This window comes from Dysidea avara, chromosome 7, assembly GCF_963678975.1.
Source record: "Dysidea avara chromosome 7, odDysAvar1.4, whole genome shotgun sequence".
NCBI lineage: Eukaryota > Metazoa > Porifera > Demospongiae > Dictyoceratida > Dysideidae > Dysidea > Dysidea avara.
Genome location: NC_089278.1, coordinates 26,889,204 through 27,000,728, shown reverse-complemented (window position 1 = coordinate 27,000,728; position 111,525 = coordinate 26,889,204). Strand labels below are relative to the sequence as shown.

Here is a 111,525-nt window from a genome sequence, read left to right as displayed (position 1 = left end):
AATATATCCTTGATGTTAACAATTAAGGAGAAAGAGGCTTTGCATGCTAAATAGCTTCCAGATGCCATTTCAGAGCATCTATTTTCAAAAATTTCCCTGGGGGAACATGCCCCCAGACCCCCCTAGCTTGGCATGCTATGTTTGCTTAGCACGTGCAGTTGAGTATCACATGAAAGGAGATAATCTAAAAATTACATCAAATCAATAAAAAGTAGTGTGCATGACTATGACCTAGTCCATGGATGGCCGGACTGTAGTGTCACGGAATATATTCTAGTTAAAAGTCTTTATAGCAATATAACAACGGCAATGAATGCAGGGTACAACGCAACTCTATTTATACTACAACAAGAATACATACGAGTATACATGTTTACAAAAGTGCTAGTGGGTATATTACAAAAACAACTGTGTTTACCTATTACAAGATAACCATAAAATAGTGTGTTAATACATGTGTAAATTACAACCCAATTATGCATACACAGTAAACAGTGTGTGTTGCAGGTTTCTATCTAATCAGTGTGTGCATTATGCCACACGGACCACTCAAAATCTCCGGGCTCCGGCCCTGGTAACACCTCAAAAGTATGTGTTACAACACCCCTTTTGTAGCACCTTTTGTCCTGGTGTTGTGAATGCACCTCTCATAATAAATTGCCACTGTAACACTGTTTTCTTATTGACACCTCAAAAGGGTCGCTACAGTACCCTACTTCTGGGTACTATGAATGCACCTTTTTAGTTTAAGTTGCTGCCTCAATACTGCTTTCTTATTAACACCTCAAAATGGTTACTACAGCACCCTACTTCAAAGTGCTATGAATGCACCTCTTGTGGCAAATTGCTGCTGCAGCAATGATTTCTTTTCAACACTTCAAAAGGGTCACTACAGCACTCTACTATTTACAGCATCCAAAATGTGAGCAATGGCTACTATAATATTATCTAAACCAAAACAGCCAAGCTGTAAAAAAGAGTGTGGCCCCCAAAATGGCCAGGATGAAAAAAGATGTGAAATCCAAGGTGGCGGCCAAGAAATGGCTGTGATAGTAGGTTAATGGCAAAAATTATAGTTATGACAATTCAGGTGAATTTGCGTTGCCTCCTCCACTAGGATTCGGCACCAAATTCACCTGAATTGTCGTAATTAAAAATTTGTTTCCAAGCATACAGTATCACTGTACCATGCATGGAAACTCAATAAGTCAGCTGAGCTTGAATGAGCTATGTCAACAGAGGCATATCTAGACTCTTGGTTGGAGCAAAAACAAGTGGTCCGGCACGGCCTGCTGACAATGGCAGTCCTCCACCAAATATAACACATTGCACTGCATAATTTGCTACACTGCTTCTCTGAATAGCGTGACTGCTTTATTGGAGTGATTGACTGATTTATTACAATATCTCGATCTCGCATACCAAAACTCTTTGGTAGGACATAGACCCACCCCTAAATATGTACTGTATGTCAATCTCTGTCACTGAGGAGGCAGCTGACCGTTGCCAACAAATAGCTTTTTGGAAATTTGTAGTTACACCTTAGTTATACCATAGATTCCGAGTGATTCTCAAGTGTATTCATGAGAATCACTTGTAAACACAATCCGATCACGTACAACTACACCATTAATAACATCTCTATCAAAGTAGTTTCATCTACTAAATATTTAGGAGTTACAATCACCAATGACTTGTCTTGGTCCACACACATTATTAGCATCACATCCAAAGCTCTATCAGTCAAAGCATTCCTACAGAGAAATTTTAAATCCTGCCCAACTCAAATCAAATTGAAATGTTATAATGTCATGATAAGACCAATCTTGGAATGCGCCAATCCTGTCTGGTCCCCTCACATCAGAAGAGACATTGATAAGCTTGAACGAGTACAGAGGCAATCTGCCAGATTCATTATGGCTGACTTCTCGCGTTTCAGCAGCGTAACTAACATGCTCATTGACCTTAATATTCTCAGCTTAGAATACCACAGGCAAGTATCCAGTATCACCCTCCTCTACAAAATTGTTCATAATCTCATTGATATATCTCCTGTTGATTTGATCCCTGTCACTTCTAACACCAGAGGACATGACCAAAGATTTCATCATATCTATGCAAGGACCAATCAGTACAGTAATTCATTCTTGCCTAGATCAATTAGACTGTGGAATTCACTCCCACCTGACCTAATCCAACAGCAATCATTACAATTTTTTAAGTACCAACTGAAATTATTATTACTTTCCCCTACCAATCAGTAATCCCATAATCAATCATATTGTAAAACATATTGTATGCATGTTTCATATGTGCGTTAATCCTCAAACTGAGGCTGCACATTTTTGGAAAATAAATAAATAAAATAAATAAATAGATAGTATATACTCCGTACCCGTACTATCTATGGTTATACGTGATCGTACGAATAGCATGAAAGCTATTCATACACGGTACCATCGTATAAATAGCTTTTTTACTATTCATACGGACCGCCGTACGAATAGCACAAGGTGATTTCATAGCTATTCGTACGTGACCGTACAAATAGCACGTGAGCTATTCGTACGTGACCGTACAAATAGCACGTGGGCTATTCGTATGTGCCCGTACGAATAGCAACGGCCAATTATAAATGCAGTGAAACTTGGTATATATTTTATGGTGGCCAATGAAGGCATGTAAAGTCACATAGAGTCAACTATCAATTACCGGGCACTATGGTTTTCGAACAGCTGCCACTCACTTCATAGAAATCCAACAGCTCAGGTTATTATACCACGAAGTAGCCTACACAAAGCAGCTGTTATCCTTCAATAATCAGGTATGTAGGATTAATAGTGTGAGAGCTGCAGCTAATAGTATGCAAGGTCCGACAAATTCCAGGTTCGAACAAAACCATCCATTTACGAACATCGCGTTTTACTACCAGAAAACAATGCCCAATTTTTTTCTTCAAATTTATGTATAATATACCTGTGTTCATTAGCTACCAATGACCAGAAAATGGTTTCGATACCTTTAGCATAGAGGGAGTACGGGCCTTACGATATTTGGCGGTATTTTCGAACGCCATTTATTTTTCATTTAGCCATGCCCACCAGTAAATTTTATGCTTCTGCAAGAAATGCACCAGTGCTAAAGTACGGAAACCAGTAAATAAACACCTTGCATGTATAGAACTGTACTGTGAAGTTGATATCAAGGATATTTTCGTTGCTGCAGTGCATTTTTAGCTCCTACATGAAGGAATCATTTCCTAGCTAACTTTGGCAATTCACTCTGTTGTTTCCATTACCTTTGTCCCTGTTCCCGTTGTTCCAAGAATCCTGCATCTAACAATTTTAACCACTTGTAACTAAGTATGTAAATGTTAGTGTATAGTTATTTTTTAATGTATGTTAGGCTACCAGTGTAGGTCACTGGTAGACCCTCAGAATTATTATTCTGTAAAGCATTATTATTATTATTATTATTAAGGAGATGCAAAAAAGTGAAAAAATGAAGTAAGGAGTAGCAACCTCCTGACCATGTTAGTCTAGGTGGCCCACTACAAATACAAACATAAAATTTAAAGGGCGTTGCTTTATCTACCTTATATGGGCGCATAAAGATGCACGATATTGTCGAAATTTCGTTATTTTATGCACCCATATAAGGTAGATAAAGGACGCCCTTTAAATTTTATGGTTGTATTTGTGGTGGGCCACCTAAACTAACATTAGGCATTCCAGACCGATTTTTAAATTTTGGAAAAACGGCCTTTTTATATGCTCAATAGATAGAGTATTGATTGTCGATCTCAGAAATATATAGTTTGTTGGGTTGGAATTAGCTACTTTGGCATGCACAGTGCTTAAAAACTGAAAAAAGGTACATTTTTCTCCAGGGCTCCCCATACATTTTACAAGGAAAAATGGCACAATTGAATCAGGAAGCCATCTAGCAATCTGGACTATCTTGAAACTGCAGTTGCTCCTAGCTGCAAATTTGTACATGTAATGAGAGTAACTTCAGGTCTTATTGGATCTCAGCGATCTTTGTATGCTTTGTGGTGAGCAAATATGTTTCACCTACTGCACACTTCTCAATACAGTGGTGTATACCCATAGGCAAGTGGCTATCTCAAGTTGGTAAAAACATCAAGTTAACAACTTATAAAGGTAAACAACTAAAGTGGAGGTGCCACAATGATGCAACAATACCTAAGGTGGAGTTGTGGTTTCAATTATGGCATTGTTATGCCGACTTTGAAGTGGTTTATACTTTTGAGCTGATGACACAGCCATCAGAAATTTGCTCTGGAGCTGAAAATCGCTAACCCGAGTGAAGTAACTACGCACTTTAAAGTAAGCACCAGTGACTACCTTCCACCCGACAGTACGTTTTTTAAAGTTTTAAAGTATTCTACATACATTACAAGGTTTGAAAAGATTACAAAACAACACAGAACTTACTTATATGTAACGCGCACGATAAAACTAAGATTTTCATGATGATCAGCGTGTGGACAAACTCCACAGCGATTTTCATCCTCATTGGAGCTCGGACGACGGAACAATCCCAAGTTAAACACGAGTTGTCATTTTGTGCCAGGGTTCTATTGGGGAATATACGGAGAATTTTTTTGTTAAAAAATCTCGGATACTGGAATGCCTACTAACATATAGGGATGGTCAGGAGGTTGCTCCTCCTTACTTCATTTTTTCACTTTTCATCTCCATGTGTAGGAGCTAAAAATGCAGTGCAGCAAAGAAAATATCTTTGATATCAACTTCACAGTACAGTTCTATACATGCAAGGTGTTTATTTACTGGTTTCTGTACTTTAGCACTGGTGCATTTCTTGCAGAAGCATAAAATCTACTGGTGGGTATGGTTAAATAAAAATAAATGGCGTTCGAAAATACCGCCAAATATTATTATTATTATTATTGTTAATTAGCAAAGCCCACTAGGGGCAACACGCTAATGAGCATTACAATCACATATTATATTATATTACTTACAGCGTTCTTAAATGTTTCAAGATCTATTGTGTCGATGTTAGGAATTTGAAGGGAGTTCCATTGAATAATTGTTCGAGGGAGGAAGGAGTATTTGTACACATCAACTCTTGTTTGCAATTGAGTTAGCTTGAGAGGATGTTGAGCACGGGTGGAGGACACTGGAGTTGGTGACGGTAAGCAATGATCAGGTATTGCTAGTAAGTTCCTGACAATCTTGAATAGGAAGGTGAGTCTAGCAATTGTTCTTCTGTTTTGAAGTGTAGGCCATTCAAGACTGGTTAACATGTCTGTGATGCTATCATGGTTTTGGTTAGATCTGTGCTAGGGTTTGTTCATAACGAAACGAGCAGCACGGTGTTGAATCATTTCTAGTTTACTAATACTAGTGTGATGATAGGAGTCCCAGATGGTTAGCAGTATTCTAATGATGGTAAGAGCAATTGTTTGTAGACGTGTTCTTTAATTTCTGATGGTGCATTGTGGAGATTTCTTTTTAAGAATCCAAGGAGTCGATTTGCCTTGTTACAGATGTAATTGATGTGAGGATCCCATGATAATTTGTGGTGGAGACGGATTCCAAGGTAATTGTGTTCTAATACTGTAGCCAGTGGAATGTCGGACATTTTGTATGTGAAAGTACTCTTGTTATGGTGTGTTGTTATCTGTAAAATTTTACATTTGGAGATGTTGAATTCCATCATCCAGTCAGTTGCCCATCTTGTCAGTGAGTTTAAATCATCTTGAAGTATTTTATGGTCTTGTGGTGTTTTAATGGTCTTGTAAATAAGGATATCATCTGCAAAAAGACGGATCTCACTTTGGATGTTGGCAATGATGTCATTGATATAAATCAAGAATAGAACTGGTCCAAGAACAGACCCTTGGGGAACACCAGATGTTACATCACAAGTGGATGATTTAGAACCTTCTACTATAACTTTCTGTGAAGAAAGGATTCAAGCCAGTGTAATACATTCCCTCTTATTCCATAGTGCCTTAGTTTGTAGAGGAGTCTTGAGTGAGATACTTTATCAAAAGCTTTAGAAAAATCTAGTATTGCAGCATCAACTTGTAAATTTGTGTCTATTTGTTTGGCAATGTCATTGATGGTGATAAATAATTGTGACTCACAAGAGTGCTTAGACCTAAATCTGAACTGTCTGTCAGAAAGAATATTTTGATCTTCCAGATGCTTCATTATTTGACTTACTATAATGTGTTCCATTGATTTGCATATTACTGATGTTAATGAGATGGGGCGATATTTTTTGGGTCAGATTTTTGGCCTTTCTTGAATATTGGACTGACATAGGCATGTTTCCATTGGGATGGTACAGTTCCAGATTGTTTAAATATGTGAGTAAGCATAGGAGAAATTTCAGCTGCTGTTGTCTTTAGTACAAGTGGATGTATGGAGTCTGGACCAGGAGATTTTGATGGATCACAGTTGGTTAGAATGTTGTAAACTCCTTGTTCAGTGATTTCAAATGCTGGTAGAGATGGATGTAATGAAGGACCTTTGTCAGGAATGGTACTGCTGTCGTCATCAGTTGTGAATACAGATTTGAAATGATCATTTAAAACAGTTGCCTTTTCAATTGGGTGTATTAAAGCATTGCCATTTTCGGGATGTATTAATGTACCAATGCCATTGTTATCTTGCTTACGGGTTTTCAGGTAGTGCCGAAGAGATTTTCTGTTGTGTGATGATGATACAAGATTTGTCACATATGTTTTGTGCTGGTGTTTAAGTTTAAAGTTTACCTCTTTCTGCAGCAATTTGTATTCGGACCAATCAGTGTCACGATGATAGCGCCTGGCTCGATTATACAGTCTTTGCTTCTTTCGGATTAGCCGTTTCAAAGTGTTAGACATCCATGGTAAGTGAGTTCTAGTACTTGATGTTTTGGTGGGAGTGTGGTCTTCAATAATTTGCTGAAGATTCTACATAAAAAAGGTCCAGTTTTCTTCCAAGCTTGGAGATGACATGCGATTTGATTCAAAATAGGTATGAGAAAGGTTGCATAGTTTTTCTCTGATTGTGTCCCAATCTGCCAATTTATAAAGGGAGGTTGTTCGGGAAGGTTTCTTCGAAATATGATAGGGAATTTGAATGGTTGCTAATACTGCATCATGATCACTTAACCCTGGTGCTGGATGACAGGATAGTACAGAGTCAGGATGAGTAGTAAACAATAGGTCTAATGTATTATGGGCTCTTGTAGGAAAGGTGACTAGCTGTGACATCTGGGTATCATGTGCTAGTGTAATAAGTTTTTGATGGAAATGACATGAAATATATGATTCAGTTAGAGTACCATGTTCCCAATCAATACCAGGGCAGTTAAAATCACCACCGAGGATGATACGGGCATGAGGATATTTCTGCTTTATGGACACTAAGGAAGATTGCAAGTCCTCAAGAACTGTGTCAGTTGAGTGGGGAGGACAATAAAAGCATCCAACAATGACATCACTGTTTTTACCGACATTTAGATATGTCCAGATAATTTCAATAGATGAATCGGTATCTATTTTTAAAGAAGAAATCGTGTTCTTAACAAATGAAAACACCGCCACCATTATATTGTAAGGCCCGTACTCCAAAGATATCGAAACCATTTTCTGATCATTGGTAGCTAATGAACGCAGGTATATTATACATAAATTAGAAAAAAAATGGGCATTGTTTTCTGGTAGTAAAATGCAATGTTCGTAAATGGATGGTTTTGTTCGAACCTGGAATTTGTCGGACCTTGCATACTATTATAGCTGCAGCTCGTACGCTATTAACCCTACATACCTGATTATTGGAGGATAATGGCTGCTTAGTGTAGGCTACTTCGTAATATAATGACCTAAGCTGTTGGATTTCCATGAAGTGAGTGGCAGCTGTTCGAAAACCATAGTGCCAGGTAATTGATAGTTGACTCTATACACTATTCTTCACTAACCCATAACTCAGACTAAAAGTGCGTTTGTTGTGTACCAATACTCTTATCATATAATATCGTAGCTGATATGCATCAGTAGCTCTGTATATAATATTCTGGCAACATTTGACACCAGGCATGCCAGTATAAGCCTTAATACATTCTCAACATTGAAATAACTAGGGATTTACTCTCTGTTTTCAGTGCTTCAGACTTTCTCTTAAATGAGGAATGACAGTAGTCACAGTGGCACACGTATTACTTAATGTATATGTTGTGGCCCACATGCGTATTTGTCCCATACGCGTATACCTATACGGGCTTCCTATACGCGTATTATTATTATTATTGTTAATTAGCAAAGCCCACACTGTTAAAAATAAGGAGAAACTGTTACTCCCTAGGGGAGTTCCCAGTGTAGGGAGGATTTAACACCCCTATATTTTTGTGGAGAGTAACTAACACCCTGCAAAGGAGTAACAGGAACCCTTTGAAAAATCTATTGTAGGGAGTTTTAGTTACTCTAGGAGAGTTCACATAAGCATGCAAGGTGTTTCCTTTACTCCATGAAATTCTACAAATGACTCCGTATAAAATCTCAAATGATGTTTAAGACATACAGCAAAACTGTAATAAAATGTTTACAATATCCAGCTTTATAATATTGGAAAGTCACTCAAGAGATCAGTAGCAAGGCTTCATTTCATCATCAGCAAATGACACTTCACTGGAGTTACTGCCTGTCACATGACATGTTATCAGCTGTATAGTAAATAGCAGTATAGTAAAGAAATATTCAACAATCACACACTTGTTACCTGTATGGCTGAAGGTACATCACACGCAGTTGCCAACAAAGTTGTAAAAACAATTCTGCTAGACCAGCAGCATTGGTAGTGTAAACTAAAATAACCACAGTTGCTATCATGCAAAACAGCACATTTTTGCTACCTGGAGTTCATCATTTTGTTTGTCTACTTGTTCACTGATTTCTTGTGGCACCTGTAATATATGTTTACAAACTGATGCACAGTCACTGTATGTTAGCACACTTACTGGATGTTGTTTAAATTCTATGTTCTCAGTGACATTGAGACATCAGTGCTAAAAAAGTAAATATGTGCTTACGTAACTATGAACATTATCTCCTTACAGGTCTTGGAAAGTTGATGAAGTCGAAGACACACAATGTACATTGTATCATAAAGATTCTTGTTAACTGCAGACGATATATCTTACTAGTTAATTCCAGTGAATCTGCATGTAATTATGTAAAGACACTGACAATGATACAGGCTACTGACCTTACCAGCAATATCATTGTGTCCGGCAGCTAACGTCAACTGAAAGCAGACGGACATGATATGTACACCATGTTTAAGCTAGGTGGCTTTCCTCTCCTCCCTCAAGTCTTCACCTTCTTACACTGAGTCACACACTGAATAGTAGCTAGCGGTGAGTGGGCTGAATACTGTACGTATTAGTCAGTTATACGGCTGAGTCCGCCGAATTTTATTCTCTTTCCCTGAGTCTTGAACTATTTCTGCTGTGTTACGATAAGGCGCCTAAACCCTCACGAGCAGTGGTGACTTCCGTTGGAGCCAGAGAGAGATAAACGTCATAATAATTGACAATTACATGAACAAATAATTACAAGGGGTCAGGGGTACAGTCTCAGGGTTACCAAGTTATTACTAAAAAGTATGAAGCCCTGGCAAGACCAAAAAAAAAAACTACATACAAAACTAAACAGTTATACATGGCTTCTCAACAGGTAAACAGATCAACTACATCCCAAGTAGTGGAAGCACGGGAATTAAAGATCCTATATGAACAGGAGATTGCAACACGAGCTGCTTGCTGAAGAATACAACGAATAGTATTCTTTGGTAGATGGCATACATCGCTTAGTTTAGAGACAGTCTGTGGCATGAAATGGCCCAAACACAGAGATGCCAACCTCTGAACAATTTTAGGAGTTAGACCTCAAATACTACCAGCCATGTGGACCAGACTCCATCCAGTGCAGCTCCACGATTTTTGGTAGTGAAGACCAAAAAAAAAGAAAAAAAAGGTCGATGCATGCTCAAACTATAAAAATAAGCATAGGTCTGTCCAATTTTAAGCACAGAGCTAATGATGAAGCAGATGAAGCATGACAAATGCGTGAGAAATAAGCTGATAGAGTGAGAAACATAGGGTTAGGCATGAGATTACTAGCCAAAGAGTGAGACTCACGCCTAATGCGTGAGAGTTGGCATGTCTGCAAACAGCCAACCTCAATTGTCACAAGATTAACTGAAAATCCAGCCTATTGAAGGTCAGTCAGTAAAGAACCATAGCGATCTTCTTTAAGGTTCCTTGCAGCTAAAAGGTGATGTTCAGTATTAGTAACTACAGAGAGTTCTAATAATGTGATGGAATCCGTGGAAACTACCACAAGATCAGGTCTGCTTAAGGTAGATGTAATATGAGGTGGAATGGTATTTGGGGGACTAATATAACACTTGCCTTGTGGCCAGGAAGATCTGCATAAATCTTATAACATGGTGGTAAATCTTTCTTAAAGTTGCGAACAAGAACCTGCAGAACAGAGTCATGACGCCAAGTGTATCTGCCTTGATCAAGTGCAATGGAACAACCAGTTAAAATATGGTTAGTTGTTGGTTGAGTACAGTGACAAAGGGTACAAACTGGACTAGTGATTATATTCCAGCGAGCCAGATTCATAGGTGTTGGTTAGGTGTCACAACCGGCACGCAATGAGAAAGAAAGTTGCTTTTCAGGTAAATCATACATTAATCTCTTCCACAAGGGACAATTTTGTTCTAGGGCAACTATATCCAGGAATTTATTCTGTACAGTCAATGGTTCAAGAGTGGAATTCCAATAGTGAACATGAGAGGACTGTAAACTGGTACGAGCCTTGCTTTTAAAAGTAGAGGAATGGATGTTAGAAACTGAAGATTTAGCAGCAGAAAGAGCATCAAAAACAACATCTGGTGCATCCTGAAAGACATTAGACAAGAGAGAATGCCGCAATTCAACAATAATTGAGTCAACAGAGCATTCAACAGCCAGGATATAAGATAGCTTAGCGGATTCCTTAAGATGAGGCAAGAAAGGAAGGTTTAAAACATCAGGATGGAAAACAGTTCATGGAGTGCAATTACGAGGTAAATTTAGCCACTGTTTCACAAACCTCAGCACAGATGATTGAGCAGATTGAATGGATGACATTGTAAGCCTCTCCACAGCAATATGAAAGTGAAGAAAAGATGTAACAAAGTTTTAAAGATCCACACTTTGTATTCCTCTCTAATAGAACAGTTGTCAATATGCTGGAGATACAATAAGATTTGCTGTTTGATGTTGTCAGAGGCCAGCTAGTGGTGGGAGAAATACCAATTGACAACTGTTCAATTGATAGCAGTGGGAGAAATGGGAGAAATACCAATTGTCACCTAGAAATTAGGTACAGTTAATACTACAGATATTAGCAGTGGGAGAAATACCAATTGTCTTACCTAGAAATTTTGTACAGTTAATACTACAGATATTGATAGTATTACCATTAGACATTGAGAACTCTGTAGTGGGCACGACAAGATGGCCATTAAAATTAAGGGATATGCATTTGGGAGGTTGAAACTCAAAGCAGATGTCAGCAGCTTTCATCAGTAATGAAGTAAGAGCTTGTAGATGTAAGTCAACTTTACTAGAAATGACAGTCAAATAATCAGCAAAACCTTTTGCTTTGTGAACATTGGAGGAACACGTCTTTGGTTCAACAAAAGCTGCCCTAACAGAAGCTGAAGGTTGGGTGTTAATCGGTTTATCGACTCGAAAGTTCTTACGGTAATGACCAGTAAAACACCACTCAACAGTATGTAAATCCACTGACGGCTCTATATTACCGTTGTCAAAATGTAAACTACAGGAACCATCACAATGATAGGAGGTGACAGTAGCTCTGTACCAACCAGCAGGAGAGTCTGTACAAGAATCAGACCAAAAAACATAAATAGGTACACCAGGCGGAGGTAAATCAGTTGAATGGGGAGCAAATAACTCAGCAGAGTACCCACAATGTTCTGACTTTGAAAGGAAAACAAACAATGGATTGATAGCTAGGTTAATCAAAAGGGGAGACAGTGGATCTCCCTGGAACACTCCCCTATTAATTTGGAATATTGTTGTGTTCCAATCAGCTGTGGAAACATAGGCACAGAGATGAGAATAGCAACTGATAATATATGAAATAAAAGCAGATGGTAGTTCCAATTGCAAGTATTGTAGAATATCGAAAAGGTACTGATGGCAAACTGAACCAAAAGCATTTTTCAGGTCAAGGAAAGACATAATAATGGGCTTCTTGGAAGACCTTGCATTGGCTAACAGGGAGTCAATACTAAAGATGTATTCCATTGTGCCGTTGATTCCAAAAAGAAAACCTTTTTGGATGGAAGCATCAAGCAATTTGTTCGTTAAAACAAACTTCTCTAAGCGTAGTGACAATATAATTATGATGAAAAAGTTTCCCAATTACTGATGTTAACATAATAGGACGGAAATTCTTAGGAAGGCTAGCATCACCTTTCTTATACAGTAATATGGTTTTGCCCTGACACCATGATGTAGGAGCAGAATGAGATTGTAGAAGAATCTTGGAGTACAGAGTAGCTAGAAAGTTGTGACAACTGGGAAGTTTCTTCAAATGAAAATAAGTGATTCCATCAGTACCTGGAGCAGACGACGAACATTTTTTCAAAACTCGCTTGACTTCACTTGGACGAATAGGAGACATATCAAACTCAGATGTAAGATCTGAGAATCGCCAAACTTCAGAAATCCAATCAGGAAGGCCATGATATGAGGCTGGGCATGACATCACAGACTCAAAGTATTGTAAGCATGTCTGTGCAGAAAAATCAGGAGCGGTTTTATCAGGTGGACGACAAGCTTCCTGAGCAAAGTTCCACGGGTTTTTGCGAAAAGACTTCTCTTCTCTAGCAGTAGAACGACGTAAGGTATCTCTTTTGGCAGCACGCAGAGTCTTGTTGTGTAAACGCACAGCAGTCATAAGTTGGTTGGAACCACAGCGTCTCAAATCACTTTTTAACCGTCGAAGACGTTCGGGCAAACGAATAATGGCTCGGTCTCGATGTGGTCCAGGTGGAGAATCTTCTGTCAAAACGCCAGAATTACGAAGGTGAGCGCCAACTAGATTCGGAAAAGTCGAAGCCTCTTCATTAGTTGATATGGCACCACAGATCAGTGCTTCTCGTACTGGTGACATAACGAAAACAGTTCTTCATCAATTACAGGCCAGTCAAACGCAGCTCGAGTCGCGGGTTGCGAAGAGAAGTTTCTGGGAGCTACGAACATGATCAAACACGCCTCATCATGATTTAATAAACCCGGCGTGTCACACGAGACGACTCAGATATATGAGCTCAAACGTGCCTGAAGAAAGAATGAACGAGATAGTGAACGTCCAGTAATTATTCACGAACAAGTAAAAACTTTAGTATCACCTTTTAAGCACTACAATTCCTCAGAGAAACAAACCGCTTTCAACTACTCAACATGGTTCTGTTGTTAACGAAGCCGTTTCTATGGTAATACTCTTCACTCTAAATAATGCGCTTGTAATAGAAATGGTATTTAATAATTATACATACCGTATTTCAAAATATTCTTGACTCTTGAGTAACAATTCGTCCTCCTGCTTTCGTACTGTCTGTTTCCTTCACTATGTCTTGGTTAGTCTGTAAAATAAAACATGAGTCAGTAAATGGCTGCCATTGAAAATGAAACCTAAATAATTACTTTCCTTTTTACATTGAGTGGCTAGAATTGAACTGGCTAGTTAATGGACAAAATATCATAGTGAGACAGCTATAAGTGGCTCATCATTCAGTTCAGCCTCAGTAGCTAGCTATATATATATATCCCATCCAAAAACAGCTTATAGCTGTAAAAAAAGTGCGCGTCCAAGTAAAGCAGAGTTAACTGCGACAAAAAGTAATGATATCATAATGCGGCCATGTGCGAGGTGTGCAAGTTGTAAAATTAATATTAGCTAATCAGATAATACAATGTTATTGTTAAAGTGTTAATGAGAACTATGTGATGCTGCTAGTTTTTAAGTGTGTGAGCATCTTCATAAATGCCACATAAATTTAATTCTCAATAAAGCAATGTGTATAGATTCTCTGATAGTAATAAATAGTTTGAGTTTGGCCACCTTTCCTTTGTTCGTAGCATTGCTGTATACAGGAAAGGCGGCCAAACTCAAACTATTTATTACTATCAGAGAATCTATACACATTGCTTTATTGAGAATTAAATTTATGTGGCATTTATGAAGATGCTCACACACTTAAAAACTAGCAGCATCACATAGTTCTCATTAACACTTTAACAATAACATTGTATTATCTGATTAGCTAATATTAATTTTACAACTTGCACACCTCGCACATGGCCGCATTATGATATCATTACTTTTTGTCGCAGTTAACTCTGCTTTACTTGGACGCGCACTTTTTTTACAGCTATAAGCTGTTTTTGGATGGGATTTCAATACTTTTTGTTAGAATAAGCAATGTACTGTTGATAACAGTAGGTGAGTTTCCATGGTTTTGACAGAAACCCCAGATTACAGTGACAGAATATTAAAATATAACTGTAATTTTAGTGGCCAGGGCCGCCCACATTGGGGTAACTGGGGTATTTTTCCCCCTACCACAGCCCGAAAGGGGCCACTTGAATACCTGTTTAAAGAAAGATAGATATACTCTAATAGAGCAGTCAGGATCTAGACCCTTCCTTGCCCCTGGGCCCCTCTTTAACTCTTTTCCCCGGGCCCTCTAATTTCTCAGGGCGGCCCTGTTAGTGGCATGCAACTGCAGTCAACTAACACCCATTTTAACTATTAAACCCTTAACAACGCTTTGCCTTTCATCTTGTACTGCATTGAAACGATCAAAATACTCTATTAGAGCAGTCACAAAACAGCTGTAACACAGCAATCAATATTTAGCATAGTTACAACTTTTGCTTAGTATAGTTTAAATTACTAGCTACTTACAGACTTTACAATATAAAAATATGGCACTTGTAGAAATGTGACTGTTCTATTAGAGTATCTCGATCTACTTCAAGCATTGACTAATTCAAGTGAAGAAGCTACGCCCCTGCCAAGAGATCTTGTGAAATGAAATGAGAATAGTAAAGAAAAGGCAAGTATGTACAAAGACAATAGAGGGGCGCGTAATTATGTCCTGTTGTAAATAAACGCCTTTAAAATTTATATTACTACTAAATAAACGCACCAGAATAGGCTTGTGTGCGAGCATAGATAATAGACAGTAGGGGTGTCTATTATCTATGGTGCGAGCTTGTGTGGCTGTTGTCTCCAAGGTTGTCTCATTACTTGTCTTTTCGTGTTGAAGGGATTTAGTCGCAATTGGTGAGTTTAACTATACATGTATTTGTGTTGTAAAACTTAATTGTAAAAAGGCGATTAGCACATATCACGAGACATATCATGATAAACATGTATTTGTCACAGTAGAGTCTCTCACGAAGTCACGATTATTACGAGACATTGGACCAGGGTAAAAAATTTACTGCTATATTTAGAGGTTGTAGCGTTTGTATATCTTAATAAATAATCCCCCATGATCACTAATCACTAATAGTACAGTGAAAACTGGTCATTATTCAGGCCGTAGGGACAAAATTTTCTGACCTTGCCTTTTAAAGAGGTGGCTGCATTAAGCGGCCTTAAAAAAAGGTAAGAAGCATGCTGTTCTAACTGGCTATAGAGATGGATTTAGTGTATGACAGCGTAGGAGACAGTGAGTGCTGGTAGCAAGGGGGCAGCCAATCTGTTAGAGCACCAAAAGCACTGCTTCAGACATAGGCAGTTGACTGTCAGCCCCAAGTGTAAAAAGTTTCACTATTGGTCCTTATAAGCTCCTGATGAAGAAAGTGATGAAGTCATTATCCATAGGATATATTTTTCAGAGTATCCTTTTCAGTTCTACAATATAGTAGCCAAGCATAAGATGAACATAACACAGCATTCCAGTAGTTTAGTGGTGACCACAACACTGCCTGAGTTAAACTGTGGTGAGATTTGAGACTACCAGAAGCCCTGGAATGTCTTCAACACATGAAATACCAAATATCTAATGCCTGGCTTTCATCCACAGTGGACCTGTCTTGGTGGCCACTTGTACAGAAGGGAAACAGCTGCCACACAGTCTTGCGAGCGAAACAGCTAGTTGCCACACCCCTTAATTATCAATTTGTAAAATCTTTAGCAAAATTGTGTGTGCGAGCAAGTGCAATGTGGCAGTGCCGTGTATATGGTTGCTGCCCAGCAGTGACACATCACAAGTATTGAAGTCACAATGCATTACTGTATCATCCATCTAAATACAATCTCTGAATGTGTCATTTTGTGTAGAGAGCAATCTTCCACAAGAAGTGACCTGCAGGTTTCAGCGTATATTGTTAACCATTAATATTGTGAACTATATGTACAGTGAAACCTCACTTAGTGGCGACCTCTTTAATAAGACCACCTCATTATATTGGCCACCTCTAGTAGGTCCCAAATATAGCTAAGCATTACTTATGACCTCATTAATAAGGCCACCTTGTTATTCAGGCCAAATTTTTTGGTCCCACAGCCTGCCATATTAATGAGGTTTCATTGTACTTATGTGAATTTTTATTTTTCGTAACTTTTCTTCAGGTTTACTGATGGGCACTATGAAGCATTGTTGACTGGTACGTGTATAATGTGGTGACTTGAATTTCTAAAACAGTACGTAGCATGTCTTGTATGTACATGTAATGTGTTGTAATGTGTCCACACATCCACACATCTTAGAAATAAATATAATTGTATTCTCTATAAATAGTCAGTTCCATTGTGCCACTGGGTCATAAGTTGGTTGAGTATGGATCATCCAGGGCACTTGAGTCACATTTTGTCCTGGCCAAGTGGATCTCATCCACTGACAGAGTATACAGGATCAGATCACGTGTATAAATTACGGTGGAACTTGTTTATTGCCACCTTCACTCATTCAGCAGGTAACAGTGTATAAATTCTCAATTGGAATTGGCTTTTCAAGAGTGGTTGTCTTTCTATACTAGTGGCCATTAAGACAGGTTGTACTGATAGATAGAGTGTACATATTAGAGATGCAACAATATCCTCCACTTAGTGTCGTTTGATAGTGATGTAATGGAGACTATGTATTATTGCATTTAAATACTATACTATTGCAACTCTAGCACGTATTTATAACAGGAATGTTTGTTAACCGTTTAGACATGCTGGAGCCACACCCACTCATCTGGATTCTACAAATGAAGTCATACCAACTTTTTGTCATCATACTTACTCGTTACTCCCTTGGATGAATATACATGCCGTCATGTGAGACTTGCTACCATGGCGGGCCACTGGAAAACATTTGCATAGCAGTTATATTACAGTCATTATTGTACAATTCTTACATTATTGTTGTGAAAAGTGTTTGGTATTCATGTGTCTCCTCTGTATGTTGTAATTACATGTGTAATTTTGTGTGGGGGTGCTATAAAATGCAATAATGCATGGTGACAATTGTATTAGGCGATTTTGCACACTTCCTTTTTTTTAAGCTAGCTACATGTGCTAATTACTCACAGCTTGTGTCAACAACTGGTAACCGCAGTTGTACTCTTGTGTCATTCTTTATGCCGCGCTTTTAGAGGACAAATTATGTGGGGGCGACTAATTTCAAAACGAAGGATGGTATGCAGCACCATAGATTATATCTATGGACTATAATCTATGGCAGCACACTTCTTGGTGGCTATTAACTACATAGAGCGCCAGTTCATCAATACCCAGTGACCGCAGTTGTGCTCTGCGTCATTCTTTAAATTCCGAGTAAAATTCTTAGAGAGCAAATGACGTGGGGGCGACTAAATTCAAATTTCAAACTAGCCATTCTCGAAAACAAATGTTTCAATCTGAACGAAACTTTTAGAACAGTTTAAAGACACATTGCCCTACATGCCAAGCGAGTATTGCGGAAAACAACAATCTGGGATTTGTATTTGGCCTCTAGGTCGACTGAGGACGACTGAAACTTCGTTTGGTGCTGAAATCACGACTTTAGGGTAATCATGTATGGTGAAATCGATGATGTGAATCTTGAGGTGATTGAGTGAATACTGAAGCGATAACAGGGCGACCAATGTTCGGAATGCACAAAGGAACGCAAGGCATACACCTGCGGTTGCGTCTAACCGCATGCGATAAAAAAAAAAAAAATGAAACTTCACCTTTGATGTCGGCAACCTCGATCACGAAACAATCGGCATGGATTTGCTTCACTGCTTGTGTGGTAGTTACTAGTGACACGATGAGTTCAACTCCAGAGTTTCAGAGGGATAGCGTAAGTGACGGGTGGATTACAGGAAGGCCGAATTTGACAACGTTCGTTTTTGTAAAATCCTCACGTAGTGGTCGCGTCATTTATTGTCTGCGGCGCGCGTTTCTGCTTTACTGGCCGCGCGACTCACTACCGTGAGTCTTGATATATATATATATATATATATACTGGCTCACTGAGTTCACCTTAGTTACTAGCTAGCTGGTAATGGGAACTCTTCAGTTTGGTGCTTTCGCTTACTTGGAGTTCTGTTACCCTTAGTGGGTTACTGTTAGTAATCCGAACTCCCCTTTTAGAGTAAAATATTTTACTCCCATAGTTACTGTTACTCCCCTGTTTTAACAGTGCACTACACTGTTAAAAATAAGGAGTAACTGTTACTCCCCTAGGGGAGTTCCCAGTGTAGGGAGGATTTAACACCCCTATCTTTTTGTGGAGAGTAACTAACACCCTGCAAAGGAGCAACAGGAACCCTTTGAAAAATCTATTGTAGGGAGTTTTAGTTACTCTAGGAGAGTTCACATAAGCATGCAAGGTGTTTCCTTTACTCCATGAAATTCTACAAATGACTCTGTATAAAATCTCAAATGATGTTTAAGACATACAGCAAAACTGTAACAAAATGTTTACAATATCCAGCTTTATTATTGGAAAGTCACTCAAGAGATCAGTAGCAAGGCTTCATTTCATCATCAGCAAACGACACTTCACTGGAGTTACTGCCTGTCACATGACATGTTATCAGCTGTAGTAAATAGCAGTATAGTAAAGAAATATTCAACAATCACACACTTGTTACCTGTATGGCTGAAGGTACATCACACGCAGTTGCCAACAAAGTTGTAAAAACAATTCTGCCAGACCAGCAGCATTGGTAGTGTAAACTAAAATAACCACAGTTGCTATCATGCAAAACAGCACATTTTTGCTACCTGGAGTTCATCATTTTGTTTGTCTACTTGTTCACTGATTTCTTGTGGCACCTGTAATATATGTTTACAGATTGATGCACAGTCACTGTATGTTAGCACACTTACTGGATGTCGTTTAAATTCTATGTTCTCAGTGACATTGAGACATCAGTGCTAAAAAAGTAAATATGTGCTTACGTAACTATAAACATTATCTCCTTACAGGTCTTGGAAAGTTGATGAAGTCGAAGACACACAATGTACATTGTATCATAAAGATTCTTGTTAACTGCAGACGATATATCTTACTAGTTAATTCCAGTGAATCTGCATGTAATTATGTAAAGACACTGACAATGATACAGGCTACTGACCTTACCAGCAATATCATTGTGTCCGGCAGCTAACGTCTACTGAAAACAGACGGACATGATATGTACGTCATGTTTAAGCTAGGTGGCTTTCCTCTCCTCCCTCAAGTCTTCTACTTCTTACACACTGAATACTAGTAGCTAGCGGTGAGTGGGCTGAATACTGTACGTACTAGTCAGTGATACGGCTGAGTCCGCCGAATTTTATTCTCTTTCCCTGAGTCTTGAACTATTTCTGCTGTGTCACGATAAGGCGCCTAAACCCTCACGAGCAGTGGTGACTTCCGTTTGAGCCAGTTTAATAAACCCGGCGTGTCACACGAGACGACTCAGATATGAGCTCAAACGTGCCTGAAGAAAGAATGAACGAGATAGTGAACGTCCAGTAATTATTCACGAACAAGTAAACACTTTAGTATCACCTTTTAAGCACTACAATTCCTCAGAGAAACAAACCGCTTTCAACTACTCAACACGGTTCTGTTGTTAAAGAAGCCGTTTCTATGGTAATACTCTTCACTCTAAATAATGCGCTTGTAATAGAAATGGTATTCACGTATTTCAAAATATTCTTGACTCTTGAGTAACAATTCGTCCTCCTGCTTTCATACTGCCTGTTTCCTTCACTATGTCTTGGTTAGTCTGTAAAATAAAACATGAGTCAGTAAATGGCTGCCATTGAAAAGGAAACCTAAATAATTACTTTCCTTTTTACATTGAGTGGCTAGAATTGAACTGGCTAGTTAATGGAGAAAATATCATAGTGAGACAGCTATAAGTGGCTCATCATGCAGTTCAGCTATGTGGCCTCACTGAGTAGCTATAGCTCATATACTGGCTCACTGAGTTCATCTTAGTTACTAGCTAGCTGGTAATGAGAACTCTTCAGTTTGGTGCTTTCACTTACTTGGAGTTCTCTTTACCCTTAGTGGGTTACTGTTACTCTCCTAGTAGCTAATCCGAACTCCCCTTTTAGAGTAAAATATTTTACTCCCATAGTTACTGCTACTCCCCTGTTTTAACAGTGTAGGGTAGGGTTCGCAAACCAAAAAATCGATATCTTCAAATCGACTTACAAACTATAGTCATGTGTAGGGGTAGGTCTAATCAAGAAAACACTGGAGTGGCAGCAAATTTCGTCTTTGTCTTCTAGCGAAAATAACGCGAAATACCTTGAATTCGATTGATTTTTCGTCGTCGTAATTTACAATGTTATTCTTTTGGGCCAAAACTCTCTCTCAAGCTTTGAGAGGTTGTCCACTCTTACTTTGGAGTATAGGTAGTTTAATATAATTTATTAATATTTGGTAGTGGCGTCGCGTGCATCGCCGATTTGCGAAAAAAAAAGACGTTTCATGATCTGGAGCACAGTAGACTTGCAGGAAATACTGCAACATTTACTGCAGTGATGACCTCCAAGTCAGGTACCTGTGTGCAGAATATGGTGTGGATTGAAGTTTGTTGACCATCTGGCCGAGACCAGCCTCGCCCGATTTAGCGAAAAATTCCTCCACGATCCAACAAATACTGCAGTTTCGTGCAAATTAACACCTTTAGGTGTGCTGAAGTATGGAAATGATTGCTCAGAGCAAGTATAAACTAACAGTAATGGCTTGATTACTGACGGAAAATTTAGTTAGCCGATAATGCAATTTATTTCCGGTGCAAAACTAAAACTCTTGTAATGGAAGTTCTACGGAATTCAGCATAATGTTACTGACTTGATATGATTATATATCACTGTGAGCACAGTAAGATGATCATTTCTGTAGCAAGGATGGAGTCCAGAGGTCTTGAGTGTATGGCCAGATCTATATAGCTATAGCTATGCAGGTCATGCAGCATAGTTATAATTATGCACACCATTTTGATAGTTAAATTAGAGCTTATAATTAGCTGATCATCTATTTTTATGTGATACTCAGATGCAGTAACATGCAAGGTCAAATGGTATGCTCCCCAGACAAGTTTTTACATGCCTTGAAATCACATCTGCATGGAAAACTATCATACAAAGCCGTGATATTTCCTGGTAACTAATTTTGTACCAAAGTACCAATTGCAACTTATTCAGTCTCAATCATGTCTATCTTGTGCAAGATATTTAAAACAGTGCTACTTCCATGACACAAAATCTCTAAAAATGAAGTTTAGTTATTTGTGATTTGGAAAAAAATTTGATTTTAATTGTTATAATGAGATGCCAATTGGATGATTTACTGGAACTTAAAAATTGACATAGTTATAATGGATTAGATCAACATTTAATAAGAGCAGTAGTCACATGTCACTGAATTTAGAGTAATTATCAGAATGACTTTGTCATACTAATATAGATCTGTTCACAAAATTCAAATAGTTGAAAATTTGTCATGCACTGGGTCCTGATTTTGAAGTTTTTGAGGTCGAATTTTAGTAGTTTGGAACATTACATGGAATGTATAAGAGTGGCCCACACAGATAGGATATACAAATATGTATGTACATTAAACTGTTTGCTTTTAGGCGTATATCTCAACTATTGATTTTATTTTACATATCCTTACAGTAATCAGCAGAACCACTCTTCCCTACCATCAACTATGGAATTGGAGCAAACCCTTGGTTGCTGCTTTTGATAGTTACTATAATTATTGCTAATACTACCCACATGCATGAGTAGGATCATGCAGTATTATACATACCAAATAGTACATTGCATATCAAAATGAAAATGCAGATGCTATGTCTAGACTATACCTTTAACCCTGTTGAGTATATATGAGGAAAAAGATTTTCAGAAAAAGGCACAATGATTTTACTATAGCATGCAATATGCCAGCATTAAAATTAATTATATAGGTCAATTTACACCAACGCCACATAGCTATAATATGTATAACTTGCATGAAGGAAACTCTCCAATAGAACAGTCAGATAATCCTATAGAACAGTCAGGAATTGATTTTTTATACATGATGTCACTGAAATTAATTAACAATCACAAACATGTTTATTTAACTGCACTCAGAGTAGTTGTCAAGTATATTTCACAATATTTTTGTAAAATTATATATTAGTTACGAGAGCCTTGGTTTTGTGTAATAAATCGCGTTTCGCATGCCGTAATTGACTAAAGTGTTAGTAATCTAGCCTTCGCTGGGAGTTTGTAGTTGTACTGAGTAATCATTTCCATAATTTAACACACTTAAAGGTGCTTACGTGCACGAGACTGTAGTATTTGTTGGATAACGGAGGAATTTTTGCTAAATCAGGCGAGGCTGGTCTCAGCCAGATGGTCAGCAAACTTCAATCCACACCATATTCTGCACACAGGAACTTGACTTGGAGGTCATCACTGCAGTAAATGTTGCAGTATTTTCTGCAAGTCTACTGTGCTCCAGATCACGAAACGTCTTTTTTTTCGCCGATCGTCGATGCGCGCGACGCCACTACCAAATATTAATTAATTATATTAAACTACTTATACTCCAAAGTAAGAGTGGACAATTTCGCAAAGTTTGAGAGAGAGTTTTGGCCCAAAAGAATAACATTGTAAATTACTACGGCGAAAATTCGATCGAATTCAAGGTATTTCGCGTTATTTTCGCTAGAAGACATTATTATTATTATTGGTAATACTGTGCAGATCTCTATTAGAGTACTACATCATATCACGTGACGCGAGTGTGGCAAGGGTCTTCCTCTTCTTCACTTGAAGAGTTTAAGACCCGGGAACTGCGTCTTTTTGTTTTTATTTTGTGTTACTCTACCCGTCCCAGTCGAAGTATCGACTGGGATAGTCGCCAGCTTCGCCAGAAGACATTTTTAGACGTAAACTTTTGGAGTGGAAACTATGGCAACCCCTCGAAAACCCGAGAGGAAGCTGGCAGGAAGCTCTCCGCCCAAAAGAAAATCTAAGAACGTCAAGAACAGTGAAGCCGACTGCATAGTCTGCGAAGAAGCGATCTTGGAGCCTGGCGAAAATTCTGATGGTGATGAAGCCGTATTCTGTGAAGGTGACTGTCAAGGCTGGATCCACAGAAAATGTGCGGGCCTGACCCGTCCAGCATTTCTCAAACTAGGTGAGTCTGACTCTCAGTACTTATGCTCTCATTGTATGCTGGTTAACCAAAACAGTGAAATAAACAAATTAATGAATACCATTAAAGACCTAAACGCCAGCATAGTTTCACTTACAGAAACAATCACCCAACTACAGTCATCTGTCAACAACACAAATCAATCAGACCAGACAGCGGGCAACACATCGACATCTCTTAACATCCCATCAGAAGCCAGTGTCAATACTTCTGCAAATATAACCAATACCAAAGCCAGAAATACTGACAGAAACCACAACATTGTCATCTACGGTATCCAGGAGTGCCCTCCAAATATGCCAAGAGTCGCCAGATCTAAACTTGACTTGGAGAAAGTTCTCCCGATCCTTAACACCATCGACACTAGTATTGGTGATACTTCAATTAATGACATTCACCGATTGGGAAAATTCTCAGCTGATAACAATCGTCCAAGACCAATACTAGTTAAATTTCTCCGTACACTTGATGCCAGCACTGTCTTATTCAACAGAAGCAAAACCAAAAAACCTATCCTGATTAAACCTGACATGACACCTGAAGAGAGAAAGATAGATTCAATCCTTCTTCATGAACGTTGGAACCTTATTCAACAAGGAATAGACCGTAAGGCTATAAAACTTCGCAACGGTCAGATTCTTATCAACAACAGACTTCATGGCATAGTTACAGACTTCAAATTTGTTAATTCCTCCAGTGGTTCATCTACTACAAGCTCTACATCTGCTAGTATTGCACCCGACTCTGTCCCTAATCAACAACCCTCTGTTCCTAATCAAAATCAATGACTACCTAATTGTTTCTACATAAACACTAGAAGTATTGTTAATAAGTTAACACAATTCCAATCCTTAGTTTACTGTCATGAATATGACTTGGTTGCTATTACAGAAACCTGGTTAACCAGCAATGTATTTAACAATGAAATTCTACCAAATCAATACATTATCTATCGCAATGATCGTAGGTCTAGAGGTGGAGGGGTCCTAATTGCCGTTCGAACTCATATCATCAGTAAACTCTTACCCTCCCCCACCAATCTTGAGATGTTGACTGTTGAACTAAAGCTACCCAAACGCCTAATCTTATGTGTGGTATACCTTCCTCCTGATCCAACATCATCTCAAATTCGATCCCTATCAGATCACATATCACAGTTCCAGTAGTCACACAGTGTTGTTCTTCTAGATGATTTTAATCTACCACATATAAACTGGGAAACAATGTGTGGTAATTGTCGAGCCTCTGAAGACTTATGCGACATGACCTTTGAATTGAATCTTGTCCAACTTATAACCTACCCAACACATATTCATGGCAACATACTTGACCTCATTCTTACCAATGACGAAGACCTCATCATAAATGTCTCAGTTAATTCTCCAGAATGTTCTCAGATTTCATCTGACCATTTCCCAATTTCCTTCAGTATTAACCAAAACTGTCTACCACTTCACAATACTACTACATTACAAGCTTATGATTATTCAAAAGCTGACTTTACGAGTATGAATGACTTTATTTTAAATTCTAACATTGCTGACTGCTTAACCTGTGATGATGTTGAAAGCACTTGGTCTACCATCAAATCGGTCATCTCAGAAGCAATGTCCTTGTTTATACCCAAGTTTCAGTTGCGATCTAATCAGTATCCAAAGTGGTTTAGTCGTGATATAAGGCATCAGTTGAAGTGCCTTCACACTCTCAGAAGAACTCATAAACGTTCACCCACTCCCCATAATACTGCTAAACTTCGTCTAGCTGATGAACATTTTCAACAAAGTGTAGCTTTGGTCAAATCTAACTATGAGTCTTCCCTCATAAACAGTTATGCCGAATCCTCTAATCCTGCTATCTATCACTATATTAGAAGTTATACTAAATCTGGCACAATACCACCTACTGTACATCTCGATGACACTACAGCTTCAAGTGATGCTTCCCGAGCTAGTCTGTTCAATCGATACTTCCACTCAGTTTTTACAGCTCCAACATCTTCTGAACAAACCATTTCATCACTCCATCCAGATCAAATAAATTCTCTAACATTCACTGAGGATGAAGTATACTATGTTCTGTGCCAACTTGACCCTAACAAAGCTACTGGTATCGACAAAATTAGTCCCAAGGTCCTCAAAAACTGTGCTTTCTCACTAACCCGTCCATTATGCCATCTTTTTAATCTCAGTCTGTCAACTGGGTCAATTCCTGAGGAGTGGAAGATTCATTTAATTGTACCTGTATACAAATCAGAAGATAGATCTTCAGTAAAGAACTATCGTCCGATCTCCCTCCTCAGCAACACGTCTAAAGTCCTTGAAACTTTAGTTTATAACAACATAATCAATCACACACTCAGCCATATCACAAATTGTCAATTTGGGTTCCTTCCTGGTAGATCAACTACCCAACAACTGTTGCTATACTTGAACAGCATTCATCAAGTCACCACTCAAGGCCATCAAATAGACTCTATTTATTTGGATTTTCGCAAGGCCTTCGATAGTGTTCCACATATGAAACTGCTAAATAAATTGAAGTCTTGTGGAATCTCCGGTAATCTCCATAAGTGGTTCAGCAGTTATCTACATAATCGTCTACAATGTGTAAGAATCTGTAATTCCATTTCCAACTTACTTCCTGTCCTGTCTGGGGTGCCTCAAGGTAGCACCCTTGGCCCACTGCTCTTCCTGCTATACATCAATGACCTACCATCTGTCATAAAATTCTCAAGTATATTCCAGTTTGCTGATGATACCAAACTATCTAAAAGTATTGCTGTTTCTTCTGACCAACTGTGCTTACAAGAAGATCTCAACCATTTATTCACCTGGAGTGTTAACAATGATTTTAGATTCAGTGTACCCAAATGCATCCACCTGAGTTTCAACAGTAAATTCACTACCACATATTCTATTGATGGCTGCCCACTCCCACAGCTTCTTTCTCATCGTGACTTAGGTTTGCAGCTTTCATCAGATATGTCCTGGTTCAAGCACTATCAAATCATAACTGCTAAAGCCTATAAATATTTAGGACTGCTGAGGCGTGTCTTCCATAGCTGCCATTCTATCAGAGCCAGAAAACTTCTTTATTTAACTCTAGTGAGATCTCAGTTAACTTATTGCTCACAATTGTGGAATCCTTATATGATCAAAGATACCACTATTCTTGAAAAAGTACAAAGACGAGCCACCAAGTTCATTCTAGCTGATTATGTCAGTGACTATAAAACACGCTTACTCCGGTTAGGTATCTTACCTCTAATGTATATGCTCGATCTCTATGATATTATGTTCCTTGTCAAAGCTTTACAACAGCCATCTTCTCAATTTAACATATACAACTACATATCATTTAGCTCTTCCAACACCAGGTCTTCGTCTACTAACAAACTAAATCATGTCCGCACTAATAGTAACTATGCCAGAAACTTTTACTTTAATAGAATTCCCAGGATATGGAACCAATTACCTTGCATTGACATCAACCAGTCCCTACCAGTCATCAAAGCTACTATTCAGAACTATTTATGGCAACACTTCACCACAAATTTCTCTCCTGACAATCCCTGCACCTATCATTACTGCTGTAGATGCAGCAAGTGCTATGATTCTGGACTGACAATTAACTTTACTTCATAAGTTTAATTAACTCCCGGCTGCCAGCACAGGTTGCTGGCAGACCATCAATGCAACTTTTTCTTCATCTATACCCACCTACACATGTATAATTGTAATTGTATGTTGCATTGTAAAGCATTAATAATAATAATAATAATAATAATAGAGTATAGTGCACAGGTCACAACATACATACAAGTATACAAATTAAATAATTGCTAGTTTTTGTTTGAACTGATCAATATCATTGGAGTCAATCACATTTTGGGGTAGATCATTCCAGATTTTGATTGCCGAAGGGAAAACGGAGTACATATAAGAATCAATCCGTGTCATTGGTTGCATAAATCTCATATTATAACCTCTGGTACTATGTACAGTGGATATGGATGTCAGAAACGGATTTACTGGGATGTCAACAAGGTGGTTAATTATTTTAAACATCATTATGGCTTTCAGTTCATCTCTGCATCGTGCAAGTGTAGGCCAATTAAGGTCTGTAAGCATTTGCGTGACACTAGCGTAAGGCCACTCCAAGTCATACCTTAGTTTCTGGTCACTCCCAAGCCTACAAATGGATGCGGGCGGGCGGATGATCAGGACTTCAGGACTATAGACTCTACTGTGACAATATACTGTATGGTATTATTATTTGCTCAATTTAGCAAATTCATGTTAATTTTGTTTTTAGTCAAACTTAACCAACAACATAAGTAGTTGTGCTTCGGCAAAAAATGCACTAGGAAAGTTGTTGATGGATCATGGCTAGCTATACACTGATGTATAGCATTTAAGTATATTTATTTATTTATTTAGAATATACTATATAGGAAATGTTTTGCTCATGTAGCTACTTATGCTTTCCAAGTGAAATAAATGTCTCATTAGCTATGTCAGGAAAGTATTACTATGACTTATAGCTAAGTTGTTCAAATGATCATGATCAAAAATGAAATTTAACTTCTATTTTCACATCAGAAATTCTTCATTCAAATGTGAAGTCTTAGCCCACTAGCTATGTGTTTCCAGCCTTCTATTCAGCAAACCTTGAGAAAAGTAACTGTCAAAGTTTTTGAGTCATTGAGTACTCCAGACTAGTGTTTTTTAGTGATCATCTGGGAATGTTTAAACTATAAGGGTTTCTACTTGCCAATCTAATTTTAGTTATGGAAAAGTTTAAGTTTAAGCTTACCGAATGTTGCCGGCTTTCCATACCCCTGTAGTGTTCAGTGATAAGGAATTTGAAGTTACTAGACTAATCATTAGAGGACTACATTTGAATTATAAAGTTAAAGCTATGGCCCATCTGCATGGACTAGTAGTTAATGCTACTGAAATTACTTTGGTTACAGAAGCATTAGTAACAGTTATAATCTGAACAGCTATATAATCAAGGACAAAACTAGCTATAGTTAGAAACATTTTATTAGTGTGGCATATATACCTAATATTAGAGTTAAGAGTAGTGTGACTGCTCTATTGGAATCCCTGACTGCTCTATTAGAGTATCTCGATCTTTTGCAGTAAAAAATAAGTGTCTTGCTGGGTCACATGCACTTAAGCACCTGTAATATTAATAATAGTCCTCATAAACTAGGGTTCCAGGTTTACCATGCGGGCGGGTGACCAGAAACTAAGGTTTGACTTGGTGTGGCCTAACGGGAGTAGTTGCTGGTCACAAATCTAGCAGCTTGTCGTTGTGTTCTCTAAATCATATCAATATCCCTCTTAGTATGAGGTGCCCAGACAACAGCTGCATATTCTATAATTGGCTTAACCATTGCTTTGTACAACCTGTCCTTAATGGACGAAATTTGCTGCCACTCTAGTGTTTTCTTGATTAGACCTACCCCTACACATGGCTATAGTTTGTAAGTCGATTTGAAGATATCGTTTTTTTGGTTTGCGGACCCTAACTAGGGGCAACATGCTAATGAGCATTACAATCACACATTATATTACTTACAGCGTTCTTAAATGTTTCGAGATCTATTGTGTCGATGTTATGGGGCATCCCGTATGCGTATGGGATAGCTACCCATACGTGTATGGGGCGCCCATACGCGTATGGGTCACTAGCTTAAATTGATACATTAGCTAAATCTTTCATCCAAGGAGATGATTTAAAACCTTCTGGTTAACCAACTAGCTAGCTAGCTGGATCTAGTTAGCTACAGAGCTACTCAATTCCTGACAGTTTCATGCAGTGGCGAATCTAGATGGGTTTCTTTGGTTTCGACATAATCCCTTTCAAACTTAGCTAAGTATAGGTAGCTATAGAAATTCTAATAGAGACTGAGCTGTGTTAGAAATTTATCATGGAAAAACTATACTGCTATACTAAACAGTATTTCAAAGCTATATGTGACTGTCTCTGGGAAAACCGGTCTTATCGCCCATTTAAAAGTATGGAGAAACGTCGGTTTTAAATATTCTGTGTGTTGTAGCTGGCCAATGGTGGTAGCTACGCATACCAAATTTTCACACGTTTCACAACAATTTCTTACCTTCCTGATCATCCACTGAAGAAGTAGTCAACAGCTAAGTTTCCCGCCATTTTAGATAGTTTTTAAACCGAGGTTGTCTGTATCAGGCGAGCTCCAGAAGGGTGGGAGGCGGGGGCCCTGGAAGGCGGGCGAGATGGTATTCAAAAATTGAAAAGAGACGTGCTGGGATGAATTAGGCCAAGTTATAGGCCATTGAGGGCTCAGAACTGGCTAAAATGAAAGGAAATTTACAGCACAGGTCATTGTCCAACACCACAGAGCTGTACAGCCACACACAGCCATCTCCTGGTTGGCCAGGGCTCCATCAAGGCCCCAGACCACTCGTACGGCTCGCCACTGTGCTCTAGAAAAGCAGCCAGCAAAAGCAGACCACTTTACTCTGGTCGACTGTGGCAGTGAAACTTGATAGTGCATTCATTAAGCTTTGTGTTTGTGTGAAAAAATCAAACTTCCTGTCTTGGGCGATAAGAACGGTTTTCGTAGATCCAGTCACATATGCATTCAATTACATTTAACTAGTATCCATTATAGCTATTCAACCCCCAACAAAACTTTACTTTTCATTTTATAGAAAGTGATCGAGATACTCTAATAGAACAGTCACTCTAATAGAGCAGTCAGGAAGTACAACTCTCGCCCTACAGTTAGTTTATTTCACAGTCTAAACTGTTTATTTTTATTAAAAATTCACAGCATAAAAGCTGAAGGTCTACAAGATTCGATGGTCCTGTAGCCTGCATGAAAAAACAAATTGAACTACATGCAGCTTTGCATACAGTGTGTGCATGAGTTAATTACAAGTAAAGTGTGTTGAGTCACTGATCAGACTTAATTGTGTTAAAAGTTTGGAAATTAGAATGGCTGAGCGTTGACAACAAGGTTAGACAGTATGAAAGTTGCAGGGTAAATTAGGTTACGAATTCTTCCTGGAGATAGTTTATAAATGTTACTCAAGTTGATGTCCTAAAGAGATGTGTTGATTACAGGTAGATGGTTCCACAGTCTGACAATTCTGCTGAAATAGAAGTGCTGGTGTATGGAAGAAGGTGATTTGGATTGAACTGTAGTAACTTGCAAGAATTTCCACATCTTGTATAGCTTACAGCTGTTTTCATTAGCTTACTGCTATTTTATGCCAATACATGTTAATGATCAGACAGATGCTTCGGGCACTTTACTGAAACATTAGTCATTGAGTTCATACTGTGTAGTAGTATGTGTACATTAGTGGTAGCAATTATAACTGCTCAAGTCGAGTTTTTAAATTCATAGTTATGTACACAGCGAAAATAGTGCTACATATATGAACCCCATCTTTAGTCAGAATTGAAACAACTATTTCAAAATACTCCTTATAACAAGACAAAGTAGACCTTAAATCTATAAATGACTCTAATGTTATTTACTCTTTTAGGCTGTGGTCTGCTTTTGGTTGAGCCAGGAGTTGAGCGTATGTTGAATTATTAATTCCATGCAACACCAAAACATAGATGGAATAAATACAGTCAGTATTTTTGTATAAATTATGTTGTGTTAAATGATTTAATATGAATTTTGCCCTTGATTAACTGTGGACTCCATAGCTGAAAACTATAGAGCAACTGAGATCTGACTAAGGAAATGTATAATTGTTTTTCTCTAGGATAGTGTTTGTCCTTAAAGTACGATGGAGAAGTCCCAGGATTTGTTAGGCTTTTCCGGCAATGATTTTAGAGCTATAGTGCCCTGACCATTGCATGGGGGTTGTCAGTAAAGTAATACCAAGGTATTTGTGCAATGTTTTGTTTGGAGAGTTGAAGCTCTTGGCCAGAATTGTAGATGAATAGCTAAATTCAGCTTTGTTGAAAAGAATAATAGTGTTGCAGCTCCAGAATGAGATGATGTTAATGTCCTCTGGAAGTTGGTTTATATCATACGAATTGATAATCAGCAGTCATTTAGTATCATATGCATCAGCAAACAGAAAAGGAATTGCATGAAGAGTGAATACTCTCTGGAAGATCACTGATAAAAATGGTGACCAATGGACACTACCTTGAAGTAGTACTCCTGAGAGAACATTGCATAGCATTTTGACACACTGAGATTGCCGGTACATATATACTTTAACTAAGATTTGAGCCATTGCCACAGATTAATTAAGTGCTCAGTAGTTAAGGCAGCCTAAAATTTTCTAAAATCTCAAAACTTTCTAGAATATCAAAATTTTCTGGGTTTCCTCAGAACTTTTGTTATATTTATTTACATTATTATTTCAGAAACCCCTTTCAAAAATCCTATAGATCCACTGTCACAGTGATATGTGTTTCCCCAGACACATATCACTAGGGATCCGTGTTTCCCCACACACATATCATTAGGAATGTGTGTTTCCCTGACAAAAGCGCTAGTGATATATGTTTCCCTGCCAGTTTCTCTGTTTTTTTTTATAGCTAACATGTCCAACACCAGCGTTTATATGCCTTTCTGCTGCTGATATACTATGGCTATATAGTATATATCAGCAGCAGATTTAGAATAGCTATATGGCTATTATATGTCTTGTGTGCATCAGTTATTTACATTGAGCTAATACTAGTATACATATAGCTAATTATACTTACATAAGTTCATACTCGAGTAATATTTAACTATATACTTAAGAGATTTTCACCAGACAGGTTTTGCACTACTAGGGTGTTTATATAAATTGAGTTTTCTTGGGTGATTTTGGACAACTCAAGAGATATTTTACTTTCGACTGATAATGATAGTGAGACTTTCAAGTATTTATTCAGTTACTCAAACTGCTTGATAGTCAGTTATGTACTGTACAGGTACAAATCCATCGCAAGATACCGGGATAAGATAATATGTGTAGAGCATGCAGGAGATGAAAGTTTAAGTCATCCATACTATTGTGATTGGGTATGTCAGCATAATGTGAGTGTTGGATTTAGTAGTAGTTATGTTGTTATTGATTTCTCTTTACAGGTGAAATGTGACAGAAGTAAGGCATGGGCATGCAAACATGCTATTTGGAAATAGTTGAAGCCAAATTCTATACTATTTATAAAATGCCATAAAACTATAGCATTTGACACTTTGCAGCCTAGTACTATATATAGCTAGACGTTTAGTGACGGTAGAGCCTAGGTGGGGCACACCTCCGCATCAAGTCCTCCCATGCACTATAAATTAATTTTTATTACTGTGCAGGCCTCCCGGGGGAGTGTACATGCACAAAGTAGTTACATTACAAAAATTAAGAATTATGATAAGTCCTGTTATTCCTTGTTTGAAATGATTGAGGTCTGTAACAATTACATCATCTGGTCCATAACTTAACACTGCTTGGAAGAAAAGAGTTTTGAGTAGGCATTAGTTCTTGCTGGTAAATGTAAGAATCTCTTTGAGTGTTCGCGTGTAGAGTGGATACAAGGACGAGGTGGGAGTAAATCGTCAGCATTAATGTCCACAATAATTATGATGAATTATCAGTTTTGAATAGCATTATTAATCTATGTTCATTTCGCCTATCAGCAAGAGGACTCCGGCCAAGTACACAACACACGAGTCCATCTCACTGTGGTCTCTTACAAATTTATATAGAAATCTTATTTAAGTGCATGGTTGTGCCTAGGTAGCTAAATATACTGCTACACTGCTGTTTCTGCAGCTAATTGACCCTACAAACTACACTATTGCCCGATCAGCATGCAATTTTACCCAATTTCTTCTTCCACAGCTCTCACAGATTAACTCTCGATCCAAATTTTAATCGGCTAGTAACATGTCACACATCAGCACTGCAGTGTTGGAGAATATGATTATATTATATTGGAAAGACAGCAATGTGCTGATATACATTCAATAATATAAATTGACTTATAAGTGTTGGTCCAGGAATTTGTCATAACTAGATGGTGGCAGCTCATTCCATTCTTTAGTAGTTCTGTAAAAAAAGCATTCTTGATAATGTTGGGTGTGTGATGGTGGTAATATAAAATGAGATCCGCTAAACCACAACGGGCATTAAAAAGAATGCGTAGTAGCATGTGCCTCATCATCTTGACAATCTCCTTAGTATCATAGATCTAATCTCCAATTACTATCAGCTCACTATTCACAACCTTTTGCAGTGAGCATTAAAAGGAATACTTCATCTATTAAACCTCTTGCACGTCTTCTATCAAGAACACCTCACTCAACACCTGTCATAGAGTAGTATGTTATCACCTTGACTTAATATAATCACGATGCATACAGCCTCATTTTACTGACACCTTCCCTCCGACTCACACATTTGAACTCGCGATCACGTGATAGTGGGCATTTAATGGAATTTTAATTTTCTTTGTCCGCTGATGATAGTAATAGCGAAATAACAAGAAATTGTATCTGCAGCGATGATTTTCATATAAAAATCTGCATGATAGCGTTGTGAAAAATCGTCGCGCGTCGAATCACGTGACTTGCAACATTTACTGACGGTGGGGCCTGGAAAGCTGACGGTGGGGCACAGGCCCCAATGGGCCCCAGTGTAGCTATGCCACTGTATACTAGCTAATATAAGTTTTATAATTGTATGTGTGTTAGTTCTCTACTTTCATTCTCATACATATTTGTCTTCACTTGCTAGCTAATGAAATAATTTTTTTTGCATCTTGCATGACTGTAACACAGCAGGTAGCTTATGTATCTGCAGCTGCATGTTCTCAGTTAAACATGTTCTTTGGCTCAATAGTTAGTTAGCACTAGAGGGTTCAGTTTAGCTGCGCATGCAGAGGAGTAGAAATGTGACCCAGTCTGAGAAAACCGGTCTTATCGCCTATGTCAGCAGATTCGATTTTTCACCCAGGACACACAGCTACATGAATAAACTGTCTAATTCCACATTTAAAATCAGCTAGACTTGAGTGGTCTGGTTTTGCTGGCTGCTTTTCCCGAGCCCAGTGGCGATCCGTACCTGTGGTGTGGGGCCTTAATGGAGCTGTGGTCAGCCTGGGAATGACTGTATGTGGCTGCACAGCTCTGTGGTGTTGAATAACTACCTCTGCTGAGAATTTTCTTTCATTTTAGCCAGTTTTGAGATCTCAATAGCTCAAAAGTTGGCCTAATTCATCCCTTGGCCTTCCTTTTCAATTTTTGAACACCGCCTTCCAGGGCCCCCACCTCCCACCCAATTTGCAGCTCGCCTGATACAGTCAACCTCGGTTTAAAAACTATCTAAAATGGCGGGAAACTTAGTTGTTGGCTACTTGCACAGTGGATGCTCTGGAAGGTAAGGAATTGGTGTAAAACGTGTGAAAATTTGGTACACGTAGCTTCAACCATTGGCGAGCTACAACACACTAAATGCTTAAAACCGGCATTTCTCGATACTTTTAAATAGGCGATAAGCCCGGTTTTGTCAGACTGGGTCACAAATAGCAAAAAAAGCATGCAGGAAGTAGCTAGTAGTAGTATAACAAGTATGGTTGCTATTAAAGTAGTAGCAGCAAGTATAGTAGCAAGTATGGTATAGCTTTTATTATTATTATTTATCTGATTTGTCAAAAAAGACAGGGTGACACCAAAAGGCAGAGCCTGTACGAGGGTGTTTCCCTAGAAGATACAAAACCAAAAATGGAGGGGACAAATACAGAGAAAACACAGCTACAAAAAACAAGAAAGAACACATACACATATAAATTAATTACAACAAAACAGATTATACACAGCTTGGCGAAACTTAGATGAGCTGAGATCAAATACATCACACGATAGAGTGTTCCATAAGAAAACAGTGTTCACAAAGAAAGAATGTCTATAAGAATTGATAGAAGACTGTAGCGGAACAAGGGTGAGAGGATGCGCTCGGGTACAAGATGTATTGAAATTACAGTAATTTGATAGCTTCAAAGAATCGTACCTACCTTTTAGGATGTCATAAAGCATAGCCACGCTCAAATAATTCCTTCGAGATGACAGTGTTGGCCAGTGTAACTCTTGTAAACAAGCATTAGAAGATTTATTCCAACACTTATGTAATGGTGACCAACGACTTCCACAGGCCCAACGTGCAGCACGTCGTTGGACAGATTCCACTGTGGACTTATCAGAAACAGTGTGAGGATTCCATACAGTGCAAGCGTACTCTAGTGAAGGTCGCACTAAAGACTTATAGACCATGGATTTGGCCTCAGTTGTAGCACCCCATAAAGTGTGACGAAGAAAATTCAAGGACTTGCTGGCTTTGGCTGCAACATACTTGCAGTGGTGTGACCATGACAAATTCGATTGAAAGAAAACTCCCAAATATTTCACAGAGGATTTCCAGGATAGAAGAGAGCGGTTTATGAAATAATCATAAGATATTTTCTTACGTTTATTTGAAATAAGAAAAGCGTCACACTTGGATGCATTCAATCGAAGTTGCCACTTATCTGCCCAATCACAAATGCGATCAAGGTCCTCTTGTAACAATTTACAGTCAGATTCACACTTAATTTCCTTGTACAAGGTGACATCATCTGCGTAGAGTTTCAATTTAGAGTGCTTGACAACACTGTGCAAATCGTCAATATATAATAAAAACAACAAGGGGCCTAAAACAGACCCTTGAGGAACTCCTGATTTAACACTTAACCAATCCGAATAAGCACCATTCACAACAACACGTTGCCATCTGTGTGTTAAAAAGGAGCGTATCCATTGCAGTAGCTTACCATCAATACCTAATAACTGTAGTTTAAGAAGAAGATGCTCATGGGCCACGGAGTCAAATGCCTTAGCAAAATCTAGCAAGACACAATGTACACTACTACGTAGTTCCAAACATAGACTCCAATCATGTACAGCAGACAAGAGTAGTGATACTGTTGAACGATGGGAACGAAAACCAAACTGTGCATCACTTAAGCGATTTGATTTTTCCAGAACTTCTGTTAGTTTCCTACAAATAATTCTCTCCATAATCTTCACCACAATAGATGTTAAGCTGATGGGTCTGTAATTTGCTGCAACTCGACGATCTCCTTTTTTGTGAATAGGTACAACGTTTGCTGTAGTCCAATCTTTGGGAAGTAAACCCATTGACATACTTTGATTAAACAAATTACATAGAGACTCACATATAAAATCAGCACTTCTTTTTAAAATCTGCGGAGTTAATAAATCAGGACCACAAGCTTTATTAAGATTTAATTGTAATAATTCTTGGTAGACATCTTGAGTAGTAAAGGTAATTGATTCGACAATAGATGATAATTTACTATCGGTTCTCAAAGAACTTAAATCAGAACAATCTTCATCAGTAAAAACAGAATAGAAGTACTTGTTGAACACATCTGCTCTAGCACGGTCATTTGTAACAGTAGTATCACCATTAAAAATTGGGGGTAATGACATACGATAACGTCTAATAGATGTCACCCACTGCCAGAATTTTTTAGCTGCAGTACGAAAACAGTTAGAAAGTGTAATAGCTTTAATCTTGGTTTCATTTCTTGTTTTGGATCGCACTAAATTACTAATATAGCGATACTTAGCAGTGAGATTTGGAGACCCACTTGATTTCATAGCTTTGTAAAGTTTTCGTTTCTTATGTATAAGAGAAATTGTGTCTTGACTAAACCAGTGCTTTATCTTACGACAATTCCACTTTAGTTTAGGGACAGACTCATCAATTGCTGAAAGAAAAAGATCCTTCCACATGGCCCAAGAAACTTCAATATCACATCATAATCAATAAGGTCCCATGGAACAAGTGAGAAAATTGTAGCTAAGTGCTCTTGGTCAATCTTACTATAGTCATACAAATATCGAGGTGGAATATTCTTAGCATTCACTTCTACTTCAATAACAAAGTTAACAGCATCATGATCAGTTCCAGGGAGATTATCACAGACAGCAACTGAAAAAACATTACTGGGGACATTTGTTAAAACAATATCTAAAATGTTATCATGGCGAGTACTAGTAGACACCAACTGAGTAAGGAAACAGTCAGACACTATATCACAAAACATGGTGGTAGCTGGAGTCCGAATTGAAGGTGATGTAATAGGCCAGTCAATGTCCGGCAAATTAAAATCACCACATAATACAATAGATTGGTTTGGTGACACTGCAGAGCACACAGAAGAATGCAAAGCCTCTAGTGTAGATAAAGGAGCATTAGGACATCGATAAAAAATTCCAAACAGTAGAGATGAAGACTTGGTAGGTATGCTAACCCATAAAATTTCGCAATCATCATCAAGGTCTGGTCGAAGAGAACCATTTAGTGCTTTCCTAAGAAAAAGTAAAACACCTCCACCATGCCTACTCCGATCTTTACGAAACACAGTATAGCCAGGAGGAGTGATGTGGATATCATGAATAGAATTATCCAAAAAAGTTTCAGTTATGGCCACCACATCAAACTTGTTGGCAAGTATATATGCTGATAATTCAAATCTCTTAGGAACAACACTGCGAGCATTAAGACAAACACAACTAATACCACCACCAGTAACTGAGAGATTATTGATTGAACAATCTGAAAATGATTCTTTGCAAGAATAGCAAAACCAAGGTTCAGTAGATGGGTTACATACCATATCGTCATAAACATTCATCGACAAGCACGGGTCACATGCAACATGGATCCAGTGGTCACAGTAATCACAACAAACGGCAGCATCATCGTCCGCCACTTCCAACGCACACACTCCACAACGATATACATCAGGTCCAGGGTTTTGAGAAACGTCACCACAGAGCAGTAGCAATGCAGCAAGGTACGAAAAACTTGTGCTCTTCCAATTAACGAGCGCCACACGTGTACACGAAAAATGTTCCCGTATCACTGAATACCGCAGCACATTCCAAACCAGCCTGTCATAGCTTAAACTGGAACGAAAAGGGAGTGACTTTCCTTCAGATGAAACTAGGTTAAGTAATCCTAAGGCTGCAGCACATGTTGTTGTAGACCTTCAGTGCTGGTCACTGTAAAGTGTTAATAATAATAATAAAAAAAATAATAGATAGCGTCTTTATAAAGACGAGGACACAGAGCCCAAAAAATACAGCCAATCGCGACATCACGTGACCAGTAATTTTTTTATTTTTTTTAAATTTTTTTATAGCTGTACTAGCAAGTAGTTATAGTATAGCAGCAAGTATAGTAGCAGCAAATATATAGCTGGTATATAGCAGCAAGTAGTATAGCTATAGTGGTAGCAGCAAGTATAATAGTATAGGAGCAGTATAAGCAGTAGTAGCAATAAGTAGTAAGTAGAGCAGCAAAAGGAATCAGATCCTGCGTACAGTAACTGGCGCAGCTATATAGCTAGTAGACAGGTAGTATCAGCAGGAAAAGAAGCAGCAGTGGCTATATAGACTATATATATATATTTGTTAATGTACAAACTCAATCATGAGTATATTCGTACATATGTAGTTAGTTACTTATTTACTAGTAGCAGTAGTAGAAGCAGCAAAAACAGAAACAGTATACATCATGCAGTGCACTTCAAAACTAAACGTAGGGAAACACGCATCCCTAGGGATATGTGTGTGGGGAACGCCTTACCTAGGAAACATAATCAAAGCATATCAACCTTTCCATCATGAAGGCAAACAGAATGGTTGGAATAATCAAGCGCACCTTTCTTCACCTCACCCCAACAGTATTTCGTATAATTATTATACATCAGCCTTGTTAGACCTCACTTGGATTATGCATCCATAATCTGGAATCCTTACCTATTGAAGGACATTAGAGCATTAGAAGCAGTGCAAAGATGCTACCAAGATGGTTTCAGATTTGAGTAGGTTGACTTATGAGGAAAGATTACAAGTTTTAAACTTACCAGGTAAGTTTAAAACTTGTTATCTGAATTATCAGGGGCTTAGTTGAGGTACCACATCAAGATCTTTTTACCATAAGTTGTAACACCACAAGATCTAATGGTTTGAAGTTATATAAGGAACGGGCCAACACCAACACTAGAATAAATTTTTACTAACAGAATAATCAACGACTGGAACACCCTTCCAACTGATGTAGTAAATGCTTTGGACACAACTTCTTTTTAAGACATTATACTAGACATTTATTGGAGAGACAGTAGATTTATAATTATGTAATTTAATTTAATTTGTAATATATGGTTATATGGTCTTTTTCAGAACCATTAATCATAAATAAAATAAAGGCAGTGGTTACTGAACCGAAAGTCGGTGCAATAACGCGTGCGCTATTGAACCGACAATCACGTGACACTTACGGAATAGACTTTTACAGGCTATGAGAAGGGCCAAGTAGCCCCAAACCAAATTAAACAGTAGGAATGGTCGACTTGATAAATCTAGTCAGCCTTATCAATCACGTGAGTTATGCACTTTACAACTCAGTGAATTTAATTGTGGGATGCAACATGACTTGATCGAGGCTCCTTCACTCGTGCAGCACTATATACTCTTCAGGAAATCCGTCTACAATGGTGGAACCACGTACGGATGGTAGCGAGTTGCAAAAGTTGGTAATCAGTGTCAGTGTGAAAGTTGGGACTTTGCTAGTCAAGAAGTCTGACCACAGAGACTCCAGGACTTTACTGCTGCTATGTAGACAATACCGAGGGTTGTGAAAAAGGCTAAAGAACAGCGGAAATGCGTATTCCTGTGTTCATGGAGGACAGTACTTGTTTAAGAGCCAGCCAACAGTTAGTAGCGGCTAACCCAGCGAAACTGATGTGGCTGAGTGCTGTGTGCTCAGATATGTACACTGAGATCACTCAGTGGACTACATTACCAGTATTACTGTGGATGAAAATTGTACTGTACAGGAAAATGTATACTTGGATTGGCATGCACGTTGTGTGTTTGTTTAGTTGAGGTATTTGATATTGAATTTCTGTGCCTATAGAGGTATGCTGAGTCACCTATACAAATGTGTATGCATTTGATGATAGTTTATTTGTCATGAGTTTGTTCTACATACATGTGGGTAAGAATTGTTATAAGGGTATTCAACATTAATACTGGTAAGGACTACTAAGGATGGTACATTTTGCTGCACTAGTCTGACAACACCTGACCTTTCATGTGAACATATGATAAGAACATAGCATACCGTAATGACAAAATTTTATGAATCGATTTGCTATCAATATTAACTCAATGAGAAAGTTTCATCCACCAACTAGGGATGCGGCGATTATGCCGGAATAATTTCGGGAATTATGCTAGCATTTTGAGGTTATTATAAAGCTTTAACAATAGGAAAATATGCAGATTGCACAATCCCGTTGAAAAAGATCGAGATACTCTAATAGAGCAGTCAGAAACTCTAATAGAACAGTCACTGAATATTATTTACTCTAATAAAGCAGTCAATTGGAAATAAAACACTCTAATACAGCAACCAGCTAAAAAATGCAAGACTATTTGAAGCTTAGAAATCAATGAAAATAGTCCGATACAACAATAAACTGGCATAATTTTAGGAATAATGGGCAATTCTCAAAAGCATAATAGGTGATTTTTTGAGCACTGCTCAAAAGAATAATGCTCAATTTTTGGAGCATAATAGCCTCATGCTTACCACCAACCCACTTTCGGACACTGATCCACTGTACTTCAGTTGCTTCAAACTTCCATTGTTTGTGGTACATGACTTGCAGTCAGTTAGAATAAAGAATCCTTTAGTTTTCACTTGGTCAGCGCAAGCACATGCATGCATTCATACTGAGAATAAGATAGATTTTTCAAAGACCACGCAAGAGTTATACTGAAAGGCTTCTTTCAATTAGTACACAATGTTGCTAAAACACTAGTCAAGCATGCTAATGTTCACAGACCTTTATGTTCACATAAGCATAAAAAGCCTACCACCAATAAATATTGCATCATGTGGTGTAATCTATTGGGAGCTAGAGGTGATCTGTTACAGAAGTGGTCTTGTTTTGTGATACGGAGGTTGTGGATACATGCATGGTGTCCTAACATTAGTTTAGGGTGGGGATCAATGCTTGCATTTTTAGGTACTCTGTATGTTATCTGAATAAGTGTACTACAAAAAAGCTATAAAAACTGTTTCTGCTTGGCATGCATTATTTTCAACCACTTGGTTTAGTAATATCTGATAGTACTCTTAAAAGCTCTCACAGCGAGTGTTGAAAACCAAATATTTCCGACGAAGGCATCACTCCACCCCTACTGTACAGTTGCAGCAGTTATGAGGGCAGAATTTCCTAACAAAACTAACACAGTGAAGTACCAGGCTAACCCTGCTGGTATACATACCAGTAAAAGTATTGGATTTTACAAGTTCTAATGGATTCTGTGTGTTGGTGTCAATAATACGTTGAGCACATAGTTATATTTCATGGTGTATTTCACGTAGATAATAGTTCAAGTCCTCAAGCTAATGAAATTTTATACAGAATCACGCTTCAATATAAAATCACACTTTGAACAATAGTAGTTTTACTAAAACATGTTTAATACTTTCAATTAACAACGTAAAATTCTAGAGAAGTGCACAAGTCTGTCCATAACTCTCCAATGTCATGACAAAATTCTGTGTCATCCATGTATAGCCTATTGCATAACAATTGCATACAAAACTGTTTCAAACATTTTTGCATGGTATGAATTATTAGAGTAAAATTTTCCCTAATTGTATGTGCACTGCATATGTTACAAACCAAGTCATAACCTGAATGTTGTGCAACTTGTACATCATAAAATGCATGGGTATTGTAATTCTATAAGTGAGTTTTCTCGATACTTATCCACTTTCCTGAAACACGTTTCACCATCACCAGAATCAATATAATTATGCATGCATGTATTGCATGATCACAATGCAACAAACGACTTGGTACTGAAGCATGTCTGTAGCTGGATCAAACGTTTTCCCACTAAATATGTTACAAATTGTTTGTAAAGCAGTTTACAAATAATCATTGCCAAATTAATTCCCAGTACAAACCGTAATTATGCATAAAATTAATAAGGACACAACCACATCACTCAGTAATCACTTTAAGTGTGTATCTAGTGATAGCTATATATATATATTTAAATTTTATTAAGACTTTACAGCACAAGTGTTGAAGGTCTGTAGGACACCTGGTCCTACAGCCCGTTCAAAGTTGTTACATAAAGTGTGTTTGAAAAGGTGGAGAAAGGAGAAAAAATCCTTGACTGGACCTGGGCAGCCTCGAACCTGCAGCCATCCGATTAGTGCTCGATAGTGGACAATGACTACTAAACCAAATTAAGTGCACCTGGCTAAACTATGGAGTTTACTCACACATACATGCATTAGCTAGATAGATAATTAGATGTATAGTGGACTAAGTGTGTGTAACCCACAACTACCAGTGAACGTCTTCATACCCATTTGTACATAGCTAAGCTGGCAATGATACTTCAATATAAAAACAAGCTTTTCATTGTTTAAAGGCTTGCATCACAATAACGTTAACAAAATTAATGCCAGCATGCAATTTCACTAACACTGAGTGACTAGTACACCAAAGCAGTAGCTGTGGTTATTGAATTGATGATTATGAAAGCCCACTTCATCTACATGTTTCAAACAGAGGATATTTAGCGATGTATAGTAATATGATGTACGTACACACTGATATGCATACGCATGTACAGTGTTGGCATATCTGAGTTAGCGATTCCGGAATTCTGTAAATTTTGCATAAAATTTTCTCTGTGAATCTTCCATTGGAGAGTTGGCACAATCATTTTGCTGCCATATGAACGACTGATCATACAATTGGATCGTTTCTAGGATTTCTGAGACGATGGTGCAGTTAGTTTCCTGCTACAAATATGTTTGTGTGGAGTTTTATGCCAATTATAAGATTATTTTGTAATATAGCCACCACAATGTTATGTTCTTTTTGTAAGAAACGACCCAGCACATGTTAGTTACACCAAGGTGAGCATTTTTTGTCTGTGTAGTTTTCAATATTACTATGCTAAAAGTCAGCAAATTTGCACCACAAATAGCTCATCTCTTTGATGCAACATTTTGGTAGCTGTCAAGGAGCTGTACATTAAGAGACAAAGTAATCATATAAGCAGCTATAAATCAACAGTACAACTCCTTGCTTTGCGTGCACATTGTATTTTTGAGTGGAGATGACTGGAACAGAGTGGTTGCACTTCACACCATGTGTATGTTGTTTTGCCATCCGCAAGATGCTAAATGCATGCAACTATTTAGTGGCTTTCTATGAAGGTGACCTTTATTCAGAGGGTCTTACAAGTAAGGTTACACTGTGGTCCATGTATTAAGGTATTTATAACAGAAAATAGAAGTTCAAAATGTTATTGCAAAGCTCAGTTATAAGCATTTGTTCAATTATGCCATTTTTGGGACTTTTTTCAATGGAAAGATATGGAGAAAATTTTGTCTATTTTAAAGGACAAAATTGCTTATAACTCCGCCATCCTATAATGGATTTTAAAAACTAAGTGTTTATGAGATGTTCAGGGAGTACTACACAAGGCTATACTAAATAAAATTATTTCCATTGATTTTAAAATTCTCCCGGAATCGCTATCTGAGTTGGTCAAGAGCCACTTGGCCTGTATATATGCTCAAATACAAAGCATTTAATAAAGAACCTGAGATGTTAGAGACCAGTATGGGTGAACTCACAACTTTATATCGCCATGAACTTTGCAAAAATTTCCTGAGGATTGTTACCATGCAAGAAGAGGTTCAATCATCTTGTATCCTGCAGTAAAATTCAAAATGCAGTCTTGGTATTTCATAGATTACCACTGTATAACTATACTATTGGCATGCTCCATTACCTGCAAATATAATATAAAAGTAAGCATTCTTACTTAAGACAGAATTGTTGGCAAGCTGACTGCAGTTTGTACACCAATCCATGCATATCTCTTTATGTACCACTCTGCGTGGGCAGTTCAAAGGCACCGCCAGTGCAATAATTTGTATATTGCACTGCTGCAGACCGCAACGAGTGCATTATAACTTATAACGCACTGGTTGCGGTTTTGTAGACCACAACGAGTGCATTATAAGTTATAATGCACCAACCGCAGTGCAATATACAGATATTGCACTGGCTGCGGTTTTGTGCAGCATAGCACAAGTGCCGGTGGCGAAGACCACTACGACACCTCACCTAATAGGTGGAAAGACACTACACAGATCACTCGAATTCTTTTATAGCCTGACATGTAAAGGTCGATTGTGGGCCATAACGTCACCAATACGTATAATGTTTACAAGCAGCCAATGGCGATCGAAAAAGCCAACGCGGGTGACCACAACTCTAGTCTACATATATATATAAACGTACTTGTACACCTTACTAGTCTGGTACCATCTTAGCCCAGATTAAACTGTAGTCCACTTCGACAATGACTCAATAAAACAAATATATTCTAAATAATACTGATCTTTACGTTCGATTGTGGTAACCAGTTTTGTCATGCCACCAGATTCGAGTTTAGCCAGTGTGAATAGTAAGAATTAGACTAGTATCGTTTAGTAGTTAGGTTTTGTTTACTTAAACCGTCTATTTAGCTGATTATTTTCGCTCGAGAGAATCACTATGGCGATTAGTCTGGTGCTTAGTCTATATGGCACGCTGGCATGCTGAGCACTACATGATGAGAGTGGAACAGCGAATGCAGGTTAGTGATATAATTATCCCATAGCGTACTAGCTGTCAATATCTCAGGTGGTTGCAGTACTGCAGGGGGAACGTCATCGCAACGTCAGGCTTGGTTACCCACAATCGATGTTAGAAACCTGGCCTTTATAAGTGTTACAGCTGTCTTGTGAGGCTCTCCCCACCTATTAGGTGAAAGGTACATAACAGTTATACAACGTGCACTCGTGCTCTGCCTGTATAAACGCACTTGCCTTCGGGCCTGACGGCCCTCAGGCTCGCCAGTGCGTTTATATCAGGCAGAGCACTCGTGGCCTTTGTATAACTATATAATATGCACACTTTTCATATAAAATAGTGAAGCATTAAAAACTGTGTTTTTATAAAATCTATGGTATATTGCAGTGTTAAAAAATTAGATGGCGGTTTAACTAAATAGTTGGTATATTGCTCAGCATTACTTTGCCGTTTGGATTTGGTCCTTGATTCTCAATAATAGTCAATTTGGTAAGTGCCATGTGACTGTCACTCCAATACCCTTTACATGATTTCACTACTGAGAATGTTCATGAGGAACTTGTCAATTTGCAACGGGATAAGGCTTGTGGTCCAGATAGTATCCCAGCCTACCTGCTTAAAGTTGGTGCTGACTTTATTTGTTCACCTTTGTTTAGAATTTTCCAACTGTCTCCAGACTCAGGATCATTACCTAGAGACTGGATTACTGCTAACATAGTCCCTGTTTATAAAAAAGACGACAAACACCTTTCTTCTAACTATCGTCCTATAAGTCTCACTTCTTTTGTTGTGAAAGTGATGGAAAGAATCATTCATCGTCAACTAACCTATGCTCTGGAGTCTCACAAACTTATTAGTGAATCCCAGCACGGTTTTCGCAACAAACATTCCACCGTTACCCTCCTTGTCTCCGCTTTTGATGACTGGTCAGCTTGCCTTGAACGACGTAACTCTGTTCACTGCCTCCTCCTTGACCTTGCTAAGGCCTTTGACTCTGTTCCACATCAGCGACTGTTGCTTCGACTTGAGAGTCTGGGAATTCATGGAAATCTGTTGTCATGGCTAAATTCATTCTTGACTAAACGATATCAGAGGGTTGTGGTGAACGGTAGCTTTTCTGAATGGCTGCCTGTCAGATCTGGGGTGCCCCAAGGATCTGTTTTAGGCCCACTTTTGTTCCTACTTTATGTTGATGAGCTGCGTAAGGTTTCCCAACACAGTATCATCAAGCTCTTTGCTGATGATATTGCACTATACAAGGAAATTGTGTCTTCTAATGATTGCAAACTTCTCCAAGATGACTTAACTGCAATTTTTGAATGGTGCAAGAAATGGCTATTGAAGCTGAATCCCTTGAAATGTGATAGTATTTGTATTTCTTACAAACGTGTTCCTCCCTTGTGTGCTTATTTTCTGGATGGTCAGCAGATTTCACTGAAGTCAGTAGTGAGATACCTGGGTATATTCATTAACTCTCAACTCAAATGGGGTGATCACATGAAACATCTAGTAGCCAAAGCATCACGGTCTCTGAATTACTTGCGCCATACTCTGTTTTCATGTTCTGCATCAGTCAAAGCAACTGCATACCGGGCTGTAGTGAGACCTATTCTGGAGTATGCTTCCCCAGTTTGGTGCTTACACACTAAGAAGGATGTGACTAATTTAGAAGCGATCCAACGTCGTGCTGCCCGTTGGGTGTGCGGTAGTAGATGGGATACTATTAACCATAACTGGTCTAGGTCTTCAGACTCTTGCCTACAGGAACTTCATTGGCCAACTCTTCATACCAGAAGATCTTACTTTTCGACCAGTCTGACTCATGATATTTTACATAATAGAGTTGCTATCCCATTTTCTAAGTATTTTCAATTTTCTATCACCGTCACTAGATCTCATCCAATGTCGTTATTTATTCCATCCTCCACTATTAACTCCCGGCGTTTTTCCTTTTTCATCAACTCTCCCTTCCTATGGAACACCATTCCCCATCGTATTCTAAAATTGACTAATCCAGTTGCGTTCCGGACTGCACTTCGTCGTTTTCTTTTTGCATAATCTTGTAACTGTTTTGTTTTTCAATCCGTGTATTCTAATGTTATTGTTTTGTGTTTTGTTTTTGTGTTAATGTTATGTGTTTGTTTTTTGTACTTGTATGTTCTGTATGGGGAGCACGTTTGCAGGCTGTGCCTTTTGTGTACCCATGTCTTTGACAATCTAATCTAATCTAATCTAAAGTTTAATTTGCTGTTTGGCACTACTTGGCCCTTCTCATCGAGCTTCTCATAGCCTGTAAAAGTCTATTTCATAAGTGTCACGTGACCGTCGGTTCAATAGCGCACGCGTTATTACACCGACTTTCGGTTCAGTAACCACTGTCTAAAATAAAATAATACCCGGAGAAATATATGTCACTGCGACTTGTAGATCGCTAGCCATTTAGTGATATGTGTACGGGGAAACATGGATCCAAGGCGTATCGATTTTTCTGCATCAATTTATTAATATTTCAGTTCAGTCTGGAAACCTCATAATCGCCCCTGACTGCATGGGTCAGTAGCTATATGTATGCACGTGCCATCTTTAAATCATATGCGCCTGGGGTGAGCTGGGGATTTATTATTTTTATTATTATTTTTTTTATTACCACGCATCTCTATAGAATGCTAACAAAATATTTGAAAAATCAATTATAACCTACAGAAAAGAACCTACAGAAAAGAACCTACACAGAACCTACAGCATGCCCAGGGTTCAATGGGCAGGCAGGTGCCCCTCAGCAACAGCAAGATCAACTGCTGGAGGCACACACGGACACTTGGATCTTGAACGTGATCCCCTGATGCACATAACTGAAGAACGGAGCAAGGAAAACCCCAAACTACAACGGAGCCAGCCCATCACCACAGAATATGGGGAATTCCACTTCTCGCTCAGCAGGCGGGCAAGATGTTTATAAGTGGTGGTAGCAGCCCTTCCCATGCCACCTGAAGTGGAAAAAACAAGGGGGGTAAAACTCCCATGCTCCACCTCCCGAATCCGTTCCTCATAGGCATGACGTTTCTCTAGTTCGTGTTTTCGAAAAGCAGTAGATAGCGTAGAGGAACGATTAGAAGCTGTAAAGCAGTTAAAAACCCTCACATCAAAGAAGGTATGATGGTGTAGGCACCTCCAGAAGCCGGAAGCCCTGATGTCTACCCTCGCGTCATCATCTTGAATGGCAGAGCAATAATGTAAGGTCTCACCAGACAAAAGGTGCAGCTGTGGTTCAATCTGGACATTATGGCAGACTTCAAACATCAAACTAGCTGTCAGATTCCTAATTTCATTATGCCGAATAATTGGAAAGGCACCATGTGGGCAGCTAAGGGCGTGGGATAGGCTAAAATCCTTGCCACACTATGGCAGTCCGTCAAGCCCAGGTAGCTAAAACAGAGGGGAGAGCTGTCCCATACGCACACGGTAAATTCAATGGATCAATTCAACCTCCATGGTAAATTTAACCTACAAACTTTTGTGTTAAAATGACCATCTAAAAGTGGTTATAACTAGGGTAGGCTTTTGAACTAAATCGGTCAAAATAACTAGGGTAGGTCAATATAACTGTTCACTTAGGATGTTGAAATAACATATTTGGGTAATTTCAGTGTGTATGGTCAAGTCGTCTATTATGGCACAGATTAGATGACCAGCTACATGGATAAATTTGCAGTACATTAGCCGTTATAACATTTGTGTTAAATCCCACAATCAAAAGTGAACATGGAGAACATAGGTTTTATATACAATTTGAAACTTCTATAAGATCAGGTATGTTTAAAGTATTAAGATGGAGTATGTAACAATTATTGTGAATATGTGTCACACATAGATTAATGTATGTTATTACTAATGATGACTGACTTGTTAATTAATATAAACAAACAAATAACAAATATTTTGTGACGAGAGTTAATTTTACCACAGCTGGTTAAAATAACCATGATAGCAAGGTTATTTCAATCACTTGGCTAGAGGTTGAAGAGACTTTAGGGAATCTGGGTAATATGACTATATCTTACAAAGTTAAAAAATAACCAAGTATATCCTTGGGTCATTACTACCAAAAAACCGGTCATTTGAATTGCAGGTAAAACAACCCAAAAATTTGGGTCATCTGTACCCATTTGAATTTACAGTAGCCCATACACGTATGGAGCGCCCGCACACGGCACTCCCCACAACCTATGGAGCGCCTGCCCGCACACTCCACAACCTATGCAAACACCGAAAGGTGTCATTTAACAAGTACACTATGATATTTTAGAATACAAGCAATTAAATGGTGGAATCAATTACCTAACAATTTATATATCAATAACTATCAATACAGTACAGCTGACAGAACATAGTGTTCACAGTTCAGAAAACTGCTACCACTACACAGGATTCTGTCAGCATAATATGGCCTAAGACAGCCAGTGCTATATTTATTGCACTATTATAATAATTATATGACCAGTATATATACATGCTATATCTGGTTGGAAAATTTTCTAAAGTTCATGTATAACTGATGGTCTTTCTGCCAGATCAATATGCTAGAGACCTGTTTATTCCTAACGGCATTGCAATAATTATATTGATAGAGATAACAAAAAATGGTGGGACACAATATTCTGAGTGAACTCAAATGCTATGGAGCTACATAACTCCTGCATGCAGTTGAATGGTTACTGTGGAGATGGGTGGAGGGTGAACGGAAAGTAAAATTATACATAATAATTATTATTTATTGGACATATATTTTAATAGTGTTAGCTATTGCTGTTATTTTATAATTAAAAGTTTTGACAGTGATTGAGTAATTTGGACATTTACACTGCACAACAATGAACAGAATAAAAACACATTAATTTTAGACAATTACATGCGTACTATGGAATAAATAGGGTCACTGTTAATATCTGTACAATAGAAATTGTCAATGTCTTCATAACTGTTATTTGAGAAAGTATTATCACCAGTGATAGACTCATAGTAAGCCTCATCATCAATACACTCATAATGTGGTAGACCATCCTTAATAGGCTCATAGTCAACACCAGGAAGAACTATGTAACAAAGAAAATAATAATGACAGTTTTAGATACATATAAAATGAAATGCAGAAGAGACTTGGGGTGTAGTGTATGATAATATAGGCTGTTCTTACTTGTAATGTATTGATCAGACAAACTACTGATTACATAAGTGTGATTGCTTGATGACGAACCTACAGAAAACAGTAGATAACAGCATAAAGATTGTACTGTAAAAATATACCAGATGGAAGAAGTTAAGCATCTGCACAGCTTCAGTTTGTAGTGCTAAAAGTTTTTCCATATATAACATAATTTTGAGGTTCCAAAATTTCTAAACATTCCCTCATGATAGGTAACTATGCAGATTTATGTTCAACCAAACTATTTTAGCACCATACTTACCAAAACGACATCTACTTGGTAATCTATTTGATTGATTTGTTTGTGGCAACTCTTGATGTAACTGGTCGGGTACTGATTCAGCTTTACATTGCAAGAGAAGATTAGACATTTGAAAACTATTGTTTTGTTTCTTGACTAAATGTGATGCATAGTCATCTACCGTGTATTGTCTTTGTGTAAGTGAATTGCAGGAACATTCAGTAAAGGAGACATCTTGCAGTGATGAACTCCTGCAGTGACTTGTGCAATGTTGCTGAGAGTCATGAAATATTTTGCAAGGAGGTAGCACAGGTGCTTGATTGTGGATTAAAATAAGTTCATGTGACTTGGATCGTCTTCTAACTCCACGTAAACCAGAAGAGATTATGCCTTCATTTTCACTGACTTCAGGAGGAAACTGATAATCTACAGGATGTTTCTGAAGTAGTTTCTGTTGGTATGACATCTGACTGGTCAAGATGTGATCAGCTTGACTGGTCAAGATGTGATCAGCTTGACTGTTCAATTGACTATACAGTGAACAGTGTTTTACTGATAGGTCACTCTCTTCATTAACAGGATACACATCTACTGGAGATCTTTGATCGGGGAACACTACATCCACTGACTTAGCTCTTGACATTGATCCTCCTGAAATAAATATTTATCAGTAGTTAATTCTATTTGTGACTATGTTACTGTTAATTGCATACATAAATTGCTTATCATAACTGACCTTTCTTAAATGCTACTTTACTGCTGTTTTGTGTCACCAGTCTCTTTCTGTGATAAACAACTCTGACTAGGTCTATTCTGCTCTTTGCACATATAGTCAGTACATCTTTTTCTTGATAACTATGAATGAAAATTATACTTGGATAGGCTAGTCATTGTCAGGACAACTAGTAGCTAAATACACATATCCTATGTGGCTATGTGCATGCAAAATATTTCAGCAGTTTTTTTTGTATTTAAAAAATATAGAATGCATAATTGTTTATGTATATATCTAAAATCTGCTTTAATTGCTTACCATGTCTCAGCATTCTTAATTGAAAAGGTGAGTGAAGTCTTTTTATACTGCTTTGTTGTTGCAGGTTGATACTTGATGTTGTGAATATCCTTTATCTTGTATGAGACATTCATTGCAATTTTTCCATTAGCAGTGAAGAGTTTTATTTTATCATCATACACCCTCAGAACATAGTTGTTGCATCGTGTTCCTCTCCTCTTGTAATCACAGACTGCAACTCTATACTCATCTGTACATAAAACATAGCCATTTTACATATTTATTACACATATACATATAAAAAAAGCCATGCTATACCTAACATTAACCCCTAGCCAATAACTATCGCTATTATACCATTACAGCTATAATATGGCTTCAGTGATGATTAGCTCAAGGAACTTACCTCAGACTATGTTGTTACAACAACCATCTGTGGGGATTTACTATAGACACAGTTACATAGCTACAATGATGCATATAAGGTCAACTTGTCAATGAGGTCATTGTCAAGTGTACATTTGCATATCTAGCCACAATACAGAGTAACATTTGCAGTCACTTACATACTACACCAGGCACTGGAGGTCCAAAGAACTCATCATTGATTGCATTCACCCATGAAGAAGCATCACTCAAAGTGTTTACTGCAATCAGGTGTTGCTGTTTGGCAGTCACAATTTTGAACACGTATTTTCCTTTAATTGCACTAGTAGATGTCATGGAAACTTTGAATGCCTTATCTAGAGGAATGAGCTCTAACACTTTACCAGGATGAGGACTGTCTGTTAAGTCTTCTGACAGTTCATACAGTACCAACTGCTTTGGGTAGAAATTGCTCTCTCGATGCAGCTCACACCAATACTTGTGATACACCTATACAATAAAAACATACAGTGAATGCACTGTGTTTACAACTAAGGTGTATAGCTCATAAAAACTATAGTCACATGTACCGGCCAGGCATACATGCATCATCAATAACTATACAGTACGTATAGTTAGTGGCTAGCTAGGATGATGATGAGCAGTGCACACAGGGATGCTTTTTACTATTAGCTAATGTATACGTGCGTACTTGACGGAACAGTGTCTTCTTCGGTAAATACACGAGGCCAAATCTAGCCGCTAACTGATTAGGTTGCCGTGTCACTGCGAGCTGCGATGTCCCTGCTAGTAGCATCATACACTGCTGATGACTAAAGCTCTTGCTAAAGCTTCCCGTGGTATAGGAATAGTGGATCGAGATTTGCTAACTACTATTTACAGACAAGACACGAAATGAGTAGTCTACTTTCTTCGTGTGTGAACTTTTATATGGTTTTTTGCAGTTGTTTTTGCGGAAACGTAACAGGATACGCGGACACAATGACGTAACTTATATTATTACCACAAAGGGATTTACATCAAGTTGACACAATTTATAATACGGTAACTATAGCATGGTTTCCACTATTATGCAGCTAATCCCAAAGCTGCTGTTTATCCAAAAAGCATAGATTATACGTAGCCTCTTTATAATCTATGCTAAAGCATGTTGTTCATGCACAAATCCCAGCCACATGCACCCTAAACCAGGGAGAGTAACATATATGTTCCCAGCTTTCAATTATATACATATACACACACCAGGCTGTAGCTGTTTGTTAACCCTGCTAATAGTACGAGCCCTCTACATGTGTATATGCATGATATAGCTATACCTATAGCTAAATACAACTAATAGAGTGCAACTCTATGTTGTCAAAATGGAATACCCGTGTACTGTAGCTCACGCAGCATGGAGAAGGCAACTCCATACCAGAGTATTGTAACACATTGTTATTGAGTTGAGCATATGTAATTATAATGAAATCATAACAATTTCAAACATAGCAACATAATATTATTGTGTTACTCTTTCATAATAGTACAACTTCCTGGTAAACATTTTTGTGGTGTTCATAGCCACACAGATACAAGGAGGAAAACATTCTACCCATTGGTAGGTTGGATTGTTGAGAAAATCATGCATATAAGGCTTTGTTGCTATTTTGTAACTCACACCAATTTCATGAAGCAGTAGCTTGGCCTACGTATAATGTACTATATAGATTTGAAACTTTTGTGATTTTTTAGGCATATGAATCAGAAAAGACAATCCATCGTATAATGTAGCTAGTTAGAATGTCATCACGATGATGCAACGACAAGGTTGTGTAAACTGTGCATGCTGCTTGTTGGGTTAACAGATAGCTATAGCTGTAAGTATAACAGCAGTGTGATCGGCCATGCTAGCAGATTTACAATGGCCTTCTTTCCAACACCAACGATATACGTAACATGATTAAAATTATTCTACAATAGTGCTCAGTATACTCCTACTTTTCCAACATGCACTATAGCTACCTATCCCATCCGGCCGTCCGGCATACCTCTCCCCGGGAGCCCTAGCTCTCCATTTTGAGACTCAATTTCTTTTTCTAGAACAAATCACTACCGAAAAATTCAGCTACTACCCTAAATCTATCCGTGATTTTTATTTTTAGTTATTTTATTTTATCTATCCGTGATTGGAGCTACCCTCTGACAGTATAATCCCAATCTGTACAAGATTGACATTTAGCTACTGATTATAGCTAGTGTGATTTGTAGGCTAAACCTTTTTCCTAAATATCTACAGCTAGCCGGTATATCAATTTGTTTACTGTACTTTTCAGTACTCATAATCATTTGGTTTCATTGGCTAACTGTATACGTTGGCTTGCATGCATGACAGAACACGGCTTTTCAGTCCGAGTACTTTGCCGGGGCTCATGCATGCCTCATGCGATACCCGGCCTACTGAAACTTCGAATAGGGCTGATACGCTACGTAGCAATTTCCTGACAAGATCAGCAAGGAACTATGGTAACTGTTCACTCTCGAATCAGGGCAACTTTGTCAACTGTGCACTTGACCTTACAACATCTGAAGGTCAGGTCAGTGTTTCCTCCACATTAGTCTAACATCTTTGTCCAGCATCTTACCATCTGGTGCTGGGGGTGGTGGCAAGGTGTGTTGGTCACACCGGGAATTTTAAAAAAAACTTTAAAAAAAACTTAAAGAAAAACTGTTGATTTCAGTTCCATTTGACCACTTGACTGTATACACAAAACAGTTCGTCGTATTGACGTCACAAAGAAAAACACAGCGGTCTTGCCACGCGCGTATATAGCAGGGCCGGAGGAGGGAAAATTGAGTTGGTCAGGCCATTGACTATAATGTTGAAATTGCTACTATATACATGCCAATGAGAGAGGAGCTGTTGCGCAGTGTGCGAAGCACACTCTGCGCGCGGAAGTGCGAAGCACGAGCATCCTAAGGGGGTCGGGGGCATGCCTCTACAGGAAATTTTTGAAAATTAGACACTCAGATATGCAATTTTAGTGATATTTCACTGCTAGCTAGCTATATAAATATGCTCAAGCCTATCTGTTGTTCTTCAGACTTTCTATACTATGTATAATTGTAGACGTGACATACAGGGGACACAGCATGAAACTTAATTGCTGTATGGTTCATTTAGTTGTAGCTAGCAATTAGAAGTTCAAGGGGGGTCTGGGGGTGCAACCCCCAGGAGCTGCAGAATTTTTGCAATTTAAAGGCTTGAAAATGCCTTAAAATTTAAAATTGATGCTAAATTTTAAAGTAAAACTATAGCTAGCAACTTGCAACTTTCCCCCCAAATTTCACAGCAGCATGGCCCCCTTTGGCTAGGATATAATTACTATACAGTGAATTCACACAGCTACAATAAAAAGTTACACAGCTACAAAAATATAGTATACTACTATACTGGTTTGTATGAAGTGAACGGATCATCACGTAAATATACTGGTGGACCGTCACGAGACCAATCAGTATTCGAAATAGTCTCGTGCCCAGACCCCACCCACTGCGTTGAGTAGGGTCTGGTGACTTACGCTATGTTTTTGGGCCTGCCGCCATATTGTTTACGAATTTGTATCCATAGCTGTAGTCGGCCATTTCCCTAGTTCCAGCCTATCAAATCGCGTTGTACCTGAATCAAGACGTCCGATTGGTCAGAAAAGAAAAATGGCGTAGGGCCCAAAACTCCTGCGAATGTCACCAGACCCGACTCAACGCAGTGGGTTGGGTCTGGGCACGAGACTATATTCGAAAATGGCGCGATGTGGGTGAGACTGAGAGTTTGTTCAGTATCTCGACAGGACGAGTGGGTAGTTGGAAGAGGAGTGATTTCTACTCAACATCTCATCCAGATGGCCACCATGTAATGTATGGGTGTACAGCTTCTTGCCGCGGAATGAGTCATCTGGTTTGTCATTGCCAGCCCTTCGCCCAGTAAAAGAAGCCAAGAGAGACAAGCCAAGGAATGCTAATGATTATTTTATGAAGATTGAATTGTGATATAAGTATGCTGGTTTAGAATCAAACAAGGCACCTGCCTTACACGTGATAAATGCCAACTGTCAGCACACGTGATACTGTACGTAGAACCCACGATCATTTCTGTACAAAACGATAAGAATGCTATGCTGTACTGTAAGGTAATTGGAGGTACTATACGTGTAGTTCTGTGCTTTAGTTAGGCTGAGAAACTAGGTAACTACTCGTGCCATGCATTTTCAATAACATCTGTAAAATGTACGTAGCTACATGTAGATGTGATCGTCCAAAGATTGCATGAGAGTAATTTAGTTCGAACTGGTCAGCTAGTTGGTTCAACTCCAGATTATTGGTCCGGCTCAGGCCTGACCAACCGGACCGTCTCCTCCGGCTTTGTATAGATATATCTATACGTATGCTATGTATGAATACCGCAAGTTACTTGTGTGCTGTATACTATATATGGCAGTAATATATTCATGAACTGAAGACTATTTTGGCAGTGGCACTTCAGAGAGTATATGATTGCAGAAAACGCTTGCAGCAAAACAGTTCAATAAGAAACAACAGAACAAAACTGATCTGTAGCTACCTAGCTATATTCATAGGTTAGCTATAATATTGGAATATATAATCTATGCTATACTTGAGTCTCAGAATTCCACCACTTGTCTAAGATTGCACCTGACTCCACCGAGGTACTGAGGCAGTAATTAAACCATGGCAAAGTTAAAGGAGGTAGCTAGGAAGGTCACATACACTTTATCAGAGTTGGTGTAGTTACTTCAAAAAGTAGTTACTAGTTATTCGGGTGTAACTACTTACTGGACTGGAACACTGGACTGACATATTGTTGGTTTTTACACATTCTGACGTTGGTTTTATTGAGTATTGCTAGCCAAGGGCCTTCAGATAACTTACAGTCTATTACTAAAATGATGAGTGTGAGGAGTGAAGTAAGCAAAAACTGACTTCAAGTGATTTCACCTCTATTTAATATGTTCTTCTACAGTACATATACCTATACTTCTTATCAGTCTGCTGCAGGGAATGTGCTAGTTATGGTTAACCAATGATAAAGGCTTGGAGATAGTAGCAAACTTGTACAATGCTAATAAATTTGGTCACATAATTATTATAGTATGTTAACCAGTGCATTTAAGAACTGATCATGATAGCAGAATAACCCTACAGTCATGCAATGCGTTTGTATGTTACATGTAGGAACGAATTTAGCTACAATAGATTGTCCTAGGAAGGATAGGTTGTGTCCCAGGGGTCTGAGCTATGTAGTTCAAGGATGCATTGTATCATAAATATAGAATGATTTTTGGTTAGTCATTGCTATATTAGAATCTCCAAAACACAATACTAAGAAGTGTATAAATGCTGTAGAGCATAACAAGTAGTGAGAAGTCAGTTTTTGCTTACTCCACTCCTCACACTCATCATTTTAGTAGCAGAATGTAAGTTTTCTGAAGGCCCTTGGCTAGCAAGGTTCAATAAAACCAATGTGTAAAAACCAAAAATATTTCAGTCCAGTAGTCCAGTCCAGTAGTCCAGTTCAGTGATTAGTTACACCCCTAGTTATTCATTACTTTTTCATCTAACTTAACAGCAAAGTAACTGGTGGATAAGTTGCTGGTTACTTGTTTGTGTTAACTTGACTGTATTCAGCTCAGTTTCAACTAAAATACATAGCCCAAATCATGGAGCACAGTATACACAGAATGTGTCTGCTTATTTTGGTTGTAGCATGATTGGTGCAAAAATTGAAGAACATTTGGTTCTTGAAGCATGCATGGCTACCAGCAACTATGTAACTATAATGCAACTAGTCACTATTATAACTTAGTTACTTTCTGGACAGTTATTCTTATATAGTTACAAGTTATATAGTTGCAAGAGATGTAACTATAGTTATATTACTATAATCTATTACATAACTTAGTTACCCAACTCTGCACTTTGATTCAACACCATGTGTAAACCTGCATGGATATCCATGCTCTTTGTGATTCTTAGAATGAAAGTATAGTATCAATGTTGGTGACATCATGCATTGATTAGCAAAACATACTGAAATCTGATAACTGCATTGCAAGAGGTCGTCATTTCCTTAAGAAACAATACAAGTGTCCAGTGAATGCTTTTTTAAAACTACAACCTCTCCCTTGATTTTACAGCTGTTGATGTTAACAGTGTTCACATGATAAAATTATGTAACACACATTGTAATACATTTCTTTTTTAGTACCATGCATAGAATGATGTAGTGGTATCATTGTACACTGCATGTACAGAGTGCACAAATGCTGAGGTGGATTAACAATAACAAATATTATGTAGAGCACACCAAAGTTGGTATAGAAGTAAAAGCAGTTGGCGATTATGTATGTAAGCACCTATGCAACTGTACCAGGTACCGTATGTATCATAATTTTAGAACTTAAATAGTTAGTTAAGCAACTATTCTACAAGTGTGGTGCTGTAAGAGTGCACTGTAGTCCTATTTGACTCTATTTGTCATCCAAATGTTACGTTTGGTGTGTACTACGGCTTCAGTGCATGCTTCCTATTGTGGTGCATGATGTATCTATCACTTACAATATTGTATATAGTGTATTACTGTAAACCAGTCATCTGTGAAGTGCATGTGACTTCACTGCTGTATCAAGAAATTTGTGCAAGGTCATGTGCTACACAGTATTTAGTAGAGCAGACCACTACTGCATGTCTGTTGATTCACTGCACACAAGTCAGTTAGCTACCATGGGATGATGTAAGAGAAGTTAGAAACTTGCTTTTTGAAGCATGGTTACCACTGAGCAACTATGTAACTAGTTACTATTGTAACTTGGTTACTTTCTGGACAGTTATTCCTATACGTAGTTACAAGTTATATAGTTGCACTGAAGAGATGAACTAGTTATATTACTAATTATGTGTACGTAATCTATTTACATTACAAAAGTAACTTAATATTTATTTATTTTCCAAAAATGTGCAGCCTCAGTTTGAGGATTAACGCACATATGAAACATGCATACAATATGATTGATTATGGGATTACTGATTGGTAGGGGAAAGTAATAGTAATTTCGGTTGGTGCTTAAAAATTTTTAATGGTTGTTGTTGGATTAGGTCAGGTGGGAGTGAATTCCATAGTCTTATTGATCTAGGGAAGAATGAGGTATTACTGTACTGATTGGTCCTTGCATAGATATGATGAAATCTTTGGTTGTGGTCTCTGGTGTGAAGTGACAGGGACTAAATCAACAGGAGATATATCAATGAGATTACAGTTACCTGAACTCTGCACTATATGTTTCACATGTCCATATGTCTATACATGGTAATGCTATATGTGTTTCTTAGAATGGAAGTGTATAGTGTCACTGTTGCAATTGGTGACAACATTAATTAGCAGAACATACTGAAATCTGATAACTGCTGCTATAGTGGTCATTACCATAGTGAACAGGAAGCATGCACTGAAGCCATAGTACACACCAAACTTAAAAATAGTGGATGACAAATAAAATCAAATAGGACTATATATGCCGGTGAACTTTTACGGCATTGAATATACTAAACTTGTAGAATAATTGTTAAACTATAAATTATACTTTTAAAGTTCTTAAGTTCACTTTGGTGTACTCTTATTTTTCAGTATTAATTTTGTGCACTCTTTGCATTGTACAATGATACCAATACATCATTCTGTGTATGTTCCTAAGAAAGAATTGTATAATTATTACGATGTGTGTTACATAATTTTAGTATGTGAGCACTATTAACATCAATAGCTGTACAATCATGGGAGACGATTGTATTCTAAAAAGCATTCATGCATTATGATATGTGCAATTTATATAGTTCACTTATGTGGACACTTAATTGTATTGTTTTTTTTATAATAATGTTGTATTATAGTGTAGACCAGTAGTCTGTGAAGTGTGACTTCACTCAGTGCTGTATCAAGAAAATTGTACAAAACTATGTGATACACAGAACAGACTATTACTTAAATGATATGTTTGTTCCAATTAAACATATAATGAACATTTAGGTTGATTTGTACCATGTGTGTCATTGGGAAGACAAAAGAGAATATAGAAACTTGCTTCTTATAACACATCAATCATTTTATTGATTTACAGACAACTGAATACATGCATTGTACAATATTACATACAAAAATAATCATGTTATATAATGTTTAGTAACAAATTTGTGACATTATGTGATGTAATGCTTCTGCTTGCATAAATCAAGTTTGTCAGTAGCAGCCAAAACAACTTAAATTGTGCAGCATGCTGTGCTACTATTTTTATGTGGTACAGAAGGAACTCGTCCTCATTTAGGCTTCATATACACAATTACAGTACTGTACTACAATTGTAAGAGTTTATATATAGGACATGTGGGTATTATACGTAACTGGTACAATATTTTTTACAACAAAAATACTACCATTTCATTAAGTTCCCACCATAATTAATAGCTGAGCTAATCGTTTCTCAAATTTTCAGTCAGTAAACCTGCCAATATTGCGTGGGATTCATTGCTGAACTTGCTTGCTATAGCTACTGAATATCTACACACTGCAGTAAGAGCATGCAATGTGAATGACTATACATTTGGATATAGAAGTAACACATGCAGTCGTGCATGTACAGTGTGTGGTACAGTGTGTGGTTTTTTAAAGTGCACAACAGGAAGTGACATCATTCAAGATACAGTGTGGATTTTCCAGGAATATTTCAGCTACTGTATTTTATGTCCACATTAGAGGCTATAAATGGCCAAATATGCTATTGCTACTTTTGTGAATGCATTTATAAGTTAAATGATCATAGTTTAGCTGTGCACATCAACTACACAGAATTGCAATGCATTGTCAGTTAGCTGTATACATGCCGGCATGCAGGTGAACAGTTTTATCAAAATACTGCTATGAAAGACATCGCTATAGCTATTACGTATGATTCACTGTAATAATAATACATCATAAAACTGCAAAGTAAACAAATACTATAACTGGTACGAGTTATGAAATATGAAGTATATTAACTCTAACTGACATGGGAAAAAGCAAAGAAGTTATATAACCAAGTACCCAAGGTAACAATAATCTATTCTATACTAAAACAGCACAAACTATGTGGTCCCCAAAAAGCCAGAGTGAAAAAGATGTGAAATCCAAGGTGGCAGCCAAGAAATGGCTGTGATGGTTAATGGCAAAAATTTTAGTAATGACAGAATTTGTGTTCCTTTCTTCAAGTTTCATTAGGATTTGGCACCAAATTCACCTGAATTGTTAGTATTAAAATTTTTACCATTAATCTACCATCACAGTCATTTCTTGGTGGATTTCACATCTTTTTCACCCTGGCTTTTGGGGGCCATACCCTTTTTTGCAGCTTGGATGCTTTATATAAATATCAGTATTTGTATGTTCAAAATCCGGACTGTGGCCAGCTTTGGAGCTTCTTTTACTTGTATATTTTCTTTACTGCAGAAAGAAGGAAGAGACTAAGAGAAGAATTTGCTTATATAAGCTTCAAGATCAATTCCAAGCAACTCAAGTGACTTCAATTACTATTAACCAGAGCTCAAATTCACGTGAAGCCTCTTCAGCTGCCTTGAGAGCAATAGAAGAAATCGCAGACTGGGAACGTAGGAAAAACAACATTATTGTTTACAATTTACTTGAAGGAGTAAACAGAGATGCTGACAAGGACTCTGCATCAGTGTCACTAAATTCTATTCTTGAACAGGAGGTAAACATTTCTAAACTATTTCATCTAGGACGGAAGACTGGTAAAAATCGTCCATTGTTAATTGGTCTTGACTGCGAGGAAACTAAAATTCATGCACTTGCTGCTGCTCCACGCTTGAGGTCATCTAGTCAATTTCCAAATGTGTACATCTCACCAGATTGGACTAAGGTAGAACAGCAGCAACACAAAGAGCTGGTTGCTCTGCTGTGCCAGAGAAGGGAAAAGGGTGAACGTAACATTGTCATTTGCATTGAAAAGATAGTCACATACCATCTTAGACCACAACATATAACAGTGGTTAATCCTCAACAACCACTAATTCAGCTATCCCCACCACTACCAGTAATGGTACAGCAGAGACTAGCTCCTGACGAGCTACTTTGCCTAGACCCAGTATCCAAAAAAAATCAACTAAATTCAAATTCTCAACCAATTTTAAATCACAATGTAATCTTTCCTAGCAGTGCTGACTCAAGAATGACAAGTCTCCCTCAACTGATCAACCAGCCTTCTAACAAATTGCATGTCTGTCTGAGGAATGCTAGAAGTATAGTAAACAAACTTCAAGACTTTTCTAGTTTTGTATATGCTGCCTCACAAAATATTTATGCTATCACTGAGACCTGGTTGTCGAACCACATATATGACAATGCAATTCTACCATCTACCTACAATATATAATGTAAGGGTCGTAAAACTTGTGGGGTTGTGTTATGTTTGCAATTAACAGTTCTATCCCATCTAAGGTTCTACCAACCCCTGAAGATATTGAAGTACTAACAGTGCAGATAACAATGGACAACTCTTTAAACCTATGTCCACTATATAACCCTCCTTACAGTGGTTCAGATTATCAACAGCATCTGCTTTCTTATCTAACTAGTCTTATTCAAAGTGATTTTCCTACAGTTATTATGGGAGATCTCAATGCTCCAGATATATATTGGTCGTAACTATCTGCCAACTCAGACTTCTCAAATCAGTAAAGTGTGTTACTTAATTTTTTAGTACAACTTGAATCAATTAGTTGAAGACTCCACTCATATCCGAGGAAACATTCTTGATGTTGTAGTTACCAACATTATGTAGATATTGCACAAGCTAAATCAAACTATGAATCAAAACTTACACAAGCCAAGCTAAGACATAATAACTTTAAAGAAGTCTGACGCTTTACCACCATCAGTTTTGTATGAAGACACCGTTGCTACAGATGATTATGCTAGAGCCTCCTTATTTAACAAGTATTTCTATTCAGTATTCACTACAGTTTGGATTTTTAAAACTTCAGTTAGTTGTTCAACAGTTACTTATCCTTTTTGACGATAATACTATGTACCAACCACCAAACAGATGTACTATACTTAGATTTCCACAAGGCTTTTGATAGTGTCCCGCATAATGAACTCTTACAGAAATTGAAGACAGTTGGAATTTCAGGAAACCAGTGGCTTTTCTTCAAGTTCTACCTCTTAAACCGTCAACAATGTGTTAAAGTCAATAATCAATATTCGGTTCTAATTCCTGTCCTGTCAGGAATTCCTCAAGGTAGTAATAATACTAGGACCACTTCTATTTTTGATTTATATTAATGACCTCCCTGAACAAGTTCTGTTCTCAATTTTATTACTTTTTGCAGATGATACTAAGTGTTATAAATCTATGTGTGACTCATCTGATCACATTCAACTTCGAAAAGACCTTAATTCATTTTACGGTTGGAGTATAAGATCAAATCTCCTCTTTAGTCTAAGTAAATTTCTATTCATGTCCTTTAAATCCACCATTACAACATCATATTCTATTGGAAATACCAGCATTCCTAAAGCAGAAATTCATCGAGATCTAGCAGTTATAATATCATCTAATTTATCATGGGAACCACATTATCGTCATATTCTTGGTAAAACATACAGCTAGAAGAACTCACCTTGTAGAGAGTTCAATTACAAACAAATCGCCCTGTAGAGGAGGTTTACTTTGTTGTACCTTTTCTAACAACATTAACATCTATTGTAAAAAGCAACTATATATTTCTCTTGTCCGGTCACAATTAATGTTTTCGTTTGTTTTATGGAAACCTTAACTAATCAAGCATATTCAATTACTAGAATGCATCCAATGGTGACATCTTGAATGATTATACTAGTCTAGTGATTACAGAACCTGTCTAATAAAATCTTCCCTTTATGTACATCCTTAATCCTTGACATCAATGGTATCATGATTTTTATTACCAGCTTGAAACTTCCTACCAACTCTTTCAATATTAAAGACTATAAACATTCACAGTCGGATTCACCCATCAAGCAACTAGCAATAAATTACAGCATATAAGAAATCAGATAATCACAGCCGCAATTTTTATTTTTATAGACTACCACACCTCTGGAATGCATTACCAATTATAAATCATGAACTGTTACGCCCAGCTACAATCAAATATACACTTCAAAATTATTTTTATAACCACTTTGAGCAAAATTGTATATCTAATAATCCATGTACGTACTCTTTCCTAGTTCCATGTAGTAGATGCAACAAATCACCCAATGTACCGAATTTTGATAATTTGTAGTCTAGCTAATAAATAAATATAATAATAATTATTTCTATACTTAATTAACTTGACTACCAGTACAGGATACTGGTGGACCTTCAACACACTGTAAATTTATTTTATTTATTTATTACTGTGAAACACTCAATACAGAGTATAATACACATACGTTGAACAAGAAAAAATAATTATATTCTACAAAACATCATACAATCAGTTTTTAAAACTACGTATTAAGGGATGGCTGATTGACAATGTTTTGTGGGAGATTGTTTCATAATTTGATTGTAGAAGGCAAGATGGAGTGTAAGTAAGTGCTAATTTTGGCATGTGGTATTCTGAAGCATTGAGAGTGACCCCTTGTACATGTTGACAATGGAATTAGAGGCAAAGATGGTACAACAATGAGGTTACTGATTATCATGTACAACATAACTAATTTGGAGTAGGAAAGATGCACTTCAAGAGAAGGCTAATTAAGTGAGTTAAGCACAGTGGTGACACTACTTCTCCCTGAATAGTCATTCATCACATAGCATGCTGCAGTGCATTGTACTTCATCTATAGTGGAGATATCTGCTTGTAGGTGAGGTGCCCATATTGGGGATGCATATTCAAGGATAGGTCTAACAAAAGTTTTATAGCAGTTGGATTTGATATGTCTTGGACAGTATAGTTTTGGTTCTTCTTATCAAAACTTGAGTAGCATTGGCCTTAGCACAGATATTATGAATGTGGTTTTTCCAGGTGAGATGTTCATCAAAAAGTATTTTGCACTAGAAACCTTCTGTATTAAGTGATTGGATATGTAATAATAGTACTTGATGGGGTGGTGTTTGTTAGAAATTATGAGATGCTCACATTTGGATGGTTGGATGGATTAAACTCCATTCGCCACTTTGTAGCCCATACTTGCAAGCAGCGGCGGAGGAAGTAGTTGATATGAGGGGGGGCTGGGCTGATCCAGACTTATTTCTATAGTTTGGTAAGGTGAGACCAAAAAAAAAAAAAAAAAAGGTCACAACCATCTGACAAGAGCTTTCCACCTCACCAGCTACCATTTCTAGCTGATAAACTACATAAAAATCCTTACATAGCTCGCTACACACTAACTACTTTATTAGAGTGACTGCTCTATTAGAGTATCTCGATCTTTAATTTATCACGGTTTTCAGCCCCACTCCAAGAAAGATAATTTCGGTGCGATATCATTCTGAGGGGGGGCTAAGCCCCCCCTCAGCAGACCGAGAGGGGGCTTTAGCCCCCTAGCCCCTCCTTTCCGCCGCCTATGCTTGCAAGGAAGATAAGTCATGTTAAAGAAGGATCATGTGCAGTCTTCTACGGTATGAATGGTATGATAAATTAAAATGTCATCTGCATAGAGTCTAACAGTGTAATGTAGGTCTTGTACGATATCACTGATAAAGATAAGGAATAATAGCAGGGCTAGCACTGTCCCTTGAGGTACTCCAGAGAGTACGGTAGAGGGTTTGCTGTTATCGCCATCAATAACTACTGTTTGGGATCGTACACTTAAAGCATTTTCAATCCAGTAAGCATCCATTAATTCCATAGTGTGATAGCTTTAGGTACAGTCTTTCATGAAGCACTATATCGAAGGCTTTACAGAAGTGTAGCAATGCATCAATCTGATTCCCAGAATTCAGTGCTTTGGCAAAATCATTAACTACGCCCAATAACTGTATTTCACATGACCTCTTAGAATGGAAGCCATGTTGGTTATTGCACAAAACATTGTATCTGTCTAGGTGTGAAAAAATAATGGAATATAATATTATATGTTCAAGTGTTTTACAACAGATGCTAGTTAACACTGTGAAAAAAGTGGAATATATTAATATAAATCCTGTGTTATACTCATCTTATATTTTAGTATAATGCATACCATACTATTGCATATAAGGTTTCCGTTTGTTTACCACATTACCTAAAATAGTTTATATCTAATATAATGCCCACATTATACCATCACATATGTGGTTTCAGTATGTAACTAAGCCTTACATGAGATTGTTAGTATACTACAGGTTATACCAAGCTTTTTTGTATTCAATAAGCCACTGCATGGAAATACCATCTTATATCCCTCATTTTTCACAGTGTAAAGAAGTCCTTTTTAAACCAGGCGCACGCCCACAGCCGGCCGAAAGCCGGCTGTGGGCGTGCGCCTGGTTTACTGTAATTGTTTCCGTAAAAGTGTGTGTGTGTACCTATCTATCTACCTATGTACCTATCTACCTATGTTTGTCCGTACGCACCCACGTGAGCAAAATCGTTTAATAACGGTAAAAGCAGCTTTTACGTAAGAAGTAAAAGTGAAATGAAGTCTGTATTAAACTTCTGCACAGGTGAACTTTGCTCTGAGGTGGTTTCTTTTCGGCGGACTGAAATACGGGTGTGGTGACTTTCCTCAGACTACCTTTCCCTTGAGGTTTTCAGGCATTTAGCAACTGAAAAACAACGGTGCAGGCCTCGTACACTGCCAGGAATAGCCTATCGCTTCGAGTTGAAAGGGGGCGTATCCCTTACGTACGCGAACGAAAATGAAGAGCAGCTTTGAGGCTTTGTCGAGAGAATTTGTGGGAAAAAACACGTTAGTCACACTATAAAACAGTTTAGAAGATAGTTTTGTGCGTAATATGTTGGTTAAAGCGGTTTATTTAACAAACGCTTCCTTAGCAGTGCATAGCAACGTAATTGAACGAATTACGAATATTTCATGAATTACGAAATACGAGAAATAGCTAATTATATTATCAAACTACCCTATTGTAAAGTAGTAATACATAGTTGGTTAATTGATAGTAGTATATACTGTCTATAGTTATTCCAGATGAGTTAGCTAGCTGCTTGGCGCCTGGTTTTTAGAAGTAGCACAACATCAACTTGTTATAAATTGGCACAAAGTTAGCTTTCTTCCACTCATCAGGAACTACTCCTTGCTGAATAGAGGCTTGAAAGATAAATACAAGTAAGGGAGCCATGAAACTGGCTGTATCTTTTAGCAGTCTAGATGGTATATTATCGGGTCCTGGTGCTTTGTGGAAATCCAGATCTTCTGGTAGATTTTGTACTCCAATAAGGTCTATATTCAGTAAAGGGATGTCTGGTATTGGATCTCCATTAATAGTAGGAAATGCATGAGGTTAGGTCCTCCCTAGTAAATACCGATGAAAAATAGCTATTCAGAACATTTGCTTTAGCTTTGCTATCTGTGTAAGTCTGACCATGAAAACATAGAGTGTTAATGCCAACTTGATCTTTGCATTTGTTTTTGATAATGACCAAAACTTTTTGGTAGGATTGTGAGATTCTGCCCATCCGTTGTAATTTTTTCTTTAAGTTATAACAACTTTGCCAATCCTTTGGAAGGTTTGTAGAGCAAGCAGTGTTATATTTATGTCTTTTTTGTCTTGACAACTGGTCTTTTGATTTGTTTTGTAATCCAAGGAGAACAATGCTTATCAGTTGTTTGCAAGTGGGGAACAAAACTTAAGTAATTATCACAAAGAGACTTATAGTTCTCCCAAAGAGCATTGACTGGGGTAGCAAGAGTATGTTTGTTGAAGAAATAATTACTGTAGTTTGAAATGGTATCTCTTATAAGGTTAGTTTCAGTCTGATAACATAGAGGAATAGATCTGGTGTTAGATTTGTTAAGTGTTGATATGTAGCCTAATGTAGGTGGAGACATGTACAATCTCATGATCACTAACACCTGGAATAACATTACATTAGTTCACCAGAGATGGTCGATTAGTAAAGAAAAGGTCTAGGATATTGTTTCTTCTAGTAGGGGAATCTACCATTTGTGTGAAGCCAAAGGTACTAGCAAAGTCTAGATTAAGTAGTTCTGCAAAGCTAATTATGACCAGATATTAAGCCATCCTTCCAACAGGCTTCTAATCAATAATTGGAAGGTTGAAATCACCTGCAATCCATATTGGTGAATTTAAGTTGTTGTGGGCAATATCAGCAAGTGTGGAGATCACAGTTTCAAAATAAGTCAGGTCTGAGTTTGGAGCTCTGTAAAGTGCACATAGAAAAATTGGATCTGCATCTGTAAGCAAAATTTTACAAATGACAAGGTCACAAACTTGGCTACCAAACATTCAATAACATTTAGATCATTTAAATAGTGCAACCTATATAATAATCACGTACATGCTACATACTGTTGTAATTTTTGTGTTTTAAAAACATTTGAATAAAATAAATAAATAAAATATAATGATGATGCATTTTAAGATAATAATAATAATAATGCTGTGTTATTACATCTACAGGTTGGCTGGCTTGTAGCAGAAATCTCAACAACTATAAGGTAACTTTTTTTTAGCTGAACTCTCTTACTGAGTGACTTCTGTGTAGTTATATAGGCTCTCTATAGGGTGATTTGTTGGAGTTGAACTTTTTACAAGTACGATGGATGACTTGTTTATAACTGAACTCTCTACAGGGTGACTTGTTGTAGCTGAACTCTCTATACACAATGATTTTTTTTGTGGTACAGAGTGATTTGTTTGTATAGCTGAGTGTGATTTGTTTGTAGATGAATTCTCCACTGCAGGGTGATTTGCCTGTAGCTAAACTCTCTACTGGATGATCATGACTTGTTTGTCACTAAATATTCTGGGTGATTGTTTATAGCTAACTCTTTACAGGGTTTCTTGTTTGTAACTGAACTGGGTGACTTGGCTGTAGCTGAACTCTCTACTGAGTGATTGGTTTGTAGCTGAACTCTCCACAGGGTAATTTGTTTGTAGCTAAACTCTCTACAGGTGACTTCTTTATTCTATACTGGTTGACTAGCTTGTGGCTGAACCCTGGGTGTCTTGTTTGTTGCTAACTCTTTACAGGGTTTCTTGTTTGTAACTGAACTGGGTGACTTGGTTGTAGCTGAACCCTCTACTGAGTGATTGGTTTGTAGCTGAGCTCTCCACAAGGTAATTTGTTTGTAGCTGAACTCTCTACAGGTGACTTCTTTACTTTATACTGGTTGACTAGCTTGTGGCTGAACCCTGGGTGTCTTGTTTGTAGCTGAACTTTCTACAGGGTGACTTGTTTGTAGCTGAACTATCTGCAGGTTGTAATGATTTGTTTGTAACTGAGCTCTCTACATCATGACTTTTTTTGTTACAGGGTGACTTTATTGTAGCTGAACTGCCTACAAGGTGAATTGTTTGTAGCTGAACTCTCTCCACATCACTGTACTGACCTCTCTAGTGGGTGACTTTGTTTGTAACTGAATGGGTGACTTATTTGTTACAGGGTGACTTGTTTGTAACTGAACTGCCTACAGGGTGACTTGTTTGTAGCTAAACTTTCTACAGGGTGAATTGTTTGTAGCTGAACTCTACACAGGCTGATTTGTTTGTAACTGAGCTCTCTATATTGTGACTTTTTGTTACAGGGTACATTGTTTGTAGCTGAATTGTACAGGGTGACTTGCTTGTAACTGAACTGCCTACAGGGTAACTTTTTTTTGTAGCCAAACCCTCTACAAGATGGCTTGTTTGTAGCTGAACTCTCCACAGGGTAACTAGCTGAACTCTCTACAGGGTGAGCTGTTAAGAGTTGAACTCTACTGGTGACTTCTGATCTCTCTGTAGGATAACCTGTTTGTAGCTGAACTCTCCACAGGGTGGTTTGTATGTAGCTGAGCTATCTATCTACAAGGAGCTGGACTCTCTAATGGGTCACTTATTTTTGCTGAACTCTCTACTGGGTGACTTGTTTGTAGCTGAACTCTCCATAGGATGATTTGTTTGTAACTGAATTCTCTATCGGGTGACTAGCTTGTAGCTGAACTCTCTACAGGGTTATATAGTTGAACTCTCCACCACAGAGTGATTTGTTTGTAGCTGAACTTTCTACTTTGTGACCATTTTGTAGCTGAACTCTCTAGGGGACCTGTCTTTAGCTGAACTCTCTACAGGTGACTTGTTTCTAGCTGATCTTGGCTAAACTTCTTTTTGTAGCTCACTCTCCACAGGGTGATTTGTTTGTAGCTGATCTCTCTATAGGGTGGCTTTTGTAGCTGAATACTCCACAGGGTGATTTGTTTGTAGCTGAGCTCTGTACAGTTGATTTGTTGTAGTTGAACTCTCTACTGGGTGCCTAGCTTGTGGCTGAACTCTGTACAAGTAACTGAACTCTCCACAGGGAAATTTGTTTGTAGCATAACACTCTACAAGGTGACTGGTTTGTAGCTGAGCTCTCCACAGGTTGATTTGTTTGTAGTTGAGCTCTCTACATTATGACATTTTTGTAGCTGAACTCTCTAGTGGGTGACTTTGTAGTTGAACTCCCTACTGGTTGACTTGTCTGTTACAGGGCTTGTTTGTAGCTGAACTCTCTTAGTCAGTGTTTGTATTTGTAGCAGGTGACTTCTTTCAGGATGGCATTTTTGTAGCTGAGATTTCCACACAGTAATTTGCTTGTACAGTAGCTGAGCTCTCTATAGGGTAACTTGTTTATAGCTGAACACTCTCTACTTTTTTAGCCGAGTTTTCCACAGGGTGATTTGTTTGTAGCTGAATTCTCTATCGGGGGAAATAGCTTGTAGTTGCACTGATTATTTTCAACCATTATACATTTGCTAACAAAGGATCATAGAACACTAATATAAAAGTCTAAGTTCTGATGGTGCATGAAGTAGCTGTTTTGGTGAATGAAACAAAAGTCCATTCCATCAATAGCAGGTCAACGCTAACCCATGCACCTCAAGTAAGTCAAACTCATTAACATTTCTTCTTATCCACAAACACAATGAGTGATGATGATCATAAATCATAATTGTATTGTTTTTAATTGACGTAATGTGGCTTGTTGGTTAAGGATTTTGGTGTTCAGTATGGAGGTTCCTGGTTTGAGCTGAAGTAACCCAGTAGTGACTGCATCTTGACCGCACGGTTTGCTTTTTGCTTTGTAACTCCGTATATGTTTTAAAATCAAAAGGTACTGCTATGATGGCTAGCCCATGTACACACGTGCTGATGGACAGAGTCTAATGGAGATGTCAATTCCATCAGAGCAACACAATGGACTTGCAAGTTGTATACAGTGCCATCAAGGTCAGTTAATTAAATAAATATAAATATATATATATATAATGTACAATATCAGGACAGTTTTATCAGAATTGATATTGGAATAGTAGCTTGAGGTGCTTCACAGGCCTGGTGATTGCAAGAAAACAACAAATGGAAAAGAGTCAAAACCTTTGGTGACCTTTGTGGCCACTTTTGCACAGAAATTTGACCATTTCTGTCTGAGGCAATAATTAACATAGTAAAACATGGTACCAAAGTAAAGGTCTTGTTGAACAAAACAATTTGGTTTTATTTGAAGTTAATAAGTAATTCCATTTTGAAGGTGTGGTCACTTTTATTATTTGCTGCAAAATTCTTTGAGTTTAGCTGACGTGTAAATTACCCATGAGGAGGTAGAATTAGGTAAATTACCTCAAAATTCATGGGTAATATAAATGATCATAACTTTGGAATGAAATCACCTATTAACTTTAAAATAAAACGAAGTTGTTTTGTTTAACAAGACCCTTATTTTGGTATACCATGTTTTAGCAAGTTAATTAATGCCTCAGGGAGGTAAAGACAGGTATGATCAAATTTCTGTGCAAAAAATGGCCATAAAGGTCACCAATGATCAAATATGCGACGGAACTATATCAAAAAAATTGTGTCATGAGGAGTACTATATACTTATGTGGAAAATTTCATGCTTTTATGAAAAAGTGCACAACTTTTTGCATTGTGCTGCTATATGTACTAACACTAATCAACATTATTATAGTAAAACCAAAAGTTCATAATATGTATTTTATGGGTTACCCCAGAAGGGTGTACCTTTGCTAACTCTAACAACCTGAGTAGTGCACAATTACCAAAAACACTTTGTGTGTGTGTGCACATGCATGCTTGCACTCATGTACGTGTGTGCGTGCATGCATGCATGTGAAGTGTGTGGAAAATAAACTTTATGAACTCATTGGTAAAACTGGAATTAACCCAGTATACAATTATGCTATGAATGATTTGTGACTATGTGCTTTGGTACAGAGTAGCTATATAGCAGCAACACATTCAGTCAGAGTGTCTGGAACAATTTTCCAGTGGTTACTTCTTACAATACATGACAGGAAGTGACATCATCAATGATACACAGTTCAGGCTCTGTGCTTCATGGTCAGTAATATAATCTACTTACGTATAAGGTATGAATGTAATTATAAATTTGTAATTTAATTGCTTGAAACAAGAAGGCAAAATTTGGATGGTAATTAGCTATACAGAATTGCAATGCACATATTTTGTAGCAGCATACACACAAACACTTTAAATGATTATTATAATAATGCAATGGAATACACTAATCATGTTTTACTATCACTAGGTAAATTTTCATAAACACCATCATCATCATCATCACTGATGTCATCATCTATAACTTCATAGTGATCATCATTAGGTATAACTGATAAGAAGATAAATGTAAATAGCTATATTGTCAAAAACTTTTTGTGCATAAAAATATCATACAGTACGATAGTATAGTTGAAAGTGTTATGAGTCAATCTGAAAGCTTGTTTGTGCTTCGTTTTACCAATGCTGCCTCATCATCATCAGGGAAAATTGAGGCTGGTTTTAAGTGATTTGTGTGGGCCACACCTACTCCTTTGTGGTCCCTACTATACGTGGCCCACACAAATCACTTAAAACCAGCCTCAATTTTCCCTGATGATGATGATGAGGCAGCATTGGTAAAACTAAGCACAAACAAGCTTTCAGATTGACTCATAACACTTTCAACAAGTTGCTACGGAATTCAAAACAAATATTAAATGGACTTTCCTACTGACTGAGTAACTGACTGACTGACTGACTGATGCCTTCAGACAAGAATAACTTGATAACGGCTAAAGCTACGGGCTTGATTTTTTCACTGTTCGATGTTGCTTCAGCCCGAGAGGTGCCTTTTGGCATACCGCAGTGTGTACAATGCATTCTTCATGGACTTACCAGTGTCCTCCTTTGTGTCCTATTCATCTTGGTTGACAGCAAAAGATATCGATTTGGCAGTGGAACATGATGGCTTCCCTTCATAATGGAAATCATACGTATTTTGCATAGTGACTGGGATGATAGCAGAGGTGCTTTTTGAACAGTTCTTGATTCATAATGCTGTGTAACAGGTTGACAACAAAGTGTAATGGATACTTCACTTTTCAGATGATAATTGGTAACTGGGGTGCGCTGCGCTGTTTCTTTGTTTTGATGCGGTATACATGGGTTCACCAGTCATAATAATTTTATTTCACAAAAAAGTTAACAAACAAGTAAACAAAAAAAATTGACTAGAGTAGGGACCATATAGCAAGTACTGGTCCAAGACAATATTAAATCACAGTAAATAAAAAGGAGTGTTCTCTCTCTACTGTGCTCTTCTTTTGTGTACTTGTATAGAGTATAGATATCATTGATATGATTTGTTGGTTAACTTTGTGACAGTAATGTTTATTAGAATTATGACTGTTCTATTACAGCATTTTAATCACACACTTCACTTGATACACATGTTTGGTTGTTTGGCTTCCATGCACCTTGTTCTTCATTCAGCAGATTTCTGTTCACTAAGAATACCAAAATAACCAAGCTATGAAAAAGAGTGTGGTCCTAAAAAGCTAGACTAAAGATGTTGACCATACAAGTAATGGTTGCAATGATGTTAATGCTAATAAGTTTATGATTCGTTGTTTAAAATGATGGGCATTAACATCATTGCAGCCATTTTGGCCATCACCTTTAATTTCACAACTTATTTCACCCTAACCAATACTTTTTTTACAGCTTGGCTGTTTTGGTCATTTCTTTTGTATCTGTAGAGCCCCAAAGCCAGCCATTGGAACTTGCCTTTATTACCTATCTTGTTTTTTTTTCTACAGGAATAACAAACTGGGATAGAAGAGAAACATTAAATTTTCATATTTGTATTGTTCACAGGTTAATTTAATTTTAAACTTTCATTATGTAATACATCTGTACTTGCTGGATAAACGTCTAATAGAATGACTCCTCATCAATTTTTCCAATAGAGTAGTTGTTCTATTAGACCGTGTGAAATCACATTATCGTCAATAACTTACTGGTGTAAAACTGGCTTATTGGGTTGCACAGTACACTACCATGTATCTTTATTTTACCTTGATAGTTTCCTGAGCTTTGTATAAAAAATATAGTTGCTTTTTCTTTTCTTAGTTGCCACTGCAGAAAAGAGCTACATCTGTCTATTTGTGATTGAGTTATATAAGAATTCATTTTCTGGTTCCTATACTCATGTACAGCTTTCCTTGGCAGCACTCACAGCACAGCACACTGTTCTGTGTCTTGCTATTTAAAAGGTAGCTAGAACACTTTTTGAACTTGTGTTTGTTCCAACCATGCATATATTTACATTGTGCATGCATGTGTATGTGTTGCTGTACGAATGCATTAGAACTATATGCACGACAGAATGCAAAATGTGTACATAATTATGTGCAATGAATGAGTTGGTCTTTGTATACTAAAGGATTGTTTGTATATATACATAGGGCAAGAGAATCCTGCTTAAATGAGAAACTTGAAGTAAAAATTCTCTTAAAAAGAAATTTTACAATTGTAGGTTTGGTGTGTTCTTGCACAATCATTCTTTTCCCAAAGAATGTATCTGCAAATGTTTTCTTACTTTTAAGATATGTCTCCACAAGGCTATCAATCACGTATGCGTGGTCACTTGATGTAGATCCTGTCAATTGTATTTCACATAATAATATTTACAAGTATAAGAAAAAGTGGAAACTTTACACTTGAGTAGGGATCATAGAAATAAAAAGGCAATGAAACAAGGGAGGTCACTTATACCTGTACCTACACTAGTGGACATTTACAGTTAATCCTACTTCAGTCATATACAGCTGGTCAGTGATATAGCCATGACTGAAGTAGAGATTAAATGTCCACTAGTATAGCTGCAGGTATAAATGACCTCCTTTGTTTCATTGCATTTTATTTCTATGATCCCTTGTCAAATGTAAAATTTCTAATTTTTCCTTACATTTTTTAACATACATAATTCATTACTGGTGAACCAGTGTATACAGCAACAAAGGAAAGAATGGCACCAGGCACATTATAAAAGTTAATTGTGCAACTAAACATGCACTCTGACTATTAATTACTGAAAATTGCAATGGCGATTCCACTTAGTGTGTGCTTATGTTCCACCCATTATACAATGTTACAATAATAAAGAACAGTATGAGAAATGCCTCTGCAATCAATCCAGTCTAGACAGGAGTCCATTATGCTTTTTAATCTTCCAATTATTCTTTCTGGCAATTTAAAAAAAATTAATTTATTATTCCCAAAGTTATTCCTGGAAACAAGCAGAGTTTTCATAGGTGACTGTTATATTAGAATAATGGACTCGAAGTTGACTGCTCTATTAGAATATAAATGACTGCTCTATTAGAGTATCTCAATCTTTTAAACCGTTTTTATGCTTGCACTGTTTCAGTGTTGTATCCAAAAGATTTTTGCATCTCACTAGAAGACAAACATACAATTTTGCACTAATTATTCCTAGAACTCATCCGATTATTCCAGAATATTCCCCAATTCCTTTTACTACCTATTATTCCAAAAATAATTAATGGCATAATATATAGACATGTCCCTAATCCAGTTATTATGCACGATCAAATATATCCCTAACATCATGGAAGGTTACCGTTAATCAACACTTATGCAGTGTAGTGGAGAAAGAAATGGCACACAAAGGAGGACAAAGTATAAGTTCATGATGCCTGCATTCTAGCTGCTGTGGTTGGTGGTATGTCTCAGCTGAAGTGAGGTCAAACAATGAAGAAATTAAGCTCATAGCCTTAACCATGCATATATTATTCAAGTTATGTTTTGCTGAATGCATCAGTCAGTCAGGCAGCCAGCTAGTATAGAATATTCAGTTAAATATAAAATTATAGAAACTTTTTGGAAGGGGTTTTTCAATAGCCTGGGTGAAAAAAATTGTGAAGTCAAAGTTGGCAAAGAAATGGCTGCAATGATGTTGATGCTAATAAGTTCTAATAATGGCTGTGTGCATTATTGAGTATTAACAGCATTGCGGACATTCATTTCTTGGCCACCACTTGTGACTTCACATTTTTCACCCAGGCTATTGAAGACTACACCCTTTCACAGCTTGGCGGTTTTTGTGTGGAATTCATAATCTTTTTGCATTCTATATGGCCCCAAATCCAGGCTTCGGAGTTTGTTTTACCCACATTTTTTCTTATCCACAGACACAATGATGGTGATGATCAGAAGTCATAATTGTATTATTGTTAATTGAGTCAATGTAATGCTCTAATAGAGCACACATTTTTTGAGGAATTGTAATAGAATAGAAAGTTTTAGAATTTAAATTGGTAGATCTATGAAATTATACTTTTGCTATTAACTAGATTTTAGCTAGAATTTAGGTGAGGTGAACAGCTGTGATAGTAGTGGCTCATTGGTTAAGGACTTGAGAGTTCAGTATGGAAGTTCCTGGTTTAGGCTCTGGTGAGTTTTTCCAACAGTTTTATTTCACTCCACAGTGACTGTTCTATTAGACTATCTTGACCTCATGATTTACAGTTGTTTGTGCTTTGTAACTCTGTAGATGTTATGTACTTCTTTATTTTAAACAATCAAGTACTGCTCTGATGGCTAACCTACGTACACATGTGCTGATTGTAATGATGGACAGAGTCTAATGGACATGTCAATTCCAGCATAGCAACATACAATATCAAGGAAATTTTATCAGAATTGATATTGGGATGATAGCTTGAGGTGCTTCACAGGCCCGGTGGCTATGTAAGTCCACACATGAACCACATGAACAAATGGAAACTCAATCAAAACCTTATATGAGCATATCAGTTAGAATAGAAAGCACCAGTAAGTGTAACACTGCTGAGTTGGTGTAAAAAGTGAGTTTCCTTTCTTCCTGTCAATATACACATGGTATGATGTGCCGGCTTTCTTGACCATGCAACACACTACCGTGTATCTTGAGAAGATATTGTGACTTGTGAACGCATCATGTAAAAATCAGGAATTATTCACACCCAATATTTTTTCTCTTTATTTAGTAATATCACTACACAAGGCATTAGCTACATAGTAATACGTTTTGATGCAATTTTAATGTAATAATTGATGGCATCAAGTAAAATTTTGACTGCATACATATTTTCATTGAAATTCTTTATCAAAATACAAATGGCAACAACTTTCATATGCTATAGTGCACAGACTTGAAATAAACTTCAACAGATTTGCTACATCATTTACAGCAAGATGCCATTTAGTTTTTTTTTTGATAGACCAACCATTCCAAAGATATGAATAAACATTGTATGAAAGTTGAGGTAATGAAGGACAAATTAACTTAAAGAACTTGTTCTCGGGATTTCTAAAATGTGTTTTATTCCTGAAATTTACTTGATGCGTTCACACTTGTCAAACTGATGTCAACAGCAGACAAACACGATTTTTCAGCTGGTTTATGAGTAGATTATATACAAAGATTCCTGAGTATCTATATGATGTCACTCACTTATGTGTAAAATTTTCTGTAAATTTTCTGTAAATTTTCTGTAAAATTCAGCCATGCACATATTTATACCATTTTGCCCCATCAGTGACAGGTTTTATCAGTGGATATAATTATATAACAAACACCTACCCATAATCTGTGACGATGATTTGCATTTAGATGGGATCATTTTATTGTCACAATGTGCCTCTTTTGTATCATCTGGTAATGATTCAGCCTTATATTGCACCAGCAAAGGGTGAGTATTCTTAATAACCCTCTGTGTATTGGGAGGACATATAGCTGATTTACTGGAACATTTTGATCCTGCTGAAACATCCGGCAGTGATGAAGATCTCTGTTGAGCAGTGTCATCTATACTGTCATAAAATGGATCATCATATAATGGCTCATCAGGAATTAATAATGGTGGAAATCTTGACAACTGCTCAATGTGACATCTGGTATTCTGATTTGTAATACTTACATCACTGTGATAGACATGTAATAATGAAAATACAAAATCATTGGTACTTACATACTTTGGTGAACAAATTTCATCAATAGTACTGTAAATTTGGTCCAGTGATTTTGAGGCCAACTTTTTTGGATTAAAAGTTTCTTTCAATGGACATATTGAGGTTTTGTCTTCACTAAATACTGGTGCAAATTTCCTTGCATTCTGCCACTGTTTGCGTCTGGAGTGTGTATCTGAATGATTGTAAACACTTCTGTTAGGTAGATCAAGGGAGATTTTCTTTCCAATTTTAGACGTGCTTGGAATTGTTGGCAACTTGATGTAGCCATGCTGTAAAACTCCATTCTCTGCTGCTAAATCAGTATCCAGTGTCTTATTCCTAACAAGAAAATCAAATCTGGATTGTGCATGGAGAGTTAAGTCCATTGATTTAGATCTCTGAATCATTGAGGCACCTTAATTGATAAATTGAAATGCATAAACTCATTAAACTAGCACTGAAAATCTCTATCTGCTATGTATGTTTTTATTCATTTAACTTAACTAACGTTTTTGCAGCAACTTTTCTGTCAATAGGCTTTTTCGGTTGGAGAGGACTCTTACCAGATCCATAGTGCTCTTAGCTTGCAAAACTAAAACATCTTTTTCATGATGACTACAAGTAACAATAAGCATCAAAATATCAAGACACACAGTAGTGTGTTGTGCGGTCAAGAAACCACATCATGAGTATATTGACAGGAAGATAGAAAACAGCTTTTTCATGCGTGTATAGCTCCATGGCCCCTTCTCCGAAGCACAGCATTTTGCATTATAGCTGTCTGCCAGGTAGGGTAGGCCACACAGCAAATTTAATTAAATTCGCAACAGCCATTTGTGAGATACGGGCATTCAAAGTTTCATTTTAATTTTCTTCTTATGCTGTACGGGGCTATGGGGGCTTTGATTTATTTTCGCACACTTTGCAAAAGTTGCAAATGTGTATCTCAATTGCCTTGATCATTGGCACAAATGAACAGCATGTAACGGTGGATTCATGTACCAAGTTTGCCATGAATTTGAGGAATATCCAAGGAGTTATGAGCATTTATTCGTGTAAAAAAAATCTAACTTCTGTTGAGGCTACAGGGTAAACCGAGTATAGGAATAACTTGGAAATTGGTTTGTAGATAGGCTGATCATCATAGCAGTGCCTTTCGATAGTTTGAATAGCAATAGAGTTACAGCAACAAAGTTATAAAGCGAAAACCAAACAAGTGTAAAATGTCGAAATAAAACCTTACCAGAGTTCGAACCAGGGGCCTCCATATCTAACACCTGCATCCTTAACCACTGAACCACTGCTACCTTGGCTGATCACCTCACTTAATTTCTACTTTATAAATTTTCTAGTGTTAATTTAATCTGCTTATAATCAAACATTTGTAATTTCATAGATGTACCAATAGAAGTTCTAGAACATTCTATGTATGTTCTATTAGAAGTATTCAAAAAAATGTGCACTCTATTAGAGTATTACAATAATATTATCAAATATTGAATTAAATCATGCAATGCAATGCATTTATAAATCTGTCTTCAATAATCATTGTTGTGTCTGCATAGAACAGAAGAAATGTGAAACCTCAAAGTCAGCCATAGGCTGGTTTTGGGGCTTTATAAAGTACAAAAAGAACTGAAATCCACACAAAAACAGCCAAGCTGTGAAAAATGGTGTGGCCTTAAAAATCCTGGGTGAAAAAAGTTGTGAAATCAAAGGTGGCGACCAAGAAATGGCTGCAATGATGTTAATGCTAAAAAAAATTTTTTTAGCATTATTTTTAGCATTAACATCATTGCAGCCATTTTCACCCAGGCTATTTAAGGCCACACCATTTTTTCACAGCTTGGCTGTTTTTGTGTGGATAATAATTAACATTAGGACTTTAGTTTATAACACTGATTACCCTATCAGACTGTTTAAATCTTCTTCTGTAACATATTTACCACAAATTACTAATGTGTTTGCTATACAAATGTCTCTACCCTCACCAGCCAAACACTTCTTATGTACATCATGAACCATGATAGAGTAAGCCACCAATGTTTGGCTACCAGGAATTTTCATACGCTCGTACGCAGAAACCATAAAATGTATTCCCTTGAATTTTGCATCATTGTTAGCTTAGACACTCACCAACTAGCACACCAAGTTTTGTAGGATTTCTGTATTTGATGAGGCATTTAGTCAACTAGCACACCAAGTTTTGTAGGATTTCTGTAAGGATTGTGTATTTGACAAGGCATTTAGTCTATATCCGAATCGCATATGACATTTTGGCCAAAGATACCTGTTTTCAGACCACACCTCGCAAAGTGCAGGAAATGCAAAGATTTAAATGCAATTATGCATGTAGCTAGGGTAGTCACTCTCAAGGCCTATATAGCCCATCAAGTATCAGCTTATAAATCAATGTTACGCCTCAGGTATATATTATTAAATGTATGAGCGCATGTAGGCCAATAAAATTTTGGTCATTCATTGGTGCATATAACTTCAACTGCTGAGGGAATACATGAGCAAATTTAGATGATTTTAGCTGTTTGACACCATGAACATGGAAGTAAATCATTTTGATTATTTAGTATGTGTTATGATAATCTATAGCTGGGCTGCTACCAAACTAGCTATACACCCAGAGTCAGAACACCTGCCACAAGCAAACCCCATTTCAGTAAAAATTTTGCTTCAACTCACATGAAGAATGATGCAGTATGTAAGTATATTGCATGGAATTTCCACTGCAGCTGTAAGTGACTGTTCTATTAGAGTAGTTCATATAATCCTGACTGCTTTATTAGAGTATTTCAATTTATTCACTTAAATCTTGGTTTCTTGCAGCAATTTAACTTATTAGTAATAATATTATACTGATAAATTGAAATACTCCATTAAAGCAGTAAAAATATGTCACCTACTCTAATAGAACAGTCACTGAAATTCCATTTCAAAATGCCTCTGTACTGTATCATTCTTCTTGTGAAATTATTCTAAGTGAAAATTTTACTGAAAAAAGTTTGCTTGTGGATTTTTATTCAGTGTTCTGATGCTTGGTGTGCAGCTAGTTTGGGAGCAACCAGCTATAGATTGTCATACAACATACCAAGCGTTCAAAATGATTTGCTTTGATGTTTATGGTGTCAAACAGCTGAAATCATCTAAATTTATTCATAATGTAAGTTAATTTAACACCATAGCACCAATCAGGTATTTGTATGACAATCGCAGTGCATGTGTAAGGATAGCAATTCAGTGTAATGCTATACCTAGAAAGTAAGGCATATGATTGGCCCATAGTGTGTGTGCATTGTCAATATATAGGTATAGAAATTCTTTGGCAATGCTAATTAAATTGTTAATTGTGAACTACTAGAGTAAGCCACTGATGTTCGGCCACCAGGAATTTTCGGACGCTCATACGCAGAAACTATAAAACATATTCCTTTGAAATTTGCATCGTTGTTAGTTTAGACACTCACCCACATTTTACAGGATTTCCTTGAGGACTGTATATTTGGCGACCAATAAGGGGTGAGGTCATATTGTTTACTGTTAAGTAAACAGCTAGATCTCTGAAATAATTCGGTGGCGTCTATATTATGTTGCTGAAAGAAAGTGTTGATACGGAAAATTAACGCCTTGATATGGTTTCGTTGGATGAAGAAGAAGACAAGCAGCCTGATTGAAGATGAAAGAAAAGACAAGGCACAGAGGGCCTAAACTCGTTGGAACCCCAAAAGGCACATCCCACTGGTGAGTTTGTAATTGTGGTGTAAAATGGTGGCCATGCGCTGCTTTGTTTGGCCTCTAGCCTTGCGACTGTAGTCAGTGAGGCAGTGAGACTAAAATTCTGTAAGTGTTTTGTTGTATTTAATGCTGTTTTATGTATTATATGGACTAGTACTATTCCGTAAAGGTGGTTTTTGTGGTGTAAAATGTCCCTAGCATGATTTTTAAAGGCAGAATTTTGGGCGGCGTGTGAAATTTTCACCACGATCCCTACTTAAATGGTACTACCGTACCATTTGATACTACTGTACCGTTTGATAAGTGTGAAATCATGGGTCAAGATTAACACTCACAAAATGTACAAAAAATGTCTTAAATGAGTTTCCAGGGTTCAAACCAGGAACCTTCATACTTAACACCCGAATCTTTAACCACTTAGCCACTGCTATCATAGGTGTTAACCTCATTTAATTTCTACACAAGTGACTGATTATTGACCAGTTTGTATTGTTGACCTAACAATTTCCCTTAGAATAATGAATTCCTCTGTAAACTCATACTTGTTTGTTGGGTTATTCTAATAATTTCTGTCCTCTTTAATAGCTTTTTAACCATCACAGAAGGAGTTTACAACATCCTAGGCCAAGTGCTTCCTGTTGCAAGTTTGTGTTATAAATGTGAAGGCTGAGTTGCTATATTTCAGTGGAGAACTAAGAAACAGGCCAAAAAGGCCAAGACCTATGGTATGCTGTAGTAGTGCTGTAAATTATAGATCCTTACAACTGTGATGAAGCCTGAAACCACGTCTAACTGATAAGCTGGATTAGTTGCTCCACAATTTTCTGAATGTGCCCCTGTAATGAATTGGCAAAAGCAGCCAGGTTATTCTGATTAGTCTTCAAGAAGCTTGAAAATAAAGACCAGCCTAATGACCTTTAGTTTTCATTGTTGTTGTATTGATAAAGACAGTAGCTATTTAATATCATACAGTATGGTAGTACTGCATACTAGGGCTCATGAAAAGCTGGGCTTTTCCAGCCCAAAAAAAATCACTCTAAAACCAGCCTCACTTTCATCTTGGCAGCATAGGTTAGGTACAGCCAAGCCCAAAAATGTTTTCAGACCAACCCAACGCCCTTTCAAAAGGTTTCTTTCAATTCAATGCTGACTGCCTGACTAACTAACTAGCTGATGTCTCCAACCAAGCATAACTTGACAATGGATAAGGCTACAGGCTTGACTTCCTCATTGTTCAACATCACTTCATCCAGACATAGTACGTACAATACATGCATCATGGACCTGCCTTTGTCCTCCTTTGTCACAAAAGAGAATAAAGGCAGGTCGATGATGTGTATGACAAAGGAGGACAAAGGCAGGTCCATGATGCATGTATTGTACATACTGAGGTTAGCGAAAAGGCACATCTTGGAATGAAGCAATATCGATGTCGAACAGTGAAGAAATCAAGCCCATAGCCACAAGTTATGTTTGGCTACATAGGCAGATCTAGGAGACACTGCTGGCCAGTGTTGGGACAGCTACTTTTTAACCCTTCGTTTTCCACATTCCTTTAACCAAACAATTACACTCCTTGTTTTATAACCTTATAACTCTTGTATAGTTGCAGGTATCATCACCAAATTTCTAGCAGCACTTCTCTACATAATTATGCACTAGTGGTGTAAATGGGATAGTAATTGAATAATCTAATTAGAAGTATGATGTAATTAAATTTGCAAAAAAGGGGAAATAAATGTGTAGGAATTTATCACAATAGATTCACTCTGTTTATTTACAACTTTAACAAGTGTGCTGGGTAGCCACACCATTCAGGGACAAGCAGAAAAAAGTTCAGCGTAAAAGAGTATTGTATGATGGTTTTACAAAGAAAATACTGTTGTGACGTAGATATGGGAATATATAAGAATATATATCAATGCCTTGTTGTACTAGATCCTTATAAGGAAATTTTTATTTCTAAAGTTTGCTTAGAGGTTACTGATCCAATAAAAGTGTATGTTATTATTAAAGCTGTTTCTATTCATCTAAAAATAAATATTATCATGAAGTATGGCAAAAACTATTGGTGGGAAATGAAGGGTTAAAAGTAACTAGTTACATATTACATATTACTTGCAACAGAACTATTTAGTTACAGTTATTATTACCCAAAAAATAAAGTAACTATAATAATATTACATATTAATTTGTGTACACAGCCTTAAGCTGTCACATGTGAAACTACCACCTTATCACGTGACATGATTGCGTTGTTGGGCAATGTGCAAATCTTGGTTATAAGTAAGAAGCTGGTGAATAAGCTTCATTCAGTAGGTTTTGTTATTTTGTTGTGGCTAGGCGTTACTCGGTGGATTACTAACAAGATTAGTAACTTCGTTACTTGTAGTAATAATATTATGTAATATTAGATTCATTACAGTAACTATATTACTTAGGTAACGTATTACATTTGTTAGTAAAGTAACTTGAGTTATATTACCTGTTTTTATAGCATATTTCATTATATTACTTAGTTACCACAAAAGTAGTAATTATTACATAATGCGTCACCCCAACACTGGCTAGGGGGTGGGGGGCTGAGGGGGGAAGTTATAGGATAAAATCCACTAATAGAAGAAGAATGGAACACTAGTACACAAGTTATATATTCATTTACATAACTTTGTCTGGTAAAGCTGGATGAATGAAGGGCATACACTTTCTAAGACTCTAGTGGGATATCTTCTGAGAAAAAAATTTTTAATTAGGTTTCCTAGGTTTGAATTTGGGAGCATTTCATAGCTATGTAGCTAGCAAAATGCATGCTTTGCAAAGCATATAAAATTGGTTAAATAAGCCTGTTTGAATGGCAAAGTGTACTAAACATAAGATAGTATTGTAATAAATTACAAAAATGGTCAGTTAACGACGTTAGAACTGTGACTGTTCTATTAGAGTAGTGACTGTTCTATTAGAGTATCTTGATATTAAGCACAAAAATTCAAACATTATTTGTTTCATTTTCTTCACAGTGTACACAGTTTATAATTGTAAAGTGCATTTTATAACTGTTGTCTTCTTTATGCCTGTTGGCTTTCTATACTTCTGAATACAGTGTGAATACATGATTCCTGTTTCTGATGTCAATATAGTCCTGTAAGTCCACAGGGGGCAAGAGAGAGGCCAGGTGGGGCAAAGCCCCTCTTAGCCCCCTCAGATCTGCTTATGCTTGGCTAGCTAGTTAGTTAGTCATTCAGTCAGCGTTAAATCAAAATTTTGTAGCAATTTCGGGAGAATTTTAAAATTAGTTTTTATTAAGCATAGCCTTGTGCAGTACTCCCTGAGGATCTCATAAACACTTAGTTTTTAAAGGATGGTGAGTTATAAGCAATTTTGTCCTTTAAAATAGGCAAAAATTTCTCCCTATCTTTCCATTAAGTCTCAAAAGTGGCACAATTGAATAAATACAGCTTCGCAAAAACATTTTGAACTTCAGTTTTCTGTTATAAATACCTCAGTACATGGACCACAGTGCAACCCCACTTGTAAGACCCTCTGAATAAAGGTCATCTCCACAGAAGGCCACTGAATAGATGGATGGCAAAACATCATATACATGGTGAAGTGCAAACGCTCTGTACCAGTCACCTCCACCTTAAAATACAATATGCATGTAAAGCAAGGAGTTGTACTGTTGATTTATGGCTGCTATTATTATTATTATTATTTATCTAATTTGTCAAAATGACAGGGTGGCACCAAAAGGCATAGCCTGTACAAGGGTGCTTCCCTAAACACATACATTACAAAAATAACACTACAAGGACAAAGGATAACAACACAAAAGTACTTATATAATTATTGTTGCTCTAAGCAGATACTATTAATGTACAGCTCCTTGATAGCTACCAAAATGGTGCACAAAAGATATATATATATATGTACCACTTTCACACCTCAGATCAAAGGAAAGCCAGTGTATATATATCACATATTGCACTGACTCAAAATGTTAACGAGATATATGCACTGGTGGCAGTGCATATATCTCATTAAGGCAGTGTGTAACGAGATATACACACTGCCTTAATGAGATATACGCACTGGTAGCAGTGCGTATATCTCGTTAACATTTTGAGTCAGTGCAATATGTGATATATATGCACTGGCTTTCCTTTGATCTGAGGTGTGAAAGTGGTACATATATATATATATACAAGTACACAGAAAAAATAGGAATTTTCAACTAGAGTAGGGACCATAGCACATCGATAAAAAGTATTGAAAAAAGCTGGAGTAGTGCACGATATTAAATCACAGTAAAACAATAAGAAGTGTTATCCCTACTGTGCATTTCCATTATGGTATCTTGAGCACAGTAGGGATATAACACGTCCTTTTGTTTTACTGTCGTACACTACTCCAGCTTGTTTCAGTACTTTTATTGATGTGCTATGGTCCCTACTTTAGTTGAAAATTCCTAATTTTTCTGTGTACTTGTTTACTAACTTTTTAAATTAATAATTACTATGACTGGTGAACCCACGCATACTGCATCCCCCCCGCGCGTCCTAGCCTTACCTAGCTATATCAATTATTGTCTGAAAAGGTGAAATATCCATTACGCTTCATTGTTAGCTATGTTCAACCCGTTACACAGCATTTCGGATTAAGAACTGTTCGAAAAGCACCTCTGCAATCCATGCATACCAAAAGAAAGAAATGGTACTGTGCGCCCCAGTTATATCAATTATCGTCTTAAAAGTGAAGTATCCATTACTCTTCGTTGTCGGCTATGTTGAACCCATTACACAGCAGTACGAATCAAGAACTGTTCGCAAAGCACCTCTGCAATCAAAATAGCTACTGTAAGAAGTATGGATGATTTCCGTAATGAAGGGAAGCCAACACATGCTACCACCAAATCGACACTTTTTGCTGTCAGCAAAGATGAATGGGACACAAAGGAGGACATTGGTAAGTCCATGAAGAATGCATTGTATATACTGCGGTATGCCAAAAGGCACCTCTCGGGCCTAAGTGACATTGAACAGTGAAAAATCAAGCCTGCAGCCTTAGCAGTTATCGAGTTATGCTTGTCTGAAGAATCAGTCAGTCAGTTGCTCAGTCAGTTGCTCAGTCAGTAGAAAATTCTGTTAAATAATTTTTTTAAAAATTCTGTAGCAACTTGTTGAAAGTGTTTCAGGTCAATCTGAAAGCTTGTTTGGGCTTAGTTTTACCTAACCAATAATGCCTCATCGTCATCAAGGAAAATTGAGGCTGGTTTTTGGGTGATGTTATTTTGTGGGCCATGCCTACTCCTTTGTGGTCCCTACTATACTATCATACTGTATGATTATGTATAAGCTACTTGTGGTGCAAATTTGTTGACTTTTAGCATAGTAACATTGAAAACTGCACAAATAAAAATGGTTTAACTAATATGTTCCCTTTGGTATTGGCACAAATACCAATACGTTAAGGTACTCCTCTAATGAAAACAAATGCCAAAGCCAGCTTGTGGGGTCTTATGTAGTACTAAAAGAAGTAAAATCAAACTGTGATAAAGGGTGTAGCCTTCAATGAAAAGAGTAGTGAAATAAAAGGTGGCCATTAAGAAATGGCTCCAATGATTATAATGCTAATAAAGTTTAATGCATTGGCATTAACTTCATCACATCCATTTCTTGGTTGCCACTACCTTTGATTTCACAACTCTTCTTGCCCAGGATTTTAAAGGCTGCACTCATTTTTAGCAGCTTGACTGTTTTGTGTGGTTAAATTATTACAGTTGGCTTTTGAAGCCATGTTACATTTAATTGGATCAGTTACTATTACATTGCGGATTAGATTATTTATTTATTTTGTTTGGCAACAGTAGGCATAGCTGTATATAGATGCTCCTCACACAAAGCATAAAAAGATGCAAACATGTACACAACACTGATACATGGTTACAACATACAAAACAGGATACAGGAGTGTTAAAAGTTTATAAAAGTTGCTTAAAATGATGAAGGGCAGTTTGAAATACAGTGGATGTGAAAGGAACGGTATTCCACGATGAAAATTTGCTGACAAAAATGAAAGACTGACGAGTTGGGATATATGCTTACCCTCTCTGAGCATCTAAAACTGATAAAGTTAGAGTGCCTTGTTTGGTTGTGCCACTTTTCTTCATTTGTGGTTGGTATTTGATCTTATGGATATCCAATATATTTAATGAAAAGTTTGTTTCCATTTTTCCATTAGCAGTAAAGACCTTAATTTTTTTATCACATACTTTCAAGAGGTAACTGCTACTTCCCCTGTTTATGGTACCACCCATCATCACTCTGAACTCATCTGTATAAAAATTAATAATGTTAAACAACCGTGTAACCCTCAAACTCTCTATACAATCTCACAACCATTATATGGTGGTGACTGCACAACTATATATAAATATTCAATGTATGTATACAGGGGTAGATCCAGGATTATCAAAGAGGGGATCTCTGAGGTTGGTGAAGAGTAATCCCCCTAAAGTTCACGTATCAACTCAGCACATCCTACAGCTGTAGCATTCACATACATAAAATGTGCTCTACAGGTAAAGCATGGTGTGTGTATATAGCTAACTACAGTAGCTAGTGAATTAGTAGTACTGTTTGTGCAGAGCTTATTGCTATACTATGCTGCTGCAGAATTAGCTCACTATACATATGTAAGTCCTGGCATTGCTACAGTATTACAAATGACAGAGCTCTTGTTCATCACCAGTGGCATAGCCAGGAAAAAATATTTACCAAGGAAAAGTTTTTAAAAAGAGGGTCTGCTTCTGACTCAACTGATTCACAAACACTTACAAGCATGGGTGGTACAGGTTGACTCTCTGGTTGGATGGAAGAAACTGTTTCAGAAAACTCTGAGTATTTTTCTATATACATGTCATAAGTAATGCTCCAGCTTAATTAATGCTATACAGTATACCATGCTTCAATTATTATACTAGTTTAATTGCACTCAACACAAAAAAAACTGACTTACTGCGGATACAGTTTGAGTGGTCAGGCCATCCATGGACTGCAACGGAGGTCATTAGTCATGCACACCTTTCAGTTTTTATTGATCTGATGTGATGTTTAAGTCAGAGATTATCTCTTTAATGTGATGCTTAACTGTATGTGCTAAGCATGTCAAGCTAGGGAATCTGGGAGCATGCTCCCAAAGGAAATATATGCTTTGAAATGGCATGTGGAGGCTATTTTTTATTGTAACTGCTAATGTATGACATACATGATCAATTAACATAAACGAAAATGATTAATAGACCAATTGCAAGCAGTGTAATGAGATCAGTGGCTTAATCTGTACTGAATGCTCTATTAGAGTATATTACCATGACTGCTCTATTAAAGTATCTTGAGCTTTTTCATACAAATTCAAGAAGCTGAAAGTGATTCAGCCAATGTCACTGGGCTCTGGCCCTGCTTAGTACTACAGCCATAGATTCTATTATGTGTGATAGAGTAAGTCATCAATAGCTGGACAATCCTTTTCCCGGACACCTGTAGTTGCCAAATGGATAAACTGATCAGTCTAAAATTTGGAACGTATACAGTGAAACCTCCCTTATCCAGACCTCTATTATCCAGGCACCTCCATTGTCCAGACAGTCCAAATTGGTCATGTGACTTGTAGTTTATTGACCATTGTGAAGTTTGGTTTAGATGGAATCACAAGGAGGGAGCCCAAAGGTTGCTGTTTACCTATTTGGTGGCATGTTTATTCTACTAATAATAACTACCACTTGGTTGCTAGGTGATAATGCATTTTTACAGCCCAGGGGAGCGACCATGAATGCTCTGTAGTGACTTCCCCATTTGCCCACTAAACTGCAAAGCACTAGCTAACTAATAGTAATAACAACATTACTTGTATTTTACTGAGTACTTTAACATAATAGCATGTTATTCTTAGAGGGAAACAGTTACTGTGAACATTGTACTACAGACTGCTATTTGACCTAGGTATAGCCTGTTTTGTCTGCAGCAGTTCCTTACATTCCATTAACTAATATTTTCGAGCAGATAGGCCAACTGTGCTTTTACATTTAGTCCAAATCTCTGCATGTATGATGGTTTTGAGACATCTTTTATTGTTTAATGATTTAAAGGAAATACCTTACTTGTATTATGAACTCTTGGCTGAACCAATCAGTCTGGAATTTGGAAAGTATCAGGTTTTGGTTAAAGTACTTTGAATGCTCAGCCAGAACACAATTGGAGCAGCTAGGAATATAAAGCACATAATGTATGTCTGGAAAAACAACCAATAATTGAACTGGACAAAACGATCAATAATCTGGACAGTGGCCTGAATTTTGTAACAAAAGGTCTAATTTCCGTGAAACTCTAGGGTATGTAACATTGTTATGGTTGTATGTTGACAAAAGTCTGGAGTCTCAAATATTAATTGCTTGGAAGATACAGCACACTAAAATTAACATGTTTCATATACTATTTTTGGGCACTGCTATTCTTTGGAGTAATGCATTTTCATGATCTCCACAGCCACCTAATGAACATTGTAATGTCACTGAAATATTGCATGGAATATACTTGCACCCGAAGATCTGTATAGTGCATTTGTCTGCAGGAGCTATTTAAGTTCTGTTATCTAATATTTTCAAGCAGATTGTTCTACAGTGCATTAACACCTGTGTTTATTAAATTTCTGCATGGTGCGTTGCCTTATTGTTTAATGCATGCATCTTGTTCCTGCCTACAGAGCAACTTTTATCAATGGTGCAACATAAATCAAACTGTAACAGTGCTGCACATGCCCATGCTAGGTATTTACATCAACTAAGTATGTTGCTATATAAGATCCTGCAATTGTACCAAATTGAAAATACAGGTGATTTCCAGATTAACAGTAGGTGTGCATCTGCCATCTGGTACTCAGCTGAGACTATATATGGAGTCTTCCGTTTACATAACAGACTGAAGCTATAAGTCAGTAAGTAGACTTTATTAGTCCACTTCATTAAGCTAGGATTTTAGAGCTGTTGTTGGTAATTGCTTCATTACAAGTAATTGGTTGTTTGCTGACTGCATGGTCTGCCTTTTAAGTAAGCTATGCATCACACTAAATTTGGTATGATTTACTTTTAAGCAGTACTTTAAATCATTCCTAAATAAAGATGCATGCACTGAACTCTCCCACAAAATATTTAAATTAAAAATCCTGTCTTATTACCTGATCAAACTTCTCCACCCAATTTGTGACTGAATTTTGGAAATCAACCATAATGTTACATAAGAGGGTGCATGATGCTGTTTAGTGCAGGGTCCAGTTTTAAAAACAATTGTGATTAAAGAAATTGAGAATTGATTAAAATCATTAGCAAGTAGATTTATACCAAGAGTTACTTAATCATTGAATATATATTTTATGTTAAATGTGCCCGTATGGGTGATTTTCCAACATTTAATGTAGGGAAGCTATCACACATGAATTGAGCTGGCAACTAGGGACCCGTTGATTTCGCCAGCAAAATATTTGGCATAATGGTTGGGTAAAAGCAATGAGCAAAATGCTGGCATAATAGGTGCAATTTTTGTGAAGTGGACATAAAAATTTCACAAAAGATCGAGATACCCTAATAGAACAGTCAGACACGCTAAAATATCGACAATGCATAGCTAATTGTTACAGAAACAACAAGTGACAATCGAGATACCCTAATAAAACAGTCACACATGTTAAGCAATATTAGCTGGCTTCTTGCTTTACATGTTAGAAGTAATTTCTGATCGAGATACTCTAATAGAACAGTCACTTTAAGGCGAAACTGTAGCTTTGCACTTGGAAATATTCAATTAACAAAGATCAGTGCTGAGCAAAATTTATAATTCTTGAGCAAAATATGGAGCATAATAGGTGAAAAATAAAAGAATTGCTGGAAAGAAAAATAGGTAGAAAAAAAAGCAAAATAGACTGGTCCCTACTGGCAACAAAGCACAACAGGACACAAAGGAGGACAAAGTTAAGTCCATGATGTGTACATTGTATGTGCCATGGTATCCAAGAGACACCTTTTGGGCTGAAACAACATCTAACAGTGAAAAAAATCAAGCCTGTAGTTTTAGCTATTATTGAGGTACTCTGATCAGAAAGCATCAAGTCAGTAAGAAATCGAGATATATATATTTTTTAAATTTAAAAAATTTGTATCAACCTATTGGAAGCCTTTTGGGTCACACTGAAGACACTTTTGGGCTTGATTATACCTAACCAATACTACCAAGGTACCATGGAGGTATTGTGAGGCTGGTTTCAAATATATAATATTATACAAATATTTGTTCTTCTTAAAACTTCATTTCGTTGGCATTTACAATATTTATTTTAGCCCTAAAATTTTGCCTTTAAATTGCATCAACACCAGCCCAAGGATTATATATATATATGGTTTCATATAACACGTAAATATACATAGTACATGTGTGTTTATACACATGCTTTCTTATAATTATAACCACATGTAATCATACTCACATACTACTCCTGGTACTGGTGATCCAAACACTTCGTTGTTTATTGTATCAACCCAAGCAGATGCCTCCTGTGAGGTGTCGACCCCAATTAAGTACTGTTTCATTCTAGTCACTATTTTAATTGCATGCCTTCCGTTTTGTTCAGAAGACGCCATAACTCTGAACACATCATCCAAAGGAATGAACTCTGAAACTTTACCACAATGGCGGCCTTTAATGTGTTGTGATATCTCATACAGTACCAACTGCCTTGGATAGAAATTGCTCTCTCGATACAGCTCACACCAATACTTGTGGATAGCCTGTGTTTGATAGAAACATAACCACATATAATTTATGAAACTATAGAATACATATGTACATAGACTGTATTTGCAGTGGAACCTCTGTTATCCAGACCTCTATTATATATCTGGGCACCTCTGTGCATGGACAGCCCAAATTAGTTACATGACTTGCAATCACAAGGAGGGGACCTAAAGCTTACTGTTTACCTGTTAGGTGACTGTTTGCTATATTAATAATAACTACCACTTCTAGCATTTTGCAACCAATGGAGTAACCATGAATCCTCTGCAGTGACTTCTGCCTCTACCTACTGATAAAAACATTGCTTGTATTTACTGTATCACTTACTGAGCATATTAGCATGCATTACTTAGTTACATACACCTGTGATATATGGACAGCAGACTGCCCAGATCAAAATGTTTCACTGAATAGCAATATTCAATCACAAGGCAGTTTATCTGTGACTGAACATTTTGTCAAAAAACTAGAATCTAGTTTAAATCTTCAGCTGTCGACCAATGGCTGCAAAGTGACACTGAGTAGTATACTCATCAGTGGCAGATCTAGAAATTCTCAGAAGGGGTTTCAGGTTTTTACATCTGGGATACTCTCACATGGGCATTAGTGGAAGTCACTCAACAGGTGCGTGGACTCAGCATGCTCCAACTAGAGGGGGTCTGGGGGCATACCCCAACAGGAAAATTTTGAAAAATTGGCCTTCTGAGATTGACTTTGGTAGCACTTTTTGAATGAATAAACACTAGAAATTATGAATTACTGTATGGTGTTATTTTATTATCCATCTCTAGCAACAGCAATTCTAATCAGAGAGAAAAGCAAACTAACCAAATGCCCCAGGAATTTGACATTTTAGTCTTATTTGGTGCTGAACTTGTTAAATAAACATTGTAAGTGATCACACGTTGAAGGAAAGTTCACTATTTAATACCAATCTCTATATAGAAGTGGTAGCTTTGTATTGGCATGATATGCAATACGGGGGCACAACATAAAATTAATTTAGCAGTATGATTTCATGCAAACCAGAAAACTCCTACACTTTGGAATGACTGAGTTTATAGACATAGGCTCTCCTAGCCCTACCAAAAAAAATTAAGTTTGAAGAATTTTTCAAAATAATTATATTATATACTAGAGTATTCAAAAAACAGGGGTTCCACTCTGGAACATGATAATTGCCAGTAGCTTCAGTCTAGCTAGCTATAGCTACCTCAGTAGTAGCATAAATCCTTACCGGCAGGATCTATGGTAGTAGCTAGCTTGCTAGTAAATATTTGATGACACACTCTCCAGCAATGTCTCCAGCAATGTTTCACTGTTAAATCTTACCTTTATATTAAAGCTTTTAGCAAATGCTTCATGCATTAGCAATAATCAGCTTAAAACCATTAAAATGGTAATTATTTTTAGAGGCACTTATTGTGTATGAAAAACTTGCTTTCTGACCCAAGATAGGGGTGATGCTAGAATGCCATCAAATGATTAATTAGGTCATTAGTTATTATTATAGCAAATGTAAATTGCACACTTGGATGCTGGTCTACAAATTACGTACAAGTAGTTTCACTTTCACCCACCTGTGCCTGCTCCATAAACTGATTTGGGGCACGTGTCTTATTTTCAGAGGTTGTTTCAGCTGAAACCATTGCAACCACCTGTATCCACCACTGCTCATACTGAACAAAAGAACTGAGTCTCTACTTATCTCACTTACCATCACTTTTCTTTAGTAAACAGCCACATAAAGCAAGATACCAGGGAGGGTGGATACCTATTCATTAGTTGACTGGGTGTATATAAAGTTGCCATATCATACTTTTTCCATTCATTTAACATCAACTGGTGCTTCATTTTACCTCTTGTAATATATCTGGAGCACAAATACTTTCACACTATGAAGCACTGTGTCATGACCTGTTTTTAGAAATACACTGATGGACAAGTGCAATTCACATCACTGAAACTAACGTAGTGGGCATTTTTTAATATGTGTAAGCCTTTTAGACTGTGTTTACAGGCCTGGTGCAAAAAGTGGCTAGTGTATACTTCTATATAGTCTGTGGTGTAAAAATCGCTGTTGTGATATTACTGTAGTTTAAGACTCAACATACAGATAAAGGCATTTTCACTACCCTCAAGGCCATCAGCATTGCTCTAAACACTATATATACAAACATTGTATCTCAACTATCAGAACTGTTTGCTACAAAGAATGCAGCACACTAGCACTTTGAAGATTCATGTTGGAGTCACTCTTTTATATCCAATTATTCCGTTGATACTAATAGCAGCACTTATCATAGAAATGGCATGGTATCACTTAGTTTGCTAACTACACAGCTACCCACCTCTCTTTAGTTCTATCTTATAGCTAAATGTAAAACTGAAGTAACCTCTATATGTTAAGATGAAACCAAACCTAAACCTGACCCTAAATTTACCTGTCACTCATAATGATGACTTGCACTGTCTGTATATGAAGGTAAGTTTATGGTAAGTTCAAGGTGAGCTAGGGTTGGCCTGGCTTTACTGGGATGGTCACTTTGCTAACTCCAACCCTAACTCACTTCGAATTTACACCTTCATACAACTAGTATGTTTGATAGTCAAGTAAAATGTACTGCTGGTAAAAATTAGCTGTTCTAGCTTGAAAAATCGGTGCTGGCTTTATATCCACATTGTTTTGGGAAACAGCTCAGGTTTTCACTACCAGAGAAGTAGCTATGCCATGAAATGCCAGTATGACTTTGCCATATGAACAATTAAATAGCCCCCATACTGATGAAATCATTTCATGGAATAGCTACATGGATTCCATATAATTATAGGCCATACACACCAGAATTTCATGGCACTTTTATGGCATGTACTGTAAAGATTCCATGTGTGCAGTGCCCATGAAAAGTTAAAATTCACGAAAAACACCATGGGAATTTTCTTATCGTATGCTGTCACGATATATCTTTGTACTGTAGCTAGCTAGCTATCAAAAAGGGGGTTGAATGCACAAACTGACTAACCGATTACAATTGTGAATGCTAAAACATTCGTACAGCTACACAGTGCATACATACTACAAACTAATGAAACAACAATGAATTAATCCCTCTCCATACCACAACTCAAGGCCATCAAACCTGCTACATGAGACCCTTATCAAGAATAGACTGTCATTTACACTCCTTCCCATCAGCAATTAAGTTATGGAACAACTTACCCTCTGATGCAGCAGGAACAACACTAGAGATTTAAACAGTTGATAAACTTCATATAATTTATTTAACTAGTTTGTAGCTTCTATTGTGCAAAATTGTAATTTTCCTGTGCCTCATACTCCCTAGTGGAGGATCTGCACAGTAATAAATACAATACAATACAAATAGTGTCTTCTTCCGTGGCAAGGCCATGCAATTGCAACTAGCTAGTTTCCAACCGGTCCAGTCTGTTCGGTTTCAGGTGAATGCATAAAAAACCCGTTAGGTACAGTATGCTACCATTTAACCTGTATCTAGCAACGCGCTAACAATTCTTAATCACGTGACACCTCTAAAGATAGATACAAAGGTGTAATTCGATACGATGACGAGAACTAAAGAAATACAATTGATACGAATCAATGTGTGTGTATATAAAGAGTTCAGTTCATCACACACCTCCCTCTTTAGTCCTCTAGCTGTTCTTCCAAATCGTTGAACAGGCTTGACAACTCGCCCACTACGAGTAGTTATTGTGGGGTGAGGTCCACTAGACTAGTGATGGACCAGAACTGAAGGAAGTCTATCTGGTTCAGAATCAATGTTTCCTGCCCGCGGCTGCTCTTCAGCAAACTCATAGGTAAACAAGGGAGGTGACCAGTCCTGTTCTACCACTGGATTCTGTGTATCCTTCATCAGCAGGGGGCGCACTCTATTAATGTGAACTTTGTGTTCAGCAGTACCCATTCTCAATACTACAGTTGAAGGTCCCTTCATTCTATTACTGTCCATTGTGGATCTAGCTTTCCAGCCAATTCACTGTTCAGGAGAACTTGCTGTCCTGGGGAAAGTTTAACGTGCATGTCACTACTCTTGTAGGAGTATTACTGCTCTTCTACTGATCTAACACTGTTAGCATCCACTATCTCCTTCAACTCCAAGAGTTTTCTCTTCAGGTTTTCAACATAGTCTGATTGATCAACCAGCACTGTATATTGCAAGTTAGGTAGTCACTGCGACAGTGGATTAGAGCCAAAGAGAATCTCATAAGGGGACAATCCAGTGGTGGTATGTTTGGTGGTTCTGTACATGAACTGTAGGAGCTGTAAGTGATCCTCCCATTCACTATCCTTCTCCACGTGAGTCCTAAGCAGTGTCAGCAGGAACAGTTCATCCTTTCAACCAGGCCATCACCCATAGGATGGTATGGAGTTGTATGAGATTTCTTGACCCCAAAGGCCTTGCAGAGATCAGCTAAGATTCTGCTCTCAAAATTGCGGTCCTGATCAGAATGCAATTTCTTGGGAAGCCCAACTAAGGTAAACACTTTATCTCTCAAAATTCGTACAATCCTTTCAGCTGTCTGGTCTGGCATCATCATGGCAAATGGCCACTTCGAAAAATAATCTTGAGCCACTAACAAGTATCGATTTCCATTAGTGGAGATGAGAACCTTAAGTACATCCACTGCCACCATCTCCCAAGGCCTGGTGGCTATGACCGGTTAAAGAAGGGTAGGCTTGGGAGCTGGGGCTTTACAAAGCTGACACTTCACACAAAACTTACAGTGATCTACTGGTCTCCTCCCCATTCCAATCCAGTAAGCCATACTAGACAGTTTGGACATTGTGCGGTCTACTCCCTGATGTCCTGAATCATCATGAGCTAGCTTGAGAAAGGGCTTCTGGAGAGAGTGGGGCACCACAATCAACAACTGGCTATCTGTCATAGTGGGAGACTTGATCTTGCGACACAAATAGACTGGTGTAAGGTCAACTGTGACCAGAGCTGTCTGTATTGCTTAAGTGGGAACTTGAGCCACTCTCTGCTACTAGGTGGGGAAGTCTCTTGTTGTAAGAGTTCGACCACTACTGAGAGTATAGGATCTGCTCTTTGGGCTTGCGCTAGTTGTGCTGCTGCTAACGGAGGAGAAAATGCAACCAAGGTAACCAGTCGCCTGGACAGGGCATCCACATGTTGGTTTGTACTACCAAGATGATGGACAATGTGAAAATCATATGCACAAAGCTCTAAGGACCACCTTTCCAGACGTTGTGATCGAGCCCTGCTAGACCTTGATGACTCCAAGTCACTCCAATGGTTTGTGATCAGTTTGGATAACAAATGGTGCACCAATTAGGTAATGCCTAAACTTCCTAGTGGCCCATACTATTGCCAGACACTCTTTTTCAATAGTGGCAAAATTCTTCTCTGCTTTGATCAGAGCTCTGCTGGCATACTCAATAACAGTGCCATCAGTTGTTGACAGGACAGCCCCAAGTCCCACATCTGAAGCATCTGTGGCTGATGTGAATGTGTCACCCTGCTTAGGATAAGCAATTACTGGATGAGAGGAAAGTGATTGTTTGAGAGCTTTCACTGCTTGAAGGTTCTTAGTTTACTAATTTGTTAAGATGCCTTACTGTAGATATACTGATAGTAAAGTGTCAGTAGACTTAAGTATATGGAACATAATTATTTTACTAAGTTTTAAACTCTCAGTAAAACATCAGTGAATGCAGGTTTACTGAAAAACTACTATAACAACAAACAATTAACTGTTCCATGTACTGGGGATATACCACTGTAGTAAACTAAGATACTTCAAGCAGTGTTTAAAGGTCTTCTCATGTTTCTCTTCCCACTTGAAAACTATCTTGTTTCCAGTCAGGTCAGTAAGTGGCACAGCAATGTCAGCAAATCTGGGAATGAAACAGCAATAGAAATTGGCTAGACCGAGGAATGATCTAACATCTTTCGAGCACTTGGGAGAAGGCCACTCCTGAATTGCCTTGGTTTTCTCTGCAATTGGGCTTATACCAACATCTGAGTATTCAAAACCAAGGTGTGACACACTACTCCTTCCAAAGAAACATTTGGAGCCATGGAGGGTGAATCCAGCTGTTGTAAGCTTGCCAAGAACTCGAGACAGATCAGTGGTGTGGGATGACATATCATCTGAAAAAATAATGCAGTCATCTACATAAATATCTATACAGTTCTTACAGTCTCTCAACACTTCATTTAGTCCTCTCTGACATGTTTGTTTTGCTCCTGTCAGGCCATAAGACATGACAGTGAACTCCCACAATCTATACCCAGGGCCAGGGATAAATGCCGTCTTGCCGTCTTCTCAATAGAGTCCTTGTACATGGGAAACCGCCAATACACACTCTTCAGATCTATCTTAGAAAATACCTTTTTATTGGCCAGTTTCTGCTGCGGTCCATCTGCTCTTGGCACTGGGTATGAATCCTTTCTTGTAACCTTGTTCAACTTGACAAAATCAACACAAATTCGTATCTCACCATTCACCTTTGGCACATGCACTGCAGGGGCACACCAAAGGCTGTTACTTGGCCGAATTATTCCAGCATCTGCAATTTGTTGCAGCTGAGTGTGCACATGTTCCTTGAAATGAAATGGAATGGGGCAGGCAGGTACTTTAACAGGGAGAGCATCATCTGTTTCAATTACATGTTCAGCCACACTGGTGTGTCCAGGTTTCCTCCTGAAGATGGCTTTGTGTTCCAGCAGTACAGACTCAAGTGAGGGACAATAGTCTGTGGACATGTCAGGATCAGCTTCCAACATGTTGGTCTTGGAGGGAATATCCTGTGGGAGGTCACTGTCAATCACCAACATGCAGGAATTCGTGGAACTGAGCATGAGCTTTCCATGCACGGGCTTTAGGATTCTTTGTGGACTACCTCTCGTCCCTGTCATTTTGGGTTGCGACTTCCTTACAAAACATGAAGTGATTGTAAACTTTGCTCACTGTACCTTTAGTTCTTCACAACAACAAATGGATGATCAGTTTGAATGTTGCCAATGCTCACCTTTATCACAAAGGTTCCAAGTGGGGCAAGATTACACCATCAGCATTTATTAATTTCATTGATGTCAAAGGCTCCACATCCTTCAAGGGCACGTTTTTTTCTTGCAGATCACAGAATATGATGCTCCAGAATCTAATAGCGCATCGAGGTTTTGGTTGCACTCCCAGCTGTATAGGCTGCATTGGATCTAAATAAATCTGATAGTGCTGGGACAATCTCTTGGGGTCGAGCATTCAGTTTTCACCGGGAGCGTCTCCTGCTCGACGCTTGGAAGTGCTCCCTCAACCATTTCCCTATTGCCAACAGTTTCGTGCCAAGTGTCCTCTGGCTCCACAAAGAAAATGGTCTATGTCTTGGTTTCAATCTCTGGCAAGGTGACCGGGTCAACCACAGGTAAAGCATCATTGCTGGGTGGCAGTACTTGAACGGTGATTCAAGGTGGCCAGCTGTTCTGTCACTTGTTGTAGTGTCTCTTCTAGCTTATTGCTAGGATTCACCAACACCAGGTTAGCCTGCTCTGTCACACTGGATCGACCATAATTAAGTAGTAATTCTTGGGTCTTAGTGATGGTCTGTTGGTAAGTCTCTTGCAATAGCAGGCTTGAATTGGAGCGAAACTCTGTCTGGGAGGGCATTAATTAGATGGAATTGCAGTTCACTGGCGCAAACATTGGTTGGGAGACCTGGTGAGGCTTTATCAACTAGTCTTACAATGCAATGTGCTAATTCGTCGATACTTCCCTCAACAAACTTCAGTTCCTCGCGAGCAAGGAGTCTCTCCTCTGCTGTGTCCGGGGATAAACGCGCCAAGAGTGCCGTCTTCAGGTGCTCATACGTGTTCGTCTCAGCGTCAGAAAGCGACTCAAACACTGCCCACGCCCATCCCTTCAACAACGTCGCTGTACTGAGCAACTTCTTCGCATCATTCCATTCGTTAGCAGCGGAACAGACTTCGAAACGTTTAAACCACGACTTGGCGTCTTCTCCATGGAATGGCTCGGGTAGAGCAATACCTAGGCCTGCCACGTCGTCCCGGGTTTCGGCACCAATGTTATCTAGCAACGTGCTAACAATTCTTAATCACGTGACACCTCTAAAGTAGATACAATGGTGTAACGTGAACTCAGTAAAGAAATACAATTGATCACAATAAGACTGATACAAATCAATGTGTGTGTGTATATAAAGAGTTCAGTTCATCACAAACCTACTCGCGCTTCTTCCTAATCCTAAAATTGCTTTTCCTAATCCTAAGGGCACTGTTCCTAATCCTAAGGGCAATCTTAGGGTGGTTTCTAACCCTAGGGGTGCTGTTACTAATCCTAGGAACTTCGCTAGGAACACAGAGCGAGAGTAAGAGTAAAATTACATGAAAGTACGATAAAAAACGAAATGGTAACATACTATATAATGGCTAGTAATTCACAATAGAGCAGCTCATGTATTTTCAATCACCATGAGTTTTCGGACACGATATTTCCTAGAAGAGCAATGAGAGCCGAGGCACTATTATGAAGACCTATGGCTATAACCTCCATGTATAAAATTTGAAAGGATTTGGTTATATCATGTGGCTGCAGTGACCTTCGAAAGCCACTGTCCAAAACAATGGATGCTCGGACAAAGTAACGTTCGTTCGGATTCCTCCATCTCTACCCATCCCACGCAACTTATATGCTATTGTGTGGTAGTGATTGGTAGAGCTATCCTTGAGCTATCCCGTGATATAAGTAGATTAGATTGTTATCAGCTACAGTTTCAGCTATCACCTTTTTCCCAGACGTGGTAACTTGCTAGCTAAGAAACATTTGAAAACAGCTATTTAGTCATCTGTGCAGAGTGAGTTTTTATCAATTCAAGATGGAAATAGTAGCTACCTCATACAATACATTAGGTCTAGAATAGCTATACATAAAATTGCTCAAACTTAATAATTTTATATATTTGAACTTACTTGAGACAAGGGAGGTAAGAAATAAACCACAACAATGCACAGGAGGTTGCCACTGCGTTATCGCCTTAGTGACTGTTCTATTAGAGTATATTAGTTTAACACAGTTTTTAAAGTTTTCGCACTAATGCACCCTTAGATAGTATGGATATGCATAAATTATACTATGGATGCAGTTTATGAAGTTTAATTAATATAGCTTTTGACATACTCTAATAGAACAGTCACTAAGGCGATAAAGCAGTAGCTATTCTAGACCTAATGTATTGTAGCTATATGAGGTAGCTACTATTTCCATCTTGAATTGATAAAAATCACTCTACACAGGTGCCTAAATAGCTGCTTTCAAATGTTTCGTAGCTAGTACTATACTTAAACTCAAAAATGCCAAAATAATTGCAATAAGATGTTATAATTGCAATTTTGTGTCCGACGATTCGTCAAGTTACCACATCTGGGAAGTTACCACATCTGGGAAAAAGGCGATAGCTGCAACTGTAGCTGATAACAGTCTAATCTGCTTATATCACGGGATAGCTCAAGGATATATAGCTCTACCAATCACTACCACACAATACCATATAAGTTGCATGGGAAGGGTAGAAATGGAGGAGTCTGAATGAGCGGTACTTTGTCTGAGCATCCATTTTTTTGGACAGTGGCTTTTGAAGGTCACTGCAGCCACACGATCAGGGACTAAAAAAAGGAGCTAGATGTGGCCAAAAAGCTAGTTGTAAATGACCTTTGGCTAGTTGTATGGTGATTTGGCTAGTTGTAAAGTCAGACTAAATAGCAAGCTGCACTACAGAAAAGAATAAAGTCAAAAATTACATACATGTGCTATGCATGTTTACAGGGATTTAAAAGTACCTCAAGGCCCAGTCTTGAGATTTCCATTTTCAAAAACTTCCCACTTGTGATCCACTAAAATTGCAACTTGTGGTCATTTTCCCAGTCCACTATTGATATGAAATAATTGCCTTAAAATCATATAAAACAGTAGTTTGATCTAAAGAATTGGTTTGCACATCACTGTAAGTTTGTTCGCTATTTCCTAGTGCCAGGTCTCAGTCACTTATCTCAAATTGCTTCCAGATTCGATCTTAGATTATGATTATGATGTGATTTGGGTTGAGGCTTAGAAGCCTGTACACCCATTCAATTACATACATAAATTAGATCTTGCCACAATTATGTTTCAACTATAGGTAAATATGCTCCCACACTCTCCTGAAATCCCTTCAATCATTCCCTTCACTGACATTTTGCTACACAACAATCGTGACAATATACGGAACACAAAATACAAAAATATGTAATTCAAACACAAGGAAAATTTTGTTAATAATTTTTATTTAAAAATTTTTTTTTTTTTTTTTCCGGGCTGGATGGACTGCCCTTGCCTACCACCCCCAACACAAAGAAAGCACGTGCTGGACAACTGAATTAAAAGGAGCAGATTGCTGAAAGTTTAAAAGTCCCTGTGCTCATCAATGCGGCCGGCATCTCAGGAGAGGCATCAGAGGAGCGATGCGAGATGGACCTACTTCCACGTATGCACATTATAGCTGACCGAAGTAGAGAAAAAGACAATGTGCATCGGATATGTAGTAAATTCGCTAAGATGGCGGTTGTAGTGTCTCAAAGTGCTCTCTCTCCCGACCGTTCTATTGACGTTATTTGTGGTTCCTTACCGGCCAAACTGTTCCCTGATAAGCTCAAGGATGGTTTCAGTCGTTGTATTTCGTTTACTGCCGGGAATGGGTCGTTTATGACTCCTTGTGAGTTTGAGCGTCGCGCTGGTCGCTCTTCATCCAAGAACTGGAAGAGAACAATTCGTTACGCAGGGAAACCCATTGGTGACTTCCTTCAGTGTGTTGTGAATCAGAATGGCAAAAAGGAAGTTAGTTTTGTCACCTCCAGCCCGCCATTGTTTAGTACGCTCAGGCTCGACAGTCGCTGACACAGCAAGTCTTACTTTGTCGGTATCTACGTGTTCTTGTTATTGTTATTGTTATTATCTACTTTACCAGTTAGTTCTTCAGCTGGTCGTGGCCCAATTGTTACTTCAGCAATTCCTGATAAAGTCATGTCCACTTCAACAAGTTCTGTTAAAGTTGTGTCCTCTCCAGCAAGTCCTGATAAATGTGTTCCTATTCCAGCAAGTCTTAAAGGTGTGTCTTTTCCAGCAAGTCAGTCCTGATAATCCTGTTACTTTTCCAGCAAGTCTTAAAGCTGTGTCCTCTTCAACAAGTCCTGTTAATGTTATCACTATTCCAGTAAGTCCTGTTAAAGTTGTGTCCTCTCCAACAAATCCTGATAAAGTTGTTCCTTCCCCAGCAAGTCCTGATGAAGTCTTGTCCTCTTCAGCAAGCCCTGATAAAGTTGTTATTCCAGTAAATGTTGTGTCCTCTATGGCAAGTCCTGATAAAGGTGTTACTATTCCAGCAAGTCCTGATAAAGCAGTATCCTCTCCAGCAAGTCCTGATAAAGTTGTTCTTTCTCCAGCAAGTTCTGATGTAGTTTTGTCCTCTTCAGCAAGCCCTGATAAAGTTGTTACTATTCCAGCAAGTCCTGATAAAGTTGTGCCCTCTCCAGCAAGTTCAGACAGTAGTGATTTGTCTCACACTATGATGCAGTCATCTTTGCAGCCCTCACCAATGATGGCGGATATCCCAGCCAGTGCTTCCTCGGCTGATCACTTTTCTTCACTTCTATCTTGTCCTATTTGTAATAAATCCTGTTCCTCCTGTTCTCTTTTATGGCAACACATCAACTCGGTTCACATATCTAGGTATGTTTTTCCATCTGCGACTTTCTTTGCTTGCTGTAGCCGTCTTATTTGCACTGTTCCCTCCTGCCGTTGGGCTACTCATGAACGTTTTTGTAAAACAGGCTGCAGACGTTTACTTAAGCCTGGTCAGCGCTGTAATGCTCCATTAGTTTCTGCTTCTGATCTTCCTTTCTTAATTTGTGATCAGTCTGAAAGTCAGTCTCCCACTTCTCCTTCACCATCTTCCTTAGCTTTCTCCACCAGTATTCCTTCTGATCCTTTAGAGTTAGCCCTTCTGTCAGCTTCTGCATGTTCTTTTGTTGGCCCTCTTTATCTTGAGTCTGAGGCTCTTTCTGTAGTGATGAATAATGTTATGACCTGTCCTGTCTCAACTGTTGTTCACATTCCCCGCAGTGTTCGTCCTTTGCTAGCTAGAGTCTTGTCTACCGAGTTTCGAAATGCAATTTCTTCAGTCTGGGGCTTTATGCGTCTTTTTCTGTTTGCTAAACTGGCATTACGTATGCCTCCACTTCGTCAGCGCCGCCGTCGTTTTATTTTAGCTTCTGTTTTGCTAGACCGCCTTCATCTCTGGTCTCAGCCCGATGGTTTGTATAATCCTTGGAAAGCTCTACAAGATGATTTACATGTCTCTCGCTCCAGTCACTGTATTCAGTCTTCAAAACACAATATTTCTAGAGCTTGTTCAGGGCTCGGGAAGGTAGGTACAGTAATGCTGTACAGTCTCTTACTTCTACTGGTGTGGCTGATAAGAATGATGATTTGGCATTTCAAGAGTTGCTTCAGCGACATCCTGTCTCTGATCCACCTTCTTGTTCGGCCCCCAAGACTGCTTCTTTAGTTGTAGATGAATCTGCTGTATTAATATGTTTGAAGGGTTTTCCTCGTGGTACCAGTCCTGGTGCCTCTGGTTTACGGGCACAACACCTTCTTGATGCAGTCAGTGGCCACACTGCACCTTCTGCTGAACTTTGCCTTACCACCCTCACTTGTCTGATGAACTTTTTGCTTTCTGGAAAAGCTTCTCCATTGCTTGCCCCTTGGTTGTATGGTGCCCCTTTAACAGCTCTTCTGAAAAAGAACGGGGGTGTTCGCCCTATTGCAGTTGGTGAAATTCTCCGTCGCCTTGCCAGTCGTCTGTGCTGTCAGTTTGCTCGTCCCTTTCTCTCTGACTTTTTCCTACCTTATGGTCAAGTGGGTGTTGGTATCCCAGGTGGTCTTGAGGCAGCTATCCATGCTGTCCGTCATTCTCTTTCCCAATTTGGCAATGATGAATCTCTAGCTCTACTCAAAATAGACATGAAGAATGCATTTAATGAATGTAATCGCTCAGCTTTTCTTGATGGTGTGTGTAAAGAGTTTCCAGAGATTTCCCCCTGGGTGTATTGGTGCTACAGTCAACCTGCTGAGCTGAGGTTTGGCCACAGGCGTATTCTTGCTTCCACAGTTGTCCAACAGGGAGATCCTCTTGGTCCCTTACTTTTTTCTTTGGTGTTGGTGCAATTTCTTCGTTCCATCTCTTTTAGTGAAACATGTCTTCTTAACCTGTGGTATTTAGATGATGGCACATTTATAGGTACTAGATCTTGTCTTCACGCATTACTTTCACATTTTACTGAGTCGGGTCCCAGTTTTGGTCTTTACATCAATCTATCCAAGTGTGAACTATACTGGCCTTCTGGTGACAGTTCTTTTCCTAACTTTCATCCTGCCATCAAGCGTATCAACCCCAAGAACAGTGGTTTGGAGCTTCTTGGATCTCCTATTTGGGGACCTCCACAGTTTTACGATGCCTTTTTATCTGTTCAATTTGATAAAATAGTTGCAATTCAGGATAAATTGGTTGACCTCGAGGACCCTCAAGTAGAGTTGCATCTGCTTAGGAGCTGTCTTAGCGTTTGCAAGGTCACTCACCTTTTACGTTGTGTGCCATCTTCCTCTTTGGGTTCCTTTCCCTCACATTTTGACCTTAGGTTGCGAGAATGCCTTAGTAGAATCTTGTGTTGTGGAATTTCTGATAGTAGTTGGACACAAGCCACCTTGCCATTTAGGTTAGGAGGCTTGGGCCTACGTGAATCTGAGCGTTCTGCTGCTCCTGCATTTGTGGGGTCCTGTAATTCTTCCCGTATTTTAGTGTCGCGTTTAGTGGAAACTTGATGTTTTTATGCCATTTCCCGGGGAGGATTGTTCCCTCGCTTTCTTCGAAGGTATGTCTGTTTCTGTGTTGCAAAACTCTCAAACTGACCTTCAAGCCATTTTAGATGATTCACTTTTTAAACAGCTTGTAAGCAGTTCCACCATTCGTGATCAAGCACGTCTGCGTGCTTTATCACATTCATCTGGCACCAGCAGTGGTTGGCTTAAAGCACTTCCACAGCCTGCTTTGGGTCTAGCTATTCCTCCTCACGATTTTACGATAGCTTTACGTTTGTGGCTTGGCATTCCTTTGTTCCCTTCTTTACCACTCTGTACTTGTCTATCTGTCATTGACCAGTTTGGTGATCATCTGCTGGGGTGCTCTCATGGTCCCTTGAGGATCCAGCGTCATAATGCTTTAGTGTCTGTTGTACACCATGCCTTGCTCCAAGATCACCCTGGTGTTCTTAGGGTAGGGAGCAAGGCATTCCATCTGATCGATCTCGTCCTGGCGACATATACCACCCTGACTTTCATCTTGGTCGTCCTGCCTATTTTGATCTCTCCGTCAGGAGTACCACTCAGTCTGCTGTCATATCTTCTGCTTCTTCTCAGGCTGGGGTGGCCGCTGCTGTTGGTGAGATAGCTAAGGACAACCAATACCAGGACATTGTGAATGATAATGGAGATTTTATCCCTCTTGTATGTGAGACCTTTGGTGTTTGGTCACCATATGCCCTATCAATTTTAGGATCCATAGCTGACAGAACAACTGTTAGAAACGGTTTACCTCGAAAGTTTGCTAGGCGCCAACTTCTCCAGCAACTGTCTGTGACTTTGTGGAGGTACAATGCAAAAATGATACTCCGCCAGTATTCGCTTACTGTTGAGGACGAATTTCCTGACTTTGACATTGGTTAAGTTAAGTACGTATAGGTAGTAATAAGTATATAGTTAGGTAATAAGTAGTAGTATGTTGTAGTTTTCAGTATGTACGTGTGTTATGAATAGTATCATGAATGTGAAAAAAATGTGCATCGGATAAAAGCCAGAGTCTGACTGTAACTAGTAGAGCCGCGGCGAGATAGATGGTCAGCCAAACGACGGTAGAAAACTATTGCCTCCCTTCCCATACCTCCAGTGGTTGCAAACACAAGGGGAGTGAAGGAGGCCTGCTCAACCTCTCTGACACGGTCACCATACTCACGTTTCTTCTGTGCCTCGTGACGTCGAGACAAAGAGGGGACACTGGTGTTGCAGTAGCTCGGTGCATTAGGATGAAACACCGTACCCTTACGTCAAAAAAGGCACTTTGCCGCTGCCCCCAGAATCCCCTAGCATGTATGTCTGCCCTAGCCTCATCCTGACGGTTGGCAGGATGAGGCTAATAATTACCCCCTTCCCCCCAGTCTCAGGTTTGGGCTAGTTGTAAAAAATAGTTTTTTAGCCACTGCACACGATATAACCAAATCCTTTCAAATTATATACATGGAGGTTATAGTCATAGGTCTTCATAATAGTGCCATAAATTATCCGCTCTCATTGCTCTTCTAGGAAGTATCGCGTCCGAAAACTCATGGTGTTCGAAAATACATGAGCTGCTCTAGCTACTTACTGATTATTAACTTGAAACCGATTACAATTATCTATGAATGTTAATGACATTTCGTGTACATACATTGTATATATACTACGCACTTGTCTGAAAAGTGTCTTCTTCCACAAATACACAGGGCCAAGTTTAACTGCACGACCAGTCGGTTTCAGTGGCAGAGTAGCGACCGATGTCGACCATATAGACTCTGGATGTTTTGCCATGTCAGTAGCTAGCTAGCCGGGAAATCCAAATTTCCATGATACACAGCTATACATATCAGAAAAGTCAGATCAGCCAACGCTCGAAATTCATCACGTCTCGGAATTTATAGCCAGTTATGTCATGCACTGCGCACGTGAGTCAAACTCGGACCGCTAATTAATTGATTGGATGATTTGAATCTTGCACCCTTTTTGCTCTCATGATCCAGGGGCGTAGCCAGGATTTTTTTGAAGGGGGTTCGGATTTAAAGTGGAATGTCTCAAGGGGAAAGCCTGAGTGCTCCCCTAGACCATGTCAGTTGGTCGAAAATGATGCATACACAAAATGTGCCCTTAGGCAGTAACATTAAAAGGTGCTGTTTGTGCATCTAACTAGCTAAAACCTACACACTGCTGCTTATGCAGCTTATAGAAACTATAAACCTACTGTAAAACTAACTAATCTTCTTCCAGACAGCATACTGACAGCCAACTTCAATTTCCTAGCACACGAAAGTCCTCCACACTCTGAGTCCTTTAGTTGGCAATACTTCTTTCCAGCTATACAATATTCTCGGCCGGTCCTCCTGTTGATGGTCAATAACTTCAGACTTGGCTTGTACTCCAATATGTTCGAGACATCACGTGCCCACAACATGTAACAAACAAATCATTCAACAAGTAAATATACATCAACAATTCACAGATTGTGCTAACCTGATACATGTATAACACGACCACTCAAGTTTAGCAGCTGCTGCCTCGTAATATGTCCCAACCGACCACTGAACAGTCCTTCGCCATTTCACTCGCGCCACTTCAACCATGCATCACGTGCGCAATCGATCACATGATACAATAGATATACTTTGCAATGGTTCAGCATTAATGCGATGTGACCCTCAAGAGCAGTACAGAGGAGCGCCAGTGGGCAAGTAGCTACCGGAGAGCTCCAGAGCTGTAAGACTTGGTGTGATTTTTAATTTAAAAAAAATTCTGCCTCTGAAAGGATATTTCATAGTTATTTTCATGGAAATTTCATGCACTGTATCTGGTAGTGATAAGAGTGTTCGGAATTACCCTCATTTACCGTACGTACCATGATCTGGGAGAAACACCTCTCTCAGTGGCAAGGTCAAGGATAACTAGCTATACGATCATGCAAGGGTCACAGTGTAGGCAGGGGGGTTCGGATGGTTCGGACGAACCTCCAAGAAAAAGCCTAACTTATGGTGCATCTGCAGTACAAATTTCGTTTCCATACAATCAACTGCTGAGGAGTTATGAGCGGAAATTTAACAGCATGTAAAAATACAACATGCTGCTAATTCCGGACACTTCGAATAACGAACAAGTAGCGCCTTCTACAGGTTACCAATCCTCTTTAAAAGTATAGAGACTAAAGTACCACTCATCCGGAGCTTATAAATCAAGTAGAAAGTTCATACCCTTTGGGAGGAAGCAACAGTGCGTACTTTAAAAAGTTTATGTAATTTGTGAATATTTTCTTTGTATTACAATAGAGCAGCTGCTGAAAAATCGACTGCCACTCAGCCTGTGCTGCATGGATTCTTATGATTTTGGCTATGTAGTTACCCGAGGGTATGATCTTATAAATCTTTGAAAATTGAAAATATGAACTTGGGCTGCCTAACATTTTCAAAGTTTTTGAACAAAAATACCCGTGATTACACTACAAATTCGATAATCATCTGAGTACACTATCTGTTCAAAGTAAACGGAAGGATTCTGTCAGTGACACTAGAATCTTGCTGCAGGACCTGGAATCGATTGTTATTTGGATGCAACCCAGGCCAACTCTTGTTTATTCTCCATGCCGCCTCATACACTCTACCCACATCAGTCAATTTAAAGCATTGGCACATACAGTGTGGTGGTGCAGTGCTCATTATGTGGTTGCACTCAACCTACCACTGTTCATGTTTTGGGTGGTTGTCCTAGTTCCTTGAAACAGGGCCGCTTCACATATCGCCATAACCAAGTTCTGCACTATTTGACTGTTGAACTCACTAAGGTCATTTCTGAAGTAGGCATAATCTCAGTTTATGCTGACCTTACTGGTATGTGTGTAAGTGACTCTCCACAGGCAACAATCTCTCCTTCTCTCCTGATTACCTCATATTGCCCAGATACTGTTTTTTACAATGAAAGCAGCAACTCGGTGGCCTTGTTAGAACTGACATCAGTGACATGTCCCTTAGATTCAGTTGAACACCTCAAATCTGCCAGGGATCGAAAACAAGGGAAGAGAGAGTACCAAGAGTTACAGTCAGAATTTGATCG

At 38.1% G+C, this 111,525-nt stretch overlaps 3 protein-coding genes and 3 long non-coding RNA genes across 12 annotated transcripts; 1 reads left to right on the top strand and 5 right to left on the bottom strand.

Annotated features, from left to right (window-relative positions):
• Positions 1 to 8,534: 8,534 nt before the first annotated feature.
• Positions 8,535 to 9,540, bottom strand: LOC136261716 (uncharacterized). 3 transcript variants are annotated; one of them, XR_010703995.1, is made up of 6 exons: positions 9,246 to 9,540; positions 9,095 to 9,198; positions 8,998 to 9,045; positions 8,893 to 8,943; positions 8,760 to 8,844; positions 8,535 to 8,703 (listed from the first exon to the last, which is right to left on the bottom strand). It is a non-coding gene; the product is annotated as an uncharacterized lncRNA (long non-coding RNA). The 3 variants fall into 3 exon arrangements; XR_010703994.1 differs by having other exon boundaries at positions 9,251 to 9,540; XR_010703993.1 differs by having other exon boundaries at positions 9,095 to 9,296.
• Positions 9,541 to 15,284: 5,744 nt separating this feature from the next.
• On the top strand, positions 15,285 to 17,622 carry LOC136261240 (uncharacterized). The gene is made up of 3 exons (XR_010703808.1): positions 15,285 to 15,418; positions 16,715 to 16,786; positions 17,300 to 17,622. It is a non-coding gene; the product is annotated as an uncharacterized lncRNA (long non-coding RNA).
• Positions 17,623 to 18,972: 1,350 nt separating this feature from the next.
• On the bottom strand, positions 18,973 to 20,493 carry LOC136260858 (uncharacterized). Of its 4 annotated transcripts, XR_010703702.1 has the most exons (8): positions 20,252 to 20,493; positions 20,118 to 20,216; positions 19,704 to 20,046; positions 19,548 to 19,651; positions 19,451 to 19,498; positions 19,346 to 19,396; positions 19,213 to 19,297; positions 18,974 to 19,158 (listed from the first exon to the last, which is right to left on the bottom strand). It is a non-coding gene; the product is annotated as an uncharacterized lncRNA (long non-coding RNA). The 4 variants fall into 4 exon arrangements; XR_010703701.1 differs by having other exon boundaries at positions 18,973 to 19,158; positions 19,548 to 20,046; XR_010703700.1 differs by having other exon boundaries at positions 19,451 to 19,651.
• A 6,630-nt stretch (positions 20,494 to 27,123) lies between these two features.
• LOC136261138 (uncharacterized) lies at positions 27,124 to 38,471 on the bottom strand. The gene is made up of 4 exons (XM_066055107.1): positions 37,676 to 38,471; positions 37,002 to 37,595; positions 36,597 to 36,668; positions 27,124 to 27,161 (listed from the first exon to the last, which is right to left on the bottom strand). The coding sequence occupies exons 1-4, from the start codon at positions 38,469 to 38,471 to the stop codon at positions 27,124 to 27,126; spliced, it is 1,500 nt and encodes a 499-aa protein (XP_065911179.1).
• An 11,919-nt stretch (positions 38,472 to 50,390) lies between these two features.
• Positions 50,391 to 53,305, bottom strand: LOC136261540 (uncharacterized). Of its 2 annotated transcripts, XM_066055555.1 has the most exons (8): positions 53,086 to 53,305; positions 52,574 to 52,883; positions 52,029 to 52,257; positions 51,732 to 51,850; positions 51,017 to 51,646; positions 50,856 to 50,899; positions 50,746 to 50,805; positions 50,505 to 50,644 (listed from the first exon to the last, which is right to left on the bottom strand). In XM_066055555.1, the coding sequence occupies exons 1-7, from the start codon at positions 53,191 to 53,193 to the stop codon at positions 50,776 to 50,778; spliced, it is 1,470 nt and encodes a 489-aa protein (XP_065911627.1). In that variant the 5' UTR covers positions 53,194 to 53,305; the 3' UTR covers positions 50,505 to 50,644; positions 50,746 to 50,775. The 2 variants fall into 2 exon arrangements, with proteins under 2 accessions (XP_065911626.1, XP_065911627.1); XM_066055554.1 differs by lacking the exon at positions 50,856 to 50,899 and having other exon boundaries at positions 50,391 to 50,644.
• A 19,734-nt stretch (positions 53,306 to 73,039) lies between these two features.
• On the bottom strand, positions 73,040 to 109,304 carry LOC136261513 (uncharacterized). Its single transcript, XM_066055522.1, has 8 exons — positions 109,123 to 109,304; positions 93,203 to 93,503; positions 88,774 to 89,002; positions 79,434 to 79,540; positions 78,950 to 79,340; positions 78,558 to 78,898; positions 75,510 to 75,569; positions 73,040 to 73,259 (listed from the first exon to the last, which is right to left on the bottom strand). The coding sequence occupies exons 1-8, from the start codon at positions 109,240 to 109,242 to the stop codon at positions 73,159 to 73,161; spliced, it is 1,650 nt and encodes a 549-aa protein (XP_065911594.1). The 5' UTR covers positions 109,243 to 109,304; the 3' UTR covers positions 73,040 to 73,158.
• Between the last annotated feature and the right edge of the window lie 2,221 nt (positions 109,305 to 111,525).

Excerpts from the sequence above, each read along its gene's own strand:
- LOC136261513 (XM_066055522.1), bottom strand. The coding sequence starts at position 109,242 with ATGGCAAAACATCCAGAGTCTATATGGTCGACATCGGTCGCTACTCTG. Across the intron at positions 89,003-93,202 it reads ACCAGTACCAGGAGTAGTAT|ATGAGTTCAGAGTGATGATG; the intron begins GTGAGTATGATT and ends ATTTTTATACAG. Across the intron at positions 79,341-79,433 it reads AGAAAAGTTGCTGCAAAAAC|GTGCCTCAATGATTCAGAGA; the intron begins GTTAGTTAAGTT and ends TTATCAATTAAG.
- LOC136261138 (XM_066055107.1), bottom strand. The coding sequence starts at position 38,471 with ATGGTATGTAACCCATCTACTGAACCTTGGTTTTGCTATTCTTGCAAA. Across the intron at positions 37,596-37,675 it reads TCGATATTTGTATGACTATA|TTTCTTGGGCCATGTGGAAG; the intron begins GTAAGATTGACC and ends GTGATATTGAAG. Across the intron at positions 36,669-37,001 it reads AAGAAGTGCTGATTTTATAT|ATTTTGCTAAGGCATTTGAC; the intron begins GTGAGTCTCTAT and ends GTGTCTTGCTAG.
- LOC136261540 (XM_066055554.1), bottom strand. The coding sequence starts at position 53,193 with ATGATGCTACTAGCAGGGACATCGCAGCTCGCAGTGACACGGCAACCT. Across the intron at positions 50,806-51,016 it reads ACCAAGTAGATGTCGTTTTG|GTTCGTCATCAAGCAATCAC; the intron begins GTAAGTATGGTG and ends TGTTTTCTGTAG. Across the intron at positions 50,645-50,745 it reads GTCTGATCAATACATTACAA|TTCTTCCTGGTGTTGACTAT; the intron begins GTAAGAACAGCC and ends TTTGTTACATAG.